Source organism: Botryllus schlosseri, chromosome 7 (genome assembly GCF_051294905.1).
Source record: "Botryllus schlosseri isolate E-star chromosome 7, Bs_hap1, whole genome shotgun sequence".
NCBI classification, from domain to species: Eukaryota; Metazoa; Chordata; class Ascidiacea; order Stolidobranchia; family Styelidae; genus Botryllus; species Botryllus schlosseri.
The window spans coordinates 15,102,565-15,246,743 of NC_137242.1; the positions used below are offsets into that span (position 1 = coordinate 15,102,565).

General features: G+C 40.3%; 2 protein-coding genes, 1 long non-coding RNA gene and 1 other non-coding gene across 7 annotated transcripts; 2 read left to right on the forward strand and 2 right to left on the reverse strand.

Annotated features, from left to right (window-relative positions):
* Positions 1–1,671: 1,671 nt before the first annotated feature.
* On the forward strand, positions 1,672–108,201 carry LOC145442391 (hydrocephalus-inducing protein homolog). Of its 4 annotated transcripts, none has more exons than XM_080320286.1 (95): positions 1,672–1,869; positions 1,988–2,113; positions 3,444–3,563; positions 3,655–3,849; positions 4,462–4,601; positions 5,089–5,213; positions 5,525–5,726; positions 6,251–6,434; positions 7,310–7,528; positions 8,539–8,795; positions 9,878–10,020; positions 10,075–10,199; positions 10,781–10,939; positions 11,570–11,683; positions 12,677–12,838; positions 12,988–13,140; positions 13,202–13,305; positions 14,313–14,592; positions 15,029–15,141; positions 15,694–15,949; positions 16,375–16,563; positions 17,470–17,630; positions 17,752–17,899; positions 18,135–18,269; positions 19,338–19,562; positions 20,761–20,861; positions 20,930–21,038; positions 21,513–21,737; positions 21,906–22,074; positions 22,135–22,208; positions 23,139–23,293; positions 24,575–24,711; positions 25,460–25,596; positions 26,452–26,646; positions 27,831–27,980; positions 28,322–28,561; positions 28,860–29,019; positions 29,421–29,599; positions 30,043–30,133; positions 30,589–30,741; positions 31,834–31,934; positions 32,649–32,762; positions 32,824–32,950; positions 33,946–34,082; positions 34,444–34,584; positions 34,668–34,851; positions 35,097–35,387; positions 35,482–35,629; positions 36,091–36,159; positions 37,618–37,725; positions 38,267–38,364; positions 39,118–39,323; positions 39,926–40,063; positions 40,834–41,312; positions 41,408–41,558; positions 42,223–42,362; positions 43,187–43,346; positions 43,404–43,562; positions 44,442–44,654; positions 46,211–46,413; positions 47,631–47,733; positions 48,979–49,233; positions 50,215–50,326; positions 50,808–50,974; positions 51,145–51,315; positions 52,142–52,252; positions 52,344–52,517; positions 53,116–53,365; positions 53,957–54,085; positions 54,693–54,862; positions 55,596–55,832; positions 55,901–55,955; positions 58,010–58,122; positions 58,803–58,898; positions 64,389–64,549; positions 65,280–65,405; positions 65,489–65,659; positions 66,248–66,472; positions 67,136–67,274; positions 67,417–67,582; positions 67,973–68,120; positions 68,913–69,120; positions 71,163–71,317; positions 71,390–71,561; positions 72,968–73,155; positions 74,137–74,335; positions 74,911–75,350; positions 77,194–77,413; positions 86,163–86,372; positions 88,733–88,896; positions 95,969–96,119; positions 103,203–103,433; positions 104,066–104,290; positions 104,948–105,232; positions 107,838–108,201. In XM_080320286.1, the coding sequence occupies exons 1-95, from the start codon at positions 1,717–1,719 to the stop codon at positions 108,054–108,056; spliced, it is 16,176 nt and encodes a 5,391-aa protein (XP_080176412.1). In that variant the 5' UTR covers positions 1,672–1,716; the 3' UTR covers positions 108,057–108,201. The 4 variants fall into 4 exon arrangements, with proteins under 4 accessions (XP_080176412.1, XP_080176413.1, XP_080176414.1 ...); XM_080320287.1 differs by having other exon boundaries at positions 37,621–37,725; XM_080320288.1 differs by lacking the exon at positions 36,091–36,159.
* LOC145442398 (disks large-associated protein 5-like) lies at positions 60,948–62,405 on the reverse strand. The gene has a single exon (XM_080320301.1). It carries the CDS (start codon positions 62,300–62,302, stop codon positions 61,013–61,015), a length of 1,290 nt encoding a protein of 429 aa, XP_080176427.1. The 5' UTR covers positions 62,303–62,405; the 3' UTR covers positions 60,948–61,012.
* Trnag-ucc (transfer RNA glycine (anticodon UCC)) lies at positions 76,382–76,453 on the forward strand. The gene has a single exon. It is a non-coding gene; the product is annotated as a tRNA-Gly (tRNA).
* A 33,016-nt stretch (positions 108,202–141,217) lies between the features above and the next one.
* LOC145443588 (uncharacterized) lies at positions 141,218–142,780 on the reverse strand. Its single transcript, XR_013916478.1, has 2 exons — positions 141,907–142,780; positions 141,218–141,674 (listed from the first exon to the last, which is right to left on the reverse strand). It is a non-coding gene; the product is annotated as an uncharacterized LOC145443588 (long non-coding RNA).
* Between the last annotated feature and the right edge of the window lie 1,399 nt (positions 142,781–144,179).

The window sequence follows — 144,179 nt, forward strand, 5'->3', positions numbered from 1 at the left end:
TTCTCAAAATCAAGAAAAATTTTGGCGATTGTGTTATACGCAATACAAAATGTTAAAAAAGTCACTGCAGGCTACGGCCGCTTGTGAGGTGTTTCGGTGAGATTGATGAAGTCCTTTCATGCTTCCATGCTTCCGGCATAGTATCCGGTAGGGGACGCTATTGTTTCCATAGTAACCTGTCGTTATATTTCAAGACCACTGATGCAACACAGCAACAACAAGGATTCGCGTATGAAAACAAGATCACGAACTTAGTTAAAGCTCCTTTTCTGATATAGCCAGTGTCGTGCGTTCAAGGCAGGCAAGTGTCAGAAGTGCGACAGTACCGGATCTGTCGCCAATTCGTAAATTAAAATTGAAAACCTTCAATTATTAATGGCATATTTTTCCGTCGACGTTCATCAGTTCATGAATGACTAATTTTGATCATTTTTTACCCAAAATATCGCAATTTGCGTATTAAATCTACAAAGATATAGGGGGAAAGGAAAGGAGAGGTGAGGTACAGGCCAAAGTGGAATTAAGCCAGGCCTCACCTGCGATAAACAGTTTAAATTCACAATAACTGGTACGGTATTAATCTAAACGAATGCCATTGTCGCCTGATTCCAAAAATCTAAATATTAACAGTGTCAGAGAATCAGAACCACCTTAAAATTGCCACGGAATCTTAAGTTGGATACGTACAATGACAGCGCATTTGAAAAATACGAGGGAGGTACACATTAATCTGCCTCACCGAGAGTTGGTCAGCAGTCTGACAATCACAGTGCACTGAGGTGACTGAGCGTAGAGCGTAGTGATACAATGCACTATATGCTTTCAACTTCGCGAACACACAGTGAAGAATGAAACTATGAATTGTGAAGATATGAGAGCATTTAGTGCAGAGCAATTGCCATGTGTTTCTGATGTCGCTGTTTGTTATGTATTCAACTGCAATCAAGAATGACAGAAAAATATTTGGCATACATAGTAAGACTGTTTAGGTACTGCTTGTTTCGCCATAAATCTCGATTATTTAACTTAGTAATTGTTGACTCAAATAAAGATGAATGAAATGCATTGAAATAATGTTCATTTCCTTGATTTCTGTATCCTCACCCACATCAATTTTAAAATTATGGAACCCCCAGGCAGAAGCCATTATTATTTCATCAAGCTCCTCATGTAATATCGAGCACACGTTCAGGCCTCTTATTTACATCTTCTAGGCTAAGGTGGGTTCCTGATTGAAAGATCACTCTTAAGGCGTTTTGACACCTTCCTACCTTTTCATCCTATTGCAATCTGGTGGTGTTTTGAATTGATGAAATTGTTAATAAATTGATACAAACGCCACTGCACTGGGTATTCAATTTATTAAGCTATATGAAAGTTTATATCGTGTGGAACGTTGCAATGTGTTGACAGACTGAAAATAGTGGAAAATTGAATAGGATGACATTCCATCTTACAGGTTTGAAGCTCTGGCCCTTGAATATCATTGTAGCCCTATGGCCACTTTCGTTTGATGATACTGAATGGGGAAAAATATTATTGATATTTCAGTGTGGAGTTTTGGCTCAATTTACCAGACAAACCGTATCATAATGATGCCACACGGATTTCTTGATATAATTGAACAATGTGGTGTTGAAAAACCTTACCCTTATATTTTCTCTCTTTCAGCAATGGACATAAGCTAATGTGAACGTATAGTCTTACTAAACAAAAATGCCTAGCCCCAGCAAGACCAAAGCCGGGGCAACTGGCATGATGTCGCAAAGTTTAACGTATGTCGCTAAAAATGCCAAGAACTTTGAGAGCAAAGTAGTCGCTCCTAGGAATCCAAAGCTGGTCAGAAGCACGGAAACAAGGCAGTTGCGGGTATGTCCTTAATCAATATTATTGTCAATAGCATTCTGTATCATTCTGAATCAGCCTTATTAAAAGATTATTGTACATTCGTATCATGAGAGATCCTGATTTCAATTCTCTTTTTTAGATGACACCCAGCATGTACTTGAAAGAAATGGAACTGGATACAAAGCAAAAATTGGCTAATACCCACGACATGAGACTGCCAAAGGTAGTTGAGCTCCTTGACATGTCTGAGACCACACACCAGAAGGTAAGTGATAGTAATATATAGACTCCATTTCTTATGTAATGATCCACGGCTGATCATTTCCATTAATTACCAAGTAGGCTACTATTTGGAGAGGTGGTTATAGTAGTCATCGCTGGCTGTGAAGTAGAAGTAGAAGTAATGCCATAAATTTCTACTCAACTGCGAATACAAGTAGCGATTTGAATGACATGTCAAAACTACTTGGAAGTGATTGTAAAAAATGAAAATTTGAAAGGCAGATTTGGTCGAGACGTCACATAGGTTAGTCTCAGTGACCAATCGAAGGTGACTAGGCCCTGCATTCGAAATTGCCCTACATATTAACGGCTAACGTAAAATCATGGTTGTAATGCCTCGAGTCATTTTCTCAAAATACGCAAAACGACTAGACTCGACTCAATCTGTGACCCGACTTGTACTCGAGTCATTGCACATGACTCGTGACTTGGACAACCAACACCGACATTTCATTGTAATTTTGAAGAACAGTTAAGTACAATACTATTGGTATTTCGTCTATTGGTAGGCCTACTGACAGGGCCTACTTCAAAATGCGACCAGAAACTGCTAAAAGTTAGGAAAATTGGTATATTATGAATGCGAAGCATTTGATATCACCTAGCAGGGTTGTAAAAAGTGGCTTTAACAAGAATTTTCCTCGAAACGAGACAGTCAACACAATGACTTGGACTCGGACTGGAGTCGTACCGCTATGACTCGGACTCTACCTTCTGCACTCTGACTTGGACTCAGACTTGACTCGGGGATGAATTGAAAATGGCTCGACTTGACTCGAGTTGAACTATAATAGTGAGATTGAATTGTGACTTGGAACCTTGTGACTGATGCCGCTTCGAATCACGACAATTTCCAATTAATTTATTCAGTTCCTGTGGTACAAGGGCGATATCACCCTCGTTATAGCAAGTTCCATCATAAACGTGAATGAAAGATATCCAAAACTACTGTCTACATTCCAAATTTAAATTCTAAAAAAAATTTAGTAGTTTTGCCTAAAATCCTCTCAAGTTGAAGAGGAATTTATCAAACACAATGCGGTTGAGTACGTAGCACAAGTAGACCTACCGTACTCGATACCTAAATACGAACTGTACTCTGACAAAGTTGAAGTAGCCTACTTCATTGCTGATGCTGACCCCCTCTGATTATTTATTAGTCTATAAGTGTTTCATGAAATTATGTGTGTATTCATAACCTGGAAGCTGGTCCAGTAATAGAAGACGGTGCCGTAATTGACTGCTGTCATTCAGTTCGATACGCCTATTCCTTATGTAGCTGTCCTGCATTTGCATCTCGTTCTAATTTTCAGGTCTCCTGCGTGGATATCGAGGAAGCCATGTTTCAACCGTTTCCTTCTGAGATGTTCTTTCAAAATTTCGAGCCATTTCACACTTATGAATTACCCTTGCTGCTGCGGAATAACGATAAAGTAATCGTCTTCTGTACTTTGATATTAGATAGCTCTCGGACATAGTCAGATAGTGGCCGAGAGTTAAAACTGACACAAGAACTAATTGCAGGTTCCACGTCTGGTCAAAGTTATTCAGAAAGATTCGCCGTATTTTAAAATTATCAGCCCGGATGACGTCAGCCACAAGGTGGCGCCGGGAATGGCTTCGGTCTTCAGAATCTTATTCAGTCCGGAAGACAACAAAGATTACAGACACGAGCTCATATGCATGACGGAGAGGGAAAAGTTTATCGTGCCTGTCAAGGTAACAGGAATTCAGTCCCTCTCCAGATGCCATTACAGGGGACATAGCTTTTTAATGCCACAAAGATTGCACTTTTGATAAATATCAATTATGAATAGACTCTTGGAGGTTCCGAACTTCAATATACAATCAGTGATGGCTACTTTTGAAATCATAATTGATCTATCTTTACTAAATTAGTTTATGATACTACAACTAGACATATTCTTCAATATATTTGGTAACCATGTTACAGGGGCTATTACATGCCGTTCCTATGACAATTTCATTATTAAATTGATGCATACTCATCCCAAAACTACTTTCTACTTGGCTTAAGAGAGAAAGTAAGGAGTTTTGCTTATACAACTCTTCAAGTAATAGGGGAAGTAGTCTAAAACATGACCACTTGAATTAGTGGTGCCAATAGTCAATACCTACTTGAGCACTCCTAAAAAGTATAGTCCCGTACTTTGTTAATCAACAGTGACTGCCTCTGTCTACGTGCACGCCTACCCTCTGAACTTATTGTGAAGATATAAAGCCTTTTGACCTGTAATGAAATTATAATGTCCTCTGGCATCCGATGTCTAGTATTCTAGATGACGTTCAGACTTTGATCAAATTGTTTAGGCGATCGGCGCACATGCGATCCTCGATCTACCAGACCAGGTCAACTTTTCAGTCTGCCCTGTGAAGTACAGCAGCACGAAAACATTACTGGTGCGGAACATAGGAAAGGCTGATGCGAAATTCTCTTTTCGTACTGAAAGGTATATTCATGTTTATATTAGTAGGGTTGGGCAAAATCAGTGCCTGAGTGATTTCGTTCTGAATCGAGTATCAGACTTTATAACGTCATTATCATGATGTACTACTTGTAATGTTCAGATATATGTACTTTTTTATGCAACAATAAAGAAAATTTCACTATTTGACAGTGCTTTGTGACGATACTGCGGGTCAATCGTTATTTCACTGAACTGCTGTTAATTTTTTGCCTGCCTTTTTATGAGTTAGTCAAAAGTACAAGTTGACCAATCTAAAAATATTACAGGATATTATCCGCTACTTGAAAGTTCCTAGGACCCTATCTTATTAGCGATGTAAAAAAATTTTCACACCCTAAACCTGTACTACTGACTCCATTGTCAGGATCTAATTGCGCTTGTTACAGTTTTCTTGACAACATATCTGGTCAAATACCACTGTCAGGTATTCCATTCATACAATAAAGTAACTGATCCATCTTTTCGGCAGTCCATTTTCGGTTGCGCCAGCCTCTGGCAGCTTATCGATCGGTGACAGCATGCAGATAACACTGGATTTCAAGCCTTCCAAAGTCGGAGACCACCAAAAAGATTTGGTGTTGAACTACGATTCAGGTTCGCATCATTTCTTTAACTATATTAATTTCAGGCAAGTTTGCAATTAAAAATCATCCCTTCATTCTTGCCATGGAAATTCGAATCATATCTAGTCATGATGAGGTTGATTCAGAACTAATACTCAAATTTTCAAATTCTTATGCACTGAAGACGGCCCTGAAGAGAGTAAGTTCGAAAAGCTTCAGATTTTACATAATATAAATATGAATATCTTGATGAAATGTGTATCAGTTTACCTTTATAAGCCCACACCATACAGGTTATTTTCATGAGTTTCTTGAATATCAATATTAATGTTGGTCGTTCAGGAGATGCCGTATACGTTACTATGTATGGAGCTTCCATCGATTCGAATGTGCGTCTGGAAAAAACAGCTGTGCGGATCGACAACACGTACATCTCAATGGCGAATCAAAGGACTGTGACAATCCACAACCGAAGCAATGTCATCGCGCATTATAAATGGTCGCCGTTTGCAACACAAGTCGAGGAAGACTCGCAGAAAGAAAGGTACCAACACTCAGAACAGCACAATCTTTTATCTTATTAGATATTAGTTAATAGTTACCGATATATCTTAGTAGATAAAAGAGTGTGCCATCTTCTTGCCTTAATTAGGGTAGGCCTTACTGGTATTTTGATAAGGATAGAGAACATTATAAATTACTAGCAACAGTGGTTCTCGAACAGGGGTATGTGAACCACCGATGGTCTACGGCTGGGCTGTAACCAAGTCACAACTCACAGTAGTTTTTAATTCGCTACCGAGTCAAGTCTGAGTCTAAGTCAGGGTGTAAAGAGCAGAGCCCGGGCCGTAGTGTTCACGGTTCTGTGTTCAGTCTCGAGTTCAAGTCTTGTTCAACTCACTTTTTTACTACTTTGCTTGTGTGATATCAAATGGCTCGCGTTCATAATTTATTATTCCAAGTCGTTTCGACACCCTCCTTTCTTTTCATTATGCCGCAATCTTGTCTTCTGATCTGATGAAAATTTCAATGAATGACTGACTGACCAAATGTCAATTAATACTGCAGGTTCTGCCACGATATCGGCGAAGAAGAGAGGCAGGAACGGGAGCGGTTTCTGCGAGAATGCATCGAAGACGTCACTCTTCGTGACAGGATGTCCATTTTGACCCGTACCTTTGTCAACAGGAGAAACATTGTCGAGGACGATCCGCTTCTGTTTGCTGATGACATTTTTGCGATCAGTCCGTTGGTAAGAAATTACTATTTACATATTTTGTAGGTGCATTTCACGGCGTGAAACTTTATTATGCATTCAAACGCTGTCTTCATGGATAACTACCAGGGTTGTAACCAAGTCACAAGGCTCCGAGTCACAAGTCAATCTCACTTTTATAGTTTTGACTCGAGTCATTTTCTATTCACCACCGAGTCAAATCCATGTCAGTGAGTAGAGGGTCGAGTCCGAGTCATAGTGTTCACTGTTCCGTTTTGAGTTCAATCCAGTTCAACCCAATCTTTTCAACTCTGATCGAGTGATATAGAATGGCTCGCATTTCTAATATCGTAATTTTCTTCAGTCCTAGCAGTTTCTGTCCCTATTTTCCAAATATTAGGACTGATAGACGAAATACCAATAATATGGTGACTTTACTATTCGAAATTACAATCAAATGTCTGTATTGGCAGTCCTAGTCGAAATATCAGTTCATGAAGATACCTATATTTTCATAAGTTCATATCCAATAGTGCAGTGGTTCTCAAACTTTTTTGTAGAAATGCACCTTATGATTGTAAAATATTTTGCGCCCCCCCCTTATCATCATACCACAAAATAATAAAAAGAGCCACCAGAATGCTAGAAATCCCAACCAATAGTTTGATGGCATGGAAGGTTATGACTGTTAATGAGACAATACTCAAATAGAAAATTTGCATTATACATAGAGCAATAACTATGAGCTTAAGGAAAATGGGGCCCTCGCAAAAAAATTGTCAGTTGACTGCGGCTTCGCGCCCCCATTCAGATGCTTTCACGCCCCCCAGTTCGAGAACGACTGAATTAGTGGATTCGTTATTTTTACTATATACTTGTTTTTCATGTCCTGATTTTGTACAATGTCGCAGGAGGGAGACATATGGCCAAACTCGACTGCGGACGTGACCGTGATTTTCAAGCCGAAACAGGCCAAATCCTATCAAAGAACTGCTTTCTGCGACATTACCGGACGCGAAACAAGACTTCCTCTGAAAATACGAGGCGACGGCATGGGTCCCAAACTTGTGTTCTCATATGACTCGCTGGATATCGGAAAAATATTTGCTGGCTCGATTCACACTTATGAGGTGAGTATTTTCTCCGATGTATGTATTCGTAGTATAGCAATCTTCATTCTTTTCGTCACATTCCGTCTTTTATAGTATGGTTATAAAAGTTAATTGTCCCTGTGTACAGTGCCCTACTGTAGAGACTATACATTACTATTTCTATACAACTATCACATTATTATTAACAATATTAATATAATAAAGATACAGGCTTTGAGAAGAGGGAATCACTAACAAAGTACTTCCGCTTTTTCGTAGAATTCGAATTGGATTTGCTTACTTTTGCATAGGGCTTTTCAAAAATAACTTTTTTTCTTCATATTTTACTCGCTACTTGAGAAAATTATGAAAATTAATATAAATTTGTTTCAAATTTTACTGGCTACACGAAATTGTTAGGTTGTCAAAAAAAAAACAGCGATAAAAAACATATTCGGCCTAATTCCAACCCCTAGAAGCGAAGTTATTGATGTTCAAAATTTAGGATTTCAAATCATAGTATTTATGGTGGGTAGATCTATAATAAATAATTAAAGAATTTGTCACCGTAAGTAGGCTACCATTCTTAAATTCAAAATTTTACACAGCAATAACTTCGTTTCTACTGGTTGGAATTGAGTCAAATTTCTTGTACATCTGTTTTTCAGACAACCTAAGAACGTCATGCCAGTAAAATTTGACAACATTTTGTATGTATTTTTATAAAGTAAATCAATTATTTTTACTTAACAATGCTTCTACAGGTTGGAATTGATCCATAATTGGTATGCAGCGTTTTTTAAGTAACCCATCTATTTTATCAAGTAGCCAGTCGAATGTGAAAGAAAAAGTTGTATTTGAACAGCCCTATTGTACAACTTACTCTGGGGGTCATAATTTTTTACAGGTATACACATATACTTAGCAGATTTCCGAGCAGCACTTAATAACTAATCTTTACATATCGGATTTTGTAAAGTACCTAGGAAGTGGATTCTGTACAATTTGAACTACACTGGTTCAAGTATTCATGAAAATATTCATTTCAGGTTGTGCTCGCGAATAAAGGCGACATTGACTCGATATTTAGCCTCTCGCCATCCAGCGAAGGTCCGCCCAAAGGCGGTGTGGTCGCAAAAAATCAACCCGATTCGGAATTCCGTTTTGATCCTGTGGAGGGAATTGTTCTTCCCGGCGGACATCAAGCGATTGAAGTGTCTTTCTCATCGGAAACTCTTGGCCAATTCTCAAGAGACTTTTATTTTGCTGTGGACGGGTCTCCCGAACAGTTGAAACTTAATTTCAAGTATGTTTTTTTAATTAGAATCCTTAAGAACAGATAATGGTGTTACGAGGCTTCAAGACGGCCCGTAAAAAGCTGCTTGGAATTGGACTTGGAATTTAGAAAATAAAACCTACTATTAAATGTTAATGCTAGGACTGCAACCATAGATCGTATAAATTAAATCAGAAATAGGCTATATTTACTTTGAAACCTCACTGTTTATGTATTGCATGTATCACAGAGATTGTTGGAGGTACATAACTTCAATATACAATTGAATGTTATATTCATGATGAAATTAACCTAAAAATATTCCAAGAATTCTAATATTATTGTATTGTCCCTGTAGCTATAATATGTCGACTGGGTAATTATGATTCTAAATAAAGCCAAAATTGTAAAGTACACCATAACAATTGAAGTCAAGTATCATGTATTTCTTAATGTGACAATGGTATCAACAAGGTAATAATAATAATAATATTATTTTGGGGTTAATATGATTAAAATCGAGTTACACATATATAATGCTTACCGTTATCTTGAATAATGTATCTGAGTGCAATTAAACCCTCTCTTTCTCTTTACGTAAAACTAATGCGTTCAAGGCTATCCGCTGCTTTCAATTTAGAAATAAAATCTTATGATGCATATTGTGGTTTAAACTTTTAACTCGGCCTTTTCTGCTTCTCATTCGGCCCTTGGAAAAACAATTGCTCACTCCTGCTTTGGACAGAGTTAGGTTTTGGTCTGAAATAAAATCACATCACTACAACAGCTCACAGAATTTTAAAGCATGTAGTCGCCATTAACGGAATATGCTGGCAGAGGGACTAGCCTTGCCCAACCAAGGTTGTCTACTCCCCAATTTAAATATACTTGTAATCTGCTAAAATAAGGCATAAAGATGACAAAAATACAAGTCGATTTTGTATGGGCTTTCGCCTCCAGAACAAATGTTGCCTGTGGTGTCTCTCCATGTGCTGATTTTTTAAATTTGCAAGTAATGACTCCTTAGCGAGATATTTCGTACATCTTCTCTTGTAACATATCTCACGCAGCATAAAATTCGTTGTTTGATGGCCCACATGTTATTTTTCCAGGGGATGTGTGATTGGACCAACCTTTCACTTCGACGTACCTCGGTTGCGGTTCGGAAATGTCTCGTTTGGATTCGTGCATTCCAAACTCTGCACGCTGCACAACACCTCCCTCGTACCGATGACATTCAAACTCAGAGTACAAGGTAGCTACGTCTTCATCTCGGTTTGATAGATTTCTCCATGTAATTATTTTCGAGGTGATGGAAGTGGGGATTTGAGTGTAGCAAGCACCAACGACCTCAACTCAACTGACGATCAAAGACAGTTTTCAAATGGGGCCAGTTTACTACCCTTGAGAGAGTTCGATATTTCACCCTCCGAGGTAAGTGGAAATTTTATAAAAAACACTTCATGATTAGTTAATTTGATCTGGAATATGTTGCCTCAAAGTACTTGCTCCGTGCATGTGGGACGTGTGTTATTCAGTTGAAATCCTGTTTGTAAATTATGAAAAACTGCTTGCATTATAAGTAATATTTGCATAAATTCTATGGCAATAGTACTAGATTTTTGGTTCAAAATTAAAAACTGGTGCTTTTCTGGAAAATTGGATTGGATTGGACGCCACTAAAATGGTTTGCTTTTATTGATAATCTCCTCTTAAATTGACTCTTAATATCGCCAAAAGTATTCCTTTTATAATAAGGTTTCACTTTACTCAATCAGTCTAGTCTGTATGTGCACCAATTCATGCATTGTGGGGGTTCATCAAAAATAAATGTCTCAGTCAGACTGAGAAAATTCAGAAAATACAGAAAGCAAAATTTCAGCCAACGAAAAAATGGGGATCAGGAATAGTCAAATAACTATGAGTTGTGTTAGCTTGGAACGGCATTAAGGTCTACATCGGGAATAATTGATATAGGCCTACACCAATGTGTGCAATTTATTCATGTTTCTTAGGGCACGGTCCGAGCTCAAGGAGAAATGCGTATTCAAGTCAGTATTTGTTCTAATACTCTAAAAGTATACGACTACTCGTTGGTGGTGGATGTGAAAGGTGTTGGTGAAGATATTCTGACGCTGCCTATAACCGCAATGGCTGTTGTTCCTAACATTCAGGTCAGTGTTTAGCTAACTTGTGATATCTTTTGATACTGACCGATTTAATTGTGCTTACCATTATGTGATTTAGTGCATACCATGTTTCTAGCTTTCTACAACTCTCCATTAGTGCTCCGATCCATTTCAATGAAATCTATGCACTACTGAGACAGCCCTACATGTCACACTGCTTACAAATGTTGTAATAAACACTCTTTTTGAACATTTTACCCGCACATTGTAGGACTAGACGAAAGTATGCAGATGTGGTCAAATCATTCACAGATCATTCTTAATTTCACATGGAACTAAACGTAATCCTGTAACCATTGAAATACTGTTTTCTTACCAATTCTGGTAGAGTGAAAAATTAAAATCTGTCAATTCAGTTAATTAGAGTTGCCATTTTGAAAATAATTTCCGTCTTAAATAGTTAGTGCATCTGGGATTGTGTAGGTTTTAAGAGTTAATTATCTGTGAAAAAACTCACAGTATCGCCATGAGTCAACAGTCAACACGATACTTACCAACTGGTAATAATATATATTATCGGGCAATAAATTATATCCAATGTGGTGCATTGTTAATATAACAGCATATGCAACGTGGATAAGATTTTTATACATTTTCATATCATGTTTTTCACAGGTTGTGACCCCCTCTCTTGATTTTGGCCGGTGCTTTTTGAATCACCCTTACACACTGGAAGTGAAATTGCTGAACGATACCGATTTGCCTGCAAAATACGATCTTTTGCCACAAGTAAGTCGGGAAATTTTTAGGCCCCAATGCATTTAACATGTTTTACTCAATAATGGATTTTTCACAATAAAATTTACCAATCTCATATTTTGCATCCGGCATTGTAAGATATCTATCGGAAACAGTGATGTGCGGTCAGGGGAGGTAAGTGAGGCAGTGCCTAACCTGTCGCCGGGATGAGTAAAAGAATATTCAGTAATTATAACACCAAAAATTATGTGCATTTTCCATCGATACTGATGAATGAAACATTTTCACCTACAAAATCCCAGGATTTACTTATATATTGTTAAAAAATACAAAAAATATAACGCGTAAGGAGAGGGGTGGTACAGGTGAGGCACAGACTGGCCATGCCTGACCTGTGATTGTGCAATTCATCATAAACAGATCAGAATTTGTAATCAAATCATTGGTATTAATCGAATGCTATTGTCGCACTGATTCCGAAAATATACATATTGATAACGTCAGAACACCAAAAACCCCCAAAATTGCCAAAAAATTTGAAATTCGGCATTGTTACGTAGAATGGCAGCACAGAGAAACAATAACTAAGTAAGGCACGGATGGATTTGTCTCACCACCTACTGTTAGCTAACAATCCGACAATCCGAGTGCAGTTATACAATGCGTTATCGAATTCGCAAACCGACGTAGCAGCATGGCGACTTGCGAGTTGCGACAGCCAACACGCAGTGCATAACAACTACATCAAATATATCTGCTATGTATTTTCCATCCATACCTATGCCTACAATTGTGAATATGTATAGTATCTTCTTGCGTAGCCTACGTGTGAATAGTGCTAATATGACAAGAAACATGTCGCTAGCTGAATCAGCTACCATTTTGGGTACATAAATTTGTAAATCCGACTCAAAAAGCTCAGTGCCTCACCATCCATGAACCTCACCGCACGCCACTGATCGGTAGCGACCGTCTATCTGATGCCGTGCATTGTACTTTATTACTTTTCTATGTTTTTAACAGGTTCTAGACGAACTAACCACCGTTGTGTACGGTAGTCCGCAGCCAAAGGGCCTTCTGGAGCCAAGAACAACTGTAGGAGTTCCGTTGATGATACAAGTTCACGAACTGGCTGACCACGAAGTCACAGCTAGTTTCTCTATTTTTGGCAGCAAGGAAATTTTGGTGAGAGTCTTTATTTTTGCCAAATTATTCACCCTATGCTCTTTATTCAAGTGAGAGTTATAATGCGATGTATAGCAAAGTATTGCCAATATCTTACATAATACATAAAAATGCTGATTAAGTAAAACTGTTTTTGTTTCTGTTTTCAGCCTGTGCAAATTCAAGCAATCGGCGAAGGTCCGGTAGTTTACATCACCCCTGACAAACTTGACTGGGGTCACACCAAAGTGCTGACTCCGGTTTCTAAAACCGTGCAACTCTCAAACGAATCCGATATACCAGCCATATTCATTGCTCAAATGGTAAGATGCTGAATTTGAAATCTTGTAGTTCTCTTTTCATTGTGCTATTATGTACTTTCAGATGCGTATGAATTCGGTCTGGACGGTTGAGCCTAGCCAAGGTGAAGTGGCGGCCAACACCACGGTAACCGTCACCATTACAGCTTTCTTGGACGATTGTATAAGGTATCGTTGTCTTTGAAATTTGGCCTGTTTCAGTTTGCGGAAGCTACATTCCCCTATCCTGAATCACTCACACTCATGATCAATGTATAACAAATCATCAAGTGTCATTCTGGTGGTAACTAATGACAAGTACGTAGTAGCTAATTATTGTTTTCGATATCATCATTTTGTTACATTACACTCTTGAAACTGTTGAAAAAATGAAATTTTTTGAAAGCGATTCAAATAACATTCAGCAGTACAAAAATATGATGGCAGCAACCCAAAATACTCCAAATTATGCCTACAATGCTTCCGTGCCTATGCTCTCATCATAAGTCACATTTTTTTCTGAAAAATGCGTGCCCATTGCCAATATTAACCTATGTTTCACATCATTCTGGTACACAGCTACTATTAACGCTTAACTCACTCTACGATTGAAATCTATTCATATTGAAATAAACCGGTAATTTCCTCACAATAGAGCGGTTGATGTCATGGTCCTGGTGATCAGTATCAAGTAAGATTTTGTGGATGTTGTCATGCTACAGATTAAGTTAGTTAACTGAACTGATCATCAATGAGCTACACACAAGGGTGCCTATGAGGTTAATGCATAATTCTCAATTCTCATTGGCGTCGTCGGGAGGTACCGTTCATTCTTCCGTTTGTGTGCCTTGAAGTCGAATTTTATTATAATCTGCCAGCCTAGTCTATGCCAGTAGAAGGTATTTTTGTATATTCTAAAAGTAGTGCAAGAGCTTTAGCCATTTGTTCAACTCGAATATTCAAATTTGTTAAGCCGGTGAAGTCATATTTGGTGATATGACTGTTGATATACAAAGTCCCTTTGAATTAACCACTAGTAACTGACCATTACTCCTGATTACGTGTGTCAGCCAATAATATCATAGTTTGTTTCAATATGAATATAATAGTTAAGTGTATACTGATGTTCTGTGCCTCCAATAGTCTCTTGATCTCAGTGTGTATGTATATACAGTACACCTTCATTTTTTGCATAGATTTCAAGACAAACTCAACATAAACATAGTGCAAGGATCCAACGTATCGATCCCGGTACATGCCTACGGCTTCGGAACCACCATCGTGACGGAACCAGAGCTTACGCCGCACCTTGACCTGGGCCCTCACTTCGCTAAATCCAAATGCGTCAAGAAGATCAAGTTGACCAATCGCGGCCGGCGCCACCATTCCCTGATATGGAGCACGGACGGTTTCATGAAACCCAAGCATCAGAGAAAGGATCTAATCAAAACAAACACAAAGGATATGAAAATAAGGGTAAGTAAACAATGTGTGGTTTATATGCCTATATACATAGAAGTGATCAGTAACTAAATACTCCTACCTTTTTGGAGTACGGTATTGAAGAACTTAAGTACTTTTTATACCTTCATTTTCCACTTCCACTTGCAGTGGTTTTGACATGTATTGGAATTTACTACTTCTACATGTGATTGCGTAGAAATTTAACCACCTTTGTTCATATACATACATACTTATCAGTAGACAGTCATTACCAGTGACATCACAGCTCCAACTATATTTATGGTCCTGTGCTGAAAACCCGGCAATCTTATTTGGCTGCGGCAGGGGTGCTCAGATCTGTATTGATACAGAAGTAGAGCTCTGATTGCTTTGAATAAATGATTTTGTTATCAGCTGCAAGCGAACGTTGCATTAGTTCTTGATAGCAACTTGTCCATGTTGTGTTCAGGATAAAGTACCGTCTCCTAATCCACCGACGCCAGTGTTTGAGATCATCCCACACAGACTTGCGTTGGAACCTGGCCAGTCTGTATGGGTCAATCTCGAAGGTTATTGCGATGGGTAAGTTTTTGCTTTTGTATCTATTGACTTTGAGTTATTATTCAATATATATGTAGGCCTACTTTTTTATCTTCTAATTATACACACGTCTATTGAGGCATACATGAATTAGCCTACAGTTCTTCTAAATGAAAATTCGACCCAGTTTATCTGATAGCATCATTGTCAAGATTTGTATTTTGTATCAAAAGATCTGGATATTGTGAATTTCTGGATGATCGTTAAGCGAAGAAAATATCCCATTCAGCCTATATTGTATTATAAATCATATCTGTGTATTTTTAGTATTATCTGCATTCATGTTCATTAATACCAACAGATTGGATTATAATTATATCCACTTTTCAATACAACCATAACCTATTTTTCAAAATTTACATTGAGGCCTACATACTGCAGTTGACTTGATGATTTCATATCCCTTCATTGCAGCCTTGTCATCATTTTTTCAACATTTTCCGATCTGTTACAACAAAATAAACTTGAGATAATAATCAATCAATTTTATAGTATGTGACTTGATTTATCCGAAATCTGAATTCATAATTCCAGGCCTAGAAGGGTGAACGAAACCCTGCTGTGCCACGCGATTATCGGGAAGGCGAACGGAAAGGAAAAAGTTCTGAAGTCGTGTCTCAGCGCCGACTTTGTCTCCCCGGTTTTGGAGCTTTCCAATTCGAACCTTTACTTCCGCATTGATAAATTGCCGGAGTCAGCTCCTTTGACTCCGCAAACTGCGAGCTTCCTGGCGAGAAATGTTTCCTCGTTACCGTTATCGTGCGTTATGAAAACAGTATATCCGTTTCAGGTTTGTGTATTTTTCTTTATTTAAAATTTCATGCCAGTGGCGTGGTTGTGATACGATTGTTGATATACGATATTATTTCCAATTCTCCACTAGTTGCTGACGATTACCCCTTGACGAGTGTCAGCCGAAAATATTCGGGTTCATTTCAATATGAATATACTATTCAATTATATGTTATAGTTCTGTGCCTCAAAGAAGCTCGTCTGCCCACTCTATTTATGCATCGTCTCCGGTGAATCTCATTAGTAGCATGATTGAGAATATCGACGTGAGAATATCAAGTGTTAATTTCATGAAGAGACTACATAATTTCCACTCAAATATTATTGGAAAAATTACTGAAGCCAGTGATTAATTCAATTTTGATGTAGCCATCAGAAGACATTTTCAAAACATCAAACTATAACGGATTGTATATTGGACAGTTGCTTGACTTTAAAAATGTACCACAATCGGAAATTCTGCTGTGTATGGAAGTTGGAGCGGAACGAGAGATCACGGTGTCTTTCGATCCTGCGTACAAGGAAGATTTGTTCTCGAGAATCGCAGAAAGTGCTGTCACCATCACTTACAAGGAACATCCGCACGTCGACAAAGTCAAGCTAAAGGGAGAGGTACGTTATATCATGCATTGCATAATTTTCTCAGCTCTCATTAATGAACCTTCGAAGGCTCTATCATGTGAAAATTTTTGTTAAATGACCAAATTTTCTGTAATTTTAATATCTTTGATCATATTCCTTGAATTGCAAATCTGTGTCACGGTAACAGCAACAAAGAAACATGAAAATATGAATAACATAACATGAAACTAAGATAAACATAGCATAGTCGTAAATTTAAATGTTGTAAATATAAATGCCTGGCCCAGATATGTCTAGAGCAAAATCATTTTCGTACAGTAGCGGGGTTTTTCATTCCTAATGACACCACAAATGCCATCACGGTGCCAAATTGTTCCAGGTCTCAGAACATTATCTGGGCAACACATCAATAGTGTGACCAAATGCGAATAAGGAGACTTAGTGGGATGAATTATAACCCCGGATCCATTTGAATTACAAGTGTGACTTTCATTGAACTAGTGTGTCAATGTTATTTCTCCAGGCCAGATCTTCAGCTGCTGGTAACTTTTTCATCTCCCACGTGTCTGTAGCACAAAGATCAAGGCTGTCTGTTAGGACCAAAACTCTCGGAAATATTCCGACTGAATTGAAAAACATGTCGAGGTTATAACTGCAATTTTGTTATTATTTCTTTCTTTTTTTTGGATTGACCGCAGTAAATATACCAAATCATATTTATCATATTTATCACTTTACATTCACATATATTGTTATAAATATTATTGCATTATAATTTTTACAATAAATCTTTATATTTACAACATAAAGGTCTATGTATGACTGTATAATGTGACTAGCTGACTTGAGGACCTAGTAGTCGTATCACTGGTCATGACGTCACGGAATTATTTTCTCCTTATTTTTAGAAATAAACTTCTGCCTTCTTATGTCCAGGTCAATTTTCCAAATCTGGACTTCAGCAGGCAAGATATTGATTTCGGATGTATTTTGAACGACACAGAAGTCTTGCGCTTTATTGACATCACAAATAACAACCCGATGCCCGTTCAGTATCAATGGTCTTTCGTTGTTAACGAAGGAGAAGAGAATATAAGGTGAGATTATCAAGTGTATTGACTGGTACTGTGTCAGTATACTGCATAACTGTATCAGTTACAGTAAATATTGACTGTTATTGCTAGCTCCATTTCCTAGTTTACCTTATCTTCCAATAAGGTATCTTGGAGCTCTGCCGACCGCTGACGAGATGGCGCAGGGACTAGAAATGATGGCACAGGAATCTGCTGGGTCAGCGGCAGAAGAGAATGTTCAAGGCAAACGGTCTGAATTAGAAATGGATCGTTTACATTCAAACGTCGATGAGGTTTGTTTAGTCACATGCCAAAATTCTTTATGCGTAACACTATTTATATGCTCAAGCTGCCACAGTTGACCCATAATTTTGAACTTGCCGGTGACTCTGTTATGTCATAATCACTATAATTGTTGCAATAATTGGTGAACGATCGTTGGAAATCATTTTCAAGATCGAACTATTTACCTGAGTAGCTTTGATACATTCTCTATTCCAACTGTGTCAAATGGGATCCATTTTTCAGGACACGCCCAGGCCATCGTCTGGCATGCAAGCAAGTTCAGAAGAGGACAATGATGCTGGCGACAGATCGACCGAAAACGGACAACAAATGGAACAAGATTTTAATGAAATGAATGATGAAGCTTTGGGAATTCAGGTAATTCAATGATGATTAGCAATGCTTTCAGCGAATGGCCAATAAGAATGGTGACGGACAAGTGATCATCACGACCATTCAACTAGGCACGTGCACATGAATGTCACCATGAAGTGCTGCAATGTCGGGAATTGTGTGTCATACAGCTGCTAAAAAGCAGCAATAGGCCTAACTCATATATATTTCGGCCTAATATAGTATTGGTCAAATTCTCAGATAACATTTGGCTGGGAAATACTTGAAAAGTGTTTATTTTGAGAATAGGCTCATACAACATGTTTTGTTCATTGAATAGTTTGAGCAAAGACATCTCTTCTCATGATATTGTTCTTGTTCGACTTCTTACTGATTTCATCAATATTTATATCCTATAACCACGATATGTGTAAACAAAATATCGCTGCCGGTACTGTTGTATTCATATCTGTCACAGGCAGTGTATAAATATGAGATGAAACCCAATTTTTGACATCGTATGATCATGTGATTTGTCAAGAACGATGCCGGCATATCGTTCACCCTCGTATCCTTCATTTCATAAATATTGTGACAAGTAAAACCAAGCCAGGCCAAGTTGGTAGGTTTGCCGCAGGAACGGTATCTGGCACTGATCTGCTATGGCAACTCCAATAATAATGCAATAATAACATATAGTAAATAGTAGATTAAGCTATCTGTTTGCCTTGATACTTCGAATTTTCTTTCCGCTGTCATCATGTTTATTGATACGATTGCTGATATACAATGTTCTTTCGAATTCCCTACTAGTTTCCTGACTATTACTCCTGACGAGTGTCAGTCCCAAAAATATCTAATATATTATTCAATTGTATATTGAAGTTCTGTACCTCTAACAGTCTCTTTGAATAATTACAAAATGCTTTTGGGAAGGGAAAATTTCCCACTGTGACACGCAGTTGTTACCTTCATTTGAAATTTGCCTTGACTTTTCCAACAACATCTCACTGTTGGAGTCCTACTTTGAGGTGTCGCAGCTTTTCTCACACCTACGCTGCCATGTTAATAAACAAGTGTGACTATACATGTTGTGACTCTTCCGAAACACAGCAAAGCCTGGAATGGAGCAAAGATGACGTGGACTTCCTGCACAGTCACATGCAGGATGAGGACGATATTCAGGAGAATGAGGAAATGGAGGAATTGAAGAGAGTCGCCAGCAGGATGTCTTCCAAGCACCAGCCGTCACACGCTTCCAACTTGAACGCGGCCACCTTGCCGATTTTACCGTGGCTGGCGCCCGGCGCTGTGCATCTCCCAAGTGGTGTCGAAGAGGTACGCGGCTCTCGCAAATAGTTAAATTTAGTTACCTGATATTTTTAGTGGTCGGAATTTCACAATTGCAAGCTGCGTATTGGCCATTAACGCAAAATGGCTAATAACACGACAAATTGATGCAATTTTCTAAGATATATTCCGTTACTTCAATACAAGGATTATTTTTCCTGGTCGTTATCATAATTTTACTCATAAACCTGATGAAAACACATCAAAATGAATTTCCGCTTTACAATTCACAAAGTCCAAAAAGTAGTAGCGGAACTAGTCTGAAAACATAACTCCTTGAGGAAGTACTGAGTACTCCAAAAAGTGAAAGTAATCCATTACTACCTCTTGTTATGATTTGCTCAATTTACTAGCTTCTACAATGCTTACACCGGAACACTAGATGACTAAACCGTTATTACAGATACCAATTGCAATGACAATTACTGACAACTTAAAATGGCACTGCACTCTAAATAAAAGGCTATATCGGAATAATGTGGTAGGTCTGAAAACATTTTGGCAGCTGCCTTTTTCCTCAGAAACCAACCATATGCGGCTAACTGAGATAGCTGGAGCAGCTTTACTCTATGTCTGATAGCTAGGGCAAGTTTTTGTTGCAGTTTAATCCGTGGAAAGTTGCATTTATTTTTGACACAAGTTGCATTTATTTTTTCACTAAAAGACCACATTTGGCTCGGTTGACTAAAAAAAAAGTTCAACTTCCCAGATTGACTGAAAAAAAAGGTCAATTTTCGGGCTCAGCTCCCGAAATACCCGTAAAAGCGTTACTTCGGTACTGATTTACGGTGTTTCAGTCGAATTGGGCCGTGTATTTCACCAAAATCGAAGATACTTTCATGAAAAATCGAAAAAGTTGCAAAATGTTGCAAAAAGTTGCATGAACAAAAATGGAAAAAGTTGCAAAAAGTTGCACTATAATATTCCTTCAAACAGCTTAAAATAGCATTCTACATATCTTACGAGTATTTAATAAGCTGCCGGAAGCTGTAAAAAAAAGTTGCAAAAGCTGCAAAAACTTTCCCTACTGATAACTGAAATCATTAGATTCTGGCAGGCTATGAAATACGTTTTAAAATGAGGTGCTGTCCAATTCTATCCAATCTTCATAGATAGTCAGGCGAATATATCTGTAACTTTCCAAATCTCAACTCCTCCGTAACAACATTTACAAACTTAACTTCAGGTGTATGATATATTACCGATTTACGGAACTCTGGATCCCGGCGAAACACAACGCGTCACATTTTCCTTCTATGGCCACGCCGATGTCAGCACATTCGCGACGTGAGAATAGATTGCACCGAATTTTCCCACCATTCTTATAGCTCAACCATGCCGTGTCTTTTTCACAGAGCCGTGTGCCAAGTGAACGGCGGCCCGGACTATGAAATATCTTTGAAAGGCGAAGCGTCTCTCATTGAGTATCACTTTGACTGCTGTGAAATCAGATATGGAAAGCAGGTATGGATTTGTTATTCCAATGATTTCAGAGTAATATTTCTACTGGCTGATCAATATAGGATACTTCAATAATACCCGAAACTGTTTTTTTCTTACCGCCTTAAACCCAACTCTCAGTACAGTTGCCCTGCTAAGATGACTATCTTGTGGTACTATGAATATCCAATTATAATGTCAATAGTAACATTGCTATGACTCAAAAGTCAACAATTTTGAAAATTGTTTGCAACTTTTAGCTGCTATACACATGCTCAATGTTCCATGACTACCTTGTATTGCAAATGATTCCTTGATGAGATAACTTTCAGGTAAATCATCACACTATCGGTAATTTACCTTGTTGCAACTATTTCTCCTAGCTAGAGTATACTTTTTCCCTCAATGATAAAAGGTTGAATATAATGCCGTGTGCAATAATGGAAAGCTGAAAGTCACCAATATCCTTTACTACTCCATATTTTTGTTTATGATCAGATGTTCGATCAAGTGGCTGTCGGCGAACTAAAATTGGAAAATCCTGGCCGAGTTGGATTTGATTTTTCTGCCCTCGATTTGGATTCGTTCGGGACACCAGATTTCCCGATGCCGGGTGTTCCTGTGCTGGTGCCAAGCTCGGGACACGTCGATGCGTACAGCGAATGCACGATAAAAGTGTACTATTTGCCGGGAATACCTGAGAAATTCCATAAATCATTTGAGGCATGTATCAGTAAATAATGAGTGAAACACTGGACATTAGACTTGTATTTAGTGAGATTGGACACATGACACTTATGCCTGCATTCCCATTCCTGTTTGGGCTTATTAGACTTCCGACGTACATGTTCAGATATCCAATATGCGATATATGAAACAAAATATCTCTAGATTCAAGTGGCCCATTTCGAACCGACCATAATCAACCTACGAGGCGAAGGAGTGTTTCCACGGCTGTCTCTGGACCTTCCACGTTTCATCGAAGACAACGATCGCTATCTTTGTCATCTGAAGGAAGCTCGCGAGACGCTGGAGAACGAAACAAAGAATAAGCGGCAAGGTATTAATAATAAGGTATTTAGATTGGATAGCAGTTTTGGAAATGACCGTTTACTTATAGAGTCTGATCGGGACAGCGTGCTCTCGGGGAGTAAAGGTGACGAAGACAATAACCAGTTTCCTGTTCTTGACGAGGTAATGATGAATGCTGCGACAAAACCGAGTACTAGGCTTCGAGTATTCGAGTATCATTTATGAGTATGAGTATGTTGATACAGAAAGTTCAAATAGGTACATTTGAAGCAGGGTTGTAACCAAGTCAAAAGGATCCAAATCCCAAGTCAATCTCACTTTTATAGTTTTGACCCGAGTCAAGTCGAGTTTAAGTCATGATGTTGTGGCTCGAGTCGAGTCCAAGTCATTGTGTTCAGTTTTGAGTTCAATCCACTTTCTTCAACTCTGCACGAGTGACATGGAATGTCTCGTATTCGTAATATCGTAATTTTCCTCAGTCCTACCAATAATGTGGTGACTTTACCATTCTTCAAAGTGACAATGAAGTGTCTGTCATAGCCGTCCTAGTCTCGAGTCATAAGACTTGGTTTGAATCATTCACTCTGACTCGAGTACAAGTCAAGTCAGTACACAAATTTACTCGAGTCCAGTCACTTTACGTATTTGGAAAAGTGACTTCAGTCAAGTTGAGTCACCAAAAATCGAGACTAGAGTCAGACTCGAGCCGAGTCATTACTCTGGTCAATACAACCCTGCTTTTAAGCGTCTGCAAATATAATATAAAACCAGTTTAACGGCACATAAATATAATCTGTCATATTTAGACCATATCTATTTCATTGCTCGTAATGACAATACTGTGGTGGGTTGATCATAAATTCACAAAATGGCGTTTTCGCTAACTTTGTACTACATGTTTTGGATGGTATGATATGACCAAGCGAGGTTTCAAGGCATCCACGTTGAAAAACATATCCAAAGTATAATTCTCTTTGATATAAAACTCTTAATCAAAATAATTCTACTCGCATCATTACGATTAATACGTGCCTTTTTCTACAAGACTGGAATTCTTAAAATATTATTTTGGTACCGTATTTGCTACTTCAGGACATGCCCTCGGAAGTGGAAATACAGATGGAGGCGGAACGTCTGCTGATGAAAGAATTGGCCAATGACCATCAGAGATTCTTCACCGAGTCCAACACAACATTGGAAGCCGTATCGTCGGACCAAACTTCAAAAAGAAAACGAAGATTGCCCAGGTAAGCTGTCGTTTTTGACTTTTTCACCGTATATTATCATATGAAGTACGCTAGCGGTTCTCAACCGGGGGTCCGCGAAGCATTTTCAGGGGGTCCGCGAAGCCTCAAAATAGTTTATAACGTAATTCGTATTTCTTTTAATTAGGAAAATCACGAGGCAGTTTCGCTTCATTACTAGTAAAACTCCAGAGCTCACATCAACAGAATGGCCATCTGAGATGAAATATCCTACTGTGCATGTGCAACGATACGCATAATAATATGTATAAAAATCAATACCAATTATGAAATGAAGACTCAGTGTGCATGTGCATCCATTACCTAGACACGCACAGCGCGAAAAAATTTCAATGTTAATGCATGAATTCGGTCAACAATAATGTTACTTGCACAAATTGTGGGTCGCCTCTGCATACCGCTGGGCTCATTTGGCAAGGTCAGCGGTTATTCGGCACTTGGGCTTTCCAATATCGAAGATTTCGGCGAATACGCGGAATATTCTACTTTATGGTCATATACGAGGATCTACGACAATGTGGCTGGCCCCTGGATACGCCAATACCTCGGAACTGATATTTTAATCAACAACATCCCAAATTTTGCGGTCAGGCTAATCTAATTTTGGGTTGGCGTTGCATCAAGTTCACACTAAATTACCTATGGCCCTATGGGTAATTTAATTTTGATAATATACCCAGTTTCGGTGATTGGCCCGCGAGCCACGGGTTGAACACCCCTGTGCTAGATAGAAATGACCAGATTTGACGTAATTATGTTCATTAAAATATTTTCTCGTCAATTTTGGTCCCATATTTGTTGCGATCATACCCAAATGTGTCGTCGGAAGCGTTACGCGGTATTATTACATTCGTCGACACCTATATTTGAGAAAATGGGTTTTCAGCCCTTTCGGTGGGTGTTTGCAAGACACGACCACATATTTCAGGAAATGCAGTTGCAGAATTCGCTTTGAAATAATAAAAGTCAACCAAATTTCTAAACGAATAGTATGATCTTATTTAAAGAAAAGTTATTTCGTTGTTGTTCATCACGAGCCGACAGTTATCATTTGCACAAGACAGATGATGATTGCACGATAATTGAGCTAAAACTAAAACTTCGTGGGGGTCCGCGGCGGCCGTGACGGTCCGAAAGGGGTCCGCGAAGACAAAAAGGTTGAGAACCACTGAAGTATGCAGATGCCAATCTAATTGAAGCTTCCTTCATGCTGCTCATCCCAAACTGAATCAACTTACAGCCAACATATTGCTTTGTGTCTAGAGTGCGGCTGACCGACTATTTACTGGATTTTGGATACGTCATTCTGGGTGAAGTCAGATCTCATATCGTACGGGCAACCAACGTCTCACATTTTCCAGTGTCATTTTCTACTGACCGTAGCGATCTGTGGCATTCAGGTATGATTCTAATTCTGTAAAGCTGTTGGAATATAGGAATGTAAATCCTTCAATTTATTCATACATATGTATTGATGAGCTTCTTGGAAGTATAGAAGCTCAATATACAATTGAATAGTATCAAACAGCATGTCCCTAGATTCATTTGAACGCATTAGGACATCATCTCGCTCGGCGAAAGGCTCACCCTTAACTTCACAACAGCAAAGGCCATAATGTCCGCAATTAGGAAACAGTTGTGGGATAATCCTTTTTGCGTGAAAAATTATCGTGACGACAGATTCCATGTTCTCGGTAAAGGGTGTTTCTGCTTTCAATTGGATGCCTTGGAGTCGACACTCATCAAAATACACAAACCAAGCCTGTGCCTACAGAAGGAGTTTGTGTACCATATGAAAATAGTGCATTGAGATTTCATGCCAGTGACGTCATATTTTGTGATACTATTGTTGACATACAATGTTTTTTCCAATTCTCTACTAGTTGTTGACGATTACCCCTGACGAGTGTCAGCCGAAAATATTCGGGATCATGTCAATCTGAATATACTATGCAATTGTATATGCAGTGATTGAAAAATTCGCTGTATTATATATCGTTAAGCTCAATCTCAACTTCCCATATGACGAATAATGTGTGTGCAATATCAGAGTTTTATTCCTTAGTTGCGGGGTCTGTAAATATTTTATCTATCTCTTGGAAGATTGTTGTCAATTACATCAAAGCAAACCTATCACCTCTTCCCCAGGCTTCAACGTCGAGCTCGATAGAGTGAAACAAGTGCCTGGATATCCGCAACATGAGACCGTGGATTTCAAAGTGACCTTTGACCCCAGGGGCTGTAACTTACCCCCAGGACCTAGCGGAGCAGTGGTGCCTATCAATGTACGTACCCTGCGTGAGAATATCGTATAAACTTGAAATTCACTGGTATAGACAAACAATGTTTCATGAATGTGGTTGTGGATGAATTGTAAGAAATTTTGAAAAGTGCAGGTGAAGTGTTTGTGTAATTGGGGTGCCATAATATATGATGGTCATTAATTGGCTGTAAACAATCAAGTAAAGTGCTTGAAAGGTTAGCTAGTGTGTTTGTTCACATAACTTGTAGTATAGAAATTAAACATGGAACGGCAACAACCGATTTTGCAGCTTCGTTCCGCTTCGCCGAGGCTGGAGTGGAGAATTATTTTACGTAAGCGATTGCAGGACTTCTTGCAATCCAGAAGCTATCTTCCCGAGGGCAGAAATTATTGAATCTGGTCTTGATCGAAAGCTACTGTTGCACCGATTCCGAAATATAAAATAAAATAATGATCAAGCACTGATCGACCTGAAATATTGCCATTGTTCGAACAATCGGAGAGTCGCAACGGGTCATTGTTATGGCCATTGTGTTGCGGTTACTCGATTGTTCTGAACAATGCAGATATTTCAGACTTGGAGGACGGATTCTAGGTCGATCAGTGCTTGATCATTATTTTAATTTATATTTTTGGAATCGGGGCAACAGTAGCTTTCGATCAAAACCAGATTCATTAATTTCTGCGCTCGGGAAGATAGCTTTTGGATTGCCAGAAATCCTACAGTCGCTTACGCAAAACCATTCTCCACACCAGCCTCAGCGAAGCGGAACGAAGCTGCAAAATCGGTCATTTCCGTTCCATGTTCAATTTCTGTACTTGCAGTGTGGAATTTATTCTTCATCTGCAACATTAATAACGACGTGAAATCGTTTAGATTGTTGGCGGGCCTCAAATCTGCATGAAGCTGCAAGCGCACGTCACCATACCGGAATTGGAAATGAACACGGACTCTGTTGAATTTGAGAAAGTGCAATGCGGTCAATGCAAAGTCATTACCGTGCAGCTGCATAATCACAAGGAGGTGAGATGTGACTGGACGTCGCTGAATCCTGCTCATAAAACCGAAAAAGTAAGTGACGGTACTGTAAATATTTCAGTTTCATCGATCTCGTTCTGTTTGAAGATTGAGCTTGAATTGAACAAATTTTGATCACTTTCATAGACTCAGCAATATAAGCATGCTAAATACTTATATTTTAGGTTTATGCGCATGTTAGGGCAAAAGTTCTTGCATTTTAATTTCGAACGACATTTATCTCATTACCTCACGAAACCTCATCGTCTAATTTACAGCAGAGTTACGTTGTTTTGATATCCGTGAAACTGAATAACTGGCCTTTTCTAGATTTTGTAACTGCAGTTGACCTGGATTTAACGGAAATATCATGAAAGTATTTGCTTTTTCGGCAGTTACGAGAAATAAATTTGTACTGACAATGCAGGGTTGTAACCAAGTCACAAGGCTCCGAGTCACAAGTCAATCTCACTTTTATAGTTTTGACTCGAGTCAAGTCGAGTCATTTCAATTCACCACCGAGTCAAGTCCGAGTCCAAGTCAGCGAGCAGAGGGTCGAGTCCGAGTCATGGAATTATGACTCGAGTCCGAGTCCAAGTCATTATGTGGACTGCTTAGTTTCCAGTTAAAGTCTTGGTAAACCCACTTTTCATAACTCTTGTTTGATGATATCGAATGTTTCGCATTTATAATATACCAATTTTCCTCACTTTTAGCAGTTTCTGATCGCATATTCAAGTACCAGTACCAACAGACAAAATCCCAATAGTGTGTTGGCTTCGGAATTCCAATGAAATGTCGGTCTTGGCCGTCTGAGTCTCGAGTCAATGACTTGGTTCGAGTGATGCGCAATGACTCGAGTCCAAGTCGAGTCAATACACAGATCGAGTCATTTTCGTATTTTGAAAAAGTGACTCGAGTCAAGTCGAGTCATTACAACCCTGCGACAATGTTGCTATCACTATTCTAAAATTTAATACGCACTTTCCGCTATCTACCTACTACGCTTATAGTCGTTGCCTAGGAAGTATATTTTTGTTTTGAAATTTTTAGTACAACCACTTCAAGAATATTATAAGAGTATTTATTCACATTGAGATTGTGACTTGTTGATATCGAAATAGTCATATAAATATTGCTGATCCTATATTTTCCTTGCAATTAAATTAAATATCTTTCTCTGATTGATTGTGCTCATATTTCACATATGTTATATCATAGTTTTGATTCTTTTCCAGCTGGACAAGCATGTTCCGATGCATCTTCGTAAGAAACTTCGAAAGGAGTTGAAACCAAAAGCCGCTCACTTTGAAATGATGCCAGCCAGAGGATCGCTGGCTCCCGGACAAAGAATGAACGTGCAAGTCAAATTCATGCCTACAGAAGAGGTGGGTTCCAACTCTGCGGTTTAATCTGTTATAGTGAGTTTGCAACTTACACTGCGTTCAAATGACGAGAAACATTGTTACCGGCTAACACATTTTCTTGCAAGCTTCATCTTTGAAAATGACAGATAGGGGAATGCCAAGTGCAAAGTTGTGGTTGTGAAATCCCTACAAATAATATGTATTGTCTTGAAACAATCCAACAGAATGAAATGATACGACATGCTGAAAAGAAATCTTGTATTATCCATAACTTTGTATCAAACTTTTTCGATAACAGCCTTGAATTCTTTTTGAGGGTAGTAGCAAATATCTATTTCATTAATCATACTCCGTCCGTTCAGAAAATCTATTCGCAAAGGCTTGTGATCAGAATCGCCCAATCTACAACTCGCCTGTCATTGCTGGTCAACGGAATTGGACAAGAGCCCAGACTGGACTTCTCCCACACTCTGGTCACTTACGGACCAATATTGCCTCACGGCACCGGCCATGAAGTGGACGTCGTGATATCGAATCCAAGCGATTTCCCCGTGGAGATTTACTCTCTCGACTTTGACAAACAATACCTGATGGAGGAAAAGGTAAAGTTTCGCCGCTGTTTATGATTCCGAACTTGTCATGAATGGTACTGCAATGAAATTCCATCTGGTTCTCTAACCGATATAACGCATTCACTTTGATATCAATTCTATTTTTGGAAATAGAATATACGATTGAATAGTATCTTCATATTGAAATGAACCTGAATATTCTCGGCTGACACCCGTCAGGGGTAATCGTCAGGAACTAGTAGAGAATTGAAAAGAAAATTGTGATAAATCATATTATATTAGATGTGTATATTATACGCCAACGTCACAAATAGATGCAAATTCACAGATTCTGCGCATGATGAGAGGCTACGATGAAAATCAAAATATCCTCCTTCCTCCCCGTCTGCCTGGCGACGATCTACCTCAAGAGCTGTTGGAGTTCTACGAATCGCACAAAGCGCCTTCTGCAGAGGAAGAGATCAAGCACGCATACCGAGAAGCAGACGGTAGGCATTTTGTTACAGCTGAACGTGATTGAAATGTACTGTATGAAATCTCTCTTGTTGACATTACTGAAATTATGCATGATTTATTTTCATAAATATATTCTCTATTTAGTTTTTCTACATCATTTCCTTAACAAAATAGGCATGCTGCGTTGTTTTCTTAGCATATATATTCTGAATGGTTGGCTTATATGTCTGTGTGCCAGATTAATATATATTTTGTTATGTAACTCTTTCCTTGTGCCTAATTGCGATGAATAAATACCCCTATCTATCTGTCTGTCTGTCTGTCTGTCTGTCTAATAGGGATAAAGCCAGTTCATTTTATGTGACATCCTACTCTCTGGCATGGATCTTTACTTTGCCGACCACTTGTATGAGTTTGAAATTGTGTGGCTAAGGTTCCCAATACGCCGCAAACGATGGTGCTGACGAGGAAGACCTTGTACCAGCATCAGGTGCCGCCAGCGTCGCCAGGCAAATGACTATGCCGGGATCGAGAGAAGTTTTGCAAACCGAGGAGTCTGGCGTTTCTGTAAATGAATTCTCCACCGACGAATACAACCCTGAAAACGAGCAGGTGTGAAGTCTTTCGAGATTTTTGTTTCAATTGGCTATTTACGAAACTGATTTACTATCATACTACCACTATCAAACTGTGTCGACTATGAGGTTCAGTACAAATAGGGCGACGTTTAACTGGAAAATACCTACCCAAGTGTTGGGGTTTCTCCTCGCGTAAACGCATAAATGGTGCCTTAAAAAAGCTTAGAACTCGGCCTTGCTACAAGGCGGCAGCTATCCAATCATAATAAAGAATATTGGCCTGATGTAAGTGACCGTTTCAGTCGAAAAACCACCATGACTACCACAAAATAACAACAACTGAAAAATATTTAATATATCTGCCTAAATTTTGAATGTTTTCTGTTTGTGCCTTTCGATTTCATTATGTTGTTTTTGCATGCATTCAATGCTATATAGTCCAAGAAGTAATTAAACAGTCTAATGTCGATTGTTTAGGACGAGGAAACCTCCCCCCACCCGAGTGAAAAGAAAACTTCGACATCAGTGGCTAGAAAGGAAAGCGACGTGAAGGTTGAAAATGACCAGGGTAAGTCAAAAATGAGTCCTATCTTCCGTCATTTTCTACTGCCGACATCAATAAGCATCTCCTGCATTTGAGAACCACTGCTATAAAACGAATTGCACTTATGTGCAATACTACTCTCTCAAGCAATATACTGGAGAACTACTCAGACACTCAAGTTCCACTTGAAATGGTGTTAACCTCCCATACTTGCACTTTAGCCTACTTGATAAGCATCCACAAGTAATTGCCTGCTGATATTGAAATGTTTGTTATTGCCGGTTTTGGTCATTTACATAGACTGTAACTATGTGTAGCGTTTTAAGACATTTTGAGTTAGGCCTACTTACTGTCATTCATCTTGCAATTTCGAACTTCGCCGTTTACAATTACCTGTAAAAAGTATGGGAAACCTTGCTTCATGGTTTATTTGATATGTATTGGAGTATTTTTGTTTAAATAGTGTATTCGTTTTGTAGCGAGCAGCGTTGGGGTCGGAGAATTGGAAACACTGAACAGCCCTGTTTCGTTAGCAATCGCGAGACATCTTGGAATTGATTTGACTGCCGAAGGAAAAGCTGCCCGCAATCGTCGCGGTATTGCTATCATCGTACACGGACCACCCATGTCTGGTAATGTTTTTCTCTTGTGTGCAATGTGTGCAATGGTCATTTAGGTATTCTGGAAAAATGGAAGCAATACTGTGTACAGTCTAGTGCAGGGGTGGCCAACCTTTTTGGCCAAAGGGCCACATTCCATTGCCGAACCATCGGGCGGGCCACTAGCCACGCTAAGCGTGAAAATTTTTCAACGTTTATAGGTCAATAGTATTGTTATATTGAGTATATTAAGGGTCTGCTGTATATTGCTGGGCTCAGTTTGCATGAACTGTGACTATTCGGCGTCTGGACATATCGATATCAAAAGCTTCGGCCAACATGCGTCAATCATTTTATGCCTATGTGTCATTGTCGACGGTCTTTCTGCGAGCTCAAACGCAATGTCACATGACAAACGACAATTTCTCTCGTAATTGCTCTTATAATTAGACTTAATCTGGTGCATTGGGCGTTCTTTCATTTTCAGGAGGGGGTAACAATATTAAAAGCAAGATATCGAGTGACAACATATTGCGGGAAGTGGGAAGAAAATTTTTGCTTTAGATAAATCTACCGCAGAATATTCTGCTTTATTGTAATGTACGGAAGGTCTACCAAAATTTGACTGGCTTATATTGATCTTCCAATGCATTGAAACTGATATTTTAGTCATCACATCCCCAGTGTTGCGGCCAGACTAATCAAATTTTTGGTTGGCCATGCAAGTTCACACTCTGGGCAATCCATTTTTGGTAATATTACTAATTTATAAAATTACCTCGCAGGCCACTCAAAACCCACAAGTGGCCCGCGGGCCACGGATTGACCGGCCCTGGTCTAATGTCAATAGGACCACCCTAAACAGCACAAACAGTAGTAGAGCTTACTGAATATACACTGGGAAAGGTAGAAGGAACTCCAAATAATCTGGGACCATGGTTGTGTGACGCACTTTCTCTATGCCATCCGTACATGAAGATTGAATATTTTTGAACAGACGTTTGACTGAACTTTGCACTCGTTAATCTTGTAATGCCAGATGCAATGCAATGCTTTGTTGGGTCACTTGGGTGCTTGTTTATAATATTTGAGAGCATCGTTATTCATAAATCAACTCATTTACAGAAACAACAACCACATCGGTCCATCTTGCCAAAGCATACGGAGCAGCACGCATGACAATTGACGATATCGTTTTGGAAGCGATTTCCAACGGCAACACAGAGGTATTTTTGCAATGTTAATATCACTTCCATGCATTAAAAAGTTATACCGACAAAGCAATCTGTATTGCATTTTATGGTTGTGAGCCAGAAAAGGAGATGAACCGTACAGAATGTATGTGAGCTTTATCTAATTTATCATAAAATCGGTGTAACCTGTAAATACATACCCCGGAACCAGTAACCTTTCAGATGCTAGATTATATAAAAATTATTTAGTGCATTCAGCAGATATTGAATTTATTCTATTTTTACCACAAAGCGGTCATTTTAGTAGTGGTCAGTACCTAAGCAGGTATACATGTTAAATGTAGTCTTGGAGTGCACTCAAGTAATAATTGACATATTGCTGCTAAAGTAATCTGATGCAGACCTTTGCATCTTTATATAGTACTAGCTCACAATATTTTTGAAAGTACCAGTACTGACTTCGTTTAGTTGAGAAAGGTTTAGTCAACTTCAGTCTTTTTAGTTGCCTTCTAAAACAAAAATCGTGCATGCCGCATTGTGACTTATATGCAATAGTAATGGACACTGGTAAAAGATGCATTGTTTTGATGATCAGGACAGTGTCAATTTATCCGTTGATGAATTTCACCAAAGAAAAAGCTTTTTATAGGTAGAGAAACCCGACTTCAATACTAAGTTACAGCAGAAGTACATCATTGCAGTTCTCCCCCAGTAGTGTCAGTGATACTGAGTGCTAGACGATTTCAGGCAGGGCAGAAAGCGTTGGGATACATCAAAAGGATCCACGGAGAGAATTCAATATCGTCCAGGTCCCTCATTCATGCAGAATCAGCGACTCGGACAGCGGGAAAACTATCTAAAGTTTGAAATTCTTTCCGAAAACCAATCTTCCGTCGATAACGTTTGCGACTGATTTATTCAGGCTGGATTGAAAGCTCGCGAGATGTGTGCGATGATGGCCAGAGGGCAGAAGGAAGACGATGGTATGGAAAGTGGCACTGTCGCGGGCGGTTTGAGTGTAGAAGCCGTCACTGCTCACACTGGTCAAGGTGAGGGAAGCCATTTTTGTTGCGATTCACACTCTTTTGAAATTTGCGAAGTTATATAGCACTGTCATTGGTAATATCCTGTAAAATGCAAAGATGCACCCTGCAATTTCAAAAGTTTATACTCCCGATTAACTGCTGAAAGTTAGCGACCCATAGACCAAATCAAGTTTTGAACTACTTATTTCAATATTTTTGTCCTTGATGTTTTGCGGCATACAAACCGACTCATGATTTATATACACACGATCTCCGCCTATGCATACCATGAGTACATGGTGCACATATGCCGCTGGAGAAGGAAGGCCGGGATATAGCCTTGTACGACTTTCTAAGTCTTGAACCACCCCTCCATGCTATCCCAGTAATGCTGAGCGCCAAGCTGGGGAGCCACGGATACCAGTTTCACGAATCAGGTCTCTTGCCTGACGCAATTGGGGATCAAACCCACGACCTACCGATTATTATATGTGCCAAGAAATATACCTAACTGCCACAAACCTAGCTATTTGGGTAGTGGAATCAACTATCTTTAAATATTCGACAGTTCTAATGTGGCTGTCGCTGTGCTGTAGCCAAGTAGGCGTTTGGTTATGGTAATTTCCTAAGATTTATGATTCAATTTTAATCAGAATGTAAGCACTTGACATAATCAAAAACTGTCGAGCAACGAAGCATGAAATATTGAATGAAGTTTTGGATGAAAGTAGTTGTTATGAATGAGTGACAACTTGTGGAAAGTTGAATTATTGCCATAGCTATTACTCTTACTGTGGCTCTAATTTCATTATGGTAAGCAAACTTAATGATTTTCTCTTTAAATAGGCAAAATGGGCTCAGAGCTACAGGCTGTTATCATTTCATGTCACATTTCATTTAAAGCCAGATTGCGATAAACTGCACTGACTGTCAGGGCTCAAACTTGCGTCTATGAATTGTTATATCTCGTTGCATTCCAGCAAATAACGGCAGTACAATTTGTGATTCCTTACTTCCAGAACCAAAAGCTGGAGCTGCCTCCGTAATTTCCACCAAAAAGGCTAGTGTCGTCAGTAAGCAACCGCAAAGTACTCTTGCCGGGAAATCTGTGAACCCTAGCAACGCACCACCTGCATCGGAACACACTGGATCGCATGTAAGGCATTTCATAGCAGTATATAATGTGCTTGTTTGGATACATTGCTTCACGACTGAGTGTACTATATTGCCCGTTAATATGTCTTGTATTGTAGATTTGGAAAAATCATAGAATCTTTTCAATCGATGTACTTATTCCCCTAAATTAATACTGTGTCATGGTGTCTTATGATATCACTGTTATGATGTATAATTAAGGTTCTGCTAACAATATGAAAAGTTATATTCGAAATGGAAAGTGTAATCGGATGTATATTTGAAAATTGCGGAAACACCATTGAAATGGTCTGTTACAGCCCTTTTGCCGACTCAAAATGTGGTTTTATTTTTTCTATAAAATGCCATGGCTATTTTTATAGGTTGCTAGCAGTCCCCCGCCTTTTGCGGCACCGATTGCTCGCAAATTGAGCGTTTCTGCGTCTGTGGCTGGCGAGGACGGGCTTATGAGCTGTGTACTGCCAGAAGATCTGCTGGTAGATATATTACAGGAAAGGCTTCAGGTTGGTATTGAATGCATCGAATCATAAATTGAAAATATTGCGTTTAATACTTACTGAGTGAAATTGATAATAATTCATCACAGCTAAACGATTGTCACCACGGAGTGATTTTCGACAGTCTGGATACTCTCTTCAGTCCCACGCATCAAGCGACTTGCTTAGCGCTGTTAAAAGCGATCAACAATCGGAAATACATTTATTTTGTGACACAAAAGCTGGACTATGCCACTGTGAAGGCAAATCGAAAAGCGAAGGAAGAAGATGATGGTACGGTTAAGGTTTTGTTGATGTTCATATTGATATAAACCCACATATTTCTCTCTGACATTTGTCAGGGATAGTTGACAGCAACTAGTTCTACTTAATTCTTTTGAATCCTCAACTAGTTGTTGATTACCCTGTCTAATCTCAAAAGGGAATATTATTCAATTGTAATTTAAGTTCTGTACGTCTCTTCAAATAACCCAGCCAGCGATTTACATACATTCCACATATAACTTTCCTCCATTCAGTGAAATCCGCTCTCCTGAAAGAAGAGCAGGAAAAACAGGCTCTGGAAGACATGGACGAAGACCAGTACGATTCTCTCCCCGACTATAAGAAAGAAGAGATCGACCGTTACCGGCTGGAGGCGAAACGAGAGAAGCGACAAAGGAGAGAAGAGGAGGAACGCGCCGAGAGAGAAAGGCAGGAGCTGGAACGGCAGCAGATGCTGGAAGAGAAGATGAATAATGACAGTGACGACAAGAAAAAGAAGAAAGGCAAAAATAAGAGAGAGGAAACCGGGAAACGTAGCATTTCAGGTGAGAGCCAGTTTGTTTAGTAACTTATTTGTTTTAATGTATCAAATATGACAAATTATGTCATATGTGTCATAATTACGGTTGTGTCTTACAGGCAAGAATGCGGAAATCCCTGTAGGTCAAGCAGGTCATGCTGGATCCGACAAAAAGGGAGGGAAGATGATGTCCTCACATGACCTAGGGGAGAAAAGACCAGACTCACGTGGAACCGATCATGCCGATTCATTGGCTGATGAGAAGAAGTGAGTTTCGTTTGAATTCATTTTGCTGCACAGGTCTTGATTCAGAACTTTGGATTTAACAAAATTCCCATATCCGCGTATAGATTTCTACTTAACGTTTATTTTAATTTTAATTTGACAATGTTAATCGAATTACGTTCCTTAGACTTCATGGTACGCAATGGTTGTCGCGTCCCAATACAAAATGAATATTGAATGATAATGCTATATTATTGCCTGTCCTGTATTACTGAAAGAAGAGTGAATTGTATCATGGAAATAAAGATTCTGGGTTCGAATGATATCATCGTACATTAAGCATTTTTATATTTAATATTTGTTAAAGAAATAGGATAAAAAATTACGTGGGAACATGTTTCAATAGTGCCTAACTCTTGAATTGATTGATCAGAAGATTCATATACATCAATGTTTTATTGAATATTTGCAATGATTATTTTAAATTGCTATATTATATCTAGGAGGAAGAGCCTTCATTCCAATCATGATAATTTTTCGTCCGCTGCAAAACTATTGTCTCAGCTTCATAGGTAACTCATGCAACTACAGGACTCCTGTTGCCTGCAAAATATAATCTTCAAAATCATGCGTCATGTAGAAATTTTCCAATAACATAATTTATGGTTTTTTGCACTATTGCATGAAATATACATCCATAAGCACTTGCATGTGCATCGTCATGGCATCCAGTTCATTTATCTTTGGTGAGAAACATTGGCATATTGCACTGTTGCATGTGTATTGTAAGTATGTCTGTAGTTGGTCGATACAACTATATTACCCGTTAATTTGGTACGATTAATGATCGCATAAAAATTCAGCTTGATGTGTTAAGTGGCGTAAAATGGTCATAAATTTTTATATGGTTGTCCAAGTGGTTAACTACTGTCCACATGAATTCTTGTACGGTATCAGTTTGTGAGAGATATAATAGACAAGATTGATTTCTTTCAAATATCAGTACTTGAACAGCTTCTTTGAGGTACAGAACTTCAATATGCAATTGAGTAGTTTATTCATATTGAAATGAACCCGAATATTTTCGGCTGACACTCATCAGGGGTATTTGTCAGCAACTAGTAGAGAATAGAAAAGAACATCGAGAATATGCGGGTTCATTTCAATACAAGTATCAGTACATAAAATAGACCAAATAAATGTGACCATGCAATTTACTGGTAGCCCACGTTTTTGATTACAGTTAGGTTACCAATTAGCTGTAATTTGTTTCACATTTCACTTTACACCAGACTTGTCGTTCTGATAGCTGATATCGAAGACACATTGCATGTTAGTAGCTCATATAATAGAGCACCAGTATCAAAATTGCCTCTGACGCAGTCTCCTTCACATAACGTCTATCTGCAAGAGCTCAGTGCCCTAATGTAGGCAGGTCTTTGCAGTCATGTTGGGATTCAACTGTGAAAATGAAATTCACCCAATGCTGTTGAGTTTCACACCCATGTCTTATAATGATAAGATTTTGTATAACTCGACCAGCGTTCCTGCTACCAGTAATACCTTCTCAGAACAAAAGCTTCAATTGAGTCATTGTTACTTGGTAATAGTTTTCTTTTGTCTTCATTTTCTCATGCTTTATACACTCAGCATGATGTGAATTCTTGTGACTCTTATTCAGACACTGTTTGTGACAATATAACATCCAATGTAGTTTCAAAATTGCGTAAAATATATTTGTAATTTCGTAAAATTCATCGAATTGCATTTGTCATGATCATTTAACAAACAATTCTGAAAATTTACTTTCGGATATTGCTAAATAAAACTTTGGGATGACTACATCGTAAAGCTACCTACCCGAATACTTTTGAAACTACCAACACTTTCTATGGTTGCACCGGAATTGCATCATGATGACTATAGCCCTGACTGACCACTACACACATTATTCATTCTAGAAATTGAGCATGTCGCATGCTAGAATTCTTCCAACAATGTCACACGCCTATAATTCCTTCTTTATCCAGAAGCAAAAAGAAGAAAGACAGGCCGTTATCAGACGACGAAATGAGAGATAAAGTACCGGACGAGATTTCAACCGAGAAAACGGAAGCGGAGAAGCTCTTGCAGCAAAAGTGAGAAATTTTTTGGGTGGAATTCGATTCACGAGTTTTGTTTGCGCAAGAATTCGTAAACAGATATTTTTCATGAAATCAATATGTTTTGTGCATGTCACGGCAAAGTTTATCTATAATATAGATCTATAGCGACTTCTACTGCATTTTAATTTTTCCCATTGCTAGTGGCGAAAAGTGTCTCTGTACTACGAAACCATTGAGATATATGTGTATTGCACCATTACTGTTATATATGTGTAGGCCATCATTATCAGTTAGTCAAATGGAATTTTTTTCCAAAATTCCATTCCACGACATCCTGTGTTTGGGAAGCTAACAGTCAGTTCGAAAAATAAGGCGGACAATATAATAGGTAGAAAAATTACACTGATTACCGTATGTTACTAGCAACCAATAGCAGAAATAGTAGTGCCGATAGTGTCCAGAATTAATCTCATTTCTGCTCCCATACTATTACACATGCGCTTAGTAAGAGCTCCCAAGGTAAATTTGATGCAATTTTACCGCAATCAGACCATTTAAAATTGCCGTTGTACAGATTCAAAGCATTTGATGCGTCTCAAAGAGACCTCGCAAGCATATTGGAATTCTGGGACAGAACATCTCTCACAGTAAATCGCCCAGCGACGCCGGATGGTAAGATACTCATTCTTTCTTCGACCTCTCCATCATCTTATCATTGTCACATGATCTCACAGTGATTTCTTTTGATATGTTGACAACAATATTGGGGCCTAAAACCTGCATTTGACGGAGCTATTATAGTCTTGTTACGACTATGTATAATGTTTATTATAACAGCATATATCTTAGTAATTAATTTGGTATTAACGAATAGAATGAAGTAAGTAGAATAACTTGATACAGGGAATGACCATCCGATAGAACATGTGATATAATATATGTATGGTGTGAAATATCGAGAGGAAATAATACGTATTTATATAACGTCACAGTGGTGTCAAAGTATCTTATGTCCATTTTACACATTTTGAGAAAATTAACTTTACGTGAAGCTTTCGTCTTTTTGCAGTCGTATATTGACCTCGTTTAACTTTGAAACACTGAGACAGACATAGCCATGACTAAGCTATGACCGAAATTATTTTTAAAATAATGGAACTTCAAAATTTCAAAATTGGACATAAGCTACTTTGATACCACCGCGACGATATATGTATTAAATACAACATATTATTCATTCATCCAATCATCTGCATTCGACATTACATTTTGAAACGATTCAATAAATTTATATTTAAAAAATTTATATATTGTATACTGAAGTTCTGTACTACCAAGAATCTCTTCAAAGCTTGATAATTTTTTTGAAATGGAGGCTAGACAAATGTTGAGATATCCTGGCAGAAACGAATCTTTGCGTTTTAGCCACCAATTCATTGGCGCTGAATGGCGAAGACGACAGCAATGCAGGCGCGTTGAACAGCAAGGCGCCAGCTTCCGGAAGGAAATTAACCCGGAAAGAAAAAGAGAAACTGGAGAGAGAGAGATTGGAGCGGGAGAGACTGGAAAAGGAGAGACTCGAAAATGAGAGATTGGAAAGAGAGAAGCAGGATAGAGAACGAATGGCTGACGTAAATAGATACTACATACTTTTTACTCTTTAATTAGGCTTTTAGAAGAACAGAACTTCAACATTGCAACAAACAATATGTTCATATTGCCAAATTTATTCCACTCAAAGCTTTTTGACTTACTCTCATCAGGAGCAAACATCTGTAAATGCGGTAATCAAATTCGAAATATATAGAGAATCCTGTTCACAGTAGACGGAATTGCAAATGGCGGATAACAACGTGCAGTTACAGTATAACAGATACAAATTCGGCTATAAAATATAAGATAATCGAATAGCGACGCAACGAAACGCGCAACACATTACAACACGCATCACAACACAACACGCAACACAACATGCAACACAACACAACACAATACTAACGTTTTGAGAGGTTCTGTCTGGCGGCAGAGATTCTGCTTTTGCAACTTTTTAATGGTAGATTTGAGAACTTTTTAGTGAAAAAGAGAACGGCCACGAGTTGGTGGTGTTATGTTGTTGTTGTATGTTGCAGTTGCCTGTGGTCGTACTCTTTTTCATGATAAGATCCTCGAATCTGCTATTACCATTGCGGCCACTTTTAGGCCAATATGATGAGTTGTAAATTCTCCGTTGTAGGAAGACGGCGAATCTCCTGAAGATCAAGAGGAAATCAAGACGTGCGTCCCACACATTGTCGTAGAAACGACCTCTGTTGACATCTCTGCCATCGCGCAATATCTCTTTGCCGAAGAAAAAATTCCATCTATAGAGGAGGTGAGTCAGTTTTCGTAGTCTGGAATGAAAGGAGACCTACCTCTAGTCTTCATCCGGACATATCTAGTTTTAGATAATGTTCTCTCGTAGTATTGGGTATGGGAGTCTAGCTATTCTTCCTAAATGTTGGAATGCATAGGAGATGACACATAACTTCATACAGATTCTCCAGTACCAGTGTTAGGGTTACAGAGATAAATATATTTATTCTTTCATATCCAAATCCTGTTCTGAATTTGAGATTCATATCCTAACCCAAATACAAATCCTGAATCACATCCAAATCGAAGTCCATATCCGAAAATTACTGAAATTTTATTTGAGCTGGAACTAATCAGGGTTTATCGTTAGCTATTATGCCAACATTCAAAGACTTTGTTTAATAATCGCATTATAGCTGACTGTACCCCTCGTGAGTATCAGCATGAATAGCTTTGGTAATTTATATCATTCAAATGTATCATGAGGTTTTGTACTCATAAGCGTCACTAAGGATGGAGACCATAACGTTAGCTTTTACGGAAGAATGCTGATCCTCTGATTAAAACTGTTAATCATACTTCGCCGAAGTTAATGTTTCACGAGATGACTCGGGATAGTCCTTGTGCGAAAACTTATTCAACTTTCTGCGCCACGATTAACAATTTTAATCAGACGATTAGCATTCTCCCAGATAAGTTACCTTAATGATCTACGCGCTAAATAATAAATCTTCATGAGTTTTATAAATCGACAATCTTCATTAAACACCGGTTGTATTTATCACCCAGGTTCTCGACGGTTTGGGCTTAGGTCCCCAAGGACCCCCTATCCCACCTCCTGCTTCATTCTCGGTGGTGCCTTACCCAGTGAAGAGAAAACCTCCATCCACAGATGCTGGTCTGCATTACCAATTCGTGTCCTCATCCCCGGACGACCCCAACGTGGCCCCGGAAGACCGTCCCAAAGAACCTTCCGAATCTGCCCTCGGTGAGGAGACCACTCCTTTCGAAACTGCGAGTCGCGCCGACTCGAAAAACAACGATCACCCGCCCCAGTCTAGTAAAAAAGGAAGGAAAGACAGAATTGAGTCGTCCCGGGCCACGACCGCCCGACGGTCGTCTCCGAGACGTAGCAGACGAGGTTCGGGCACATCACCACCACCCCCCACGACCCCAGGGTCGGAGATGGAGCAAAGCAGCGCGCTCGGAGATTCGACCTCGCCGTTGGGTAATGCCGATTTTAAGAGCGTCAAGCTCAACCATTTCAGGTACTTGATATGCTTTTGGATACATTTTGATCGCTATGGAGTAGGAGTAGAGCATGAGAGTAATGAAGGAGCAATGATTTCGCTTTTTGGTTCAGATGGATTGTAGCTGCAGGATCTGAAGTTACTATTCGTATTCGTTTCACGTCAGAAGAATTAGGACAGTTTGATCAAACGTTGAATTTCGAGATCACCGGAACGAGGCGTCGATATCAGCTATTTTGTCGAGGCGTTTGCTCATTTCCGACGGTGAGCTGGAACATGAAATAAAAAAATATCATACTTTGATACAACTGATCGAATTAAGTGAATAATGTCTCTATAATGCCTGATCCATAAGATAGCGTAATGGTGGAGAGACCGACTTCTTGATCAGTAGGTTGTGGGTTCAATCCCCGGCCAGCTCAGACCAAAGACCTGACCAGTAAAAGTGATATCTGAGGGCCTGAGGCTACCCTGCTTGGCATTTAGCATTTCCGGGATAACATGGAAGGGTGGTACAAGACTTAGAAAGCGACATGTGCACATTATGCATTCATGTTATGCCTCTGCACCGATCATGTGTGTGTGTATCATGAGTCTGTGTATATGCAGCAATATCATCAAAGCCAAAAATATAAAATGTCCTAATCCTATAATTTTTACAGGGAAACTTTAGTTGTTGAAATAGATGTATCTCCTATAATTATAGGCACAACAACTCTGCCGTATCAGAAAGTGTTCTATATCACATTGTAGATTTATAAATCAAACTGAAATTTGGTGTTTATTACCCTTATTAATGGACAACCTTCAACCTCTTACATTTAGTAATTCATATATAGGTGGCGACCTACTCCGTTAGCGTGAGAGTCATTGTCATATTTTCCATCGTAATATTTGTTCATCATTCTGTCATTCATCTTCGCTACAGATTAGCCGAGAACCTCGCGTGGTATTTCCTCACCGCAGAAAGACCAGGGTTCGTCCTGACGTGCCTGCTGTGAAGAAGTATGTGATTTCTGACGAAGTTTTTGAATTCGGACCGCTGCTATGCGGAAAGACGCGTGAAAGGTGGGATATTTCGGGTTTCTGTAATTTTGAGAGTTACGCTGGTGTGTTGGTTGACGATATCATTGGATTGGATTTTGACTCACTCTTTGTACGACAATGTGTATTGGATTGGATTTTTCCATGATTGAAAATTCGGAAACGGATAATCCATGATTTAGATTTTTAGTAATCGAAGCATTTTTATCTTTTACAGATCTGGTTTGGCCATTATTGCTGATTACCGCAGTTGTTTAGTCATGGAGCAGCCTAACTGTAATCTGTTCATGGGTCTCGAATAGGTTTCCCTACTTGTGATGCTCTAATACCGCTGTTATCTGTTACAATGTCTGTTACAATCGCATTTTTTGTGGTGTATTGAACTGATAAAATTGCTAATAAACCAATGATGATGATGTCTTAGCTAAATTACTTATCAGCGTAGAAATTTTGTTAAGAGCAATCTAATTTTCGATGGATTTACATAGTTGATTTGGCATTGTATCCCAACGGCCATATTTTTATCATTGAAAACAGTTTCCAAATTGCACACCTTTGTAGTAAGATATGGCGTCCAGTGTAAGTCATTGTCTCTTATCATATTGAATGTTATGTTATCGTTGAAATTCAGTAAGATGGGACTACTGATATAGTTTTTACCCACCTGGTTCGATCGCCAGTTTCACCTTTACATCATTATTGCTACTTTGTATTTAGTAGCATTAGTTGCGCCTGATTGTCCTAAATTCATTTTGGGACGACATATATCTTTGATGGTAACATTCTATTTCAAATTGGTATACAAGAATAACATCGATTTCATTTACTTCACCGCCTAATAAATTCAGGTACAAGGAAGGCCGTTATCCAGAAAACATGGAACGCATCACCATTCTCAACACCTCACCAATCAACGCCGACGTTGGGTTTTGCTTCCAACGTGATAGTAACGGCGCTACATTTTTGCTAGATCCACCTGTCATGTTCTTGAAACCTGGCGAAGCCAAAGTAAGTCGTGGGCTTTGTTTTGTTTGAATTCTCCCATTTACCGGTCTTCTGTGGCAGATTTTGTCGCTGTGGGCTTACCCGAAATTGGCCGGACAATTCGTCGATACGCTGGTGTGCTGCGTTCGTGAAAATCCGGAACCGATCTGCTTCAATATCGCGTGCCACGGTGTGCGTCCTGAGCTTGAGCTGGACCGGAAAACTTTGCACTTTGACAAGGTATCGTCGAACTAGGTTTTTTAGTTATTAACATCACTTTTGTATGTAAGCCCAATGTTTTATCTGCTAACTGAACATTTCACCTTAATGATTGAAGCAGCCTGAAAATTAGTATCGTTGTGAGTTTAATCTCGTCATGTCATTTTCTATTTGTGATCGCATTTTAAATAAATTCCGGAATAAATATGCCATTAGACTACAACGGCTTTACAGCATTGTAGTAAAAATTGCAAACAGAACAACAAATTATCTCATTTTTTCTATAAAATCTCATCCATTAAGTAGGCCATGACATTTTTTCGAATTATGCAAAGTCCATGCATCCAGCAACGAAATCCAACGCATGTGGTACAAGCCCCAATCGTTGCAATCTGTCATCTAAATGTTGTAATTTTGAAATAATTGGTACATGTTCTGTGATAATTTAGCAAACGAGCCTATTTCATTTTATGTAACAGCCCAATAACCATATGTAATCGGTAACAAATTATTCGGAGTGCTCAAGTAATTTTCCTTACATGTACTGCTGAATAAAGAATGTTTTCAGACTACTTGCACTTCTGCAATAGAAGTAGAAAGCACTTTTAGGACATGCTTACATCACTGTTATCAGTGAAATTGTCTTGACAACTGGGCGAATTGGCCCTTGCATCACGATAACGGAATATATTTTCGGAAATTGCACAAATTTGGGGTGTCATTAGGCACCCTACAATTTCAAAAGTGGCCACCCCCGATTAACTGCTCAAAGTATGCGAACCCTTGGTGATACTTGCACTTCTATATGAGTAGATATGTTCGGTGTTACTCCTACTCCAGTACCAACGCTGGTTACTTTGACCACCTCTGAATAACCAACCATTGCTTCCTCTTACCAAGGTGCTACTCCATCGTAAAGAAACGCGGACGCTCTTCCTCCGAAACAGCACCATGCTACCGGTTCAATGGCGAGTCGTCGGTATGGAGAATATGGGAGATGACTTCTCGTTGAGTCAAGACTACGGGGCTATCGAACCTCGCTGCGAGTTTGGATTGCAAATGCATTTCCGCGCTTCAAAGGCCATGAACATGAAAAAGACGATACGTCTCGAAGTAAGCAATGTGCTGTTCATATTTTTCTGTAAGTTCTGTCATGCTGAGTGTTAAATCATTGTACAAACTCAAATCATGTGCTCAATCTACGTTGTTATTGTTTGAGACATATTTTGCTCGTGCCATCTTAAAGTTAACCACCTTGTCTTGTAGCAGGGGTGGCCAACCTTTTCAGCCAAAGGGCCACATTTGATGGACGAACTATTGCGCGGGCCACTAGCCGCGCGAAGCGCGAAAATTTTTCGAAGTTCATTGGTCAGTTATATTGTCACTTTACTTTATCGCGGGGCTGCTGTATAGCGCTGGGCTCAGTTTGCAAGGAATTGACCATTCGGCGCCTGGATATATCGATATCGAAAGCTTCGACCAACATGCGTCAATCATTTTGTGCCTAGGTTTCAAATAGTCGACGTTCTTTCTGCGAGCGCAAACGTAAGGCCGCATATGTTGAAAGACGGTTTGTCTCAAATCGCGAATATAGTTAGACTCAATCTGAAGCATTAGGCGTTCTTTCATTTTCAAAAAGGGGTAACAATATTAAAAGCGAGAAATCGAGTGACAACATGTTGCGCGAAGTGTCTAGAAAATTTTTACTTTAGATAAATCTATCGCAAATTATTCTGTTTTATTGTAGTGTACGAAGATCTACCAAAATCTGACTCGCTCATGGATCTGCCAATGCGTCGGAACTGATATTTTAGTCATCACATCTCAAGTATTGCGGCCAGACTAATCAAATTTTTGGTTGGCGTTGCAAGTTCACAATCTTTTCAATCCGTTTTTGATAATATTATCTAATTTCGGAAATTACCTCGCGGGCCACTTAAAACCTTCTCGCGGGCCACGGGTTGGCCGGCCCTGTCTTGTAGTGTCTCGTCCCTCACCGCTAATATTTTTGATATCGATTTGTATATACATGCCGCCAAATAGGTTCTCAGATGCAATTAAATAATGATCAATTAGAATTATACTTATTCGAAAAATCCTTTCATTCTAGTTGAAAACTTTCTGGTAAACTACCTGTTCCCGGGCCATCTACAAATGGTGCATTGAGCTCTGCTCGCCTGGTGTATTTGAAATTTCATGTCTGCGACGCAATAATTCTGTGATACGATTGTCGATGTATAAAGTTCTTTTAAATTCTCTACTAGCTGGTAACGATTACCCCTGACGAGTTTCAGTGTAAAATATTCGGGTCTATTTCAATACGAATATACTATACAATTGTACACTGAAGTTCTGTGTCTTTAAACTACTTGTGCAATCAATTAATACTCGGGTGGGATCGTAAGGTTCTTGAGTGTGTCGGGAAAACTGTGACTTGCTCACAATATGCTCTCGGTAATAGAATTTCATGGCTACTAAGAGTTCTTAACGATAATCTATGAAATTCAGTGAGTCCGTATGCTTCCTGTTATTTATGGGATCGTGTTCCAGATATGGAGTCCACTTTCGGTCCAATCACAATAGCTGCATTAGATAGTCTGTTGTAACAGTGTACATAACGAGCACTTGCGGTGTACTGCTGGACACTGCATACGATATTGAATATTCAGGTCACAGACGTCGATAACATCATGGGCTTGGTGCAGACTGAAAATATCCAGGTCACCGCCGAAGCATATGACGTCGCGCTTGACATGAGCTTTCCAAAAGGCGCAGATGGCGGCCTTGATTTTGGCACCGTACGGGTTCTTTCGGACGAGTCCAAGCAAAGTTGCTCTCTAAAAAACAAGGGACGCTATGACATCGGATTTAGGTGAGATGGTTTACTTCCATCATTCTGTCTAAATCCGACTGACAATTATTATTAGGGCTACGCAAAATCGAGTATTTGAGTGACGCCATAAGAGTATGGATGATGTGAAAACTTCAAATATGCGACCACAAAAGAGTAAAGCCTCTTTCAACTGCATTAAAGATGATCTGTTATTTTTTAACCATACCTATTTGACCTCACTTGTGGCAATGATGTGGATTTGATTATGACTTCACAGAAGTGAAATTTCTAGTAACATGGGTAGCATCGAGTTACGTCTTTTGGATGCTGCGATAAGATCTATTGTGTTTCAGGGATTCTTGTCATGCGAAAAAGGTTTCCAAACTATAACTCGTGTGAATAATAAGTGGTTCTCAAACTGGGGAGCGCGCCCGAACTGGGTGGAAGCACCCGAAGGGAGACGTGAAACCACCTGAGAGAATTTATGTTTCTTGAACTTGGAATGAGTATAATTTCTGCTGAAACTTCGAAGTTTCAACAATGGCAGTGATCCCAATTATAGTTTGATTTAAAGTGTCATAATTGCGTCGTACCATCCACACACTGATGCTAGACCTTGATTGATACCGAACCTTGCACTAATGAGAAGATATGCCTGAATGAAGTGTAACTGGTGAATGCGTGTAGCTGTGCCATTGGTTTTTGATTTGGTTTATGTTCAGGTACGTTTGAGCTAAGCTCAAGTGGGGTAATAGAAGGGATTAGGCACCAAAATTGCTAAAATATCTATGTGATACGTGCTACCATTGCACAATGCACATGATTATGATCATGTTTAACAAAATATTATACCGGAGAGTTACCTCCAGCTCATAATTATTGCTCTGTGCGAATTCTGTGTTTGAAAAGTGTTTCAACAGCCATAACTCCTTCCATGCCACCAAACAATGCGTTGGGATTGCAATGTTTAATATTTTTTGACACGACGATAAGGGGAGCGCGAAATTTTTCACTCTCATCAAGGGGGGTGGTTCGAAAAAAGTTTGCTCTAAGTGAAAGGAGGTGTATAATTTCAGTACTCGAAAAATTAGGTACTCACTACTCGACTCGAATCATTGCAGTTTCTACTCAATTCGGATTCGATAACAGCCTTACTTATGAATAGTGTGTTGCATGCATTACTGGCTTTGCAATATTGTGTGCTCTGCGTTTTTCTGATGTCGACCCGTGTAACAATGTTTATCGATTTCTCACAGTTTTAATTTGGAAGCGTCTCCGGCCAATTGCCCTCCGATAGAGGAATTATTCAGCATCTTGCCGCAAAAGGGCACCTTGATTCCAAACGATCGTCCCACTCAGGTAATATGCTGCAGGTAGCCTTTTATAAACTAGTGGTCATTTTCTTTCAATTTGCAGGCATATTTTACGCCTATTTTCTAGTTTGTATATACAACCATTTCATTGGTACCACTGTTTGTAAAATTCTCAAAAGACCAGTCAATACTAGTAAATAGGCTATCGTTACTCCATCAACTTAATGATAATCAAGTTTCAGTTAAGTAGTGAACTTGTGTTTCAGTGATATATTGGATGAAAACTGACCAATATATTCACCCACTCATATTTAATACAAGCCACAGCTGGTCAGAGGTTGTCTGTAACAAAGTAGTTGTACTTGCTTTCCTGACTCAAGTGGCTATGTTTATATGCTACTTCCACTCCTACTTAGAACATTTTTAGGCAAAATTACGTACTTAATACAATTTGAACAGCTTCTTGGAGGTACAGAACTTCAATATACAATTGAATAGCTCATTCAGATTGAAATGAACCCGAATATTTTCGGCTGACACTCGACAGGGGTAATCGTCAGCAACTAGTAAAGAATTCAAAAGAACATCGTATATCAACAATCGTAGTACAAAATATGACATCACCTGCATGAAATGTCGAATACGAGAGAGTTCTTATTCGACATTTCATGCTGGTGATGTCATATTTTGTGCAATGATTGTTGATAAACGATGTTCTTTTGAATTCTCTACTAGTTGCTGACGATTACCCCTGACGAGTGTCAGCCGAAAATATTCGGGTTCATTTCAATATGAATATACTATTCAATTATTACAATTTAGATTTTGAAAAGTTGAAAATAGTTTTGATGTAAGTTTTCGACACTTTTATCAGTGAATTTATCATCAGATCCATGTGAAATGCCCCGATATCACAGTAACTGGATATATATTTTTGAAGATTTTTCTATTTGTAGAGTCATTGTAGTGATACATCTTGCAATCTTGAAAGTAGCCACATCAGATTAACCTCTAAAAGTATCCAACCCCTCGACCAAATTTGCTTTTGAAATTAGTCGAGTACTTTTCAGCCCATTCATTTTCTACTTCTGCTTCCTGTAGTTTTGACATATCTTGAAAATCTCCACTTCTAGTTGTAATTGGGTAGAAATTTACAGCATTACTTCCATTTGAGCAGCAATGCTGGCTGCTTTCACCAATTTTGCTGGTGGCATGAGATGAAATTTCAGTATGTAATACAATACGGTTCCTGTTAGTATGTTGTATCCGTTAATACCCCTCCCCTTGTCAGGTGCAAGTGATATTCCGTTCCAAGTTGGAAGTCAAGATTCAAGATCTGCCGTTGCTGAGATGCCAAGTGATTGAACCCAACATCTCAGACGGCGGGGAGATTATCGCGTCGATACCGATCAAATTGACAGCGCGCAGCGTGTTCAGCAAGTACAACATCCTGCCGTCGAGAGACATTAATTTCGGACCGATGGTGCAAAACTCGAAGAAGGGGCGGCAATTTACGATCGAGAACAAGGGAGAATTTGAATTCAAGGTTTGGAATTTTGCTGTTTACTGTAGCACGCAGCAATTCCATACAGATATTAAATTGATTTCGCCAATGTTTTCAAGCCACTCTTGGCTGAAGCTATCGCTGAAATAAAATTCTACGTATCAATCGTGTAATATCCATGGAAACTGATAATGTGTAGTTAAAGCAATATTTAGAACCTGTGTCGAATTTGCGCATTTGATTGACGATGGCAGCACAATGTTTAATTGTTAAACTGCTCAGAACATGCTAGTTGATCTTTTGCCACAAATGGTTTTTGGTTCAGCTATGATAGACTGACATTGCAACTAAAATTCCGGGAGTAAAAGTGCTTTCTGGTGATACTACAACCACTCAATTCGAGGTAGAAAACAAACATTATCGACAAAGTACATTTAAAATTAGGCTAGTTTAAATGTAATTTTACTTGAACCTTAAAATGAAGGATTGCTGCTATAAAATCATACCATCGGCTAGACTTGTAATGTAGCTACTGCGGATTCACTATCGAAAAACTGTGTTGCCTATGAAAAAATGCCAATTCGGAATGGTGTGCATCCCGCGAAATGTGTTTCTCATTTGTTTTGTTGTAGCCTGGTACGTTTGAGTTAATCTCAAGTGGGCTAACAGAAAGAATGAAAACAATAAAATCTCTAAAATATTCATATGCTGACTTTGCACATGCATATTTCTGACAAAAGTTTTTCAATTATATGAATATTTTTTGTCGCACTTCAAGCAAATTACTGTCTGGTACCAAATAATGTTAATTGTTTTCTTTTGTTCTATATTGAATTTTATGGAAAGGTTACCATTACCTTTACCAATTCAAATGACGGGTCTTGTAGATACTAGTGAATAAATGCGTGGCTCGTGTTTTCAGTGTAATATTGTTATCAATCAGGTTGCATAGACCTGCTGTATGGGTATTGTTAAAATCGATCGCTTTTCCTGTAAGATTTGCAATGCTTTGTTCTTTTTCAGTACACGTTAACGAAAATGGTCCGCGAAGCCCCGATCCAACGTCCCAGACCGATGGTGCTTGGGGGCAGACGCGTCCGATCACGCGACGGATCAAGTTCAAGCCGGTCCGCTGGTATGTTTAGGCTTATTCACGCTTTCAATGATAAAATATTATGTAAAACACACAATAAACATTATACTACAATAATTAGTTCTTCCATATTCGGTCAATGTGATGTCTTTTTCTCTGACAGTGTCTTTAATTGCTGCATTGACATTAAAGGGAAGACAGTAAACTCGAGATCAAGATTTCTCTTGGATTGTTTTTTTGTTATGGCAAAGTAGACGAAGAGATGATAAATTTTTTTCCAATTTTTCATGCCTTTCTCTCTAAAAGCCTCTTGGACCCCAGTTTTGGAACCCCTGTTTTAAAATTACTCTTTTCTTGTTCTTATGGAGGAATGAATATAGGGTTCCATATTGTGCCAAATGGGTAACGGAGTAAAAAATGTTGGCAACCACTGAATTAGAAAAACCGAGTTATCATTGTTGATTAATGAAATTTAGCTACGTCTGCGAAAAATCTCTTCTGACTACCACCGTTTTCCATTCAGCCCGAGGCGGTCGCACCGGGTCAGTTCGGCAAGACGTCGGAATGAACCAGTCGCGTCTCGCGGTGGGATGCTTCACTGTGTATCCGGGATTCGGCACCATCACGGCTGGATCAACGCAAAACATCACCGTGGATTGCATTGCCGAGAATCTCGCCAAGTCTGAGGAGGTAAGTCGAATGATAGTTAGCATTTTAGTATGACAAATAACTTCATCATTATGAACTTTGAAATGTGATGATCAATCAGTTACTAATCAAGCATTGTCTGTCAGTGGTTTTCAACTAATTTTGATTGTAATCAATGTTTTCTAAAAACTGATGTCATATTTTTGTTACAGTTCCTGGCGATTGACGTTAGCGACCGCGACCCAGATGATCATCCGTCCGGTATACCATACCGCTTGCTATCGGAAGGTTGCCTTCCCAGCATCAATACCAAGGATTTGACTTCGATTTTTGAGGAACACCGTATCTGCAGCACGTTGCATTCATACATCAATAACAGAGACGTGAGTTTTGTTACGTTAGATAGCGGAATGCTCACAAAAAGTCAGCTCCAAATTTTGTATTCTACCATACTATTATGAAGCCAATAACAATCTACCTATTTAACCTATCCTCCTTTCTTATGATTTTAACCGCGCTTTTACTATTGCCTTCTTCCTAAACTATTTTACACAATGCCCCTCTACTCTCAGAAGCTAATTTGGCGCTTATGTTGGAGTCACAAGTCTGTTCAAATTGTATAACACACACAATCAAGGGATAAAATCATGCGAGGCAATTTCCCTTCCAAAGTGCAGTAAAGACTTCAAATTTCATCATCCACGTTGTGCAGGCATTCAATACTATCCGTCAATAGACATCGCTGATTAATAGATTACCTGGTTACAAAACTCATTGTTGGATAGCAATTAACATAATTACACAGATAATTTTGGTGACGATATCTGATTGAATATGCCTATTGCGTCACGACAATGTGACCAACTATTGGCATATCTGTTCTTAGTGCACAAATTAAGCTACTAATTTAAGGATTTTTCAGACAAATGTCTAAGGTGCATATTCTGCATAGTGCCACCTTTTCCACTAAACACCCAGTCTGTAGAAAGCGCCCTTTTCCTGGTTGCTAACCACCCCAGGCGCCGCTCCGCACTGCACTGGATCTAAAAGTATAAATAGGTGTTCACTGAGGCTCATAGCTGTCAAATATATAATTTTTACGACCGATACATCTCTCACTGGGTTCAACCCATAGCTTTCATTACTGTAATATTGCCGAAAGAAATGCCTTTAAATTTTTTATCTCTAAACTACCACATTCTTTAACAGCTGTTGGATGGATGCGGAGTTTTTGCTGAAGAAGAGAACAAATTCCTGTTCAGCAATGTCATCGTCGGTCGGAAAACGTATGCCAGATTCAAGATTTCAAACACAAACAAGGTACGACGCAGGGCAGTTCATTCAATCACCGTTAGGCCATGACATATCAAAATTTTCACATGAAAAATTTTCTTATCATTCCATTTTTCAGGTGCCCGTTGATGTTGTGCTTTCCGTGAAACCGATAACAAATAAAGTGGCTGCGAGAATCCACGATATCTACGATATTGAGCCGAGCAAGGCTCAAATTCAACCTCATCACTTCGTGTATGCCACCGTGTCTTTCTCACCACCCGCAATGAACTCTTACGGATGCATATTTGAGGTAATGACTCTGATTTTCTTCATACACCCACAACTATTATCTGATATTGGTTAGTAACGGTGTTTGGTTAATTCACCAGTACCTAACTACAGTTTTGGTAACAAGTTCATACGGCGATAACCATTTCTTCGTTTACATATCCAGGTAGTTTATACCGAATTCTTTGATTAAAACCCAGATATTATCATGATTTCTGAGATTGTGAGCTTCATTCTTTCGTTTTAAGCCATATTTGTGTTGGGGAATATTTGATTGTTGCATTTTGTTTGATAATTTCGTGAATATTTTTTTTCAAATTTTGTTTTCAACCCCATGAATTTGCCTCGGTCATAGCAGTGTCTGGGCCATTGCAAGTCAAGGCAATATGCCCATTCATATCAACTGCTTCTCCCGGGATAGAATGCTGTTGCCAATCTTGCCATCACCGAAGTCATTTCACCTAGTGAGGAATAGCAATTTCGGGCACAAGAGAATAATATATTTGGGTTTATTTCGATATGAATATATAGTTCAATTGTACAGTGAAGTTCTGTACCTCCTCCTATACAAATATTGTGAGTTCAGCTGGTAAATCCATCTTCTCATTCTGCCGTTTCAGGCTGCTGTGGACGGCCTTCCTTCGTCAATCGCGAGGGGTCGTAATCTCCTCTTCGAAATTACCGGCGAAGGCAATTTGCCGAGAGTAACAGTCACGAAACCGTCGATGCGAAACAAAAACGGCGATCCGGTGCTGATATATCAGAGATTGCTACTGGGACGGGAGCAAGTTCTACCACTGGCTCTCGCCAATGAAGGCACCTTACCCAGCAAAGTGAATATCTCTCTGGAACAAAAAGTCAACACTGACGGTCAGTGCTGTAATCAGAAATGAATATCTAAATGTTGAAATTTCGTATGATGCTAAAAATCGGTCAGACAAAAACAAAATCAGAATGTGTGTACCGATATCGGCTAGAGATGGAATTTGTGTCCAATTTTCAATGTGACTGGCGGTATTTGCTAGAGAGGGTGGTAAATCAAATGTTACAAGTGTATTTAATTGAATTCAATCGGAAATAGATCAAAAATGGAACCAATCTAGGCAGGTACATAGATGAATCCTGTTTTTCAGATTTGCACATGACCTTGTGCTATTCATTGGGCCATATTAGTATTAATTATTCAGCTCGTCTGTCACCTTTTGGGATTTTGGTGTCTCTGGATAACTTTATTCAAGACACAACATTTATCATATGACAGAAAATTTACATTACTTATTTGATTACTTGGCAAATTCTAGCAGCCAATATTTGCCAATGTCTTTGAGAATCCTCAAAGTGAGAGCTCCGATACAATATTCTCCCTGGGTAAGCCACAGTCTCTTATGATTTTTCAATGACAAAGCTCAAATGTAAACAATGTCACTTAGACGTCCTATAACACCCGACTGTTTGTTTCAGGTGAACTCGATCTTCTCGACGAAGATGGTTCCGATCAGTACTCGGCATTCTTGCCAGATTTTGCCTTTTCTCTGGTGCCACACCCCGGTACCAATTTGATCCGACCGATCGCGACGCCTGGAAAACCGAGTGAGAATTGCTATCGAATTTTTAATTTTCCTATGCTTTCATATAGGGTGAGGTGGTGAGGTGGTTCATGATGACGTATTATTAGGTATTTGAACTGATTTGAGTACTTGCTGTACTTTATCACGAGGTGTTGGTCTTGGTCAGACCTGGGCATTTTGCGGCCCGCGAAAAGTTACTTGGCATTTAGATTATAAAATCGCTGATCACTCTTCATGACCGAGTTACCAGATGTTTTTGATCTTAAGTAACTTGTGAATGAAATTTTGGTTACACGGAAAAGCACAGCATTTCCATAGTTAAGTCGTGATATCGCCAACGACAGTATTATGGCTTTGCATGCTTTCCACTCAGGAAAGTGATGCAAGCATATCCCAAACCTACTTAACGATATCTGAAGTGTAAATAGTATATAACCCTTCGACCAAGTACACTATTTGAAACTACTGATTGAGTACTTTACAAACCATTATTTTCTACTTTCACTTGAAGTGAGCATCACAGGCCTTGGAAATTGAACTCTGAACTCTTGTGACCAGTTATTTGAATCGTTTTTTAAAATTCTCCATCTACGAACCTGATCATGGTGTGGCCGTACATCTCTTTCCAGGTGACGCCCCTTACACGACGAGTGTGATCTTGCAGCCCGGAGAAGCGGGCAGCTTTGACGTTAGATTCCGTCCAGAAACGGTCAGGACCTACACCGGCAAAATTAAGATCACCGTGGTCGATAATCTTTTCGAGGAGAACAAAATCCAGCTGTTCGGAGAAGGCTTTCAGGTTGCGTTTCTGATCAATTCGATAGTTCATAATGAATGAACGACAAATGCAATAATGCTTATCATATCGATGAATACATTACTCGAAGCATACTACAGCTGGATCTGACTATTTCACATTAACTTAGGCGATGGTAATAGCAATAAAAGTGAATGCACCCCAATTGATGATGTGATGAAGTTTTGGTCACAGTTTCGTGTTACAATGATATTTTATGTCACGCATCTGGGTTGTTTTTGCAGGATGAAATCGGGTTGTGGCAATTTTTGTAAAATGTAAACTTAAGAAGAACATTTGCTTCTCTCAACCCTTGCCAGATTTTAGTCCAATTTCAACTACTTGTGTGTGAGAAAATATGTGACGAAACTTGCTGTTGTGCTGTAATTACTTGCATCCAAGATGCTACAGGTTTTATGTAAAGTTGGCTACGGAGAGTGGAGAGCCTGTTATACATAGCCTAACATAGGAGCAAGCGATTTCCAACTGATTTTCGAGTTCTCACAGTAACCTATGCTGTTATCATTTTCTCACTTCCGTGGAAAAATTTATGATAACCCGCGCGCTGATGGCCATATGCCTGTCTCGACTGAAATGCCATATGCCTGTCTCTTAGAAAAACTTGGCATCAAATTCCCTTAGCATGGTATGTTTTGTTGATGTGTCATTGCAAATCAGTGCAACGTCTTACGAACAAGTAACTGTGGTGCTAACAATCTATTTTGTCGCGCAATAGGAGGATGTCACATTCGATAACCTGTACCGAGCTGGTGACGGCCAAGTCAATTTTGATGCTCCGACGGAATTAGATGCAAATCATCAACGTTCGGCGACATCTGTATCGAGCGGGGAACCCGTGTACGCAGGTGCCCGTGGCGATCGTCTCCTATTCGACGACTGCCACGTTTCAGAGGCAAAAGAAAGGTCGTTCACAATCACAAATCATTCTGAAGTCGACACTGTACGATTCCAGGTAACAATTTAGTTTATTCAAGAGGAGGTTGCAATCTTGCAAACTTTTAAACATGATTTTAATTGCAGTGGGACGAACACGACCATGTCACATTTTCTCCAGTCGTTGGACATTTGCATGCAGGTAATATGACTTGACAGATTTTGGTCGCAATAGAACGTGATTGATGTCAGAAAATCTCAAACAGACCACTGATGATAATAACTATAACTAAGTCCTGGCGAAATAGACTACAGAACTGATTCGCTTCCTAGTCAAGTATTAAGCTTAGAGTGAAGAGGAGTATTCGAGTAGGACTCATTATGCCTTCATAACAGTACGAATGACTTCAAAATTTCAGAAACTTATCTTATCTTAGCTATAAGTTAAATAATCATAGTTACACCTTACGCATCATCAATATTAATTTTCTGCTTCATGATGATGATCATTTCATCGTACTTTGTGACCATGATCATGCTGAAGGCACACAGAAATGTAGGTTCCATGAATATTTTTATTAGCCTCGTGCTAGATCAGGGGTCTCCAACACGCGGCCCGCGGGCCGCATGCGGCCCGCGAGGTCCTATTTTGCGGCCCGCGACCTGATTTGAACAAATTTCAGAAAAACGCTTAGTAAATCATTTTTAAACGCTGAAAATTATTTCAATTGAAACATAATGTTGTTGTTGTTCGAAGTAAGCCATTACACTGTGCCCAATATCACTATTCCTTACTAGTTGATACGGCTTCGACATGGTAATATCATTCCATGGATGAAGAATTTGCTGGTACGAATGGGCATAATATTGCCTTGACGTGCAATGGCCCACCACTGCCAAGACCGAGACGCGTGAAAAACGACTTCGGGCTCTCCAAAAGACCATGCTTTACGAGGAGATAGTTGTTTAGCAAGTAGGCCTACCGTGTCTAGCTAATCCAAATATTGATTCTTTAATCCAGGGGTGGCCAATCTGCGGTAGTAGAAGGGAAATTATGCGGCTGTCGACACTTTTGATAACAACCCTACGTTTTCTAAGATACCCCCTGCATCAGCTCTATCGGTGAATCTGATCACATTGGCCGAGAAAGGATAAATATTTTATAGTAATATGTGAAACCATACGAATATTGACGAAATTCACTAATAAACATGAAAAATTTTTCGCGCTTCGCGCGACTACAGACCGGGGTGTCCTGTGACTATTACAACATAACTACTAACGATTTCGGTCCGCATAGTAAGCCGATGTGCATAAATTGATTAGTTCGGAGTGTACCGGCAATGGACATGGACATTGGACAGTTTAACGTGGGCATTTGGCCCCAGCTAGTTTATCACGACTATAACAACCGGTATGCGGCCGCAGGCTACATGAGTAATCGAAAAGCGGCCATGAAGAGCAAAAATGTGTGCCACCCCTGTTTTAGCGGCTACAGAGTGTCAGGTATCGTGTACAGCTCATAGTTCAAAATATAACGAAATTGGAAATTGATGATCATGATACTTTTGTTGTATTTGTGTTTGTTCAATAAAATATTATTTCTTTTGTGGTGACTATAACCGTCGCCCATGTTAGAGAGCACAGCATTGTAATAACGAAGAGTTATCAGATGTGGTTGCTGAACTGCTTTGCCTACTTTTATATCGATATTGATGTCCTGCGGCCCGCGGCATCTCGGCATTCGGAAAAGTGGCCCGCGACCCATTTTGAGTTGGCGACCCCTGTGCTAGATATAGTAGATGTTATGATTCGACCAATCAAAGGCTCCATAGCTTGGAAGAAAGTATGGAAATTATGGTTTCTAGTTACCAAATAACTAGTGATGCCAATAGTTTATAAATTCATTACCATTGACAGGAAAAACACTCAACTCGAATCATTGCAATTGATACTTAACTAGGAAAGGAGTAGGCCTACTTAAATCGTTGTGCCAGTCCTAATCAAACATAAAAAGCACATTCAGTTCTGCTAAGTATTCCGAAACTGTTTATAGAGTAGAAATAAACATACAAATTATAAACCAATTAACCAAGTGAGTACCTTCAAAAAACAGTTTTCAAGCTTGTTTTTCAGTCTGCTCGCTTTTTAATGCTCTTCAAAGCCTGCGTTTTTTGTTTATTTTCAGCTTATAGTTGTATTAGTGACTACCCCGTTCCTTTTTTTATCGTAAGTCACACTGTTGTCTTTTCGTAGGCTGTTCCAAGGAGGTGACCGCCACCTTCAAATCCGAAAAGCCCACGTTCCTGAGGGATACCGTTATCCATTGCAATGTCGGCAAAATCAAATTTGAGAAATCCATTGAAAGTGTAAGTGTGTTATTCATGCAAAGAATGATTTTCGATTATTCACGGTTTACATAGAAAATTCAGAAAATTGTGTTTCAAATTTTTACATCAGCATCAACAGGTTGATAAAATAGGAATAAGACGTTTTTAATGACAAATTACTTGTGATACCATACTTTTTTATCATTCATTCTGTGTAGCACAATATAATTTTCCCAAATATGAGCAATATTTGTGAACATGTCTTTCCAGGTAACCCTAGTGTCAAGATATGGAATATGATCCAAAACATAGATGCCTGCTTGTAGGACTATTCGTCAAGTTGTTGTTGGGTGTTGATAGGTAAAATTTGGGATTCGTTGTCCATGAATCGTGATAAGTTACTGTAGTGACCCCACTGACACTTACTTACCTTTCAATTTAGATTTAATAAAAGTTGTTGTCATTGTCTAACGAAATAAATATCGCTACATGTATTTTATTGGAGTTCAACATTACAGCATTGCATGTACTTAATCACCCTTGGATACCTGTTCACTTATAATGTTTTGGTAGATATGAACATTTTTATGCATTAGTAGCACAATCAGATTCATGTTCAAAATAGCGGTCATGAAAATAAGCAGACTGTACAACATTAGCAATACCTATCTATGGATATAAGTATACACTTCCACACAAAATTGACTTGCTTGTTTTAGGTATCGGATTGGGATGACAGACTGCGCGTCGTCAAATGGGTTGACGTCCCCAAGCAAGTAAATGACAAGCAACCTAGCAAACCTACCAAGAAAAAGGTAACTTTTCACTGGCCTTTCATACCTCTAATGAGATGAATTCATTACTGATTCTTGTGGGCATAGAGATACAAAATGATATGTCGTTTGACCTAACACTGAAACTTGATTTTCTTGTTATTTTTTAATGTTCAAAGTTTTACGACTTCTATCACACATTTCTGTACAATTTATGGATGCATGGTATCAGAGCATTACACTGTGAAAATACAATTCGTTATGGTATTATACTTCATGATTGTATCGTGGTCTTTCATAATTGGAGTAATAACTGTGAAATAAAAGTAAGATTTGACCATTGAAAATATAACATTAAGAAATGGTTCGAATGAGCCCATTAAAATCTTAGGATTCAATTGAAGTTCTGCATCTTTGATCGAATTTTCTAACATTGCTGGTTTCGAACCAAACCGAAGGGTAGCCTAACCCGTGTGTTGCGCCTTCGTTACCATCTGAAAGATATCACAATGATTGATTGTAGTTGTAGCATGCCTAGATTTGTTCCGAATGTCATGCTACTGATATTCAATTAGATCGAATTCGGGGCTGCATGGTAAGAAACGTATTCAGCAGTATTCTCTAGCCTGGTATAATCAAGTTTTAAACTTTAATGTTGAGTTCACAATGCGCAATTGCGCATAGCTAACCGCAAATTAGTAAAATTGTGTGGCGGGTGTGCTATCATTCTGATGAAGCTATCGTAAATGCCAGATTCTGGAACACGACGGCGTGATTTCCATTGCACGCGTCCTGGCGAACTATGAATGATCTAATTAGGTGTTAATCTTCGCACGCCTTGCGCATTTTAGCACCTTCTGTATATGTTTCGAAAGCGATTTACTCACAGCATTTCCGAGAACCCTACAGTATCGCCAACTGTCTCCTTGCCATGCCAGGCGTATAGGGAGTATTCCGCGGTAAAAACGGTCTTGTTATCTATTAGTAGCGGGTGCGTTTGGTTCCGTTTGTACCGGTTAAAACCAGTCTGTGCGATATCTCTCGTGTTCGAAGGCACGCTTCCAAGTTGAATGAGTTTTATTACATTAATTACACAAACGGTTCGGATTGTTACATTTGTTAGCAGTTTTTATCAATTCAATACACCACAAAAATTGCCATGCAATGTAAAGATAGGAAGGTGTCGAAACGACTTGGAGTAGTCTTTGAAATCAGACACCCACCTTGGCCTAGGACCTAGGCGATATAAAGAAATATAGAAATGTATTGAAGGAGTGCTGCGTAATGTATCATGATTCCACGCCGGCACTAACGCAGACGGCGCACCAGTTACGCTTTCGGTTATATTTATCAACCTACAACACCAATTTTAATCACACGCATAGTGTATGTTTCATATGACTCAATCCTCAAATAGATGTAGATAATTTAAACCCTGGTACCCCATCCTTGAAGTCTTTGTATTACGTACTACTCTTAGAAGATATGCGCTATACTCAGTGTTATCATCTAGGAGTCCTTTCCTAGTTGAGCCTTGCGTAATATCGTGCCTAAGTCCTTGACAATGTAACCCACTCTGTCCAAGATTCACGCGTCAATTTACCACATTCAGTTGCCCTGAAACTTTGGCAGTCACAGACATTTTGGTAACAATTCTGTTTGGTGGGGTGACAACCGAATAATACCGAGCACACCAGCTAGTATTCCAATTTAGATCTACTACTGCCCGAATCACATTAGATTGGATTGTACCATCACATATATTTGTATTTGGTGAGAATGTTTAGCTATGGCTTGTCGCAATAAAACAAATTTATTTGGACAATATCGTGTTTTGATTGCGTATTAACCTGATGCAGCGTTACGATTTTCAAGCATTTTTCGCCGCTAGATCTTATTATAACGTATTTCCGCGCCCAAAATCAACACCAATCTGTCATAAAAATATCGTAGCCGTATATTGTACACGTCGCATACAGGCATGTGCGCGTCTGTCCGTGCATATCTATTTGCAGCCATTCACACCGTGCAGAGAAATATCACTCGCTGGCCTAATCTAAAAGCCAATCGGGCGCGCATTTATCAAAGCCATTTGCAGTGTGACCCAACTTGTTAGCAGCGTTCAACGGAACATATTCGGGTTAGGATTTACAATTTCAGTCTTCGCTCTGCGTCTCGTTTAAGATACGCGCTTTGAGATCGTCAGACGAGTTATCCCGCCTTACTATTCTCTCCTTCATCGCGTTTTTGGCTTCTTTGAGTCGCTTTCGGGCATCGTCTTTGTACTGCCTCGCCGATACGGAGCCTTTTGTGTTCACTTTGGAAGTTCCAGCACCGTTTGAACGCTTTACATTGCCTTTCGACGGCCCTTGAGCCGGTCTGCGATTGACCTTGTTCTTCTCCAAGTTTTCAAACTTGTCCAAAATGTCTTCGATCTGAAACGATATCATCTCCCAGAACCCTTCCAAGTCGCTTTTCATGATAGGTTTGTCTCCCGGGCGTGGGTTTACAAAGCAGCGCACCAGGCCTTCGAATTGTTTGAACCTGTCGCTGACCAGTAGATTCGTCTGGCCGATCACAGACCTGATTTCGCCCGCCAAAGTATGATACGACGCGTCCTGTAGCACTGCGTTCCATCGGACTTTTTTTTCTTCAAGTTCTGCTGTTGCTTTTTGAAGCAGATTACTAAAATATGTCGCGTCTTCGTTGCTTTGTCTGTCGTTGAGTTCTGCTGTTTGCATATTCTCTTGGTCGCTGGAACAGTTGAAATGCTTAGTTTCGGTAGCAGTTTCTTCTAACGCGTGGAAGTTTTCGAAAGTGTCGTATTGAATTCTTATGTTCTGGTGTCTACGGAATGAAGATAATGTACCAAGGCTCACGGACGACGCCTTCTGCTTTATAAGATCCAAGAAAGACCTGAACGATCGTGATGATTTCGTGGTGTCTCGCTGGTGATTGCTGTATCCTTCCGAATCTGAGGGCACAGTGCTTATACCACTCTTCTTAATTGGGCTGGGCGTTGCGCGAATGTTTTTGATAATTCCGTCACTCGCATCGTGCAAATAATCATCTTGAATCCGAAACAGGGCGTCCGGACATGACTTGACTCTCTTACGAATTTTAGGAGCCGTGCTTTCTTTCAACGCTTCCAGCTTTGGCGTCCATAAATTGCCGCTCGCTTTTTCAATCGATCCGTAAGCGCTATGTGACGTCACAATCATACGTTTCGGCTGTCCTGGAAATGTGTCTTCCGATCCGCCGTTGAGTCTTGTTGCATATTCCTGACATAACAATCTACTATGGGTCGACACAACCTCTTTTTGCTTACCATGACGATTAGTGTCGAGACTTTGTGACCTTCTGAACGGTATCCTTGACGCAATCGCCATATTTGGAACCGATTTTTCATGCGAAACATTATTATTTCTTGCGTCCCTGGATAACATATCTGCACTGCTCACATACCACGCCTACTTCAGCACTGAACTGAACACTCAATTACATATTCGCGGGTATTTATCGACTTGCAAACCGCGAAAGGTTTTCTCACTCCTGGAAGTAATCCAGCGGCCGACCCGCGCGTCATATCTGGGAGAGCGACTGTAGCGCGGCATTTTTATGGCTTCAGTTTGAATAGGCTTATCCCGATTAACACTTCGCCCCTACTTTCTTCCGACACACATTTCTTGGCCTTTTTGAATAGATCGGCGACCTTGTTACTTGTGCGAGGCGATTTAGATGGCGAGCGATTGATCTAATTGCTGTAGCTGTTTCATGGATATATTTGCCAAAGTGATGACAGCCATTCTGGTTAAACATCAGTAGATAATTTTGCGGATGGCCATGCGTCGACACTCGACCAAGATTCCGTCATTTGTCTGCCATCTTTTATTTCCGCTCATGGGCGAGATCTGCTGTCTAGAAATCAGATTATGCTCGCTGTGCTTCTTTCAGTATTTGTAAAATGGTTTCATCACAACATGCATTGCAACGATAAGACTTTTCGTCTTGCTCTTATCAAGAGTTATCGGCACATAGTGTTTGTAGGAGTTGTTGGATATCGGCCGTATGAATTGTATTCAATCGCCCGCGAAGCGGTTGAAAGACGAAGCTAGTGTTTGTAAGATATTTTGACGAATCGTATGGTGGATTTGCACGTAGACGGCTACGCTTAAAGAGGCACTGCGCTCTAAAATTGATGTGGTCTCAAATTGAAGGTAAAAACGAACAAAAATTTTTCGCCGCAGCCATTTCCTTCAGAACGCCACCGTAATGGAGCTGCAATTTATTGAAATTTCTACAAGACCAGCTGCCAGAGCTGCTTAACCCGTTACATGGCGCGATGTCTTCATCGTCGCACTTGCTCGACGCGATAAGGCAGTCACGCAGAGAACGAAACTTAGACACATTTCCCTCATAACATCGGCTGACAACTATCTAAAATTCGTTCTCTGCGTGACTGCCTAATCGCGTGGAGCAAGTGCGACGGTGAAGATATCGCGCCATGTTGCGGGTTAAGCAGCCGCGGCAGCTGGTCTTGTAGAAATTTCAATAAATTGCAGCTCCATTACGGTGGAGTTCTGAAGAAAATGGCCGCGGCCAAAAATTTTTGTTCGTTTTTACCTTTAATTTGAGACCACATCATTTTTAGAGCGCATTGCCCCTTTAATTTAGTCACTTCAATGGTTCCCTCACCTTTGCCGGATTAAGCGAAGAAACTACTTCGCTAAATTAATCGGAAATTCAATTGTTCTTTTCATAGTCATGTGTAAAGGCATAGTGCACGTTGACAATTGACATACTGTATTCCTGCCTAACAAATGAATTGCCGCGCTACTATACTACGGCAATCGTCACTGAACGGGTCAAGCGCACGAGATTTATGCCTCATTTCGCTGCCAATCTTACATAGTATATTTGATATCCTCAACAACGCAGCTAATTACCGATTTGATAAGGAAGCGACTTAATTTTTTTCGTTTTCTTTCGTGAGCAATTTCACATTTTCTATGCTAAACCTTTTTACAACATTCTGTTCTACAAGATGAACGCAATTGTTCCGATCGGCTCTTCGAAGTAAAGCGATTTTCAGGCTGAATGTGTGTTAAAGCGAACGACATCAACGACAGGAATTGCGAACTTGTATCCGGATTAACTGGAGTTTTTTCACATGCAATATTTACTTTTGTTCCGTTCCCGGGCATTTTGGTCGTATAAAGCGATTGTTCAGGCGACCCGGGATCCTAATTAAGCGAATTCAAGTGTATGGCAATACGCATTTAACGTCCGTATTAGATTACCGATGGCTGACTTCGGTATCAGCAAATTCCAATAAAACATCAACATTGCTTTTGGGTGGTTCATCGTACTTTCTGCGCGTTGTGTATCATTTCTTCCGTATAAATCCGTGATTTTAACTTGTTAATTATAGCCCTAAATACACATTAGCGAGGCTTACTCGCCTGCATTACGTCCCGCTTGAAACTCATCTCGCATCGCACACATAAATGAAGCTTCCATTTACTTGTTCAGGTGATCGAAACGGAGACGGAGCCGGCCAACAGCGTGATCGAGGGCAGTTCCAGGGCTTTGGAACTCGCTATTTGCGCCAACGTGAATTACGCGAAATTCAATTGCCAGACGGATCACATCAACTTCACAGACACGATGATGCTTCAGTCCCGAGTATACGAGTGGGTGACGGATTACAGTTATACGATGACCTTGTATAGTAACAACGTGATAGTGCTATAATTTCCTCTTAAGTCGCAATTCTATCCATATATCTTCGGCCTTTGTGTTTTATCTGTGTGAAACACGCAATGTGATATGCAATACACGAGGTACAATGCGAATCGTAAAAGTATAAATTAGTGTGATGAAACAGTGTTTCAACTTTCAAATTAGCCAACATAGCGGGATATTATGACGTCACTGATGTACAAAACAAAGTTAGACTATCAGGAATTGAAATGCAATGCAACGCCTAATAAAACATTTTAAATACGAGTGAATTAAGCGAATCGCAACTTGATTTATTTTCTTACTATGAGATTAGCGATGTCTATTAGGTTGATTTTCGAGACTTCTGTTTGAGTGCCAGCATAGTCGTGCTTTAGTTGGCCATGGTTGTGTGCAACAATGTGAGTATAAAAATCTGCATTGTACAATGGCGCAATATGTATAAACTCAATGAGCCCGAAAAAGGACTTCGCGCATTTTTCCAATCTATCTCAAAAATTAGGTCTGTTGCGCATAACGGTCAATATTTCCATCATAGATTTGTATGGCAACGCTAAGCTTAAAAATGAAATTCACTATTAAAAAAAACGCGAACTTTTTGCTAAACATGTATTTGGCCATATTATTCCTTACAGACATCATCGATCTGGATGTGTAAAGCTTTGCGTTCTTTATTAATAGAGTTTTACTGCAAAACATCGGAGAGGTGCAGTTGGAATATTCCTGGAGCGTGCATATGGAAACTCCGTCTTTGCCTCGATTGGAATCCGCCAATTCTGAATACCCAACGTCCGTCGTCACGGCGAGGTACGAATTATACTGCCCGACATACTTATGACATTTAGTTAATTAAATCGAAAAGAAATCAACCTTTTTGTGCGTGATTTTAGGAGCGCTACCGTCGAGTCGACAGTTGCGTCGCCTTTGGCCGCGGACGGTTCGCCGTTGCCATTTTCGGTAACGCCGAAGGACGGCAGAATCATGCCCGGCAAAAAGCAATATCTGACAGTTCGCTTCAATCCGACTGAAGTGTCGGAATTCCAAGCTAGGCTCGTGTGCAAGTGAGTCGTGTCTCTGTTGTGTCGAGTTATGCCGTTCGCCCTAGCCCGGTACATGCCCACTGTTTACGTCAGGCATTTAATTATATACCCTATTCCCACTATCTGCCAGACTTGTAAAACTCGATATTTTCAGCCTTTCCAAATTAGATTAGAATTAGAATTACTGAATTTGAAAAACTTCAATTTTGAACTATATAAGGAAACAAAATCATATACAGCTCATAAGCATTCTCATAAGCAAGAGCATGGCAAATGTCTTTACAGGCTTGGCTCGTTTCGCGCAATAAAGTTATCCTGTAGCGTTTGCAGGAAAACCAGACATTAGACTAGTGTTAAAATGAGATTGTAGAAACATTTGACAAATTAAAGTAGAATTAGAATTAGATAACAGGGTAACAATTGATGACAAAACTTCTACTTCTCTTTATGTATCAACGCTGTCTACATGGTTATGTCTCGAATGCGAAACCTATGATTAAACTATCTCTGGATGCCATTTGATGTAAACCTGACTCTGATAGATTGCTGGGGTATCAATAACGTAACCAGATTGACCGAGGTGCTATATGCGAATCTTTCTCCATCCAGCATCCCGAACAAGGAAGAGGACAAATCCGACCCTGAAATCCGGTTGCGTGGCCGAAGTTTGATGCCGTACTGCCACTTTGAACTGGCGGAGAGCGATTACATATCCGGGAGCAGGCGAAATCCGGATCTTCCGGGTCCCAGGGGGGCTCCGCCCGGCACCACTCTCGATCCGAACATGCGCGTCATCGAATTTCAGTCGGTCGGCGTTGGGATAAAGAACGTCAAGTATGTTTTTCTTTGCAATGGCTCTGTGTGCTAAGAACATACGTGACTGTCTTCCCATTACCTGTTATTTCCGTTAATTAATATCTGTACGGTCTGATCGGTGTGGATTGTAATAGGCTTTTGTCGTAATCTTTGTTACAAACTTAACAACATAAGTATTCAGTAACGCAGTATACTCCTGTTATTTCTACCTTATAATACCACGTGACTATTTTTGGCCCGTTTATGGCTGGATCAGGGGTGGGAAAGAGGCAAATATTAGGTTCAGCACTCCAGCACTGTGGTCTGTGGCGTCATTACGTGTGAATGAGTTGGAATAAATGTGTGTCTTGCGGCTTGATTTCGTTGTCATTACAATAGATTGCGCGGTGGATCGCCGTAATTCTTGCTTTTATGGAATCATAACCACCGGATATCTGCTTTAGAAGAGTTTCATCTCACAGATATATATATATTCAGTTAACAGTCGAATGACAACTTTCGTGTTTAGTCATGCGTGTTTCGCTACCGTTTTTCATAGCTATGACGCCGTTTCGCGTTAATTTGCAACGGTTTTATGACAGACGATAGAAACGACGATAAAACCACAACAAATCATCGTACGAATTTTTGAAATCCATTGCTGAAGGCTCAATCCTTAATCGCGAATGCGAACTTTGGCAGAAAATTCTGGATCATGAACCCCTCGGACGCCACGTTTTCGTTCGTCTGGGAATGCGAGGATCCGATCGACGCCAGGATATCGCCGTCGTTCGCCTGTCACGTATTGCAAGGCACTATCGAACCTAAAAAGAAAACTGAGGTAAGGGTGTCGCCGTTAATAACTCTCGATATTTTTCAGATTCTCTCTCTTTCCAGAACGATTGTAAAACTATCGTTTAGTTTCCTGTGCACGATTACGTAGATATCCTTAACTGTAAGGTACAATATCGTTTCTGAATTAGATCTCCTTCGAATACACCCCGTCTCACCTGTATGTGGCGGAATCGTTCTGGAGATTCTGCATACTCGAACACAAGATCTCGCTTCCGTTCTTGTTGGTCGGGAACGCTGACGAACCTGACGTGACCATGGATGTCTCGCACGTGAATTTCAAGTCTCTCTTGGTCGGTAAGTCGCTGATTAGATGTTTGGATCCGGAATTTGATACGATGTGCAGTGTGAATAGTATTCCGAAGGAGTGCTTTTTATCATTGATGTCATGTAAAGCATGAGATGAATTTCCCCCGTGTCCCCACCGCGAAAGATTGTGAATAGTTTACGAATTGCGCATCATCGCAGCGCCATCAGGCAATTTATGTTGGTCACGGAATTGAAGACTGTTACAAGTTATTCGCGAATAAAATCCTGCCTGCCAACTATTGAATCGCGTCTTAAGCTGCCTGCATGTGCCGTGTTACAGTAATTTAGACTTCTATTTGAATTAGCTTCAACCTGCTTGATGCTCTTATATCTGAACCGTATCCATGACTACATTGATAACTGAATTTTTTTTATCAGGACGAAACGCAACACGCACCATCCATCTCATGAACGGCGAATCGATCGGCTTCCACTTTTCGTTCGACAGCGATTCTTGTCATTCAGAGGGATATTCCACCAATCTCATGATCGAGCCCATGTCGGGATTCGTACCCGCGAAATCACGGTAAGGATACTCGCACCATTTTATTCCCAAACTCAGCATGGTTAATTACGCGAATACATCGCCTTTTCCCGATCCTTAAGTTGATTTTGTTGTGCGATACTTTGAGCATCACAAATTTCGTACCTCAAACGGTATTTTATGCACAGAGACGTTTGAAGTGAACTAGCACTTCGAGGTTTCGAGCTGTTACATTGCTAATAGGACTAATACAACGATACGAATACTCAATTTCGTGTCGTGTATGAATTGTAGTGGGAGTCGATTGTTTTGAGTAGCGATATTATACCCCTTCACACCAAAAGTATAATATTTGAACAGCTTAAATGCAATTCCAATACTTCCTTTCCACTGTCAAAGTCTGATTAGCTACGACATAGCCATGGTCCTGAAATACGAGATTATATTGCATTATTTTGTGGCCGCAATAAGACGCACACATCTGAATTTTCCTAATCATTATTGTCGCTACTACGTCATAATGCTCGAACACTTGACTCTATTAGAAATCAGAAAGCTTTAGGGAATAAATGAAGCACCATTTAAATGAAATTTCGCTGCCATCCTGATATTGCTCTAAAAGTGCGTTCGTAATTAACAAGTAATAACACGAATAGCTTTCCACGTGCCTCTTACTACGGGTTACCGACACGATAAAGGAAATAAAACCGAGTTGAATTCAAAACCAAATATTAATAAAATGATATTATAGTTTAATATTAGCGTACTTTTGAAAGCTGCGTTCAAATGATGCGCCATCAGTCATTCATCTTGATATTGTTGCGATTTGCGCAGCATGCCGATCCAAGTTTCGTACCACGCGTCGATCGCCGGAGAGGTGAATTTCAACGTGGCTTGCAAAGTGACGCGCAAGACGAAGAAACTGACTCTGAACGTGAAGGCCTGCGGCCACAACATGCAGGCGCAGCTCTTGTGCGAGAACTCGCAAGGAACCAAGATCGAGCTCTCTTCGGCGGGGCTGAACGCGATCAATTTCGGCGAGGTATGTGCTTTTTGCTTTGTCAATAATCTACTGGGTGCTGTGACGCAACAAAGTGGACGACCTATGTCAGATCTCTTACTTACTGATGAAATGGTGCCATCGCGAATCGCTACGTCATAATGGCGTTCATCTCGAGCGCTTTAGCCTGACAAACGGAGATTGATTCTCCTTCTTTGATCTAGCGATGACCTATTTACGATGCTTTCATTTACCCGAAAGTGCAATGACTAGCCTGCATCGGTTTCACAGCCGTTTTCGTTAGTACATCAAATACGCAAGGCACCGCTGTACCGGCTATGGTGAAATTACTGCGGTCGGCTTCTAATTTACTGTAAAATGGACTGTCCGGCTAAGCGGCTTCATAACTTAACAATCCTGGCTAAATTCTGCCCGCGTACCGTAATTTAACGATTTTTTGCGCAATAACGCACGCAGTCGCGTCAGTTCTACGGTCTGGAGGCCAACAATCCCCGCATCATGATCTGCTCCCTATTCGCGAGAAACAATTTTCACATTGTTCCTTTATTTCTTCCTACTTATCCATGTAGGCCTGCCCTTTTAGTACACGCACCAACGCTATACAACGCCATCCCATATTCTATGGTCGGTACCAGCAATGTTCTCTCAAGCTATTTCGTAATGATGATTCTATGCATTCGTACAGCACGTGTAAAGATTTAATGTATAGAAAATAAAAGACCAACTGAGACGGAGTTTATCAGTTTACACATATCTATGAAAGCCATATTACATTGCGTGATATTATTTCTGTTCAGCACGTACGTAAATATCCAAATTTAGCGTTGAAAATATTCATAGTATATGTGTAGTATATACACTAGTGTTCTTACCAGTATGTTCTGTGTTGTATTGATACATACTAGGGATGGTGTGAACGTGAGGTTCACGTTCGCGTTCTGTGAGTGAAATGCGCAACATGTAGATATGGTCAGCGAATGATGTTTATTCAACCAATCAATGAAATTCATATAAAGAATACACCGTTGTCGAATGTAAAAAATCCAGCAAGCGTACGGTGACCATCTTGATTTGGTATGTTTATTGTATCATACAAAACAAATTCGTGTTATTGGGGTGTTGGCTACTCCTGTATAACTTGTTAATGGGATAACATCGGTATCAAGTATAGAAACCCTTTTGACACTCTGCTCAATACTCAGACGCCGAATACATATTCCGGTCTGGCCTAGACCGTTAAGGCGTAAGCTTGTATTCCCTTGCAAGTCTTCGTCGAAATTGTTGGCAAAGAGACGGAAGATATTGATTTTACGGGATTATTATATCATTTGATTGCTCTAGTTGATATATTTGGCGACGTTTAAAAAGTCAGTATGTACTGCAGCATTGTGACATTATGTGACCCGAGTCGTCTGTAGGTAGTGTGTTTTACATTAATACATCACTTCACTGAAACGCAGGGTTGGAATTAACAATATGACATCACGTGACGTCATGAGGTTTACATTCGCGTTCACACAGAACCTTTCAAAAAGGTTCGCGTTCACACGAACCTGAACCTTTCAGAGGTTCACACCATCCCTAACATGCTCTCCTCGGAACCGAAATTCGTCACGTGACCCCCAGTTCTGAAGCCCTGGTATACCTGTATTGTGTTATATTGCAAACTGGATCATAGAAACATCAGAACTGAGCTTGAATTCCGTAAATCGCAAAGTTAGATTGATATAGACCAGTGGTTCCCAACCTTTTTCGACCCATCGCCCCCTTTTCAAGGTCAACACCGATCATCGCCCCCCAAATTTTGTGTACCGAAAATTGGGCATACAAACTGTAATCACCGGCGGATTGACTAAAAAAAAAGGTCAAATTTTGGGCTCGATGTCTAATTTGACACACTTTTGTAACTAAATATCCGTGGGTTGACTAAAAAAAATAAAGGTCAGCCGTTTTGTAGCGTCATCACCCCCTTCGCTATTTTCGCCCCATGTCGCCCCCTTCGTCACTTTCGATATCGCCCACGTTGGGAACCACTGATATAGACCGACTTGAACTCTCGACAGGTCGAACTGCACGAGAAAGCCGTACGCCAGCTCTACCTCGTCAACTGCGGCAAACACAACTTCACGTATTCGTGGATATTGAATCGCGACATCGCAGTCAACGAAGCTTCGAGCTCGCGCGAACCGAACTCCACGAGGAGATCGATGGATTCGAAGTAGGGAAAATTTTACGCAACGAATTTCAACTCGTAATGGATTAAGAATATGTTTTTTTATGTTTTCGTCAGAGGGGGTCAACTATCGCGCAGGTCCAAGTCGAAATCCGGATATGCGAAGGCTCCGGCTATCACCATATCTCCGGAGGAAGGCACAATCTCGGCGGGCACGCGGAAAAGGTGTCTGCTGACTTTTGAACCGTGCGATCTCGGAGAAGGGCTGCCTTCCGAACTCATTTTGAAGGTCGGTTAAACGACCAATAGTGGTTTCCAGTCTTTCTCAATGGAAAATAGTATCGTATCTTTAATTCTCATTGATAAATTATTATCTCTTAGTGGTTAGGAGTGTATAATATCAGTACACTGATACAATCTAAATATGGCCACAATCATGAAACCCCGGCTATTTCAAGGATAAATCGATATCCAAGGCACACCGCATCAATGATTTATACATCGAATTCCTCATCACTGAGATCATTCGAAATACAACCTCAGATTTGTTCCAAATAATCTTGCTTGATACATTTATAATTACCACGCAGACGAAGTGTGCGATGCTTATTGTCGGCACTTGGTATTTACCATTATAACATTTGTACGGCGTTGTCGCTACCAATTATCATAATTGCTGATTAGCGCGCCGCGTTATTAATCAACTGTCACCGCGTTGATTGTAATTGGTACGGAATTCTGGCGCTTCGCCAATTAAACGCATAACGATGCGTACCGGCGGTCTTTGCTAAGCGGGTTTCTTTTGTCTGGGAATTTATTACGTTCTCGTAATTCGATTTCATCCGCGGAATGTGGATATTTGTAGAATCATAAGGATACTTGTATTTTTAAGGCAAATCGCGAACAGGACCGTACCCTGTCTAAAGCAGAAATTACGTGTTCGTGCGTATTGTTTATTTATTTGGTCCGCGGACGTTTCAACACGGGGCAAAATGGATTGTGGGACTCCAGCATGCAACAGTCGAGTTAGGATGAGGGCTGGGTTAAAGTTACGGTCGGGGCTATCATTTGTATAAGTGTTAATCTCGGGGTTAGTGATGAATGGTGGGGTGTAGTTACAGGTAGCGTTATAGGGCTGACTTTGATGGTTATAATGTCGCGCGCTCAAATGACCGGCAATCATTTTATTTTGCATCGATAGCTTAATTTTGTCGGGCATCCAAAGGCCCGTTGATACAGTTTGGATAAAGACATCGATTATTAATGAAAATTTATTGTGAGGCTGATTTGCCGGTAATTAGACAACCCCATCGAAATATAGCCTCGTTAAAACGTTGATTATAAAATTCGCTAATATAATACTTCCCACACTGGAAGCGGTTATCACATACTGTAGAGTAAATCAGCTTTTAAGGCGGTAACATACAGAAAATTACACTTCCCTGGGGATATTTGGGAAGTATCTAATGTTCCGGCTATCGGAATTTCATGAAATCAGAATAAATCTCGTGGCTGTTTTCTTCGCAATGCATTTTGGTAATTGTTAATCACGACTCCTACATTCCCCTAGCAAGTGAATTACGATTCATGAGGTGTTCGACTTTCAGTGAAGACTTATCATCCTCCAATCATTTATAAGTAGTAACCTATGCTGTATTATGCACCTTAGTGAAACACACTGTTGATATTTTTCAGGTGAGCGACGGCCCGACCTACCTTTGCCACATCAGCGGGACTGGAGTCGTTCCGGGCGTCGTGTTTTCTTTCTGCAAACATTCGGTCGTCAGCAGACATTCGTTCGGCTCCCGCTTCATCTACCACGCCGGCATGCCGCACAACACAAAAACTTTGACCATCACCAACAAAGATTCAAAGGAGAACAGGTATGGAATATACATCGGCGTCCAGTGTAACAACGCTAGCAACGTTGACCATTTCCGTTTATGGAATATATAACTAACACAGGGGTCGCCAACTCAAAACTGGTCGCGGGCCACTTTTCAAATTTCGTAGCGGCCGCGGGCCGCATGAATTCAATATCGATATAAAGTAGGCAACCACGTTTTAAAACTCTATGTCAGTACAACGCTGTGCTACCTAACATAGGCGATGGGCATAGTGATCACAAAAGAAGTAACATTTTATTAAGGGAATAAAAATAGAACAGAATATCACCCTCATCAATTTCATTTTATTTTGAACTCTGAGCTGTGCACGATACCTTGAAACGCTTTTTGGGGCTAGCGAGATACGTTACTAGATGAAAGACCATCTCCACGTAAAGCTTGATCTTGTGAAGAAGCCCTAAGCCAGTGGTTCTCAAACCTTTTTAGACATGTCCCGCTTTATGATACTAAAAATTGTCGCCCCCCCCCCCCCCTTATTGTCACATCACAAAATGCATCCATAAACCTAGCAATCCGAACGGATCGTTTAATGGCATGAATGGTTATGAATGTTGATTAGAGAATTCTATAATATGAATTCGGGACTGTACAGTGCAATAACTATAAGTATGAACTCGAGGTAAATCGCGCGCAGCGCGAAAATTTTTTCAGTTGACTGCAGCTCCGCGCCCATTTCAGATGCTTTCATGCCCCCACAGGGGGACGCGCCCCACAGTTTCAGAACCACTGCCCTTAGCCGTTTTCTAAGCGTCTCGGTCTTAGCAGTATTTCGGCCATTGCAGGTCAATTTCAGCATTTGCAAAATGTTTTCTTAGCTTTCTTCCGAAATCTCAAATCAAGTCGCGGGCCGCAGAATATGACCTCGTGGGCCGCATGCGGCCCGCGGGCCGCGTGTTGGTGACCCCTGAACTAACACATTGAGGCTTTGCGTTATTTAAACGTTTATTTCTGTTCCAGCATCGAGTGTCTCTACGAGAACACACCGCATCTGGAAGTGGGATTCCAAGCGGCCGTCTTGGCGCCGGGAGCGTCTACGGACGCGGTCATCACCTTTTTCCCGCGCTCTGTGACGAAATACAAGGAAGTGATACCGTTTCAAATCAACGGCCTGTCGACGTACGCCGTGGACGTTGACGGCGAGGGAACTGAACTTCGAGTGAGTTATAATACAGTGATAAATAGTCATTCGCGCTTTTTTCAAAATCTTAACTATCATTGTCTAACTTGATTGCATCGTGACCCACTATGTGCAATGTGCAACCTTCCAAAATACATTCAGTTACAGGGACTATTGCACTATATAAGTGATGCATATTTATCCCAAAAGTATAGGAAGTAAATATTTTTGCCTAAACATCGTCACGTAGAAGTAAAATGACTCAAAAAATAACCACTTTAGTAAGTAACGTGATGCCAGAAACATGTTTTACTAAGGAATATGGTGTAGGAAATATCAGAAACTCGGCTCAACTATTTTTTGTTACATGGCGCTATCTCCAAAGAGTCATTCCATGGAAAGCCTTACAAGGCTATTTCTGCGTCATATGCATATCATTCATTGCGAGACTGTGTGAGTCGGTGAATATGCCGCAAAAACAGCAAGGACAAAAATACAATCGTCCCACTCCGATTTACATGTTTACCAGAAGGTTTCGGATTGTAAAATATAGCACTTCGTAATCTGTAAATACAAGGAACCGTCAGTAATGAAACCAACGATTCAAATTGCAGGTGGAGGTAGCCAACCCGAAGCAGAGAATGTTAAAACTCGGCAATCTTCGCGTGGGTGAGGCCGCCACGCACATCGTTCCCGTCATCAACAGGAGCCCCATTGAAGTCAAAGTCAACGTGTCTGTAACCCCAGTATTAACGCCCCTGCACGACCCGCGCGTCATGTGCGTCAAACCTTCCGAGCCATTCGTTTTGCCCGGAAAGGGCGGCACCAAAGACCTGAGAGTTTACTTCGCGCCGCAGACTCGCATACCTCACTTTACGGAAGAGGTGATGCTGGAATGCGAGGGGATGTCCGAGCCTCTGTTCGTGGTCAGCGGTAGTTGTCAGGGCATTGAGATTTCGTTGGATCAAGATTCGGTGCCTTTTGGCGCCGTGGTGCAGCGCAGTTCGAGCACGAGGAGGATATTGATGCAAAACTCCGGGGATATCGGAGCTGGGTAAGCGTGCTTTTGATATAGAGCCGGATGTGATCAAAGTCATCAGACATGGTATTCAACAGAGGTGATCCGTAACGAACTACTTTTTTAGCATAGTAATCAAGTGAGTTTTGGTTTTCTTAGACAAAACCAGGCCTTGAATACTTACTAGTCACTATAATGTAACACTGAACTTTGCAACGGAAGGCTAATCAAAGTAAATTATTGATTGCTTGATTACGGATCAACACATTACTTAGTACCAATGATTAGTAGTGAATACGGTGGTCATTTCTGATTACAAGTGAAAACATACGATATCACGGGACGATCAGAGTGCGCCAATAGAAATATATCGCGTGTAACACTTTGCGTTACCTGGCAATCCGCATGATCGCGAATAAATGCATTATTACCCCGAGATGTGACCGCAAAACAATCTAATTTTACGGCAAACGAATCGGCCATATTACTGCACAACTGTAATGTACTGTACAGTGTGCAATACACACTACATATGGAGAATGGTCAGGTCACGCCATGTATGCGTGCTACTCTCATTGCCTTCGATATTATAGAAATTAACTGAAGAGGCTGCTGGTGCTGGTGGTACAGAACTTAAGTATACAGTTGAATGATATATTCGAAGTGAAATAAACTCCTAATTTCCGGGTTTACTTCAATATGAATATGTTGTTCAACAGAATTAATTGGTACTGCCACTTAAAATCGCTGGCAGTCGTGGCAAGTTTTCTTAAAGTGTGCAAAACGCAACGCTAGCAAAATGACGCGTGAAACGGCCTTCAAGTAAAGGCTTGGATTATGCGTTCAAGGCCGCAACGAGGTTCCGAATCTAAGATTCTAAAATAGTGAATTCACAGAAATCTGCTAGCTGCATATATGCCGATAGGGTCCACACTTGCCATCGCGAAACGAAACACTTGAAATAACTAGTAGTAACACGAAGTGGCGTCTGCATTCTCTCAAATTTGAGGTTATGCGTCGAAACAGCGCGTCGACAAGTTCTGAATTCGATACGCGTTAGTCGTAGCGCGTCGGTGGTGTAAAGGTTAGCATTGTTGCCTTCCAAGCAATAGATCCGGGTTCGATTCCCGGCCGACGCACGATTTTTGTTTGTTATGTTTCTTTTGCGTTAATTTCGTCGTTTCATTCCTTAGTACTAGTGTGACTGAGGGATTTGATCTTATTGTTAACTTCGTTTAGCAAAACAAATGCAAAATTTCCACTGGTAAAGCGACAAGAGAAATTGCTTTTGGCTGCCGTTTTGTGCATCTGCACGAAATTTCATTTTCTCATATTCGTTCATTTGCTGGCAATTTTCGTTTCAAAACATCACAAAGGGCGAGACAAAATGAATATATGTCACTTCATCAACCACTTCCTTGAACTGATAAACATGGTACAATAATCTAAAAAGCATCGAATTTCAGTCCCGAATGAACGAGAATAGACACAAATGATCGCTTGAACTGGACGTAATTTATATACTGGCTGACTTGGAAATCGTACGTCTGTAGGCATTTTCGCTTCGAAGCGTTGACTATAAACGCGACCCAAACTTATTTTCACAAAATTCATAGCCAACGAGTAAGTTGTTGTATGTTGTACTCGTGGCGCTTTTCAACTATTACTTTGATACCGTGTCTGCCGACTTGTAGCACAGCTAAATTCTAGGCTTTTTCAAGACACCGCTTACGCAAATCACATGGCAAGTGTACCGAGTAGGTAGTTTTGGTGCAAACCAATACGAATTCTGCTGTATGAGTCGGCTGTGTGTCTTGACGCCCGCCTAAACCATTGTATAGTACACTAACGGGTCGCTAATTCATCGCGTCTTTCTCAGATTCCGATGGGACGCGGACAAATTCGCGCCCGACTTTTCGATAGAACCGGAGAGCGGCTACATTAGTCCCGGCATGGAGGTTCCGTTCACTCTCACCTTCCATCCAGAACGGCTCGACAACGACATTCGTTACGACCGGCTCATGTGCCACATCGAAGGCGGGGCGCCTCTAACGCTCACGCTGACCGGCATGTGCGTTGGATCGCCGCCGACTAAAGAGGTGAAGCTGGCGTTAGGTTGAGTTTGTTCAGTCGCTTTTGTAGTGGAGGTGTAATCTTGTGAATCTAGACGTCTTTATCCGCATCACAATTTAATTTCGGTAATTTATTATCAACCGGACTGAATACGTTGAATTTTCATTGATGTGTAGCATTCAGATGGCAGATAATGTTTTTGTAGCATTGCTAACGATTGTAGACATGGTTCGACCCATGAACGGTTAGTTTTGAACCGTGATGTGACCGGTAGATGGCGCCAAGTAACCATCTTCTGAAATCGATGTCGTCACGTTTCCAAGGCATATGAATGATTTATCCAAATTGACTCGCAGATGACATTAGATTGCCTTGTTTTAGTTCTGTAAAGAGTCTGAAATCGCACGTCGAGTTAATAATTCAGCGCGTTCTATGTTTTCTCACTGCTATCAAAAGGAAAATTTTCTATTCACGATCTTATCGCCCTTTTTACCTGCAAAAGCGGGCTTGCAAACTTTGTGATATTGTGTTGCGATTTTAATGAGTTTCTCAGCCTGCTGTAGTCGTCAACACTGTTGACTCATGCTCAAAAGTCTTTCTCCCTAATATGCAAGAAGGTTATGACACACTTTAGATGATATCACACGGAAATGATAGACTTGAGATCCTCAAACTCGGTAGCCAATGTATTTTTCCATATTGCCAACATACCTCATGAATAACCTTTGTTTAATGTTTATGCGTCTTCCAATTTGGCTTCAACAATCATCGAAGCTACGATATCTATTTTCAGCGTTTTCAATTTTGTCAGATAGGCATTAGTTTTGGCTTGATTTGCGACTATTTTTTATCAGTAAAATCGCCATACCCAATAGTGTAGTGATGTAACTCCATTATCACGATCACGAAGATATTTTACCACTTAGTTCTATTTGTAGAGCCGTTTAACTGTCCCGCGTGTGAGATAGAATGTGAGTTACAATATTCAGGATGTCGCGGGATATTGATGTATAGATATCTGGTGATGACCCCGTACTAATTTTACTCGCAGTTTTCGATATTTTTCTGCTTGCGATGGCGTTATAAGTCCTTTCGTCGGGTTCAGGACTTCAACTGGCGCTTTGAGTAGTATTTCACGGCATTTTACGTTATGCTCACTCGATTATAGTATCTGTGAGTATTTTGACCACTTGAGATTGATGGTAATCGCTTACTTGTCCCACCATAAAATTTGCTTCGGGCGGCATCACAAGTACATACGGGTGAATATAATTATGACGTATGGGCGATGCTATATGGGTATAGAAACGCCAAATATGTTAATGCCGGTGGAATAGGCTGGAATGCAACGATGCGAAATGCGTAACTATGGTCGCTTTTGCCATTTCTTTCTATAATGAACACGAACAATTGAACAATGAACATACTCACTCACTCATTGTGACGTCATGGCAGTATGAGAGACGGGTGGAAGTTCAAAAATGTACCCTTCATGCGACCACATAGAATATAATGCCAATTCTATATCACGCTTAAAAATTATTTGGTTCTTTTCGACCATACCTATTTCCCTTCACTTTGTGACAATGTTGTGGGTATGGGTCATTTCCACTAGGGTACAAAGCTGTGTACTACACGTTCCGTGTGCTGCGATAACGGCCAATCGAGATTTACGGCCTTGCCCTATTGAAAATATCGTAACTATAATTCTCGTTCATATAATCACTGTTTTATGTTGATTAGTTTTTAAGTCAGATTAGAGAACGCAATAATGTTCCTAATCGCTTACATAATTACCTCATTCATTGTATTATCGCACTGAAAAGGCAACTCCGTGTATATTGGCCGGGTCAGGCGATGTGCAGATATCCCGTGATGGATTGCGAGTCTCGTCGGTACGATTTCGGTGTTATTTCTGCGCCGTAATACGTGTTACGCGCCGTCATACATGTTTCCAACACAGCGTGTAACGCGTAGTTTATGGTACATAGAGATGGTATCTTTATTTTGACTGCGCTCGCGTAATTGTGTTATGAATGATTGAGGAGATACGGTGATGTGTATTGCTTGTTCGAGGCTGTTTTTCTGTGTAGTGACTCGGGTAATTGTCACTGTCGCCGCACAGCTGGGACTGGCGGGCTGATTTTCATCAACTGCATAGCCTGCACTCGCTAACGCGTAGGGTATTTTTCGTATGCTGCGACCAATCGAGGTTAATAGCCAGCCGTCCACAGTGGGGAAAAGTATCCAAGCTATAATTCTCGTTGATAAATTAACTCTTATTGGAAGTTACCGTATTATTTCAGCGCTGGAATTGATTGTCGAATCAAATGCGAATACTCAAATGATTGTGTCCAACCCATAACCGTTGGGCCATTTTCAAGCCACCCGGTACTATTCAACGCCCCCGGCAATGTGTAAAAGTCAGCCGCCCGTCATCAGAAGCGCAATCATCACTGCGTAGACCCTTTACGGTTTCCTATCGCTACCAACGCGCTAAAGCTAATATAAATGTAACATGTTACGCGTGTTATATTATAAATTGGATTACCTCAAATATTATGGAAACGTCATCAGTTTGATGATGACAACAAGGTCATGATCAAAGCTTGATTGCCGACACTGTTCGCCGCGCTCGTGGCGTATCCGGTTTTGTTTATGCGTAATAAAAGGTATTTGTGTTTACGAAGGATACAGCGGCCAGCTGCGTTTGTTTATTATTTGCCTCATCGTGTTATAATACAATGCTTCCCACCGGCTACTGTGACATATCCGTGTTATAAAACAACGCGATCATAGTCATTTTGGTCGTAAGCCGTATATCCGTTGATGGCTCTCTGTCAGATCTGACCGTCAAATTTCACGTTTTGTTCTGGTGTCATCAGTTCTCACTTTATTGAAATGTTGCCTTTTTCTTGTCGACAAATGAGCATCGTGGGTGGTAGTATTAGACACTAATTTATTATTTAACAGTGTGAAATAGTGGCTTTGCCTGATTTTCGATCTCGGTATTTGTAATCTTCATTCATTGCTTTTCATAATCAGAAACTAAACTATAGAGGCAGCTATATTCACCCGTTCGACAATAAGCTTCATGCTCTTTGATTTTAAAGACGTTACATATAATACAAACGTGCTAGTAGTATCTGCATTACTCAATTACCATGTGTGGGGTACAGCCATCATACGAAATACCAGCGTCCGAATTCTTCCTTTGCAAGAGCGCTTTTGCCTTAATTTTTCCAACGTCTACTCTAGCGCGCTTATGACCGCAATATCAATACCATTTAATCAATTAACGCCAACCGCCGATCGCTTTTAGCTTGCGCAAATAATTATGAAATATCGCGCGGTGATTTTGACCCTCGAAATATTCATTAAGACGTCGTTATCTTTGATAGCGACTCTCGTAGCTGTGACAACACCGCGTAGATGTGTTACGAGAGGTAATATTCGTCTCGCAAATCGTGTAATAATTGTGGATGCGTTATCGATGATCTGTACCGCTAATTACCGTTACGATGTATTTTCATGCATTATGGATGCGTTGTTTACAAAGGAGTCGCTAATATACGCGGATCGCACATTATAAGCTTGTTTCTGTTATGGATGTGTCTGTCGTACAAATTGCCACCGGTACTGTGAGTAAACCAGTTCGAACAGGTTCTGTCAGCTCCTCTCCTACCTCCAAGCACATTATGTTGTGCTCGATAATACACGCTCTCAGTCAGGAGTACAGCAAAGCTGGTCAAAGTAAACAGCGCTGCTACTCAATTAGAAGTAGATTAACTCCGTAAATTTCTACTCAATTACATGTATAGGTTAGGGTTACAATATGTCCTCCTTTTACAGGAAATCGAAAATGTCCTCCGAGGACGCCTAAATGTCCTTCTTTTTGAAAATTCGTCCTCCTCCTTGACAGCCAGGCTAATTTACAGACACAACTATATGACGCCATAAATGACGTGAATTGTGGCGAGATAGCGTAGTGGTATAATTATAGATAACTAACCTCCGTAGGTTAGTTATCTATAGTATAATACGCAGATGCGACAGCAATGGGTTGCGGGTTCGAGTCCGACCGAGGCCGACTCCAAAATTCCTACCGAAGTGTTGGAGGCTCCTTCTAGGCTCCTTCTCGCCATGTCATCCGTGTAAGCCAGGGGTTCTCAAAGGGTGGGCCACAGAGCATTTTGAGGTGGGCCACAGAGTTATTTAGAAAATTTCAGAATTCATGTAAGTTTAGTTATATTTCTTACGTTATTCGCTAAAAATATATTCGTATTATCTAATTATACGTAGGCTACATAAAGCTTTTTAGCCGACTCTGATTAGACGTAGTGGCACGTATGAAGTCAGCATGTACAAATCGAAAACGTTAGGGAGAAACGGTGGCATTTTCTACTGGCTATGACAACCTACGGCTAACAGCAACTAAAATAATTTCAGACGTATAAAAACGGGAAGATAATGCTGAAGTGACCAAGTATTCCGGCACGGTGATATGTCGTATGCCGTTGAAAGGGGTATGCAATGAACTCGCAATGAAGTGCAATTGATGTACATATTTACTGTACAGGCCAGCCGTATTATTGCAGGCTAAAAATAGCCATAATTTCAAATTATTAGCAACTTCTGGCGGAGGTATACTGCACCACCGCAACGAATCATAATGGATCGAGGATTTATCGGAGCGCATTAATCTTTGAAGTCGGTTTAAAATGTCCGGCCTGGAAATTATTGTAGGCTACATAATGAAAGAGTCACAGGAATTGATTGTATCATTGGATTGAATATTCTGACATCGCAACTTCAGTTGTTTTGGTACAAGACATACAAAGTACATCATTCATATTGAAAAATATTTGTCCACTTCTCTGTAGTAGGCTACCCCAGTCACCAATGAATTGTTCGATGCATATCGGCGCTGTCCATGACCACGCATTAAACAGGATTATGACTCTAAGATATCAGGTGGGCACTAGCACATTTTTAAACCGGTAAATGGGCCACGGCCAAGAAAGGGCTGAGAACCCCTGGTGTAAGCGGTGTCTTATAAACGCCTAGAAGTGGGTCGTGCTACAAGTCGGCAGCTACGGAATAAAAATGAAGATAATTGGCCTGGTGTGAACGACCATAGTAGTCGACAAACACTCTGAATACCACAACCAATGACGTGAAATCTGCATTGCGGAATGCTCGGGCGGGTCATTAGGGAGTATAGGATGGGGAAATTACGTTTTTCAAGCAACGCCACATCACTACAGTATAAAGTCGGTAATTCGGGAGTCGAGCCGGGAAGATGAACTTTTTTAGTCAACACAAGATTTCCCGAAAGAAATCACCAATTTACTAGTCTTGTAAACTAAATTTTGTGGTTTTAGAAAAGCGTGCTTCTTTCCAGATCCGAAAATATGCTAACCCTAAGGCAGATCTACGTAGCGATCTCAAAGTCATGTTAAAACAATATTTAGTACCACTAGAAAGTTAAGATCTGACAAGTTCTCAACTAAGGCGTTTCAAAAAGTAAATTTGGCCAATTCGTCGCATAGTTTTAGCAGTTAATGAAAGGTCGATATTGACAATGTCCCTTATCGGGCGTAGGCCATGATATTGACATATGAAGCTACGGCACACAGGGAATGCTGTCATTCTCGTAAAGGTCAATGTGGTTTGTTCTCAAGTTTTCGCAAAAGCCAACTTCACGCCTGTGATTCACAGCTGAGACAGATACACAGCGAGGACATCGCTGTTAAGCATACGCGTCCTCCCTGTGGCAGTGCAATTACAGACGCTCCGTCGTCGGCCCGTGTTGACCATCAACACAACGCAGGTTTGATGTGCGAGAAGCGATCGGGTTCCTTATTACGCTCTCGCCGAGATCCGTGTACGATAACTATCGGCCGTGTTTCGTTAGTAAGGGCAATGACTTGTGAATGAGAATCAAAGAGTCGGTGGATGTATTGTTTATTATGACGCTGGCAACACTGTTCGTCGTTAACCCGGATTGTTTTAGACTTTGAAACGAGACTAGTGTTCTTTCGATGCCCTTTTCTGCGATGTAACAAAACGAGCGGATGGATCTTTGCCGTTAAACGGCGGACGGCGTATGAAGGTAAACCTCCTTGAACCTAAATGTTTAATGTAAAAGGTCAATGTTGTTACAAATGAGCGCATACGATACCGTACGACTTTGGTAAGATACGCGTGAATATTTCGGCACTGTGTAACCAAAGTAGCTGATGTCTATTTTACAAATCTTGAGATGGATTTACCAATTTTTGGTGAATTATTTCTCTTTTTTTTGCGATATCTTCACTGTGGTTATGTTTGTCGCATTTTTTTCTAAAAGTTTTTCGCATAAATCAGCCATCCAATCCTGTGATTCCCAATCGGTGCGCCGTCACAGATTGTCTTAGCTGTGCCGCGATTTTTTTTTTCTAAATAAAGCTTGAGTTACGAAACGACCCGTTTTTTAAAATGATTAATTTCGGCCCCACTTCGTTCAAATGCTATTCCATCATAGGCGCAAAGCAATCAAAGTTATATGATCATTCGCATCTTCGCGGCTTACGGACTGCAGTTTGAAATCTATAAACGAGAGCGACTATGCACGATATCATGCGGGTGTTTGTCAACAATGCAACCGTTTTTCAGTGCGTTCGTTTAATCAACCGCATCGCATTAACATTCCAAAATATGGTTGAAGAAACTTTTCCTTCCGTTTAAATGTGCCGCTAGCGCTTCATAATTTTTCTAATGGGCCACGAGCTGAAAAAAGTTTGGAAGCTGCGGTCCCAGCCCACGATATAATGAAGTTTCTAAACCAGTTCCTTCCAAATGCAGTGGGTGAATCGTTTCAGGCGTGATCGAATCAGTTTCTTTTTTCTACCGGTACATCTATTAGCAATGCCACATATTCTAATCGCCCTGTCGCTAACTCTATAATATTTACAGATATTAACAACGATTAAGTCAAATACGGTGCATAAAACACGAGCTGACGCACAGTGCACGAATTGATATCACACCAAGAGAATATCAGGAGTGTCAATTTCTTTTTGGTGTGGGTATGGTGATTTCAATCGGTACATTTACGCGATTTATATCTCATATATATGATTTTGTCTTGCCATTTTTTCAAGCACCGTGGACACAAAATACAGGTTACTGTAGACACGGTTATCGGTGTTTAACTACTAAAGATTTTCCAATCCCCAGCCGCGACCCTGTTTGTTTTCTTTCGAATTACGCGCAATTTTCGGGCGCGTCCGTGACGCTGCAGTCGGCGGAAGTTTGAACATCGCTTGTATCCCGTGTATCTCGCGATCGCAAATTGTCAGACATTGCTATCGGTGCTGGCAACATCACAAAGCTCGCATGTCGAACAAATAAACGAATTCCACCGTGCCTTGTTATCCTACCAACAAGTCGCCACTACAAAGTGCGCCGTTGGGTAGCTTGCATGTCGGTTATCACGGTGCGCGGCGTAAGAAAATAAACTTGGTGTTGTAAACTTGTTATTGGAAACGCGCTTTTATTATCTGATATCTGATAAGGGCCGAACTATTCAGATCTGTTCTGACTAATGTAGTTTGTTTCACGTCATCGCGGAATATCTGACATAATATACGGAAATGCTGTCGATAGTGTCTTGCTTTGTAAGCGTCTGCGAGCGCAGGCACCTTATAAAACTTGCGGCCTTTTTAAAAACATGCAACTCGATAAGCCGCAACGGAGTGTTTGCAAATCAGATACTGATCAGATACACGGGTTATACCGCTCGGCATTTAGTGGCAATTTCACGCCTAAAATGCTGACAATTCACTGAGAACATATGCGCACTAGCCTGCTGGAGGAAATTCTGTGTCACGATTCACGCCAAAAAACGTCGCGTGTTATCTAGCTCTAGCTGGCGGCCAACTGAATGTGGGTGCAACTAGAACTAACATTAGAACATCTCACTTTTCAAAACTAGCAACTAGATCTAGAACTAATAAATAACCTATAGAAATCCGCACCACAGCTAAATAAAAGTACAGCTCACTAGATTAAATTCAGAAGCAATTTGAGATATGAGGTGTTTCTACCCCAAAATTCGCCTCTGGCTATTTGTATTGATTACTCCGAGCTATAGCAATGGCTCCAAGAACATCACCCAACACAACATTGAAACGTGGCGAGATAACGTAGTGGTAGTATCCACAACTGCCAGACCAGTGGGTTGCGGGTTCGAGTCTGACCGAAGTCGACTCCGTAATTCCTATCCAAGTGTTGGGGGTTTATCTAGGCTCCTCCTCGCCGTCTCATCCGCGGAAGCGGTGTCTTAAAATTAGCCTGGGAGTGAGCCGTGCTACAAGTCGGCAGTTCCGGAATCGTAATAAAGAAAATCGGCCTGGTGTAAATGACCATTGTAGTCGACAAACACCATGAACACCACAAGCAACAATAACAAAACTGATATCACGAATCACGCCAAACGACGATACGTGTTTTATAGTTGTTTGGTAACTGAATTCATCCAATGCGCAACTAGAACTAGAACTACTCAATTTTCAAAATCCGCAATTAGAACTAGAACCAGAACTACTATAAAAGCATTAGGTCAGATTCTCAAGATTAGACCTCCATTTAAAAGCTACTAGAACTGGGACTATACTTAAATCCCAGCAGTTATAGTTAACCTTCAACTAACTAGACTTAAATGGATACTTCATACAAGTCTGCCAGCTACGCCTATTAACGTAACGATAAGTCGCCCCTCCTCGTTTTCAGATTGTCGGCTTCAGCTGTCACGTGAGAAGCAAAGAGACCCGTTCGGTGATGATCGCGAACCGCACCAATCTGCAATGGCGCCTACACCCCGTCATAGACGGCGAATACTGGACGGGCGCGGACACTTTTGTGGTGGACGCGCAACAGACGAAGGCGTACGAGCTCACGTACAGACCGCTCGCGCTCACCCCCGACGGAAAGAAACACACGGTATTTGGATTACTCCATATACTTCATGCGTAACAACGAGAGCCTGAACGATAAAATCGAGTCGATATCACGCTTTGAATGAAATATTGGGGAAATATCGGGTTCTAGTAACAGCATTTCATGTGACATTACACTCTAGGGCAGGGATCACCAACCTTTTTCAAACCAAGAGCTACTTCTTGGGTACTGATTAATGCGGCGGGCTACCAGTTACTCCCACCGTTTATCCGTGCTCAGTTGGAATTCTTCACTCAGACTTTTAGAGCACATGGGCAGGGTTTCCGCCCCTTATCAAGAACAAATAACTATCACTCATGGGACTCATACCAGCGTCTCAGGACTCAGTTGCGTTGCAGCACTGCGCGCAGAAGAGACGCGGGAATATTAACCAGATTCCCGTTAAGCACCAATGCACAATGTGGTATCTAACTAAACATCTAGAGTTAGACACCACGTTATGCATTGGCAAACACAATAGTGGCGAACACATGACATATGTTGAAATTTGGTGTCGAACTGCACGCCTTGAAGATTTTATGACAGTTTCACTCTTAAAATTGATGCAAACACCTCCCAACCTATACTTTCTACTTCATAAATCCAGAGTTAAAAAATTGGTTATTTTTTCTGAAGAAATGTTAAGTGGATTGGGAAATGGTAAAAAAAAACTACTTGAATAAGTACTGCATGTAGGCAAACGTACTCGTGTGCTCCTAAAAAGTAGAGCTATACTTCGTTACTGGCCACCTCTTGTTGTATATAGTTCTTTCAAGTCTTGACAGGGAATATTTTCATAGTACTTCTGTTATTGTCGACTAGTCTGTCGACTGACTTACGTCCGTATGTGCCGCGGTATACTTTCCCATCTTGGTATTTCCGGAAGTTATTCACGCTGTAATCTTCTTCGCGCACTTGAAAACGACCGAGTGCGTCGCCGTCTGAGTTGCGTCGCGACTGAGATGAATTGCAAACAAACAGAAGTTTTCTGATTGTAAATTCGTGGCGGTGTGAGCGCGAATTGCAGATAACGGAAACCCGCGTTGCGTTTTTACGCGCTTCGGTGTCAAAGTCGAAATTTGCGGAGTGCAGGATTTTCATACGCTGTAAGCAGGGTTGTAACCAAGTCGCAGGGTTCCGAGTCACAAGTCAATCTCACTTTGATAGTTTTGACTCGAGTCAATTCGAGTTTAGAATTGGAATTATTGAATTCGCGAAAACTTAGAAATTGAACCAAGTTCATCTCATACCATATATTATATGTGTTCATTCTCATAAGCACGAGAATTGCAAATGTATGTACAGCAAGCTTGGCTCGTTTCGAACTATAGTGTTCTCCTGTATCATTTACAATATAACCAGAAATTCGATTAGAATTAAAATCAGAGTATATAAACCTTTCACAGATTAGAATTAGAGCAAAAAAAAACATTTAACAAATTTGATATGAATTAAATTACCAGCATTTCGCTTTAATTGGTGTAATAACCAATAAGACACCCAGAATTATCTAGCTATCCAAGTCTGCCATAAAGTGTATTTTACCTGCGGTAAGGTGGATATTTGATATATGCAGTTTTTTCCACGCGTCTGTTTACAGTACATACACCATTATATACAATTGAATAGTATATTCATATTGAAATGAACCCGAATATTTTTGGCTGACACTCGTCAGGGGTAATAGTCAGCAACTAGTAGAGAATTCAAAAGAACATCGTATATCAACAATCGTAACACAAAATATGACGTCACCAGCACGAAATGTCGAATACGAGAGCGTTCAATGTACTATTTTTAGATGATACACGAACTCTTTTTGTTGGCACAGCCTTGATAAAAGTCGATTCCAAGGCACACAAATGAAAGCTTGAGCGACCCTTTCCGAGTATGCGAAATCTGTCGTCTCGATAATTAAGTGTTTGCCAATTGCAGAATTTATGGCCTTTGATTGATATACGATGTTCCTTTGAATTCTCTACTAGTTGCTGACAATTACCCCTGACTAATGTCAGCCGAAAATATTCAGGTTCATTTCAATATGAAAATACTATTCAATTGTATATTGAAGTTCTGTACCTCCAAGAAGCTGTTCACACCAATATATATATATATAGTAGCATATCAGAAATAGTTGAAATCGGCGAAATACACGATTTCCGTTTACAGCGCGACAAAAAATTCACGAATGTAGTCGCGTCGTAATTTTGACCAAAAGAAAAGAATCATATAGTCACAATTCTTTGTGAAGTGGAGTGAAAATTCAAAATAATCTCCCAACCCCCATTTTCAAATCCGAAATCTTACCGAACAGAGATAGCAATCCAGCTCCCTCAGATAAATATATTCCATTCGCGCTTCAGGGATCCGTTTTCTTCCCCATACCGGACGGCGGCGGAATCCTGTACAACCTACAAGGCCAAGCCGACCCGCCGAAACCCGTGGCCAGCATCTCCCGGGACATCCCATGCAAAACAGCCTACACCGAACTACTGCAAGTGGCGAACTGGCTTCGGAAGCCACAGAGGTAATTTAACTCACTGTTCTATTCCGTGATGTGAGTTATATTTAAGCCTTGGCGTAATCATTCGAGTATCAATTGCAATAATTCTAGTCGATTATTTCACGACCTTGCTTATTTCAAGACAGTGCTTCCAAACCAGTGGGCCGCGAAGCTGTTACAAGTGGGTCGCAAAACTTGCATTTCTCAATGTCACAGCGTTCTATTCATTGTGTCATACAAGGCGGATTTTGGCTGCTATGGTATAGCAAGGATAGCGATTTTATAGGCATAAAAAAAAACTTTGCAACGATGACAATTATACATGGGGCGGTTGGTCGAAAATAGATGTACCTCGATTTTTAGGTATTTCTGAATTCTGGTTATTCTCCGAGCAGAAAAAATCCAGGGTTGCGCTAGGTTCCGAGTCACAAGTCAATCTCACTTTTATAGTTTTGACTCGAGTCAAGTCCGAGTCCAAGTCAGTGATGAGAGGGTGTAGTCCAAGTCATCGTGTTCTTTACTATATTCTTCGAAGATGGAATGACATGTCTGTTTTAGCCGTCCTAGTCTCCAGTCATATGACTTGGTTCGAGTCATGACACGAGTCATTAAAGTTCTGGGAAAAATCTAGCCTACACGTAGTCCCATAATATCTAATATATAGTAGCGCAGCTTTCGCATTAATAATAAATTGCATGTGTATACAATACATTGCTTCTTTTCTCGTTAAATTATTTGTCATTCCTTTTGTCATATCTCATTGTGGGTCGCACAATAGAACTCACATTACATCGGTTCGCGACCTGAAAAAGGTTGGAAAGCGCTGTTTAAGGCGTTACTGAATATCGCACTTGTAGTGATGAGTAATTATATGGCCGTTCGCACTTGGAACCGTTTTGTGGCGCGATTGTAATGTTTAAAGATTTGGTGTCGAACACTTGTTCTTGTCTGACACGGGATTAGTCGGTTTAATGCGCTCGCATCTGTAAAGAAATCAAAATCCGTTTGTAATCCGCCAAAACAAGCCGCCGTGTTCGGCGTAACAGTCATCGGCGTACACTTTACAGATTACGCTTTTTACAACTCGTCCATTAGCCGCTTTAGCCATTCTCTCAACGTGATTTTAATCTGCAATAACGCTAACGGAAATCATGTAATGTTTCGCACGGTGCTCAACGGAAAACTTTCGTAATCCGCTGTTTTGTCAGCGCCTATATCGCATTTCCTGCAATATTTGTCATTTCATCAGGAATTCATTTGTATATGTCGTATGGAAATTACGGTAATGTCAGCCTTTATCGAACCCAAGTTACGCCGCTTGTAGGAATTCAATAAATTACTAATACCTTCCTCTATGGTTGCATTTAAAACAAAAATCAATTTAAAACAAAGCCCTTGTTTAAAACATGTTTTTTATTGTTTATTTTTCTCGTTTTTTACAAGCCATATGGCGTCACGGATATTCAATGGTGACGTCATAGTGGATTGACGTTGACAATTCAAAATAATTAGGTAAATATAGCTCCTTTGACGAAATAGCTACGCACCATAGCTGTTGAACCGAATATTTTGAGGGTTGCAACCTTCCCATATCGTTTACATCGGCTATATCGGGTGGTCATTGTCCGTAGGCTTATACAACATGTTTTTTTTGCACAATTATTTACACAAATATGGCATGATTTTTCACCTTAGAAAAAACACAATTCTTTTTTATTGGCTTTTGTTTACAACACTGATTAAAACATGTTTTGAACAACAATTTGTTTTAAATGCAACCCTACCATCATCCTTTTTGTAGGTTTATAACTTAGTTGGCGAATCCATCACCCTACGATTGTAATGCTGCGTTGATGCATGCGTTGTTTAACATTGCTGTGATATCTCGTGCTTGGTTTATGGTTCGAGTTTGCGACTGCATCATTAGCATCTGAAACAATCAGGGGTTTTTGAAACCAAGAGCTACTTTCTCGGTACTGCTTAATGCGACGGTCTACCAGTGACTCCCGCCGTTTATCCGTGCTCAGTTGGATTTCTTCACACAGACTATAGACAACTAACCTACGGATAGATGCGCATCACATGATTCACGGTCGAGTGATGCTACAGTCGCAGATTTGTTGTCGCTTCATAGCATGAAACGACAACGTAATTGCTAATCCCATAGATGAAGACCCGAGCGCTCAAATTTAATAAAGTTGATCTTATTTGAAAGCTACAGTCGCGCGGATACTGATAATATACATCAAAATCTGATCAGGGCAATGGAACCCCCTCGAAATACCCCTCAAAGTCTGAAAATCGGCATTGTTCCGAGCAATCGCAACCACGCAAGGACCATTGTTATGGTCATTGTGCTGCGTCGGTGCCATTGTTTAGAACAGTGGTTCCCAACCTTTTTCGACCCATCGCCCCCTTTTCAAGGTCAACACCGATCATCGCCCCCCAAATTTTGTGTACCGAAAATTGGGCATACAAACTGTAATCACCGGCGGGTTGACTAAAAAAAAAAGGTCAAATTTTCGGCTCGAAGCCTAATTCGACACACTTTTGTAACTAAATTTCCGTGGGTTGACTGAAAAAAAAAGGTCAGCCGTTTTGACGCGTCATCGCCCCCCTATCGCCCCCTTCGCTATTTTCGCCCCCCGTCGCCCCCTTTGTCCACTTTCGCCCCCCTGTCGCCCCCTTCGTCATTTTCGCCCCCCTAGACCGCCAAATCGCCCACGTTGGGAAGCACTGGTTTAGAACAATGCCGAATTTCAGACTTTGAAAGCTATCTTGGGGTGGTTCCACCGCCTTGATGGAAATTTATTGTATATTATCAGAATCAGCGCGACTGTAGCTTTCGAATAATATCAACGTTAATAAATTTGAGCGCTCGGTTCGTCATCTATGGGATTAGCAATTACGTTGCCGTTACATGCTATGAAGCGACAACAAATCTGCGACTGTAGCATCACTCGACCGTGAATCACGTGATGCGTATCTATCCGTAGGTTAGTTATCTATACACAGACATTCACAGCACTCGCCCTTTACCAAGAACAGATATCTCTCACCGGTGTTCACACCAGCGTTTCCAGTCTCAGTTTCGTTGCCTAAACGGGCTGTTTCACGCGGTTCTTATGATTCTTATGATAGTTATAATAATTCCACTCATAAACCTGATGAAAACCAAGGATATCTAGATGCAAACATATCCTGAAACTATGTTCTACTTTGCGAAGTGTAAAGTGCATGATGTAGGTAGTTTTGCCTGAATTTTCGTCCACAATTTTGAAAAAACCCGCCTACCATTCATCATCATCATAGCACGAAAATTACCTTCAGTATCAGATTTCTTCGCGTTTGTTCTATAGTTATAGTGTGATCTTCAATTAATAATCACAGGAAACTATTCGTATTGCTGTGCTCTGCAGGATTGAAACTGTTTTGTCCAGGGTCTGCTATTCTCAATTGTCTTTGCGGCCTGTTGTGGTTTTATCTTTGTAAATCGTGCCGTAACTTTCTGTGTTTCCACGCTAAAAATCGCCCGTGTAATCGCATTGCCCACCATCGTATAACAAACAGTAGACTATATCGTCTACGGTTCACGTTCCATAATATTATTAATTTACATGTTATCTCTATTGAGACCCACTGCGTGTTTTATTTGGCGAGGTACGCTCAAAGTCGAGGTCATGTCCCGAATGCGCCCACGAATTGATCCGCCGTTGTTTATTGTCGTTATTGAAAATCTGACCGTACACAAGCAAGACAAATGTAATAATCCTAACTAAACATCAATCACACGCAATGTCCGAAGCGTTGTAATCTTTTATCGCCAGATTTCATCTTGGCACGCAAATGATAAACGGAAAAATGAATTACAATTCTCTGTTTATTTTCCGACGTGAGCATAATCCGTGCATTCTTCTGTGTGCATTGGCGGTGTGCATTGCGGCCCGTTTAATCTGTCTCCGCGTCAGAAGCGTGTTAGCTCATGGAATTTGATGTCATACGAATTTTGCGGTGCTCCGCAGAGTTCACAACCCGCCTCGCGTACAAACGGCGATTTTCCGCGCGTCGTAAGTATCAGCTAAACCGCGTGTAATGTCAACAGGCCTTGACATTCGCTCCGCCAATATTACGGTCGACGCTAAGCGCTAAGCTAACTAATCTGAATTCTTTCGATTGGCGCATTTTGCACAGACCACACTTAAAAGACACTGTGGGTTTTGAAGTATTGGTATGCATTTCGCCTTTACGTGTTTATGCACTATGTTTGTTTATATAATGCAGCCCTAATGTATTGTCATATAATTCTTAAGCGAAGCTGGTAAAAGTAATCAGCCTGGAAGCAACCCCTCAAATTTCTGCTCAATATACGATTAGAAATGTTTGCGAATACGCATGTTATTTGGTAATCTTCAATTGCGTTCGTCTTATAGCAATCATTTGTAATCAAGCCTTCTGATACAGGCCGTTCTAACCGCTATAGAAAGCGTCTGCGAACCACAAATTGTTGGTTATTTACGTTGTCGCAAAAAAAACTTACTTTCGTCCTACGTGATTACGTTCAATCGGTTGTATGTTGCTGTTCTCCGAGTCAGCCAGCTATCCTCATTTGAATCGGACTCGGACGTTTTAATCAACTCCTGGAATACGTGTATGAATTACAACGATTAGCATCCGTAAATAACCCTTTAGACAGGCTTCTGCGCCTATAATTGGCAGCATAGGAATATTTCTATTAAAGAAATCACGAGACAGTTTCGCATCGTAACTACTAAAACTTTAGGACTCACATGAACAGAATGGCCATCTGAGACGAAATATTTTACTGCATGTGCAAACTTATTTTAATTGTCAAATTGCAAATTGCCTTGATACAATCATATTGCTGTTTAGAAATGTTCTGTCAGGTTTTGGAAAAAAAAGTGTTTGCAAAAATTTATTTTTTCTTGTGATATACATAACCGCTATTCCAGAATGGCTTCAAGATGAGCTTCTCTAGATAGCAATGACAAGGTTGGACGTTTTATGTTCATTAAAAATATGTTTCTCATTTCTGGTGCCATATATGTTGCGAATTGCAATCATACCCAAAAGTGTCTTCGGAAGCGTTACATGTTTTTAATACATTCGCCACTACCTATCATTGTGGAAATGGATTTTCTGCACTCGTTCATATATCGAATCGATGGCTCGGATATTCCAGATGCGGTCACGTATTTCAAGAAATGCTGCTACAGAATTTGCTGTGAAATATTAAAAGCCTTACCAATTTCTACAAAAATAGTGTAATGTTAATTCATGTCTTCTTATTGCTGCCTATCACTAGCCTACAGTAAATATCTGCACAAGACAAATGACGGCTGCACGATAATCGAGCTAAATTTGGACTAAAACTGGGGGCTCGTGACGGTTCAAAGGGGGTCCGCGAAGACAAAAAGGTTGAGAACTACTGTTCTAGGACTTTCGTAATAAAATGTGTAAATAACAGGGAGTGTTGCCTAAAAATGGGTTCGTAGTGAAATTACGCATAACTCACTTGAGTGCTGCGAAAAACTCCATAACTAACCTCATTCGGAATTGTGTGGTTGGCATATTTGTGTTGGCATCAGATTTTTCAGAATGCGAAGTCCTGCGTTACCCGTGTCCTCCGCCTCGCAACTCAAATAACCCCAAGCCTTCGAATATTTATAACCGAGTATTTCAACATCCGTGGGTCACGAAAATCTTTATTTTTACGACATCCAGTAAATTCCAAACCTTCCAATGTCACCTCAGAATAGCGGTGACGTATCCGCTCGCGATTTATTGCTGTATCGAGATGTATTCGTCGATTACGGGCAACATCGGAACAATTGCGTTATCGGATCATCACAAAAATTGAAGATGTCACCGAATGCGTGATCTTTACAGATTCTATTGTTGTTGATTAATTGAATTCACAAGTGATTCACGATCGACGATCATGATCATACACGAACAAACTTTGATGTACAACCGATCGACCTTCTACCGTTGTTTACACATCAGAAACACGCACATTTACAATTCACGATTGAAAAAATATGACATGCCGACTCCTAGTATTTGGAACCGGCTCCAATCAGATCGCCATTAGATACAATATGTCGGCACGTTAATTCACTAGCTGCGGTAGGCATGTCCGCCATTAGATTACTCGCATTGATGCGCGCGCTGTTCCGTCACAATCGACTGTCTTGTAACCATACAACGTTAACCTTGATTTACACACCTGGTACGATTAGTTTTGCTCGTATCTCTGTGTGTTCCGCGTGTCGCCACGGTGAAATTGTGCACGTTTTGTGAAGTTTGTTTGTGTCGGTCGTGCGTATTTAGACGGCTGCAGTCATGATTTCGAATTTAAAATGTAGATTTGCCCGCGATACGTGGGGCGAAATAAGCGAGATATGTTACGTTGTGGTTTCGCGAAAAAAGGCGTGCGTATTTTCCGTTTGGTCGCTCTCTCGGCTGCAATACGGAGACGCGATTTGAATAATGGTTGAAAAGTGACAATGGGGATATGAATCGTTTTCGTTGCCCGTTCTGGCCTCAAACATGGTAACATTTCAAACAATACTAAGGGGTGACAAAATTTTGATAGGTGTTTGAGGTTGGGGACTCTTGGGGTGTATGCCATGGCTCAACATAAAGGCCATATTTGGAAAGGAAATTTCATGCCCTTTCTAGCAATATTTGGGTCATTAGGCTAGCATCTACCTTGCGGAAGTTATGACCACAAACGTGAACACTTGAAAAATTCATTTTTAAACAGAATTCCCCAATCAAGCAAACCCGTTTACAATGTACTCAAGTTTTTCAAGACCACTTCCGATGGTATCTATATAAGAATCAAACAGAACACTGATATGAAATAGCGCACAGCCCGAAGAAAATTTCGAGAAAATCTGCACGCATACTGTTCCACTTTTTGCTGGTTTGCAATAGAAGTCTGGGCTCTAGATGCATCTCGTACCCACTGCTTTGGTTCCCTCGAACCCCGAAGGGGTCCACGGGACCCTGGTTAAGAACTTGTGGATTTGTGCATCTCATGTGTATGTTATCTGCAATGTGTTTCCTCCAGATTCAAGGTCACCGTGGAAATGATCAAGCCGGATAAACTCGACTCCGGCACGACCATGAAGGGCTTGGATTACATCGACGTGCCGGGATCCGTGAAGAGGGATTACAAGCTGCATTTTTACGCCCACAAAGAGGGAACTTTCGGCGCAAAGGTAACTTGAACCAATCGAATGCAACTGAGATTTTGACCTTAGTCGCATTATGGGGTACTGTGTTCGTTTGCTAATGTGCATTCTATCGAAAACCCACTCTCAATATTCGGTGAGATTAAACTAGTATATGTTTGTAATTCGGCTTTAAAAAGCTGTTGCGATCAGATTCGGGTGCAGTCTAAAGGCTATCAATTGAGTAACAAGTGAAATTATTGAAAACCCACCATACTCGATTACTTGTATCGTTCATCAGGGAATTGGCAATTGGTGAATTTGACATTGGAAATTCAATAACTGTTGTTATTATGAAAGCGATGCATCGATATTGTATTAACAAATACGGAAGGCGATGTTGCACTGAATGTGAACCTGACTTGTGATCTATTGCAATTGGCGAGTGAGGCATATTGAATTCGGCACTTGGTGAATTTGGCAAGAGAAATGTCATTACTAGGGCAAGTTTTTGTGGCAGTCAAATCCTTTGAAATTTGTATTTATTTTTCACAAAAGTTGCAGTAAAAAGTTGAATTTATTTTTCACAAAAGTTACACTAAAAATTTGCATTTATGGACAAGTTCCTTGCAATTATTAGGGTACGAGATACTCGAATCGATCCGTATCCAAGACACTGTAGCAAAACTCAGTGTTGACGAATCAACAAAATCAATAGCGTGAAAAAACTGATCCGGTGAAAATATAATTTTCGCCGGTCTAGCCCGAATGTACGTCAAATCAGAACCAAATATTTACAGTAAAAAGTTAGTTGCAAGAAAAATCCAAAAAAGTTGCACGAAAAACCGAAAAACTTGCAAGAAATAGCACGAAGAATCGAAAAAGTTGCAAAAAGTTTCATGAGAAAATTGAGAAAAAGTTGCAATATAAGATTCCTTCTTACACCTTAAAACCCCGTACCGGTACTACGTGACTTATGAGTATTTAGGAAGCTGTAAAAAAAAGTTGCAAAAGTTGCAAAAACTTGCCCTAGTAATGACTAATGACTATCATTATTATGAAGCCCATGTATCCATATTGTCTTATTAAATACGAAAATTAGTGTTACCCTGCATATAAGCGAAAGTTCTGATGTGTGTATGTTAGTATGTATGTATTAATGTATCGGTGTTAGGGTGGGAGGAGGTTAGGATTAGGTTTAGGGGCCGCTAAGTGCCGACTTCACCAAGTGGCAATTGAACATGACAAATTCACTGCAACGTGACCTAGTGTACCTCTGCCAGATAGCCGTCGTGTGTGATAGGATATGTGGAGCTGTAATCTGCGAATTTCGCTTGACTCGTGGGTCGCTCCCACGGAGCAAACTCGTAATTGCAGCTACCGCGGGCTTTTGATATGCGTTTGGCGCGATAGCATCGGGAATCTGTGCGAAAATATATAGTCGATTATAACCTTGATTGTTGCGGATAAGAGACTGGAACATAGCGACTTTCTGGTCGTTTATGCTACTACCCTCCTGTTCACACGCTATTCGACCCGTGTCGTCATGATTCGGGACTCATAGAATGTCAATTGGACAAATTTTGTCGCTACACGTGTTTTCTTTAGGTCGTTTTATCGTAAATCGCAGCAATTTTCCAATTTTCCCATCATAATTCTGCACTCCGTGTGGATTTTTAAGTCTTGAAATTCGACCCTACTTTTTCCACTATTTGTACAAAATACCGACCTAATGCTGATAGGCTATTAGATTGAACTGGTGATAATGCCAGATATCATAGGACGCTATTAGATTTCGGGTGCCGCGGCCGATTACCACGTCATAACGCGTCGTGTCTTATTTCAAAATAAAATATCGCGTTTCGTAACCTTGGCCGCTTTTATCTGGCGTGCGATCGTAATCGGCTATCTCTCGTTCAAAACGATATCATGTCGCCGACTTGTTATTGCGTTATCGCGTCATTATCTTGATAGGCCATTAGTTGATTTCTCTAATGCCGACTCGGTAGGAAATTGCCGATTTAGATTTTTGATCGGGCGATGCGCGTGAAACAATCTGATCTTCCGTTTGAGATAAGGCGCACGGTGTCAGTTCCTGCGACAACCTTGAGAAAAAGTGCTGTCGATGCGTTTAGAAGACTAATGCAGATATTCATCGATCATATCTGCCATTCATTTTTATTGGGCCGGCATGTCCCCTGTTCCTTACAAAACGTATCCGGCTATGGTTTACTTGGCGGGGCCTTGTTTCATCGTAGTCAATTTATTGTTAATATGTCGACACATGGCCTACTAAAAACAGTGTTTTTAGTAGGCCATGGTCGACACCAGGCTTGCGTTACTAGATAATTTTAGTTGTTTAGTGAGACTAGAGACCGAAATGTTGCTATGCTGTAATTCTAATTCTAATCTGAATTCTAGTTTTCTTGAAAATGCTACAGGAGAATTGTATAGTCCGAAACAAGCCAAGCTTGGTGTACAGACATTTGCCATTCTCATTCTTATGAGAATGAAACTATGATTTGATGTGAACTTTACTTCATTGTTGTCGCGTTCCTTCATGAAGCGGAAATTGATCCAATTTCCAAGTTTTTCTGCGAATTCAGTAATTTCAATTCCAATGTAATTTCGAGAAAAATTTGTAGCCATAATTGTAATTGTAATTCAATTTGGAAAATTTACTAGTTATCCATCTGAAGAGCTTCTTGGAGGCACGGAACCTCAAAATACAATTGAGCAGTAAGTTCATATTGAAATGAACCCGAATATTTTCGGCTGAAACTTGTCAGGAGTAATCGACAGCATATAGTAGAGAACTAGAGAGAACATTGTACATCACAATCGTTCTCCATCTCTGGTTAAGATGTAGACACGGTCTTCATGTTCTTCACACAATCACTTGCAATGTCGTGGGATTCCCAACATCCGAAACGTTGCCAAACAGTTACTCTTGCCTGTTAACAAATTATCTTTATTGCCCGAATGCCTGAACATGTTTTAAACAAAGTTTTTTAAACAACGATTCGTTTTAAATGCAAACCTAGAACTAGGTATGGTCGAAAAAATACACAATTATCTTCGTAGAGCTTCTTGGAGGTACAGAACTTCAGTTTACGATTGAAAAGTATATTCATGTTGAAATGAAACCCGAATATTTTCGTCTGACACTCGTCAGGTGTAATCGTCATCAACTAGTAGAGAATAAGAAAGAACATTGTATATCAACAATCGTATCACTAAATATGACGTCACCAGCATGAAACTTCGAATCAGAGAGCGTTCAGTGCACTATTCCCAGGTGGTACACGAACTCAGCCGAAAATACTCGGGGTTTCATTTCAATATGAATATACTATTCAATTATCTTTGTGTGATGCAGAACTGGAATTATTTTCTCTGCGGTCGAATAAAAGGCGGATCAATGGATCATTCGTACTCTAATGGCGTCATAATGAGTGATTCTCAAATGCTGGACTGGACTCGACTCCTAATAGAATAATGCACGTATTTGATTTTGCCCGGCCATGGTTTTCAAATGATCGGCCGTAGAACCAGCACTCAAGTTTCAGTTATAATAATATGATTGTGCCGGCGATTGGTGGTGCTACAGTACTAAACGTTGAAGATCTGAAACCTGGAGGCAGGCGAAAATTCTGCGAGGTTATTAATCCTATTCAATTGAATTTAATCGCGTAATAAGCAGGACTGCATTTATTCAAATTCTATTTCCTATATTGGTATATTTGATAAAGTTTCATTGTAACCATATATAGGTACACACACAGATAATTATATTTTATAGGTAGGTTAGAGTGCGGTTAATTTGAGAGTCGAAACACGTACTCAATATAAACGAACGTGATCACTGTCGGCCAACATTGCACCCGAGATTATATCAGTACTGTCTTTCGGTGTGCATATCACACTGTTAATAATAACTTACCCGGTGTTAGATTGTAATTTTATAATTAGTACGTGGTTGCGATTACTCAATTTCCATTCGAGATTGATCACAGCCGCGATATGCGATATTATTAACGCCGTTTACACGAATAAGAAAAGCGGTCTCGTTCTAAACATCCTATGTTCCAAGTGTAAACGTATCGTCATGATAATTCCGTCGACTTCCTGTTGATATTCATACTGAATTTGTAGAATACTAGATATTATCGATTACGTTTATTCGAAGTACATGTTCAGATTGTTCACGAATCGGTAGGTGTAGTGACGCAGATAACGCCATTATATTTGCCCGTGAAATGTCTGTCCGCGAAAATCGACGGGCTTTATAGATAAAAACGACCGTGTTTAGAACATACCCTCAACGCAACGGCCTTGCGCGACACGGGATCAAACTACGCCGACGCGGTTTTCAAACAGATACGGGTAATTGCGATATGGCGATGTTTAACACGATTTAAACACAGGTAGCCGATTAATCATGGCGTGGGCGACCTCGTAACGAATCGAGAACAAGACCAAACGGTCATAACAAAGATAGGAAGAATCGACGCGGTTCGCTATCAAACAAAAACACAACAGAAATAAAAACCAGTCACTATTTTCGCCGATGATAAATCTCGCACGAAAATCCTTGTAATCCTAACAAAAAGCGGTGGTTTATATATTTCTCTGGGTTTCCTGTGATTACATACGTATTGTTAGCCGATGGCCCGCACTTCAATCATGGCGACAGTGTCGCTTCGACACGATTTTCGTTGCAACGGGATTACGTCATATCCTGGATACACGGCGTTGACAATGAGATCGTCTAATCCAGCGGTTCTCAACCTTTTTTCAAAACAAATTTTGCGGACCCGTGAACCGTCAAAAATCATAATTAGCCTAAAATGTGATATCGACTAATATATGCAAATTTAAAGAGAATATAAGAAACTTCAAATTAATGGTAGATTTCATGTTTTTTTTAATATTACACGTGTCACTCTGCAAGGCTATTGAAAACCACTGATTATTTTAATTGTTCGGATGCTTTTGAAAGAACTGCGACCAGCCTCTATTACACTGCCAAATGTCGCTAAATTGTATACTAGCTAATTTTGTTTAAAAGATCTTCCCAGCGTTCGCATATTAACGGTGTTGAACGAGTTGTGGGCTGGTTTTGATCAGTTTGGTACGTCACTTGCAGCATTGTGACGTTCGCTAAGTCCAAAAGTAGACCAGGAATGCTGTATTACGACACTATGCAGAAACAATACATTCTAAAGTGTCTAAATCAGTTGTAATGCTGTATATTTGGCGAATCTGCAGCAAAGTTGACACAGACTAACAGCGGTCCGCGCACCGGCGACTTATAACCACCGATCCAATCCGTGTCTGACTTTTGGGTTAATATAAGATATAAGTATAACGGCGGATTGCGTATCATCCTTATTAGGGATTCAATTCAATTTATTATTTACAATTTCATCATTTTAATACACCACCAGACTGCGATACAATGAAAAGATAAGAAGGTTTCGAAACGACTTGGCGTAGTCTTTGAGCTCAGACACCCACCTGGGCTATAGGCGATGTAAAACGCTAATTAAATCGGTCTGATCACAACGAATGCTGTTCGCTTTGCGGTACCTTGTTATAACTTAAGGAATCTAAATTGCGGATGAATATGATTGTGTATTACGTGTCACGCGTTTTAAATCGCTCGTCGATCCAAATACGATGGAGTTTTTCAACGAAACTAGACACAATTTGTTTGCAGTGGTTTGCCCTTCTGAAATCGCGGATTAATAAGGATAATCCAGCTTGCGGCCCACGAATCGCGTCTCCAAACGGCGGAGTTTGAAACAAATGGATATAAATCAAATGAAATCTCTTTGCGTACATAAGATCGAACTAACAGGAAACTCGTGTTACGAGCTGTTTGAAAATTCATCTATATATGGACTGGCTGGTCGAACTTTCACGGTCTGCGACCTTATTTCGGAAAAGTAATTAATCTGATTTACGTGAACTAAACAAGGGTTAATGAGTTACGTGAAGAAACAAGGCGAGCGTTCGTAACCTGTAGACTTGCTATTGGGGTTTTCCTTTCTACATCCTAAATTCAATTGGCTTATTTTCCGTACGCCTATCAGTGTGTCGTAACAACTGATTTTAATATTATTTCGCGTCTCATAGTTTTAGAAGCCATGTGGGATATGTTCTATGAATATTTAATATCTCTATACTACATACAGTCCGTGGCGTTAGGATGTTTTCGTTTTTTGTATTTCTGAGTCGAGTTTTGAAACGGCACGCTTACTCGTATGAAAGTGTCCAAGTTCGTGTCACCTATCTCACTGTAGTCGACGCGTTTCCGATACGATTCGCCCGCGAATGACTAATGCGACCAAACACCTTCGACGTTGAGCGTTAATGCCTGTAATCCCCATGTAACCAGCGTCCATGTCATGCGATACCGCTTCAAGATGGCGAAAATCTTCGTGAGAAAAAGCGCTCCAGGTTTCACCGACGCCGGCCGACGACCGTAAGCCGTCGAAGTCATAGATTTGTTTTGATATTTACAACACGCGCGCTAACACCTGATGTATATGAACTTCGCTTGACGGCGGCATTGTTTTGTAACATTGTAATGTTTCCGCGACTGTCGGGCCTCGCAGCGGAATTTGTCGACGCGCGATTACATCAAAAGAATTGCGGCCAATTCAGATCTGTTCGACAGTATTCCGCACAACCTTATCTCTCGCTACTTTGCCGTGCGGCTGCGGGGCAAGAGTTTAAGATTAAGGCTTGGTTTGCGCGGATTATATGCTGAGTGCAGTGTTTTGTGAGATTTCTACTAATAAGCATGTCGCTTACATTTTATCGAGATTGTATTGTTTCATCGGTGACATCACCTGATATTTGCAATCAAGAATTTGCATGCCTCGCGGTATGATCCGGATCATCTGTGCGTTGCTTATATCGGCTTACAAACGAGTACACATCTAGAGGTTATCAGTAGGGCGATATAAACAGAAGATTTTGACCTATAAAATGCTCGTAAGAATGAGCTAGATTTAATTTCGTAGTTTTCTAATCAAATCTAATTTGGAAAAGAACTGTGTAGCTATAATTCTAGTTCTAATGTGATATGGAAAACCTAGAACTGTACACCGTCCGTTTCAGATTCTTTTCAAGAACGAGACGACGGGCGAGTACTTGTTTTATTACGTCACGTTCCGCGCGACTGCTCCCGGAGTCATATCGACTATCGAGCTTCAGACTCCGGTCAGACGCAGCGCCAGGCACACTGTGAAATTGGAGAACCCGCTGATGAACCAGCTGATCTTCCAAACGGAATGCAAGGTCACGGATATCAACCTGCCGCCGAATTTTACGGTGCCAGCCAATTCCGAGGTGAGGTTTATATTTTTCTCGGCTCACAAGCAGAGATGGTCAATAAGGGCTGAACAAAAATAACTTTATTTTTTCAAATTTTACCGGCTACTTGATAAAATTCTCAGGTTACCTAATAGTAATAAAAACTCCGCACATCAAATTTAGCACAATTTCAACATGTAGATTGTAGAAGAATTTCTATTGCATGAGAAAGTTTCTGTTTTATTGAATAAAATTAAAACAATTGTTTTCAAATCTTACTGGCTACCCCATGAAATTTTTAGGTTGTCTAGAAAAACTATGCAGGAGTAAAGGAATTGGATATGAAAAAATAGCATTTCCACCATAAATACTACCATAAGTCCCTACTATTTTTTCAAATTTTATCATGTAGCCAGTGAAGTTTGAAAAAAGTCAGTCATCAGCCGTAATGCTCAATAACTGAGTAACCCACTTCTAATGTCAGTTTGGCAATTTCAAATTATTATATTTCATATCTTATTTGGCGCTTCATGGTTGACCGAATAAAGAACACACACACTCTCTCTCTCTCTCTCTCTCTCTCTCTTCTACCTGAGTATTAACGCTGAATGCTGCATTTAATGACATTTTCTTAAAAGACTCCATGCTGATGCTCTGTTCGGTTGCAGGGCTATTGCCACTTCGAGTACCAGCCGTTGAAGGCGGGCGAATACAGCGGGAAGTTGATTCTCACCAACTCGGACCTGGGCAGTTACGTTTACGACCTGTCCCTGAAAGCCATGCCCGCCGGACCAGAGAAGACGACCTATTTCCACACGCCGCTCGGCAGCAACCAGACTATCACCATCAAGTTCCAAAATTACGCGAGGCAAAAGACGGACTTCGTTTGCAAGGTAGGTCTCCAAACGTGGATTAGGCTATTCCTTATTATTCAAATATACCGAGACCTTCCATTCCAGTGGCTCGTGGTATATCTTCGTAGTAATGAAATTATACCAAACTGGCTAATAACTTTTCGCAACTACTTTTTCACTCATAAGCAATATTGAGTTCGCATTAATGAAATGATTGTTGAATACTAATATATTATCTTCAGAACAGTCGGATAAAGAACTTCAGACATTTATTTTTTATTTAAAGCTTCGACTTCAGATAAAGTTTAAAATCGATTTTCGTGTATCGAGCTGCCGAAGTAGGCCTACTGTCGCCCAGTGCGTTCGTTTTTTTCCTATATTAAACGAATTTAATTATTGTTTTGTACTCATCGAATGTTTTATGTATCCTACCTCTCTATATCTGTACCCAGGTATGATATTTACTTTTGAAGCCTACCTGGTTGAGTACTTATCAGCCAAACCAGGAAAGGTTTCCTTTCCTGCTACCGCTTGAAGTAATCTTGATCTGCCTTCCAAATCGCTGCTTTTGCATGTAGTTTAGTGGCAAACCCGACTATACTTTGACTGCCACTGATACAACTTTGCTTGATACTTTCCGACACAATCCTACCATATCAATGAAACCCAATAAAATCGGTTTGTAACACTTTCCAGATCGACAACTCGGAATACTCGTGCGACAGATCGCTCACCTCAGCTCCGGCCTCGTCCGGCTCCGGAACCGAGGTCGTTCTGGACGTTCATTTCGAGCCCGTGCTGCTAGGAGACTCGCGCGCGACGCTCACCGTCTCGTCCGCGGTGGGCGGTGAATATATCTTCCCGCTCGTGGGCAAGTCCACGCCGCCCAGGCCGCAGGGTCCGTTTACCGTGCGGGCCAAGTCGTCGGTGTCTGTGCCTTTCAAGAATGTGTTCCCGTCGACTACTGTCTTTTCGTTCCAGGTTAGTGATTTATAACATTTCTTTCAATTTTCGATTACGTGGCGAGACTACATTTACATTTACTGTCCCGTTATATACTCTTATACTGGACATTGTTTAAAGGGCCACGGCTCTCTAAATATTAAATTTAATCAAAGATATAAGTTTAAAATGTATTGCCAGCAATTTTTTTTCTCAGAAAGCCATCGCATTCAAACTGCAAGCAAATGAATTACACGAGTGTCGCTATGTATTCAGACCGACCGACGGAAGTTTATTTCCAAAATGCGAGAAAATAATCCGGTGAAATGGTGGCCAGCGATGCGACCATGACGTCATCAAGTCCGCTGTTCACCATATTATACACTAGGCCTACAATCAACTCAGCACTCAGCAACAATATCTTTACTTCAAGACTACATCATATTGAGAGAGCAGGGCCCCTTTATGAATACGATTCATATCATTGAGTTCGGCGGACGCCCACTCTTTTTGAGTTGAGTATTAGGCGATTACACAGCGAGGACTAAAAAATATCAACCCGCGGAAACTGTTTTATTCAAGTATTGTCGCGAAGTTTGACTGAAAAACGGACTAACTCATCTAGAATTACAATTGTCTGTGTAAATTCCCCGTTTTTATGCCTGCTATAGAAAACCTGAAAAAGTGTCCTCATTTTCGCACCTCAAAATATCGCAAGTCCTTAAATGTTCCGGTAATTACATGAACGCACAAAAAGACACGCTGTGATGATGGATAGCCGTCCTTTCCGATTATAATCGTCATAATTCGCATTACAGAAATCAACAATTCTCATTGAGTTTGCGTACGCAAAAACAACTTTCCCGTTTCTGCCGAATTTTCCCTGAGATCTCGGCCCGTAATTACATCGCGCTACTTTGTCATCGCTGTCAGAAGTCGAGTTCTTCTACAAACCGCGCTCCGTTCACCGTCAAGAACCGACAATCGCTGTTTGTACTTGTCTGTTATTGAATGCTTTGTTTTGTTTTCGATTTCAGAAATAGATTTCCCTTCAGAAAGTGACACGTCGTTAAGCGTTCGCTGCGAGTCTGGCCCGGGCGAGATATATCTCGACGCGTAATTGGAGATGCTACTCACCCCAACTTACACGCTAATCGTGTGTTGTTTCTTTTGCGGATCACCTTCACTTTGGCGATCAGTTATCGCCTCGTTAATAACTCGTTAGCTGGTTGCTAGTTTGGAGCGTAGCGGGGGTCCGTGCTACAGTACAAAATATCCCATGCAGCGTGCAAGTCGTATTGTAAGCGACTAAATTGGCTACAATCTCCCTGAGGAGATTATGCTTAATCTGGTTGACAACTTCCTAAACCGGTGCTTGAAATGCATGCCGATTACATCAATATAATATGCTCAAGCTCAATATCTTACTGGCCATTTCTCTTTCCGATTTTTATACCGACATCTTGGGAAGTCGTGCCTAACCCAGAGGCCATCTCGCATACGTCTTCAATCTCCTTCAAACCGTTTTTAAGAAGTTTACCCAACCATGAGATGGCTTTATTAGCCACCAGGATCCCATTAAATATCTGATCAAGGCGTGGTATCAAGTGATCCGTGTTACTTGATTTTGTTGAAACTATTTGCAAGTTCATTGATTATTTTTTTCTTTTCTAAATTAACTCCATACACCGGGCCCTGTAAACAAAATACTTTCTGTATGTTGCATAGTAGTTTTTGGTATGTATTGTAATTATAAAATTGCGAGTGAGAGGTGCACCAACCTCTGGGCCATGCTCCCTAGAGGGCCTTAAGCCTTTTTCGAGGGCCATGAAAACCTTCTAAACAAATTTTAAAGTTTATCATCTCTATTTCCACTTCACTATAATTGTGTGCGGTGGCGAGATAGTGTGGTGGTACGTTCCACAGCTGCAGCGCTAATGGTTTGCGGCTTCGAGTCCGACCGAGATAGACTCCAGAATTCCTACCTAGGTGTTGGAAGTGTATCTAGTCTCCTCCTCGCCAAGTTGGCCGTGCTACAGGTCGGTAAATATGGAATCATAATTGGCCTGGTGTAAAATGACCAATGTAGTCGAAACACCATGAACATCATAAACAGCATAAATGTTCACATCAGTTTTTTAATTAAAATGATGCTTTTTTAAAAATAAAATCGAAGGTTTGAATATAATACGGGGCAGTGAGTTTCTAAAATTTTCAAAGGAGGCGACGGCGTAAAAAAGTTGGGTAACTCTGTTGTAGAATATTGTTATAAAACTATTATTAAGAAACTCAAATAATCAATTTATGGAGAATTCAAAATCATTTACTGGAGAATCTATCTATCTGTAGTGACGTCAGTGATTTTCCTTTAGTCGTGATAATGCATCCTGTAATTTCGAAAGCACCCATCTCCTACGAAAACTGCTAAAAGAATGCGACTCCTCGACCATATCTACATTCAGCGTAAACTGAATATAAATGAATGGATTCTCAATGCTTACACAAGAGAACTCCCAATTTAGGATGGCACAAGCCGTTTAATGGCCGGCAACAACATCCTCAGCTCCCATCGCAAGCAAAGCTTGAAATCCATTACCAAGTATTCCTGTTCATAAATCTGAATCGGTCGTTCTTTTCTGCACAGGTTGACAACCCGTTGTTCAATGTGAAGCCTGGCGAAGCCATCAGATCGAAAAAGACCCACAACATATCCGTGACGTTCGACGGAGGACCTACCCCGGGCAGAGCTGTCACGGCGAAGCTAACTATATCTTGCGTGAGATCAGCGGGTCCCGGTTCGGGAACTAGCCTATCTTGGATCTACTATCTCAAAGGAGTTACACCCGATACCCACACAAGTTAATTTTAGATATCTGTAGCAAGTTTTGTAGCACTGTTAGGAAAATTTTGCGGAACATGAGAGTTTCAATATATTTTAATACAGATGTGGTGGTTGAAAGGTTCGTGGTTGAATATATTTTGTAAATAAAAGCGTTAATGAATAGAAATTGTTCTTATTCGCATTCTTATGTAGGGTTAACTGTTAAAGGTTGAGATGTGATTTCAGCGGCAGGGCGATGCGGAGAGATGGTCTGGTAGATGCAATAACAACAGAACTACGTTGCGGCATTAGATCGGCGTATCATAAATGTGGATTGACTCGTGACTCGGAGCAAAATTCACGAGTCAATTTCACAGGGTTGTAACCAAGTCACAAGGCTCCGAGTCACAAGTCAATCTCACTTTAATATTTTTTACTCGAGTCAAGTCGAGTCATTTTCAATTCCCACCGAGTCAAGTCCGAGTCAGCGAACAGAGGATAGAGTCCGAGTCATGGTATTATGACTCGAGTCCGAGTCCAAGTCATTGTGGTGACTGCTCAGTTTCCAGTTAAAGTCTTCCTAAACCCACTTTTTTAACTCTGTTTGGTGATATTGAATGGTTCGCATTTATAATATATCAATTTTCCTCACTTTTAGCAGTTTCTGGTCGCATTTTCAAGCACCAGTACCAACAAACGAAATCCCAATAATGTGTTGGCTTCAAAATTACAATGAAATGTCGGTCTTGGCTGTCTGAATCTCGAGTCAATGACTTGCTTCGAGTCATGCGCAATGACTCGAGTCCAAGTCGAGTCAATACACAGATTGACTCGAGTCGAGTCATTTCCGTATTTTGAGAAAATGACTCGACTCGAGTCATTCGAAAATCGTGACTCGAGTCATTACAACCCTGCAATTTCAAGTCATCAAGTAATCAGTGTCGATAAAAATCACTGTATCTGGCATATGTTCGGATTGTTCGCGTAACGCTGGTGTAGCCCGTGAGAGCGACCAATCATTCAATGATCGTGCGTTTTACTGAGCCTCCATACTTCTCTCACAAATATATAGATCGCAAACGAACTAATCGAAGCTTACAGCCTACGTTGTCGTAAACTAGACTTTAGTAAAGTAGTTTAATAGAAAAATGCCTATCTCTGTTCTGTGTTCTTAACTTAACCAAACCTCGTGTTTTATTGAAATTGAATTCGAAAATAGTTTATATAGTCCTCAACCATTGGCGCAGGCTCGAGCTGTATCATATCAATTTGCAAAAGGGTAATGTATTGCATCTGACTAATTCGTCTCTCTATTCTCTATTTTGGCTGGTTACTATAAACTGAGGCTATGCAATTACGTAGTTTGTTAGTGCTACTTATAGGTGAGCGATACAGCGCCTTACTTGTGTGCATGTTAACTATATATTCCTTCATCAGTTCAAAATCAATGACCACTCAATCTGTATTTCAGACAGCTAGCAAAATACAATTACGTAATAACGCCTCATACCTCGAAAAGGCAATTTGACTTGAATTGTGACTTAACTCGAGTCACCACCAAAAATCAAGTGACTTAACTTGACTCGAGTCACCTTCGAAAATCGATTGACTTGACTCAAGTCAAAATGTGCAATGACTCGAAGGTAGTGATTTGATCCCAACATTGCGAGAAACTGCTAAATGTGAGGAAAATTAGTATATTAAAAATGCGAACCATTCGATATCACCAAATAGAGGTACAAAAGGTGGATTTAACAAGACTTTCACTGGGAACTGAGCAGTCAACACAATGACTAGGACTCGATCCTCTGCTCACTGACTTGGACTCGGTGTTGATGAGAAAATGACTCGAGTTAAAACAATGAAAGTGAGATTGACTTGTGACTTTGGTTACAACCCTGACATAGGCCAACGGTCTCCTGTCAATAGCCCTATGATCGCCCGACACGAAGTCTGTGCAAGATAGAGGTATAAACATATGGCACACAGCAACAGACAACGCCACGAATAGTGACCATGGTCATGAATAATAAATTTATAGTACAACTGCTACATCACCGTCCCATATAAAGATCCCCAAAATACTCAGAATTATGTCAAATATACACGGCAAAGTACGAAACGTCTCAAACTATAGTCAAATGTACCGATGACAGCATCAAGAAATAGCTCGGTTACGGTTCCGTCACGACGAAGAAAGCTGGATTCAGCAAGCATAGATATACGCGATACAACTAATGTCGGCTAAGTTGCAAAAACACAAGATCCAACATCTTCTATATCACCACACTCGGTCAATGCGTCTGCCCTATCAACACACCAGATTTTGAAAATTACTGGGTTCGACAATGCAGCTGTAGGACCTTCTCACGCCATTCACATCGTACGCGTAACAAGCACTAAATATTTCTTTTTAATGAAGTCAACCGTCAAACCGTCTTTTTAGTGTTGATGAGCATCGAGCAGGTCTCCATTTTAAGGAATATAATTGGAGCAAGCGTTACGAGAAAAATCATGCAGTGATATACATACGCTCGGCTGATGCAATAGACCTGCTAGAGAAGTTAGCAAGGCTATTTTACCAAGCCACACGCAGCTTGGGTCACAAACTAATATCAACAGAGCACATCCACTTCGCAGTATGAGTTAACAATGTAATACATTTCCATCAATTTGGAAATAAAGCTGCACGCCCCTGAATTAGTCTAAACTTCTGTCTCGGCCCGTCAACGTATATTCTCTGCTTCACATTTAGCCCATTTAGCCGGAAAAAATAATTGCCCACGCCCACAACTGGCGTAGAGCAAAATTAATGCGTCTGAAGGCCGTTATAGAAACGTGGTTTAGATCAGTGCTTTTCAACAGGGTGCGTCGTATACAACAGGGTGTGCCGCAGGACATCTTAAACTGCGATCAACGGACTCAAAGGCGTCCATGAGCTAGTTTTAGGGGTTATGGGAAAGGGCAATGTTGAACTATATCACCATGTAATTATACAACACCACATTGTGATCTATCGGCAATGATGCCGTGAGTATGGGACTGTGACTAGCTTGTCTGGTCATTAGTTAGCTTGTATTAGGCATGGAATAACGCAAAAGAGATGAGCTTGGTGTGATGACTCTTTTTCTCGTCGGCTTCTTAAATTTGGGGGTACGCGTAACCGCGCACAACGCTTGATGGGGTCCGGAAACAAAAAAATTAAGAACCCCTGGTGTACCACTTTGGTCGGGTGAACTAGATACATCATTAAAATGAGCCGATGACTGGCTATCACGATAAACCGGCTAGGCAAGCGTAGCCTATGTGTTGGACCAGGTTTACTGCATGTCAAATATATGGTGTACGCGCGATTTGCAAGTTATTGGATTGTGTTCGTGATGTCAATACCTAATATTTATCTTGATATATTACACCGTTGGTGACAGTTCATTTTCCTGTAGAACAGGGGTCACCAACTCGCATGCGGCCCACGAGGACATATTTTGCGGCCGGCGACTTGATTTGAGATTTCGGAAGAATGCTAAGAAAAGCATTTTGAAATGCTGAAATTGATTATAGTTTCAACATATTGTTGTTGTCGATTTAAAAAAAAACTATTCTCATGTGCCCAACATCACTATTCCTCACTAACTAAAACGGCTTTGGCCATGTCTATGGCAACATCATTCCATCGAGAGACAATAAGCTGATATGAATGACCATTAGGCATGGGCATATTGCCTTGACGTGCAATTTCCCAAATTATGCCAAGACCGTTAGACGCTTAGTAAACGACTTAGGTCTTCGCCATAAAATCGAGCTTTACGTGGAGATGGTCTTTCAGCTAGTTACGTCTCTCGTTAGCTCCAATATTGATTCCTTAGTGACTGAAGAGTGTTGCGAGGTATCGTGTACAATTCATGATAAAATGAAATTGATGATCAAGATTTTTGTGGTATTTGTATTCCTTTGATAAAACATTACTTCTTTTGTGGTAACTCTGCCAGTGCCTATTTTAGATAGCACGGCGTTGCACTGAGACGAAGTTTTTAAAACGTGGTTACTAAGCTGTGTGACCTATTTTACATCGATATTTAATTCATGCGGCCCGCGGCCGCTACGAAATTTGAAAAGTTGCCCGCGACCCGTTTTGAGTTGGCGACCCCTGCTGTAGAACAAGGTGATGCTATCAGCCCGTCAATGCTATTTCAATTGCAAGTTTAAGTTTTCACTTGATCGTTTCTCGTTTTGCAAATGATAATAGACAAGTTGGCCATACGTAGTTTCTTCAAGAAGTCTAGTGTATAAATTGTAAATTCTATTACATAACCGAAGCATACTTGACTGCAATTCCACACTCCACACCGAAATGCGGTTCCATAGCATGCAATGCCATGTTATCTTGTTCATACTGGATCTATACGCTACGTGGCCCCTACAGTGAAAGTGGAGAAGACACCATCATTCCACGTTGTAGGTACCGCAAAACTCGCTAGTAACTTTCAAATATGTCCGATATTTCGTGCTTCGTGACTGCAGGACTGAGTTATTTACTGCTTCGTGTATACATGTACATCTTTTATACAAATGCTCAAGTCCGACTGTACGGGAAGGACCTGGACACTAGAGCATGGTTTCCAATAGTCAACAATTATTGAGGGCAAATCAAATCGTATGGCGGTTCTTATGTTTGACATCTAATGTACAGCGTGTAACGGAGAATATTTATCGGTTGGTGTCAATAGTACACGGCTCTATGTCTGCCGCTGCTACGTTTCCAACGTGAAATTAAGAAGATAGGTAGCGGTTGTTATCAGTGGCGTGTCTTTACCTGTTACCAACTAAACGTTGCTGTGTATCTATACCTACGCCTTGTTAGCATCATTGTATAATGTATATGTTTCTCTGTTGAACAAATCTTGTTAGGAACATGTCTTGTTAGCTGATTCAAATAACTGTTTGGTGTTTACTCCATGCATTGACGCAGTGGATCCTATACTTGTCCGTCTCAAAATCAATTTTCACGATGCGGTACGTGTATTTGCTATTCATACAATACATTTGCCAGTGATTCCAAACATTTTGGTCGCATCACCCTGACTTCAGTTAAACTCAAATAGCGACAGTGTGTAACTGTGTATCAATAATCATGACAGTGGCAGGTCATGAATACCATTCATATGAGACTAGGTGAGCGCGATGCCTGACGACGACGTTGGATTCAAATCTCGCGATTGCCTTATATGTTTAAAACTATACCTGCAGTGCATTTCTTAACTTCTCAAAGGAAAATCAAACCAAGGTCATGCAATATGGCATATTTGGAACAACGTGACGAAAGTGCTGGGTAGGCATGCTCTGCCGAGTTTTACAACACGCATATTTTAAAGTTCCTATGTTCACTCTTATCGGTCATTATCGCGTCTCTATGCCTACTGTGTAATAACGCATGTTATTTGTTTATTTGTATTACCCCCTCCGACGCCACGGCATTTTAACGGCCGCTACATGATAATTTATGATATTGCTTGCTCGAAATTCAATATTTATCATGAAATCTATCATCATATGTTTGAGTAAACTTGTTAACCACTGAAGTAAGATGTAAAGCCGTTTGATATGTAAACGTGCTGGCTTATTTAAAATTTTATTTGTCTGCGATAACCGATACTCTCTGTTTGTACGGTGGCTTTGCCTCTTGTAAGAAATCCCAGTAATACACAATGATTGGTTATGTTTTATGAGGCGTTCATTACAGGTTTATGGCGTTCACAAACAAGTATGTGTGCGTTACATCAAATTCATCACTTTCGAAAAACAACCACGTCGATCTTAGTCGGCGCCACTGTGGATTTTAGTAATATTCCGATTAAATTTATGTCGCCTCTGTTCTATCGTCTTCATTTGTTTCCTTCACTCTCTAGTCTAGTTAGTAAAATTCGGGTCATGATAATAAGTAATCAGAGGGAATATGTGAGAAATCGTGTGGCAATAATATAGTATACGCGCGATTCACGATCATTCAAATTTAAGAACTTACGATTTACCAATATAGGCTACAGCATATGTGATTGTAAGCTCACCTTTTACCTATATCCAAAGTATGACGGTCACAACATTCCAATATTCAATTATAATCGAGTATCCGAAATGAAATGTTGCATTGCCGATAAGTAGTCGTATAGATAAAATTTATTTGGTAGTTTCTTGAACAATCACAATACTCAAGCCCCTGCCCAATCAACCCTTCTGACCGCTGCCTTTACGACTTTAAATTTCCATGAACCATTTTTAGCTCATTTATTCATAATAAGTTACATAATGAGTCAATCAATCAATCGAAACGAAAGCAATGTAACGTTGTGTGCTAAAATGTACGGCTGTATGTATGGCTGATTGGCGGACTTGATAGTGATAGCTTGAATCAGATATGTCCTATATTTTATGATGTGAGCCGAACACAAAAAAGCAGATGAGCGGACGAAACACATTATATAGATGATATTTGACAAGTGATTACTGGGTAGGTGGTGTCCTGATGCCAAGTGACTCTTTCATTACATATGGATGGGATCTGAATCGCCGCTGATGATCTTTGCTTCATAAACGCTTTGATGATTGCAATTGTATTATTGCGGGCATAAAATAACGACAATATTGCGTCAGGTATACCTGCATTGTTCTAATCTGGTTCATGTACGTTGAAACATAAAGTTGCCCAATGTCGCATTATCAAAATAGCAGAGTCTTAGAAGAATCGTTACTCATTTGTCTCAGAGGGTTGGCCACATTTGGCAGCATGTCTTTCTGGGTATGGCTGCGTTGATCAGCCTGATTGTCCGATGGTGACATTTTGATCATTGATCATCATTTCTACATTTTGTGGCGACATTAACATTTTTCGCAGTCATGCGTTTGTTTGTGGTATTCACAGTGTTTTTGGACAACGATGGTCATTTACACCAGGCCGTTTTCTTCATTTTTATCCTGTAGCTGGCGACTTGTAGCCCGGCCCACTTCTAGGCTTTTACAAGTCACCGCTTACACGGGTGAGATGGCAAGGAGCCTAGATAAATTAGATAAATCTCCAACACTTAGGTAGGAATTCTGGAGTCGACCTCGGCCGGACTCGAACCCAAAATCCATTGTTGTTGTTGTAGCTCTGGACTGTACCGCTATACGCTATCTCGCCACTATGCGTAAAATATCGGACAACCATGACATGGCGATATTTCGTAGTGGGTCATGTACTGATTATATCGCTGTCATAAAATTGGGTGGATTTGGGATGCGCCCATCCCAAGCTCTGGCACGTGTAAATCTAATTAGTAACGGAACATACGTCAGAATTCAATTGCTCACTGTAACCTCGCAGTACCCTGGCGCCATGTTGTGTACCGAGTAACTATGTCTGTAAATATATATCACGGAATCCGTTGGCGCCTTGGAGTTAACGGCGATAAATTCAAACCCAATATTAGACTACATAACAGTGATAGGCTATTTACATTGCGAATTATGACTGCTAACTTTCGTTTCGAGCACGCTTGCTTCACGTTATCACTGATTTAAATATCAACGGTGCTTTGTTCTTTAATTTCCTGCTTATATTTTACTTGTTTGTCATTACGTTGTTACATAGTCAATAGGTCAAATATGACATCATTAAATGCGTACTGGAACAAAGTCGAATTTATACGTGACTTGTTTAGTATGTTGTCGACTTTCAACGATGCACTAATTGGCAAATCAACCTAATGTGACTTGACTTACGATCGCGCTTGGTATATATCGATCATTTGTGTCATGAGGCTGTATACCGCTGTTGCAAAACTAAAATTGTTATGGCTATGTAGCCTAATCGGGGAAGTCGGATTTACTCCATGACATGGGTCGCCAACTCAAAATGGGTCACGGGCCACTTTCCTAACTTGATAGATGCCGCTGGCCGCACGATTTCAATGTCGACACCTAATATTTGGTACCTGATAACTGATTAGTAGTGCAAGTTTTTGTTGCAGTGAAATGCGTGGAAAGTTGCTTTATTTTTGATAAAAGTTGCGCTAAAAGACCCCTTCCAGTCAACTTTCCTGTTTCACTTCCGAAATACAGATTTCCATCCGCATTCTTCAGTGCTGATTTACGGTATTTCAGTCAGATTTGGCCGTGCATTTCACCAATATCGAAAATACTTTCACGAAAAATCGAAAAAGACAAAAAAAAATAGACAAAAGTTGCAAAAAGTTGCACTATAAGATTTCTTCAAACAGCTACATATCTTCCGAGTATTTAGGAAGCTGTCGGAAGCTGTAAAAACCAAAGCAGCAAAAGTTGCAAAAACTTGCCGTACTGATTAGCTATTATCAAAAGTGAAAAGGCACTATATTAATGTAACATGCTGTTGTCTAACACGCAGGATGCACATTCTTCAATAGAATCACTGCTTTAACTTAATACAACTCTATCAAGTATAGGTATTGATTATAGCATGATGTATATTCTGCAGTAAGCCCCGCACCCGACATCTGGCCGCTCTTTGCTGCGACTGGATGTTGATAGGTCGTTGATTTGCTGGTGTTAAGACCGCTTGTAGATGCTCTGTCAGTTGCGAGCGTAAGGCAAATCCATTATATCAGTGATTCTCAACCGTTTTGTCATCGCGGACCCATTTTGGACCGACACGGACCCCCGCGGAGCATCAATAGGTTTTAGGTCAAATATAGCTCAATTAACGTGCAACCGTCTTGTGCCAATATTAACTGTAGGCTAGTGATAAACAGCTAAAAGTGACTATTCTTGAAAATAACATCATGCTATTGTTGTGTTGGAATAGTGGATATTTATGTCACAGGAAAAGTAAATTTTCACAAACATTTCAAAGTCACGCTGATTGACCTTACTTATCCAACTTTTCCACAAACTCCAACCAAAACACATCTGAACAGTAATATGTTTGTATCAGTAGGCTATTGGCAATTTGGCAATTAAAATGATTTTGCACAGTAGGATATTTTATCTGAGACGGTCGTTCTGTTGATGAGAGTTTTAGCAGTAATGAAGCGAAACTGCCTCGTAATTTCTCTGATCTAAAAATAGAACAAAAAATTAGGTTATCAACCATTTCGTAAACTTAGAGGTTTTGCAGACCCCCTGAAAGTGCTTCGCGGAGCCCCGGTTGATGACCTCGGCATTGTGTTGACCTTTTTTTTTTAAATGCTAGTGTAAGGGCGAGGTGGATTCAGTCTGATCTGCCTATCGTCTTTTGTGAGCTCGCTAATGTCGAGCCATTTTATAGCAAAGAATGGTGATATTGAAAGCGATCGCATAAATTTCGCATAAATGTCGATCAAGATTTTTAAAATGTAATATTTCAAGCATTTAGAAATACTATAATGATATATATTTTCTGAAATCTGAAACGAGGTCGCGGGTAATACATTGTTGCTCTCTAAATTTCTAACCGGCTGCGTCCACCGTCCAGCCATGTCCGTGCCTGCTCGTTTCACTGCAATTCGGGATTGAAATATCATGGATTGAGTTATGTTATGTCGTATTGCGTTGTACTGCGCAATTACTATCATTGTTGTTTGTTATATATTATCGTCTCGTCTTACAGAGAGTATCACGTCTTTACAATATTGAATGTGGCGTTCCTTTCAGAAGCTCGATTGTGCTGTAAGTGAATATAAATCACGCTCGACACGAGTCGAATTAGCAGTGCTGTAATAGTCACGCAACTATAATTCACCCGGAATTCCTGCTTGTCACATTTCAAGTTTGGAACGCGCCGATTACCAGAGTATCACGTCTTGAAATCGATTTCACTTCGAGCGCATCAAATTCCGAATCGGTCGCCACGAAACTGCGACGCGTCTGCCATAATATTTACGGAAGCTCCCGTCGTACAGGGGACGACTTCAAAGACGCCGCTGGATAAGAAACACGTGTCTTCGTCTTGTGTTTCGTGACGCTAAACGAAAAGGTTAAGACCTCGTCGTCAGTTGTAGAATAACTATCATGATATATACTAGGGATTCCAATTCTGGGCTCCATGAGCCTTTTTCAGGGAGGCGCGAAAAAATTTGAAAAAATAACTCATCTCTGATAAGTCTACACCCCTACAGCAAAAAAATAATATTTAAAAACTAACAAAAATACTAGTACAGCAGTAAGATACTTCTGATCCTGAGTATACTTCATCCTATAACACCTCGACATCAATAAGACACTGCCAGAGATAAAACAGGCTCAATCATCACTTAACGATTCACTAATTAACTGATTAATGAACTATCATGTTGATTGTGCGTTTATCATTCCAACAACCTGCTGCTGTATAAACCAGCTTTTCAATCAAAATAACCTTTCCTGATTTTTGCTAATGGTTAAAAATCAAGTGGGCGATTGGTTTTTCAAAATTTTCAAAGGCTTGGTAATAGGAATGGTGTGAACCTCCGAAAGGTTCAGGCTCATGTGAACGCGAATATTTTTGAAAGGTTCTGTGTGAACGCGAACGTGAACCTCATGACGTCATATGCCTAATTCCAACCCTATATTTCCATTAAGTGATAGTCTATATCAGTGGTTGTCAACCCTTTTGTCTTCGCGGACCCCCTTTGGACCACCACGGACCCCCCCACAGTTTTAGTTCAAATTTAGCTCAATTGTCGTGATCCCGTCATCTGTGGTGTTTACATATTACCTTTAGGCTGCTGATAAACAGCAATAAAGTGACCATTCTTGAAAATAAAATAAAATCTTTCATGTAGAAACCAAGAAGACTTTTAGTATTTCAATGCGAATTCTGTAGCTGCATTTCTTGATAGACGCGGTCGTGTCTTGAAAATCCGCCCGTCGATTTGATATGATGGAGTGCCGCAAATCCCTCCCAACAAATATTGGTGGTGGCGAATGCAAGTAATAACGTGTAACGCTTCTGACGACACCTTTGGGTATGACCGCAACATATATGACAACGAAATTGAGAAACAGATTTTTAATGAACATATAACGTTCAGCCTATAGTCATTTCTATCTTGCAGCACATCTTAGAATTATTCTGGAATAGCGGCCTATCACAGGAGAAAATGTATTTTTGCAAACAATTTTTTCCAAAACTTCAAAAAAACATCCCTTAACAGCAATAAGTTTGTATCAGTAGGCTATTGGCAATTTGGCAATTAAAATGAGTTTGCACAATCGAATATTTCATCTCAGACGGGCGTTCTGTTTATGCGAGTTCTGAAGTTTTAGAAGTTATGAAGCGAAACTACCTCATGATCTCTCCAATATATAAAAAGAAATACAAATCACGTTATCTACCATTTTGCAAATTTGGAGGCTTCGCGGATCGCTAGGGGCTACATAAACTTTTTCTTCGCGCTGCGTGCGATTTGCCATCACATTTATTGTTTTTAATATGGGGACTACAACTAGTATACCACCCTTGCAAAAACTGCATTAAAATATAAATAAAAATAACTGTCATTTACTGAAATAAACCTGATTGTAATAGTAATTATAGGAGGACGCTATATTGTTAGAGATGGTTTGGTCGTTTAAATGCTTCATTCAAAGATAGTGATTCCAAACGTGGGGGTCGTTTGCCTTTATTCTGGGGTTCGCGAAGATGTTGAACGTAATCAGCTTCCAAAATACCCCGTGAGTAAGTCTGGGAAAAGGTGCTGACTTCTTTCCGTAATCAGCTCGTCAAATTTTGATCTGGGTCACGGAACATTTTTAAATTGGAGATGGAGTCGCGACCATAAAAGGTTGGAAACCATTGGATGTGGGGTGTTTATAAAGCTCCGTGGTGCGCAGCGGCATAAGGCTGATGAACAATTTTATTGGTGTGACATGAACATGACTTAACGATGTAAAATTACGCTCCCTGTATTTTCAAGTCATTTTCCTTCACCAGTTCTACCGCAATCTTTGATCATGTGGGCGGAGAGAGGATCAACTATATAGTAATAAGAAAAAACAAATATTATTGAGAGAATTCATTAAAATAAATTTAACGACCAGATCCATATAGAAACCGGATGGACATACCAAGCATCCCCCCAGAAGTTGAATCGATTACCTTATGCTGAGCCCAAAATCATTGTTTATTTCGACGGGAAGGGGCTGAAAAAAATGAGGTTTCGGTCCCGGTTACACAACACACAGCCACATACTCCTGAACCGGATCGTGACCACCTCTGGTGTATAAGCAAAGCTTTGCTAGTGTGACGTCATATTGAGAGACAGTGTGCTCATAACTCATTTTGAAATCCCCTAGTTGGCGCTAGAGAGTGTCCGGAATTTGGGTCTCAGAAATATGGTAACCCTATTATAGATGCGATATCGCCTCTATATTATAGTACCCTAACTTATTCGGTACTATTTCCTTTATGAGCACACTATTCAATTTCAAGGAATCCGACCTTTTCCGGATTTATGTGTGGTTCGTCATTGTCAGGACAGTCTCACCATAGTGTTCTATATGGCGTGGACTCAAGCAAATCTCACGGCTCAGTGGAATTGGTCTACGTCACACTTTTTATTTGGTCAAAGGCAACTTTACGGCCATTATTGACCGGCTTGCCGAGTGCTAAATTCCATAAAACGGGTATCAATGGAAAGCTGCTGCTGTACCGATTACGAAAATATAAATTTTTGTTCTGCTCATTGTCCTGGAACTCTCCAAAATCAGCCTCGAAAATTGCATTGTGACCGAGTTTTGACATTGTGTCGCAACAATTCTGTTTGGCAAAACGAGAGTAAGCCCAAGAAGAAAGAGCCAGACAGCATTGTTGCGTCACAATTCAAAACTCGATCGCAAAGCGAACACTCGCGAATCGTTTTTTCCGAGTCCAGCGCTGAAATTAATAAACTTGCTCGTGTTGCCAATCTAAAATCACACTCGTGGTCCAAACTAAGTCATTTACGTTTCACTTGATGTGATGTTTAGCAATTAAAAACCTTTCAAAATGCATGGGTCGCGAGGTCGGGCTATCGCACCATTTATAAAATAAAGGAAATACAGCGGTAAGATTACAACTTATCATAGCAAGTTGAAATATATTAGGAAAAAGCTTAATCAAGTACGCACACTAATTTGATTTTTAGTATGCATTTTATCAATATATTTACGTTTCTTGAGGCTTTCCCGGGCTGTAGTTTGCCCATCCATGATCTGCGACATGTGTTATATCAACTGAAAAACATGCCACACGTTAGTGATAAATTTTGGAAAGTCTTGTACCGTAGTTACGATTTGCTGATTACATCTTCTTGGCTTCATAACATTTTTCCGATACATTGAACTGTGATGAGACTCAAAATTCAGCTATCAAGTCATGTTGATTGTGGGCAAACAGGTGGCATTGCTAACGACCTTGAGAGACGAAGAAAGGATTACTTTCCAAAATTGATTCTCGTCTATCCTTGCGGCTTATTGCAAGATTGATAATTGCAATAAGTAGTAAGTCTGACATCACAATGAAATTCTAGTCAGAAGTTGTAAGAATACTGGATATACGAATTTACGGATAGCGCACGTCGTCAATTGTGTTTGTTTGTGTGGATGTTTTTTTGTCTCTAACATAAAACTCCAGCAGCGAGATAGTAGACGAGTTATGGAGATTCCGTGCACCTATATAAATCTCGATTATATGCCTTATTGCCTATGCATATTTCACTACCTCCCTGTAAGCATTACATACATTACAAGTGAAGGTTAAATTCTCTAACAAAAATGGCAGCGTTTATAGCCCTGGACACGCCTTCAAGTCCTATCTAGGCGCCTATAGCTTATTAATATATAATGACCCTTTTTTTGCCATGGAAATAAACATCTAACATTAGAGTCGACATCGACTAAATGGTATTGTTTTAGCAGGGGCGTGGGACATCAGATTGAATCATCCAGTAGTTTGCCTTAGATAAGAGAAGGCTGTTATCACGTCACTCGGTATAAGTTCACCATGTTAGTAATGTCGAATCAACTATTAAATTGCGTTTAGCCCTATTGCACACCTCCATTTATAGATGTCGTTTGCTTACAGGGAGTATTGGATTATATAGAATATCGCGTAGACACACCTCTACCAATTTTGTGGTCATCTATTGTTTCATAACGGGCGCATAGACAATGTTTAACAAGCGCGCACCGACAGCAACTGTCATGGCTGTCCTTCGTGTCCTTTTTCGAACGCGTATCTATGGAAACCGATTTTGAAGATTACCGATAAATTTATGCTGCGTCATGATGAAAGTCTCGTTTTGTGACACGTCAAATATCAAATCATCAGTAGAAATTGCACGGTTGCGGTAGCAAAATTATATTTTAAGGTTTCATTCAACAGTTCAGCTATTCAGTTCATTTATTGGTTGCAAAATGTATTTGTTCATTTATATGACCCCTTGACGCCGATGTCAGGTTACCTGTAAGTGAACCGTATATAGCTGATTCGTTGAGGCGTGTATTTACAAATTACATCAATGTACTGTACAAATCTATAGATCAGGGGTGGCCAACCTGCGGCCGTAGAAGGAAATTCGTGCGGCCGTGGACACGTAATTCAATAAGTATGTGTTGGCGGCCGTCGACATGCAATTTGAATTTACGAATTGACTCCCGGTTTCTTGAGAGATGTTAATTCATCTTAAAATTTTCTTCGCGCTGCGAGCGATTCAATGTGACATCATTTTCCAATTTTAATATAGTAGCGCCCGTTGCAATCAGATCCCCCCAGTACAAGATGCGACCAGCATAGGAACATGATGCGCGTTATAGAAATGCCAACACATAATCGTATTCTCCTCCCTATACCGACAATCCTGATGGGAAGCCAAGAGATAACAGCATGCAACAAAGTGACTAATTACAATTGACCCAGCCAAAGATGCATCATCATTTATACGAAAGGAAAGGACGTAGTTTATTTCTGTCCTTGATGTATTTGCGGATATACACCGACTCATGATATACACACATACGATCTGTGCATATGCATACCGTGGATGTATGATGTGCATATGCCGCTGGACAAGGAAGGCGCGGATATAGCCCTTTAGGGCTTCCTAAGTCACGCACCACCCCCATGCTTTCCCAGTAATGCATGAGAGCCAAGCAGGGAAGTCATGGATACCAGTGTTACCAATTAGGTCTTTGGTATGACCCGACCGGGGATCAAGCCAACGACCTACCGATAAATAAGCCGTACGCTTCACCATTACGCTATCTTGTCGGTTTATAACTTGCCCTAATCTTTCGAAAACACCCCCCCCCCCCCCCCAGCAAATCTATCAGTTAATCTGATCACATGTGCTGAGAAAGGATAAATATTTGATAGCCATATGTAAAACTCCTAATATTAATGACGAAATTCATCAGTGAAACTGGAAAAATTTTCGCGCTTTGCGCGACTATCGACAATCCCATGGCGTGACCACTCTCCACTCGCGATTTCGGTGCTTACAGTAATAGGCTAAGCCCATGTCAATAAATAGACTAGTCCGGATTGTACCGGAAGTTGACATAGACAGTTTACCACGGATGTTTGGCGTCCAGCTAGTTCATTACGACTATGCCCTGAAATGCGGCCGTAGGCTATATGAGTAGTCGAAATGCGGACGTGAATGACAAATAGGTTGGCTACCCCTGCTATAGATAGATACCTAATTCTCAACAAATGCGTGACATTGTGGCGTCATACGAGAATTACGTCGAAATTGATTTTGTGAATTGATTTTTTTTCTTTTTCCCAAACTAGTACTGCTGTCATTATTAGACATAACAGTGGCGAATATCGCGTTTTCGGTTATTTTGTCCCGATGGTAAAGCGTATGTTCTTTGAATTTGACACAGGGTTGGGGGTGTGTTTCGTGCATATTTTAAATCAAAACAAAAAACTGCTTCCAAGTAGCCTATCTGATCGACACGCCTTGATTTTGATGACCAAGTTTCCTGACACTTGACTTATCAAGCACTTTATGAGACGGATCATGAATCGCCCATAGTCCCGGCTGCATCAGCATTGAAATACAAAGACGTATACCATAACAACTCCTACTACAGTAACGGTACCTTTTCCGCACGGTATACCCCGCAACGAACAGGGGTTAGGATTTATCAGTCCCAATTGGCAATCAATTCTTAAGTACGGGTCTCCAAAAATGGGTGGCTATAGTGTAGCTCAGGGGTGGGCAAACTACGGCCCGCGGGCCGCATGCGGCCCGCAACACCGTTCTGCGCGGTCCGCGAGAGTCTAAAGAAACTTTTTTTATATATTGATAAAATGCGCACTAAAAATCGAATTAATGCAGGGACTTGATTAACTATTTCTTAGTATATTTCACCATGATAATTCTAAAACAGTGGTTCTCACACACGCCCCCTTGTGGGCGTGAAAGCATCTGAAGGGGGCGCGAAGCTGAGCGCGACTGAAAAAAAATTTCGCGCGCCGCGCCATTTACAACCAATTCAAAGTTATTGTTCTGTATTTAGTCTGAATTACATATTTAAAAATCTCTCATCCACAGTCGGAACCTTCCATGCCATGAAACTACCCGTTAGGTTTGCTAGCATCCTGGTTGCGTTTTGTGACATGATGAGAAGGGGCGCGAAATCTTTTACCATCATAAGAGGGGGCGTGTCCTAAAAAGTTTGAGAATCACTGAATCTAAGGTAAATACTTAATATCACAGCGGGATAGCTGCAACGAGATTGACATAATTTGGATCACGAGTGGGATTTCAGATTGGCCACTCCATTTTTAATTATTTCAGTGTTGTTCTTATAAAAAACGATCCAGGCGTGTCTTAGGTAGATTCGTTTGTATGCGTAGAATACGGGTATTTATATTTTATCAACACATAGTAGAAGCGTGTTTGAAGCTAACATGCTGGTTATGATGCTGTCAGCATTGTGTGTCCTGGAACTGAATTAAAAGTGAAATTAGTAAATCTATGTACAGATCGTTGCTCACAGATTTAAATTTCAAGCCTGTTCTAAGAATCGAGCCCACCGACCTTCATCTCTATAGTTTTGACAAATTGGTTATTGAGGTCCGCCAGTCTAAGAAATCTCGCCACTATATGTTTCTGACGCGTGTACGATATCATCAAAGCAACGTTTGGCTTATTTTAAATAAGCACTTAGGTATATTATCTCCATGTATTATCTCCAATATTGCCTTTTGGTTAATATTCCCAATTTTATATAGTGCGGCCCGCGAATGGATTCAGATGTTGAATGCGTTCCGCGAGCTCAAAAGTTTGCCCACCCCTGGTGTAGCTAGTAGGGATGGTGTGAACCTCTAAAAGGTTCAGGCTCGTGTGAGCGCGGACCTTTTTGAAAGCTTCTGTGTGAACTGAACGCAAACGTGAAACTCATGACGTCACGTGATGTCATATCGCTAATTCCAACCCTACATTTCAGTGAAGTTATGTAATGTAATGTACACGATACCTATAGCGACGACTCGGGCCACATAATGCCAAAAATGCTGAAGCACATTTTGACGTTTTAAACGTTGCCAAATGCATTAACTGGGGCAATCAGATGATATAATAATCCCATAAAATCAATATCTTCCGTCGCTTTGCCAACCATTTCGATGATGACTTGCAAGGGAATTTAAGCTTACGCCTAGGCCTTAACGGTCTAGACCGGACCGGACAATGTATTCGGCGTCGGAGTTGATATTGAGCAGAGTGTAAAACGAGTTTCTATTCTTGTTACCGAAATTACCCCATTAACAAGTTATACAGCAGTAGCCAACATCCCAATCGCACGGATTTGGTTTTTATGATACAATAAACATATGCAATCAGGATTGACCCCGTACGCCTGCTAGATTATTTTTTAGATCAGACAACGATAACAAGTTGGTTGAACAAGCATCATTCGCTGACTGCCTATATGCAATGTATTTCGATCTTGATGTTGTGATTGCGGAACAAGCTCACAATAGAGAGTCACTAAATATTCAGAAACGGAAAGCTGGATATTTCAAGCAAACTTTTGTAAAAACGCAACTAAAACTTGTAAGATTTTCATGGTGCATGCTCGTTTTGTGTTGATTTTTCTATACTATTAGCGCCGTACATAGAGTGGCCCGCAGTTGAAATACAATAAATTTCAACCAAAGATGTTATAATGAAGTGGAAACTGTAATATATGAAAACGGTTGGTTCACAGTGCAGAACCTATACCACGTTTCGTTTGTGAACGTGAACCTCTGCATTTCTGAGGTTCACGCACAGAACGCGAACGTGAACCTCACGTTTACACCATCATCCCTACTAGCTAGTCGCAGGTCAATGTCACATATTGCAAATATTGTACTTACAACTTTAATAATAATTGCATTGCGTCAAGTGGTGCGAGTATATTATAAGCAATTAAATCAATAAAAATCGTTCCATACGACAATGCAGCAGTTCATGGGACAATACATGCCATCAATATTTGCAACACATGAAAATTTCTTTGATAGGACGATTGTTATAATTTGTCCCTTGCATTATTTGCTATTCAAATAACACAGTAACTGAGTAGTGTGTATAATATAAAAAAGATAAAACGTAGGGTATTGTTGAAACCTTTGTGATGGACGCAGACAAATTAGGTATCCTTTCATAGTATCTGTCATGGCTTTCAGAGTAAACAAACACATTTAGAGGCCATCACCATAGCATTAATTAGTAAGTGCAGACACGATAATTCCGATATGATCTCGAATGCCATTAGTGCTGTTCTTCGCGTTCAAACACCATTCTTAAGATGTTGACCGAACTAACAATGAAATCTTGATGATATTGAGTGTTCGTAATTGTCGGTAGTAGCACGATGTATTGTTTTTAGGCGTTGCAACCGGGCAATGGCGATTAAACACGTTTCTGTCTACAGGCAAACAATGCCGGGCGCGTAACTGTCGTAGAATCACGTAAAACATTCATTACGTTGGCATATTTCGAAAATCCCTCACTCTCGCTTAACAGAATGCGACCACAGCAAATGTAATTCATCCTCCTGCTGGCATCAGCGAAATAATATAAAAAGGAACGCCAATATTTGAACTAACACACGCGGCAGAAAGCTTAGTCTCGGACGTATTGAACCGCTGAATGATTTTTCGCTGATATTTATTGCTACTCAACGCTGTGTACGGCATTGTTCACCACAAACACGTTTTTGTAGCGGTAATCTCTATTACACGAATAATACTCCTACAAGGTTATTGTAGGAATATATATATTTACCCAGCTGACCGGACAATACAAAAATACCTACATACACATGCTCATAGCGCGATAACGGAAGCTGGTATGGGGAAAATGCTCCGTTATCCCCATCGAGTCCGATTCGTCACGTAGAAAGTTTGAGGGTGATGATGCATCGATATATCGACTGAAAAGAGATTTACCATGTCATCCATTCGTCGGAATGTAGCAATACGTGCGTGAAATTTAGTCACGAAATATAACTCAGCCCATATATGTGGTATTATAGTCGGGGATCACATATAGGCTACTGGAATGAATATTCATATGTTGAAATGATTCCTAACCACACCGATCCATTTGTAATACAATGTTAATTGTTCATTGTTCATTGTTCATTGTTTACTGTGGTGGCCCTGATACTCATCAAATAAAACTTGCAGCAATGCTGTTAACCTATAGATAACTAACGGAGGTTAGTTATCTATAGGTTAGTTATCTATAGTTATCTAGTAGTATAGTTATCTAGTTATCTAGTAGGTTAGCTATCTATAGTTAACCAGTAGCGACGACCAAGCACAATATCTTTGTCCTATAATTTCGCAACAATGCAAGAAGAAAACGGTCCGGTAGTTGGATCACAGCTGTAAGGAATTAAACGCAATAGCTTGAGCGTATGTATAAACAATAGTTAAAGCTTCTTCTTTATCTATCATCACCTCCAGATACGTTGCCACCACGGGTCATTCTCCGCCACATAGCCAATCTCCTGTTGACACTATATCCATTTTTCAAATAAAGATGCGTGTCGCGAATTTGAAATGCGAATTCCAATCCATTAGGAATAGATTCTGGTTTGATAGTAAAGTCATAGGATATATCTTCCATCCAAGAACATTGCGAAAATAAACAAACCATATGCTTTTGCGGTGCGACGGGATCTAAATTCCTCATACGCAAATCGACTGACTCTGATATACATATGGGCCCTGAAGTTTTTCCAATTCGATTGGTTTTACCGCCCAAGGTTGGAGGTTGGAGAATCACATGGAATATTCTAAGACATTGCATTATGACAATAGTGTTATCGCTATCCATATGCGTCAGTCCATCCGCATGCGCATTGTCGCAAACAACATGACAAATTAGTTTAATCTCGGGGCGATTATGTCACCTCGAGAAGCCGGTGGTAATCATTACGTCAGGGCGCGCTGAGGGGTAGCAATACATGCATCCACCGACTGGGTGTGCTGCAATTCAATAGCGATTGCGAGGTGGTATTCTGAGTAAAATGATGAATGTTCGCATACACTGTAAATATACATGGGCGGAAAATCGGTGTATTTAACAGATTTTCACCATATCGTAAGGGCTCAAAGGAGGCTATTTGCTAATTTTCTTTTCGCACTTTTTATCCTAATTCCACAATTCCGATTTATTCCAAGCCTTCATTCCCCGCAACTAAAATATATATGTCCATTAGGGCTCTTCAAAATTGACTTTTTTTCTCAAATTGTACTGGCTACTTGATAAAATTGTTAGGTTACCTAATTTAAGCCTGCACACAAAACTTGGTTCAATTCCAGCCAGTAATAGCTTTGCTACAGGAGAAGAAAGTTTCTATTTATTATATAAAAATAAATGATAAAAAATTTGAAAATTTTCTGTTCACCCCATGAAAGTGTTAGGCTGTCTATAGAAACGATGCTCACCAAATTTGGTTCAATTTCAACCAGTGGAAGCGGAGTTATCGCCGTCGAAAAATTTGGATTTGAATGAAATAGTATTTACGGTGACCGATTCTTTGTTTATTTATTATGGATGTGCTCACCGTAAATACTATTTTATTCGAATCAAAATTTTTCGAGGGCAAATAACTCCGCTTCCACTGGTTGGAATTGAACCAAATTTGGTGAGCATCGGTTCTATAGACAGCCTAGCCCTTTCATGGGGTGAACAGAAAATTTTCAAATTTCTTATCATTTATTTTTATATAATAAATAGAAACTTTCTTCTCCTGTAGCAAAACGGTTACTGGCTGGAATTGAACCAAATTTTGTTTGTAGGCTTAAATTAGATAACCTAACAATTTTATCAAGTAGCCAGTACGATTTGAGAAAAAAGTCATTTTTGAAGAGCCCTAATGTCCATATCTACCCTTTAAAGTGCTACCTCCAATAAATTTTGCAAGACTTTGCTTAGTAAATAGTACGTGCGATTGGTGATTGTTAAGATCCCCGAAATTGATCAGCACACAATAAAATTAACGCAGCGGTGAACTGATAACCGTAAGCCCACCTCATTAAATATATGTATCTACCCCGGCGCGCTGTCAACAGAAAAATAGGAGGGGTTTCAAAATTTTCCAAATGTTACGGGGTAGCATGAATTTACACACGTAAATTCCGAATGATACATGGGTTAGATAAACTTCCTGATGTTTACGAACTCATGCGTGCGATTTAAATAAATATAAACCGTCGTAAACTACACTTTCGCACAATACTAAAAGAACTTGAAATAACATAAATATGTAATTTCATTTGTAACGAGTCCGGATGTGCTATCAATCAGCGAGTCCACGATATCCCTTGAATACATGTTCAGCAATATGAGCTCTTATTACAACGAATCAGAATTTTTCTATCACTACGTTTCGTGACCGATGATGGTTTACAAATGAATAAAAACATTTTTGGACATAGCGGTCGCTATCCAGGCGATTCTCGCTAATTGGAGGCACTGATAATATGAATCGCTGAATTGCAAATGAGCAATGAAATAGTCGGTCGGCATTTCAGAACAACATTTATTAAAGGATAATATTACTGTAAAAATTCTTTCAAAAGTGAGTCTATTCCCCACCAGAAATCCCGAAATTCCCCACCAGTGGGGAATACTCCACCGTTTGGGAACCACTGCACTAGAGCGATTTCCTGCCACATGAAACCATAGTCTAACCATTTCAGGGCAATAGCCGTGGCTCATTATTGGTAAAATACTTGATTGTCTCGAAATCTGCTGGACTCGGTTCTCATCGCATTGGCGGACGTCACCAACGGAAAAACGCAGCAACACGGGAGTAAGATCATTTATATGACCGGTCCCAATCTGGGGAAATTAACATGTGGTATAAAACAGTAATTTGGATCACTGTCTCGCTATAGAAATGAGAGGCGATTAAAGCAGCCAGCGTTGTTACTAAGGTATACTGTACATGTAGAAATAATTATGTAAATTTCACTCTATTACGAATTAAAGAAGCAATGTCCACAATATGACGAAATTGGGCCCATAGTGGAAGTATATAGAATTAAATTCTATAAAAGTATTCAAGTAAGAAGGTTTAAAAAGTATAGACTTCGTCGAAGGTCCGCAGTCTTCTACCAGTTACTCGGAGATGGTTATTTTAGAAAGAGCAAGCAGAGGTGATCAAAGTAGTCAAGAAAGCTACTCAAGTAGAAGTAGAAGTAGCGACGAAAAAATCTACTCAAGTACGAGTAGAAGTACTTCTGCCATGAGCAACCTAAAACTACTTGAAGTAGAAGTAGAATTGACTGACTTTAAAAGTACTCAAGTAAGTAAGTAGTTGTGACAACGATCCTAATTCGTTCACATGGATTGTAAAAAGATACAAATTGAGCTATGCGAAAGGTGACGAGCTTGATTCATATTGATGCATACCAGCAGGTATCCAATATTCGATGGCACAAGGATAAGCATTCGTCCACATCATGAGATGAAAATGATAGTATAGATATGGAAATGCGATACTAATCCTCTGTTTACTCAAACAGCACGTTTTAGAAAATATCATGGTCTTGCGCACTCCCCCATATTATAAGGCCTGTAGTTTAGTCGAAGAGCAATGCGGAGATGGTGTGTTGGATACGGTGTAAACACATTGTGCGATTAGTAAACGTTAATAAAAAATATGGTGGATCGTAAAAATGCTATATTGTGTAGCTTTATTTCTGGAAATTGAAGGCATTAATACACTTGCTTTTATACTTCAACATGTACGTTATCCAGACAAAGGGACTGATATTAATTAGAAATCAAAATATATGGTACTAGGAATTGAAAGTGAAATATAAATCTAAAAACGCAACATGTATTTAATGTCTTTAGTCCAGAAAGTTTCGAAGGTTGGTATGCTAAAACAGCTCTAAAACCAAAGAAAAGTCAGAGTCCAGTTTTCCAGATTAGGACATGCCATGGACAGCTAGATTACGATATGATAAGTAAATGCTAGATTGCGAAACATCAGTCTCAAACATTATGATAAGCCATATATACTGTGATGAAATATTTGATATGGTGAAAGGTGACAATGCGGTGTGGACGGAGCCTCGCCCACCCGCGACATAAATTATATTCACCGATACTTTCGCGAAATCATACTGGATACTCCGCATTCACTGCGCGCGAAGCGCGACCAATATTCTAAGCTTAACTCGACTGTTATAAAAATTAAATGTCGATACTCCGTGAAACCAGCCCCGAAATTTCTCAGGCTAACTTCCTGATTGGAGGATTAAACTACTTCTACTTGACAAACTGAAAATAGCGGAAAGTAAGTAAGTAGATCACAAAATATTATGAAGTAGAAGTAGAAGTAGTGAAATTCAGATCTACTTGAGTAAGTACCAGAAGTAGAGGAAAACTAATTGAGTACTTCGAAAAAGTAGAAGTACTTCGTTACTGACCACCTCGATAGCAAGATGTAGTATCTTCGTGACTAACGCTAAATGACTATTGACGCTAATACACATAGGTATGATATTCCAAAATATGTCCGTATATTCAGGTACTGTGATACGGGGCTATCTCACGCGGTTCTTATGGAAAGTTCGCTCATGAGTGAAGCCGATTTATCCCCAAACTGCCTTTTCCTGTTCAATATCAAAGCTGTAAAAAGTAAGTAGTTTTTCCGAAGAAGTGTTCGAGAAGAGGCGACAAATCACTTGAATAAGTTTCGCGAGTCATAGCAGAAACGTACTTGAGTATTCCGAAAAAATATGCGTTGAAAAAGTTCGTGACTGGCAAACTCTTGTAGCAACTGCTACACGGCGACAAAAGAAGATCTACAGAATGCGTTGTTGACTATAACATCCACACTGGCTTTTCCTCGCCGTGTGATCAACGTAAGCGGTTTCTTACGAAAGCCTAGAACGAAGTGTGGAGTGCTGCAAGTCAATTCAATACAATTCAATTCATTATCACAATTTCATCATTCAACAACGCCACAAGACTGCGATATGATGAAAGTGTCGAAACGACTTTGAGTAGTCTTTGCAATTGGATACCCACCTGGCCTATGCGATGTAAAAAGGAGGCATGCACATCGAATGAAAAGTAAAAGAAGCTAGTATATATGGACAAGCGACAAAAAGGTGGCATGTGTCAGAAGGCGGGATCGATGTGTCCGGTCGTGGTCTGGTAAACTTGAGGGCTGACTATTAGATCAAGAAACATAATGAGGAATATTGGTCTGGTGTAAATGACCACAGTAGTCGAAACACCATGGATACTAACAACATGGGTTGTAACCAAGTTACAAGGCTCCGAGTCACAAGTCAATCTCACTTTTATAGTTTTGACTCGAGACAAGTCAAGTCATATTCAATTCACCACCGAATCAAGTCCGAGTCCAAGTCATCGAGCAGGGTCGAGTCCGAGTCATGGTATTATGACTCGAGTCCAAGTCCAAGTCTGTTGACTGCTCAATTTCCAGTTAAAGTCTTGTTAAACCCACTTTTTATAACTCTGTTTGGTGATATCGAATGGTTCAAATTTATAATATACTAATTTTCCACACTTTTAGCAATTTCTGGTCGTATTTTCAAGTACCAGTACCGACAGACGAAATCCCAATAGGGTGGTTACTTTACTATTCTTCGAAATTACAATGAAATATCGGTATTGGCCGTCTGAGTCTCGAGTCATATGACTTGGTTCGAGTCATGCGCAATGACTCGAGTCCAAGTCGAGTCAATACACAGATTGACTCGAGTCGAGTCATTTCCGCATTTTGAGAAAATGACTCGAGTCAAGTCGAGTCATAAGAAAATTGTGACTCGAGTCAATACAACCCTGCTAACAACACACAACAACAGCAACAACAACAACCTATTCCGACGACCTAACCATCGATATTGCCGTTTAGATGATGATGGCTATACAAAGATAAATCCTGCAAAAGTCATGTACGTGTGGGCCTATGGGTGTTATTCGCAATCTGGTCCATGAAAAATAATGCATTTTCTAATCGATCCTCCATGTATTATGACTAAAGGTTGCTGACGTCAGCTATAGGCATTTTCCAGTATTGGTCAAATTTATTTCATAGGGGTAGGCCTACACGGAATGACCGATTCCACATATTAGCGGATAATTACCAGCATGATATGGTTTAGCACAATGCGTAGGAATATATTCTCTTCAGTATCCCGCTAACTATCAAGTCTTATGAATAGTTTCCGTGACTAATAGCGAACAGTTTACAGCGATAGCTAAAGATGATATGTAGACTATTTTTCGTGGTCGTGACATTGCCGTGCTGACCTTTTCACTCATGACAAGATGGAATCTAACCATTGACTATAGGTCTACCTTACAAAGTTTCAGGTGTAACACAATTATAATTTGATTGAGAACTGCTTTTTATTGAACTGAAAGAATTTTATACCAGATTCATTTAAAAATTATAATGGCATACATACCGGTAGACCAAGTAGAAGTAGCAGGCCAACTTCGTTTGTCTAGTTGACGTCAGGAAATTATTGCGAACAAATTTCAGTTCAACCATTTTCAAAGTCAGCATATAGTCATGATTAATGGAATTATATCGACCTGATTCGTTGCTTGTAACCATTTAAGGATCGCGTCAATTTACGATGGCAGCTCCATATTGTGTCGTAATCTTGATTTTGTACAGTGATAATAATTGCCCTGCAGAATTTGATCCAATTTGCCATCTTCGCGTCGAAGTACTTTTGTTGCCGTCGCCAGATATAAGAAATAATTCTAAACTATGTACACCGAAAATTTATTTCAGAACGGCATTCATAGCAGGATAATCTATATTCAAGTCTAAGACATTTCGGGTGCCCATTATTATCAATAAAACAAATAACATATGAAAACCTATTTGGCAAAGTATGACTTGACAATATAATTTTCAAATGAGCGGCGCTACCGGTAGCTATAGTTTAGCCATGCGGTAGTCAAACGTGAAAATGGAAATCAAATTATACAAGTACATCGAAAACCGTTGGACAGACACATACAATTTATATTAAAGAAAAATTTTGAAATCGTGAAGGAATTCCTTCTGTCGGCATAAACCTGGATTCGTTATTTTAGTAATCGTCGACGCAAATACTTACAAATGAAAGGTAAGCCTATATCTTCCTTTGGAAATCTCAGTGAAATGGCGTCATTGTATACTGACCAGACTGGATTGTTAGATGTTGACCAGTGGACGATTTGAACGCTGTAACATGGTTATAAGGAACCGTGCAGACTTGGCCACTTCTCTATAACGAGTAACGATCATGTTCTCACCAATTAAAACTAACATATGGGGGCTATAGTACTCTATAGACCAGGGGTCACCAACCTTTTTGAAACCAAGAGTTACTTCTTGGGCACTGATTAATGCGAACCGCTACTAGTGCGGAGCGGATCGACAAATTCTCTGGTCCGGTTCATTCCAGTTTGCCAATTCTCTGGTCCGGCTCCGATCCAGCCGTATCAGGAAAAAGTACTGATCCGGCTCCGGCCAAAAATGAAAATTCCTGCCGGAAACCCGGCCCAACACGGTACGGTGGTTCCGTGAATTTAAAAATATGGCTCGTTTCTTTTCGCACTGGCTTGGCGGTTACTGGGGTGTTGTTGGTTGGTAGTTATTTGGTTACAAACGCCATGCGTATCCATAAAGATTATGGCCTTATCACAAAAGTACTGATCCGGCTCCGGCCGTATCAGAAGAAGTACTGATCCGGCTCCAATCTGGTCCGGCCAGAATTGAAAAAATCCGGCCGGATATCCAATCCGGCTCCGGTCCGTGCTCCGCACTACCGGCTACCGGCTACTCCCGCCGTTTATCCGTGCTCTAATGGATTTCATCATGCACTTGGACATTCCGAGCACTGGGCAGGGTTCCCGCTCATTACCAATAACAGAAAACTATTACTCACCGGGACTCACACCAGCGTCTCCGGGCTCAGTTGCGTTTCCACGCAACTACGCACCGAAGCCCCAATGTCTACGTCGATACTAGGAAATATTAACTAGCTTCCCGTAAAGCCTCGACGTGGGCGAAAACAAGCCACGCCCCGATCGAAAACTGCGTTCGTATGTCCCTTAGGGTCGACTGACCCATGTTTAACAGCTGCTCACATGAAACCCGTCTCCGCTTCCACTTTCAAATATCTCATTTGAATATTTGCTACTGCGACCGCGGGCGACTCATTCGGTTCTCGCGGACTGCCAGTAACATCGAAATTGACCGATCATTTTACTTGAAATTTCGCCATGGAGTAACTGTCAATAGATGGAAACTGTGTTTTCAGTTTTAGAGTGATATTATCGTATCTCAGTGGTTGCACTACTGTTATCCCAAAACACTGGTTCCGGGATCCTCCAGAGAACCTAGCCATTATGGTTAACAAAAATAACGCCGCCCACAACCATGAGCTATAGGCAGGGTTGCCATCGACATGGACCCAAAAATAAGGACAGTCGAAAAATTAGATTAGCACGAAAAAGCGTTTTTGTACATACTTTGTATCTATACGGGCCATGGCATATCACATTCCATACTTTTCACCAGAAATATTATGTTGCATCAACTCCTTTTTATTGGAAAGTGCTTCATGGATCTCACGACATCTCAGGTCTAGGTTTACCTTTATTCAGGGCCGAAACAGCACTTCGTCAGCCCCCCCTCCAATTATACCGTTGGTCTTGCCCCCTCCCCCATAGGGTGATAAACCAAATTTCTCCACCTCGTTAGAGGCGTCAAGCAAGATGGAAAAAAGCCGTACACCAGGTTTAGACAAAATCATTTTTGAGCGTATGGAGCAAAAACTCCAGTAACAATGCTTGTAGTCTTGGTCCTGGCCGAAAAAAACTTATTTGCAATGTTGGCATCGGGGAATATTGCTTTGAACAATTGCGGTATGCAATCGATGGTGATGAATGATTGCTGGTGTTTGACAGTATGGAATGCCCAGGTACGCGAGGTACTCTCAGCAGCAGCTGCCTTGTAGTCTGTGGTCGTTGGTGCTGATCGACTTGTGGAAAAATTGTTCATCGACTTGCTCAAATTAATCATCATGACACACTTCTTGTGTTTCGGGGTATCAATGTGAGTTGAAATAGCAGTCTTTCCTATGGCCTCCAGGTTAATGTCACAATTGCAGATATTGTTATGTGCAAAACACTCGCCCGTCAAGTTTCGTTAGAAACCCTCGGATTCTCTCTCATAATCGTCACGAAAAACGTTTTTACGCCTGTTCATTTAAACTAATCAGATTTAGCCTTGTAGCAAAAACTATAGTGCAATATAATTTGAAAAAATTTACCAATGATTTATAGCGTTACTACTTTTTAACCAATGTGTCGACTGCACTGCGCTTTTTTTCACCACACAATAAATGCTGCCTTCCCCACAGCTTGAGCTTATTCTGCTGTAGACCAAACAGCAGGAACCTGGTCCTACTGTTTACTGCTTAAATGACGTCAGCGGCGGTAGCTTGGTACAAACGAAACTGCGATACCACCACTCACTCTCCTAGCTATCTCACCACTTAGCAGTCAAATCTTGTGGTGTGCACGTCACCAGAGTTCTTTTCATTTATGATGTCATAAAATCTCGGCGAAAAAGCGTGATTTTTGAATATTATGCAACACAGATACCAGAGGAAAACGATCGAAGTTCTGTAGCGGTTGAAAATAAGACAAAAGAAGGACGCAAGTCGAAAATAATGTCATTTCTTGGAAATAAGGACAGTTGAGTTTTCTAAGACGTGGTCCTTCAAAATAAGGACAAATCTTAGAAATAAGGACGGTATGGCAACCCTGGCTATCGGGATGAGTTAGCTATGGGTAAGGCTATGCGGTTTGACGTAAAACTAAAGCCAAATCATTGTGTGGAAAACTGGTCACTGATCCGCTGTTGCCATCCCGCAATCGGTAGAAGCCGAAAGATTCTCTCCTTGTGCTATCGTCTGTCCTGTGGTTTATAAAACACATTGAAATATAGTAATATCTCATTGGTCACGCGAGTTTTTAAAATATTAAATTAGCACCTTCATTTAGTAAGGAATCTGATGCAATTTACACCGAGCTGATTTGTAAGCACTTGAGTATGTATAGACAATATCAGAAGTCGCGCATTTCGACCTACAAACGATTAGAGATGTAGACACGATTTAGCCAGAGGGTTTCATTTACAAATCGCTGCTTCAAGGCATAAATATTGATACCGAGGAAGTGATATTGTTGTCAGATATGTGGGGCATCCTTGATTGAACTTGCGATAACTCGAGACGAAACACGCGCTGCATCATTGATGTCACCGCAAATCGCTATCCGCTTGGCGTGGGGCTCGGATTAATATGTAAATAACCCGTCGGGATATTTCGTGAATTATGTCATAGTATATATGGATAAATCAATATAATTTTGATTTATCGTCGAATTGTAACAAACAATTTCTGCATAAGCATCTGGTGAGCAGTCGTCGATACATATATGTATGCAGTTCAGAAGAATAACCCAGGCGATATTGATACGCCATTAAGTTACAGGGCTTGAATTCCGGTACGGTTGCCAAAATTAACAATTAACATCTGCTCCAATAAATTTTGAGCAGCCGATAAACTGCACAATGAGAAAGTGCATTGTTTCTGGGTGTTCGACATCTTATGGTCATTCGTCATTTCCACTAGCCGCTTTTGCTTGATTCATAGCTATAGCTATTTATTTTATTTATAGCTATGGCTGGCGCAATGATGAGTAGTCAAATATGAGTTTTTAGAGGACCAAAATTATACGTCCCATAACAGCCTCCGCGTTCATGCCGCGAAGTCCCTATTATTGGTCGTGAACTCGCGGGAAAACCTAACCTTTGACATCACTGGCCAACCAATTTCCAACGCTGAAAATGCCAAATACCTCGGAGCTTTACTGGATTCGGACATATCTTGGTCTTGGAAGAGTCATGTGCAATCGCTAAGACCTAATTATCTTTGTCACTCTTAGTCACCTCTTTATTCAGATACAATACGGAATACTTTGCCAAGGCCTCTAGATCAGTGGCTCCCGACCTTTTTGTTTTCATTCCCCACTTCAGATTTATTCCGAGTCGTCATTCCCCACTACTCAAAACTTCTGTCGTAACGGAGAAGCTATATTTGCTTGTTTGAGTACACAAGACGCACAACCACGCCAGTACGGAAAACGATCGCCTTCAACTGCAACATTAAACGTATAGTGAACCGATACCGGTAACCCGCAAAATTTAGCGAGAGCGTTATTTCATGTCATACTGGTCGTGCTCGATGCGTTTGTGACGCCATCATTGGTTATCAGGAGTTGAAAATGAGTTTTTGTGAACTGAAAACGGTAATTGCGCATGTGTCTCCGTAAATATATAGGTAGACTGTCCTGTATGCAGTGTTTAACAAGAACCAGAAACCATTGAATTCCCCACCAGTGAGGAATTCCCCACCGGTTGTGAACCATCGGCCTAGAGGGCCTTGATGTGCAATTAATAAGTCGCTACTCAAAAGATTTGGTGTTTCTAACAAAACACGAGGAACCTAGAAATTGCCAAGTTTATGTATGAGTTCCAATGTGGTCACATTCCCACAAATTTCAACAACTACTTCACCTTGGAATCAAAAACGCATAGCTACAACACGGAACAACTACCTTGGACCAGTGCGGAATACAGGAAACGCATCCCTCCATCAAGTATGCCGCCGGACCTGTAGCGTGGAACAGCATCTCGTCGGCTATCCGACAGTCGTCGAGCATGTCCATTGTCAACATTCAAATCGAAATACAAGCAATTTCTACAGAATCAATACCATGTCAGGTGAGCCCTCAAGATTACCGGACCACAATCTGACTAATCGACGTCGCCAACCGACACATGCAGAATTCATTTTTGTCGCTTCCTTTTATGTTGTCCTTTCTTAAATCCAGTTTGCATGCTTGTTATTTACATGCTGTAGGCCAAGAGGATAGTCCGATTAAATAGGGTTACCATACGTCCTCTTTTAAGAGGATTTGTCCTCTTTTTTGACTTTTTTGAAAGTGTCCTCGGAGGACGCCCTTTTGTCCTCTTTTTTGAGATCTTGTCCTCTTTTTTGAAAATTTAGGTCAGATTTAGAGCAAATTGCTAGTGATATGCCGTAAATTAGCACAGAAGTGACGCTCCGGCGGGTATTTCGGAACAAAAAACGGTGATTTTAGCTCTGAGCGGAAAGATTACCTTTTTTTTATAGTCATCCACCTAGCAATGCGGAGAGAAAAACGGTATTTTGAGCTATGAGCGGAAAGATGACCTTTTCGCCAGATCACAAAGTGGGAAAAATTCACCAGTCTTTGAGAATTCTTCTCCGGTTTTGGAAGTCTCAAATTTCTGAAAAAGTGTCCTCTTTTTAGATTTCCAAAATATGGTAAGCCTAGATTAAAAGACTATTCCAAGTCATTTCGGCACCCTATAGTATACCATCTTTTCATTTTATTGCAATCTTGCGCTGTATTGATTTGACGAAAATTTTAGTAAAATGATGGTGTCGCAGCTGTGGGTTATACCACTATACGCTTTCGCGCCACCCCGAATAACGGGTGCTGAGATCGACGAAATGAACTAATCTACGAGTATGGTAAGCCGGATGAGTTTTAACCATGTCGAAATGAACCCACACCGTATGTATGGGTTCATCGCTACCGATAACTCAATAGAAAGTTTTCAACAGTGTGCGTTTTGAATAAAACTTTCCAACGCGGCCATTAAATAAAGCCTGTCAGAACCGCAAATTGATTCGGAACACGCAAAAAAGTATAATCGAGATCCCTGTCTCGACATGGAAGTATCAGCAGCACGGGTTCTCGGTCGGTCTCAATGTCCAGTAAGTCCAAGAGCCCGAACTGTCTAATTGAGTGTGGACATGACCTCGGATGTGCTGTGAGTAATGCGATACCCGGGATATAAAATTATACAAGCGTGTGCAGTGCACCAATCACATTACATTGTGTTTTGTTGCCATGCATTGGTGGTATTACCGCTATAGTACCTAATAAATAGCGGTACGTCGGTACATTTGAGTAAAATAAACCATTCAGGATCCAGGAGGTACCCAGTGTAGTAAAAAACAAACAGGTGATACGCGGTCGGGAGAAGTTCGAGAAAGACTACTTGCTATACCACCTATACGTCGGAAGCTTTTGCGGGGTTCTCGCTATCTATGAGTTGAATACCAGGAATTTTATACGTAGCAACGTGATGCCGTATGCTTGTGTTGTATTCACAGAGAACCTTCATGAAATGCTGAAGTTCACACGAACACGAATCTGCCAAGTGCTCGCACCATCTGTGCTAACAAATTCAAAGGATTCCTTTTAAAACTGAACATTGAGTAAGCTTGATAAGTTTAATTGTAACGTTACGGTATTTTAATATTTGTAACTTGCAAAATTCATTTCTGCAGACCCTTCGGGGAACTGGCAAAATTTTTTTTGATTAACTTAAGCTTCATCTGTAAGATAAATATGGTCCGGTGAAGACAGCCCGACCATTGATGAATGTGAGTTTGACGCCGTTGCCAATATTATTACTTGTTATGGATCTCGATCAGAGACATGTAGGTCTTTTTTGTGATTATCAGACATTCAAACATGCGAATTTGAGTAAAATTATCGTCGACATATTTTCTATTACCAGAATAAAGTCTTCGAAGTTATAATAAATAATAACAGCGATGCAGTGTTAAGTCATGTTTTGTTTGGTTAGCATCTCATCAATAAGCTGGCCATAAATACGGCTACCGCACGAGACGGAAATTCAATAGGCCATGACCACCTGTGTCACAAGTAGACGGTGTTATTTAGCAAATCTACAAGCTGATCTTTAACCCATTCTGGTAAGCCTATCATATGATCACACGCCATTGAAGTGGGTTGCATGGTGAAATTAAAACGACGTTTGGGGATCACATCCATCCGTAGTAGCTACGCTAGGGTGTAACATTATTCGTAGGTCCAATTCCGCGCTTGCTGTGGGAAGACATTGACGGCGTTTTCACACGTTGTGGGAACACGCCACAGATATGCGGACAAATTTCTATTCGCTTTGTCGCTTGTAATTGGTTCGGCCTCCAGGGTGAGGATTTCCACGCGTGCTTGTTGTCAGACACTTGGCATCCTTGTTTTCGTTTAGTTCTAAGAAGCAACGATACCGGTTTAGGATTATCGTTTCAAGACGCGTACTTATCCTCGCAATGAACTGTCGGAGTCCCCTGTATGCTGGAAAGCCGGAAACTTTGATTGTAATGTCCTATATTATTCATGAATGGCCAAGGGATTGAGGGAGGGTGAGTTAGGCTATTTCAACAACTGGTGACGTGACGAATTTAGTACAGAAATACACTAGCAAAATCGAAATCGCCTGTACCTGTACTCTATCTGCATCCGCAAGGACAAAAATGGTATGATGGTGTACTTCTTGATCATGATCATTAGGGCGGTTCTTTTTTACCTAAAAAAAATAACAATTTTGACTTTTTTGACCTAAACAAACTGAATTTTGACCAAATACCGTATGCAAATTAGGTGTTTTTCCACATAATGTTAAAATTGTACCACTTACCCTCATTTCTGGTTGGAACTGGCTGTCCTAACGAAGTAGTTTGACCCGAAAAAACGTTTTTGGCATAGCAACAGGCAACTTTTTACATGAAAAAAAGCAATATTTCAACGAAATCTGGCCCTATGAAGAATTCCAGTGGTTGAAATACGTATTATGGTGGAAATAATTAAAATTTTTGTAGTACAACGAGAGATACTTCCCTACATTCGTGGATAGAAATTGCATGCTCTTACTAAGAAACTTGCCAAGGACGTTCAACAGCAGCAGTTGTTGGCTGACAACACTCAAGTTGTGCGTACACTGCTGGTGACACACCGTGTTGCTTCATTCTGACAATGTTGTCTACATCACAATTTTTAATTATGCGCTTCTCAATATAAGAATGATGCAATGCCCAAGAAGTCTTTTTTCAGTTAAGCTAATGCCATAATACCATGTCTACCAATTTGTTTTATTTGACCGTTTATGATTCACTATCAATGCGAAGACAATCCAGCCATTTACAACGGTAGGCGTATAAAGTAGGCTACAAGCTGTAAAATATCGAATGATAAGTTCACCGACAGTGCAAAATCTACGATACAAACGAAATGCAGAAGTCAAAAAAATTTTTGACAGTATGAACAATTTTGACAAATTTCGACCTAACGCTACAATTTTGACAAAATTTTGACAAATTTTGACATCTCAAAAAAATCGCCCAAATGATCATTATATCGCGCTTTGTAACGCTTTGTAACGCTTTGCCGACCCAGCTACTCCTGAAGGAATTACGCCCATGAAGCAAGAAGTACGGTATAGTACACCCTTCTGTAACTTGCGCGCCGACGGAAGTTCTCATCCCAACACTCCACCTTACCCAGTAAGGGTAAGCTTTGTAACCATGCTGTGTGCCGAACATATAAATTTAGTTTTCACTATTCGTAGCCTTGTGATGAAGATCGAAGTTCGTGGCTCCCTCGGCGGGAAGAAAATATCGAAAGTATATATATATATCGTTGGCAAAAAAGAACGTATGAAGTCGTTAACCAGAAAAATAGACTCTCAACTAGGCTCAAGAATCATTACAATTGATACTTGACACAGATTCGTATAGACCAGCTCTAAGCATTACGCCTGTAAATTGAACTGAATGCATTGGTGAATGTTTCAATGTTACAGACTAGCATAGACTAGCAATAAACGTGACTATTTCGCTTGTATATTGATATGGACGCAGCGGTTTACGTTTCAATCTTACAGGTGCGTGCGGCAGTCAGGTAACTGAATTAGTTGCCGACCCAGCTACTCCTGAAGGAATTACGCCCATGAAGCAAGAAGTACGGTATAGTACACCCTTCTGTAACTTGCGCGCCGACGGAAGTTCTCATCCCAACACTCCACCTTACCCAGTGAAGCTAATCAACACGACGTCATCGCAGGTTGTAGGTCACTGCAAAAACAAGTCAAATAACGCTGTAATCTCATCCTGAGGATGTGTTTGGTGTGTCACGTTGTAAATACAAAGTGATCTTCAACTTCGATTGGGTTAGGTAACCTTGTACATGTTGAAAGAGGGTGGTCTCACCGCACCTGTTTGATAGCTTAGATCGGAATACTGTCGCCAAACAATGCATTAAGAATACGGTTTCTGGGAATGGCTACGAGCTGGAATTTTCGCGTCGTCGGCCGGTAAATTGGCAAATAGGAATGCGATAATTCGGCAATATCGAATCTTGCTTGATGCGCAGTACACACGCCTATCGTATGTCGCTTAGGAAAGTTAAAATGACGCGAGGTCATATCTTATCAGTCAAGTGCTATCAACAGACGTGCATATGCCCAAAATTTACAACGACAATGTATATGCGGTAAACTAGATCCAAATGACCGATTTAGTAACTGCATGGTTCCTCTTCGGAATTCGGCAGCAGATTTTATAGATCACGTCCCGACAGGTCTTGTGGTAGATATCTGTGTGCGTTAATGCAAATGGCGATACTGCTAAATGATTGGTATACACATCTGCGCGTTGCTACAATCGTCACGGATTCAATCGATATTAGTCACAGATGCCGACTTCATCATTTACATTGCTG

Coding starts and splice junctions, on each gene's coding strand:
- LOC145442391 (XM_080320286.1), top strand. CDS start 1,717: ATGCCTAGCCCCAGCAAGACCAAAGCCGGGGCAACTGGCATGATGTCG. Junction 3,564..3,654: donor TGCTGCGGAATAACGATAAA/GTAATCGTCTTC, acceptor AACTAATTGCAG/GTTCCACGTCTGGTCAAAGT. Junction 22,209..23,138: donor AGTTTCCTGTTCTTGACGAG/GTAATGATGAAT, acceptor TTGCTACTTCAG/GACATGCCCTCGGAAGTGGA.
- LOC145442398 (XM_080320301.1), bottom strand. CDS start 62,302: ATGTTATCCAGGGACGCAAGAAATAATAATGTTTCGCATGAAAAATCG.